General features: G+C 50.0%; 7 protein-coding genes and 1 long non-coding RNA gene across 32 annotated transcripts; 1 reads left to right on the top strand and 7 right to left on the bottom strand.

The window, feature by feature from the left end:
• Positions 1-4,209: 4,209 nt before the first annotated feature.
• DDN (dendrin) lies at positions 4,210-11,106 on the bottom strand. 3 transcript variants are annotated; one of them, XM_082352408.1, is made up of 3 exons: positions 9,985-11,106; positions 8,066-8,137; positions 4,210-7,658 (listed from the first exon to the last, which is right to left on the bottom strand). In XM_082352408.1, the coding sequence occupies exons 1-3, from the start codon at positions 10,143-10,145 to the stop codon at positions 5,783-5,785; spliced, it is 2,109 nt and encodes a 702-aa protein (XP_082208534.1). In that variant the 5' UTR covers positions 10,146-11,106; the 3' UTR covers positions 4,210-5,782. The 3 variants fall into 3 exon arrangements, with proteins under 3 accessions (XP_082208534.1, XP_082208536.1, XP_082208535.1); XM_082352410.1 differs by having other exon boundaries at positions 8,066-8,187; XM_082352409.1 differs by lacking the exon at positions 9,985-11,106 and having other exon boundaries at positions 8,066-8,280.
• A 101-nt stretch (positions 11,107-11,207) lies between these two features.
• On the bottom strand, positions 11,208-24,992 carry PRKAG1 (protein kinase AMP-activated non-catalytic subunit gamma 1). 5 transcript variants are annotated; one of them, XM_082352510.1, is made up of 13 exons: positions 24,865-24,968; positions 20,837-20,885; positions 15,808-15,990; positions 14,154-14,263; positions 13,874-13,955; positions 13,717-13,775; positions 13,531-13,576; positions 13,374-13,428; positions 12,929-13,055; positions 12,655-12,820; positions 12,459-12,496; positions 12,044-12,190; positions 11,208-11,913 (listed from the first exon to the last, which is right to left on the bottom strand). In XM_082352510.1, exons 4-13 carry the CDS (start codon positions 14,223-14,225, stop codon positions 11,809-11,811), a joined length of 897 nt encoding a protein of 298 aa, XP_082208636.1. In that variant the 5' UTR covers positions 14,226-14,263; positions 15,808-15,990; positions 20,837-20,885; positions 24,865-24,968; the 3' UTR covers positions 11,208-11,808. The 5 variants fall into 5 exon arrangements, 4 of the variants coding, with proteins under 4 accessions (XP_082208636.1, XP_082208637.1, XP_082208634.1 ...); XM_082352511.1 differs by lacking the exon at positions 15,808-15,990 and adding an exon at positions 18,857-18,948 and having other exon boundaries at positions 24,865-24,949; XM_082352508.1 differs by lacking the exon at positions 15,808-15,990 and adding an exon at positions 22,525-22,601 and having other exon boundaries at positions 24,865-24,915.
• A 126-nt stretch (positions 24,993-25,118) lies between these two features.
• On the bottom strand, positions 25,119-67,244 carry KMT2D (lysine methyltransferase 2D). 10 transcript variants are annotated; one of them, XM_082352327.1, is made up of 55 exons: positions 64,066-67,242; positions 59,758-59,843; positions 59,362-59,488; positions 58,958-59,181; positions 58,734-58,843; positions 58,396-58,558; positions 57,891-58,056; positions 57,677-57,791; positions 57,373-57,530; positions 57,020-57,165; positions 55,478-56,881; positions 54,275-55,383; positions 53,689-53,802; positions 53,228-53,338; positions 52,589-52,693; positions 51,661-51,842; positions 51,347-51,511; positions 51,142-51,251; positions 50,995-51,042; positions 50,097-50,318; positions 49,748-49,867; positions 49,545-49,658; positions 49,196-49,326; positions 48,964-49,111; positions 48,699-48,764; positions 48,413-48,523; positions 48,074-48,247; positions 47,885-47,969; positions 47,413-47,633; positions 47,242-47,315; positions 46,982-47,032; positions 45,044-46,855; positions 44,758-44,937; positions 44,544-44,680; positions 42,447-44,311; positions 40,784-40,907; positions 40,553-40,637; positions 40,377-40,458; positions 40,044-40,276; positions 36,998-39,943; positions 36,724-36,864; positions 36,433-36,600; positions 36,114-36,273; positions 35,413-35,488; positions 35,066-35,241; positions 34,827-34,957; positions 34,007-34,139; positions 33,801-33,928; positions 32,514-33,654; positions 30,935-31,071; positions 30,706-30,836; positions 28,743-29,028; positions 28,430-28,503; positions 28,194-28,302; positions 25,119-28,054 (listed from the first exon to the last, which is right to left on the bottom strand). In XM_082352327.1, the coding sequence occupies exons 2-55, from the start codon at positions 59,804-59,806 to the stop codon at positions 27,962-27,964; spliced, it is 16,671 nt and encodes a 5,556-aa protein (XP_082208453.1). In that variant the 5' UTR covers positions 59,807-59,843; positions 64,066-67,242; the 3' UTR covers positions 25,119-27,961. The 10 variants fall into 10 exon arrangements, with proteins under 10 accessions (XP_082208453.1, XP_082208456.1, XP_082208450.1 ...); XM_082352330.1 differs by having other exon boundaries at positions 45,044-46,762; positions 47,413-47,654; XM_082352324.1 differs by having other exon boundaries at positions 47,413-47,654; positions 53,692-53,802; positions 64,066-67,241.
• On the top strand, positions 65,552-70,450 carry LOC309610121. Its single transcript, XR_014233726.1, has 3 exons — positions 65,552-65,639; positions 67,278-67,514; positions 69,986-70,450. It is a non-coding gene; the product is annotated as an uncharacterized lncRNA (long non-coding RNA).
• RHEBL1 (RHEB like 1) lies at positions 67,514-73,752 on the bottom strand. 4 transcript variants are annotated; one of them, XM_082352551.1, is made up of 8 exons: positions 71,147-73,752; positions 70,462-70,533; positions 70,063-70,130; positions 69,704-69,786; positions 69,558-69,614; positions 69,308-69,355; positions 68,964-69,045; positions 67,655-68,804 (listed from the first exon to the last, which is right to left on the bottom strand). In XM_082352551.1, the coding sequence occupies exons 1-8, from the start codon at positions 71,196-71,198 to the stop codon at positions 68,715-68,717; spliced, it is 552 nt and encodes a 183-aa protein (XP_082208677.1). In that variant the 5' UTR covers positions 71,199-73,752; the 3' UTR covers positions 67,655-68,714. The 4 variants fall into 4 exon arrangements, with proteins under 4 accessions (XP_082208678.1, XP_082208677.1, XP_082208675.1 ...); XM_082352552.1 differs by lacking the exon at positions 69,558-69,614 and having other exon boundaries at positions 67,514-68,804; XM_082352549.1 differs by lacking the exon at positions 67,655-68,804 and having other exon boundaries at positions 68,967-69,355.
• Positions 73,753-81,332: 7,580 nt separating this feature from the next.
• Positions 81,333-92,232, bottom strand: DHH (desert hedgehog signaling molecule). Its single transcript, XM_082352495.1, has 3 exons — positions 90,061-92,232; positions 87,066-87,327; positions 81,333-86,802 (listed from the first exon to the last, which is right to left on the bottom strand). The coding sequence occupies exons 1-3, from the start codon at positions 90,361-90,363 to the stop codon at positions 86,177-86,179; spliced, it is 1,191 nt and encodes a 396-aa protein (XP_082208621.1). The 5' UTR covers positions 90,364-92,232; the 3' UTR covers positions 81,333-86,176.
• Positions 92,233-92,352: 120 nt separating this feature from the next.
• On the bottom strand, positions 92,353-108,184 carry LMBR1L (limb development membrane protein 1 like). Of its 6 annotated transcripts, none has more exons than XM_082352453.1 (17): positions 104,846-105,253; positions 101,224-101,308; positions 100,112-100,145; positions 98,920-99,059; positions 98,628-98,731; positions 97,861-97,987; positions 97,270-97,338; positions 97,068-97,132; positions 96,643-96,715; positions 96,466-96,549; positions 96,294-96,370; positions 95,653-95,730; positions 95,429-95,502; positions 95,104-95,194; positions 94,954-95,020; positions 93,157-93,318; positions 92,353-92,944 (listed from the first exon to the last, which is right to left on the bottom strand). In XM_082352453.1, exons 1-17 carry the CDS (start codon positions 104,915-104,917, stop codon positions 92,733-92,735), a joined length of 1,614 nt encoding a protein of 537 aa, XP_082208579.1. In that variant the 5' UTR covers positions 104,918-105,253; the 3' UTR covers positions 92,353-92,732. The 6 variants fall into 6 exon arrangements, with proteins under 6 accessions (XP_082208579.1, XP_082208584.1, XP_082208581.1 ...); XM_082352458.1 differs by having other exon boundaries at positions 92,353-92,954; positions 101,224-101,339; positions 104,846-105,248; XM_082352455.1 differs by having other exon boundaries at positions 92,353-92,954; positions 104,846-105,245.
• Positions 108,185-119,123: 10,939 nt separating this feature from the next.
• On the bottom strand, positions 119,124-122,728 carry LOC309610059 (tubulin alpha-1B chain). 2 transcript variants are annotated; one of them, XM_082352491.1, is made up of 4 exons: positions 122,569-122,728; positions 120,936-121,158; positions 120,645-120,793; positions 119,124-120,288 (listed from the first exon to the last, which is right to left on the bottom strand). In XM_082352491.1, exons 1-4 carry the CDS (start codon positions 122,569-122,571, stop codon positions 119,308-119,310), a joined length of 1,356 nt encoding a protein of 451 aa, XP_082208617.1. In that variant the 5' UTR covers positions 122,572-122,728; the 3' UTR covers positions 119,124-119,307. The 2 variants fall into 2 exon arrangements, with proteins under 2 accessions (XP_082208617.1, XP_082208618.1); XM_082352492.1 differs by having other exon boundaries at positions 121,979-122,678.
• Positions 122,729-137,837: the final 15,109 nt, after the last annotated feature.

A 137,837-nucleotide genomic window follows, 5' to 3' on the forward strand; every position in this document is an offset into this window, starting at 1 on the left:
TTTTCCAAGAGCCTAACATTGTACCTGGCACATAGTAGATCCTGTCAGATGAATGGATGGGTGAGGCCTGTACTTTCATTGGGGTTAAGATCTGTCGACTCTTCTCTTGCAGAGCTGCACGCAGACTCTTCATTCTGCCTCAGGACTTGCTGAAAAGAAGTTCTGACCATCCCCGGACAGTTCTTGAACAGGCAGTTCACCAGCTGCCGGTGTCAAGGACCTTGGCAGAACTCAGTGCTACAGTTGGAACAGCGCCACCTTGTGGTGCCTCTTGGGAGAGCTCCTGCGAGACCCCAGCAAAGGAAACAGGGTCATCCCTCCCAGCAGGGGGTGGTCACATCAGGCAGCAGCCACCCCTCCCCCTATATGTTGACCCTGAATTGCTGTGCCAGTGTTCCTGTGGCACAGTTTTATCATTTGTTCCTTCCTTCTGCCAGCATTTGCTGAGAGCCTGCTCCAGGCCAAGCTCGTAGGTGATATGAAGCTAAATCAAAGGCACTACTCTTGAGTAGCTCATGGTCCAGTAGGGAATTCTACAAAAACTCTCTGCCCCTCACCTCTCCGTCAATTCCTCTTACTAAAGCTCAAATGTTTTATCCTTGCTTCCCAGGGACACTTCATGATTTGGCTCCCACACATCATTCCAGGATCCCATCCCTCTGCAGCTCTGCCTTCCCCAGTGCCTTTGCTCCCAGTGAAATCTGTGCGCTTTCCCACCTCTCTACCTTCACTCACACCTTGGAATGAACCTCTTCCCCATCTCCCCCTGCTGAAATCCACCTCAAAGCTTCCTTCCTCTTGAAGCTCTTCTAATTTCCCTTGGCAAAGTGGCCCTGCCTCCTGAAGCACCTTCTTGGCAGGACTTTCATTAACAGCACATACTGGCTGTTCCATGGGTGGTGATCTGTGTATGTTATTCAGTTTCCTATTGGCTTCTAGCTTTCTGAGGACATGGACTCTGTGTTTTGTTCATCTTGGCATCTCTTGCAACACTGAGCTAGGCACATCATATGCCCTCGTTAAGATAGATGGATGGATGGATCAATGAATGGATAGATGGATAAATGGATGGAAGGATGACAGATGAGTTGGTGGCTGAATGGATAAATGGATGGGTGGGATGTATAGATGGATGCATGCATGCATAGATAGATGGATGGATGAAGCAAGTCTTCTCTAAAAAAGATTCACAAAGGCTATGTAGTACCAGGGGCTTCAAGGGAGGGAGCCTACCCCATGCCAGGACACACAGAAGAGAGAAGAGTGTCCAGGCTGAGCCTTCCTTCACTAACCGGTGCACCCTCAGTGACTGGTCTCCCAGAGGCCTTGGGTATATTTTGACTCCCCAGAAGTCATAGTTTGGGAGCTGTTCCTTCCTTCATGCTCACGTAGACCCTCTGGAATGTCTTCATCAACATATACTATATTGTACCGCCTGCACGGTGATGACTCTGTAGTTTCCTCTTCCACATCCCTTACTTACCCTGTCTCACACACACCCTAGATTTGTGAGCTCCCTGAAGATAGGTAACATGTCTGAGTCTCTTGTGTGTCCCTAGGGCCTGGCATGCAGGTTTAATGGGTGTGTGAACAAATGAATAACTGAGTGAATGCCGACTCTCTTCCCCACAGACACATTTTGCACACTACCACTACTATTCATGTTCAGCCATCTTGGCTTGTCCTCTCCTCCTCACACACTTCCACACACGCCAGAGTTATGGCCTGGTTCTTTGTTTCATTACCCATTTGTGGCCGATCTAGGGAAGTCCCAGGGCTCTCCTGAAAGTCTGAAGGGGGAGGGGGCTCTTAGCTCCTCTAAGGCCACATTAACCGGGACCCATTCAGAAAAGGGCTTCCCTGAGAAGAACCTGGCTATTGGGAGGGTAGGAGCATCCTGCGCTGACCTGAGGGCTGCTGCCCCCACCTGACCACACCCTCCAGCTTTGCCGTCCTACTCCTGACCTGTGAGGCTGTCCCAAGGTGGGGGTGGGAGGAGAGAGGTAGTTGTGGCCTCTGTCTTGAGGCTGGCTGGCTGGCAGACACAGCCAGATTTAGAAGTCATTTTCACAGCAGGGAGTCTCCAGCCTCCCACCCACAGGGCCCTGCAGGGCCAGTCTGAGATATGGCTCACCAAGGGCTGGCCCGGAGACCTGCACTAGCTCCTCCTCTTCTCCTCTCTCTCCCTTTCTCCCCAGATCTTTAGCAGCTGGTGCTGATTCCACCCTTAGGCAAAGATAAAGGGAGTCCTGGGTGGGGGGGGCGCGGCTAGTGCACTGGCATCTTAACCACCCAAGTGCTCCCAGTACACCATTCACCCGTTCAAGGGGCTGTTTGTCTCCACCCCAGGGATCCCCTCTACTCTCCGCCTCTGCTGCCTGTTCCTCCTCTTCGCTTACCTCTACTTCTCTCTTCCCATCTCCTAGCCTGATACCCCAACACTAATGACATAGCCCTAGAGAGAAATAAATAATCAGAGCTTAACACATATATCACTTACTATGTACCAGGCGTTGTTCCAAGTGCTTTACATATTGAATCATTTCATCCTCCCAACAAGCCTATGAAAAAGCACTATTAATAACCTCATTTTATAACTGAGGATACCAAGGCACAGAGAGGTTGAGTAATTGCCCAAGGTCATACAGCTAGTATGAGGTAGGTACAAGATTTAAACCCAGGCTGCCAGGTCCCAGAGTCCGTGTTCTGAACACAACACTACCATAGTTCTCTAACAGTGATAGCAGTGTGGGTAAGCTCTTAGAAACTGGCCTCCTGTGTGCTCAGCCTCAAAGAGGCCCAGGCAGCATAGTGGAGCCCACCTCCACAAGGCCAGCCCCTCCACTTTCCCATGCAGCTCACCTCTCCTGCCAGCCCCAGAGCCCTGGAGCCCCTGGGCTACAGCAAATTCCAGGCAGATGCTCTCGCCACTGCCCTGGTCTTCCTCAGTCTTCCTCCTAGCCTGAAGTCCATCCTCTTCTCAGGCCCAGAGGTCAAAGGCACACACCCCTCAGCTGGACCAGGCTCACCCCAGCCTGGCCTCAGGTTTCACTCCTGCCTTTATCTTCCACAACTCCTCTGAATGTATCCTCAACTCCAGTCAAACCAGACCATTTGATAATTTCCTAAACATACCCTGTTCCCCTATGTCCATGCCTCTATTTTTGCTCTTCCCTCCACTTGGAACCTCTTTCCCCGAATTCTATCTCGGATGCCACCTCCTCCACGGAGCCTTTCCTGATCTCATAAAATCCATACAATCTGCCTTGTTTGATTCCTTAGAGTACTTAACACCCACTGCTCAATCTATCATTATTTGTGTGTTTTCCTCTTCACCCCATTGTCAGGCAGGTGTTACTCATCTCTTTCCTGGAACCCAGCTTAGTGCCTGGTTCCCCTCAGGTGCTCAGTAAATGCTCAGTAGTTATAATCGGTAGAAGTTAGAATTGTAGGTGGAAGGGAGACAGAACTCAGGAACCTTTGATCTCTGCCCAAGGTGAACCCCAATTACTTTACTTCCTCCAGCAAGAGCTAACTTGAAACCTGGCAGTGTGGGTTCCAGGCAGCTTCTGGGATGGAAGGACCTTCCTGGGTGACTCTGACCGAGGTTCTCCATTTAGGTTCAAAGCCCAAAGAGGACACCCTCCCCCCGCCCCATTCCACTGAACCAAGGCCCGGCTTAGGGTCCGGTCCAGCGGCCTCCCTACTCTGCCCCCTCCCCGTCCTGCCCAGCCTCTCCTGGTGCGGGTGGGGAGTGACACTGAGATAATTGGAGACCAAAACTATACGCGGTTTGAGAGCGGGGCTTGGGATCTGAACGCTGAGCCTGAGTTGGAGTTGGCAGGACTCCGTGGGGGTGGGGGGCAGAGGCGGGGCCGAGGGCCGGGCCAGGACTCGGAGACTGAGTCTGAGCGAAGCCCCCGCGCCTGCCGAGTCTGCCGAGTCGGCGGCTAAATTTACCCAGGCTGACTCAGCCCTTGCCCGGAATGGGGGGTGGGGGGAGGGCATCGGGGCAATGGGAAGAGCCAGCGGGGGTGGGGTGGGGGGCAAGGAACAGAGAGTCCGGCCTGGGGGAGACAGGGGTGGGCAGGGAGTTTCCATCCAATAAAGGAGTCTCCTCCACCGCCCACCAGGCGGGAAGAAGCGCAGGAGCCCTGGGGGAGGGACACTATGGGGAATAGGTCGGTGAAAGGAAGAAGATGTCAAGGCTGGACAAAGGGAAGCTTAGATTTATTGAGCGCCTACTGTGTACCAGGCACTGTGCAAGGCGCTTTACATACATTATCGCATTAAGTCCTCACAACAACCCTGCGAGGTAGGTGTTTATAAACCCCCATTTGACGGATGAGGAAACTGAGGCTCAGGGAGGTGAAGTGATTTGACCAAGTTCACATGGCTAGTAAATAGAGACAGAAGAGGTGCCCGAGATCGAAGAAAAAAAAAATACTTCAATGTCTGGGTCCCAAGCCGTTTGGTGTGGATAGTACAAAGAGGGGCTCCGCGCGCTCCAGAGGTCTGCAAGGCCAGAGGCCTGCTCCCGATCTCGCAAGACTGGAGACAGCAAGGCGGGGGACACGCGCGCAGTAACTCGGGAGCAATTGATTAACTGGCAGTGCCGGGGTTGGAGGGACTCGCGGACTAGCTACCAGGGAAATCCGCGACCTGCGCGCGCCCCGTAGTGGCTACAGCGAGTATCACACCCCACACCTACAGGCTTTTGGGGACCAGCCTCCCTCTTCCTTCCCTGGCTGGTTTCTGGAAGAGGCAGACGTGCAAGACATTCTCAGGGTTCTTTCAGATGGGTGATACCACCTGAGTGGGAAATCGTGGTAACTATTCAGAGCATCGCTAAGGAACGCCGGGGAGGAGGAAAAGGGGAAGGCCTAAAAAAGTCCCAAGCCGCTCAGCTCAGACCACCACAAGCCAGGGACAGTGACAAGGCCACCACCCTGCACTGCCTTGGGGGTCCTACGCCTAAACCCGAGACTGGAATAGAAGCCCTTGCCCACTTACTCGGCTCTTCTGCAAACACTGCACAGTCTCTTGAATTGAGAGTGAATGCAGGTGTCAAAGAAGCCACCCAGGGACCCTCAGACTCTGTTCACTTATTCCTAACTGTCTTGGCTTGTGGAGGCGAGGAGTAGATAAACGCCTCCCCAAGGACTCCAAAACATCAGGGATGGACGTTAGAACTCCCCTGTTTTACATACTATAGGGCCTGGAGAGGGGAGGCGACTTGCCTAAGGTCACCCAGCAAACCAGTGTCAGAGTTGGGATTGGGAGCCAAAACCTGTGACACCAAAGTGAGTCCTCTTTCTGCTTTGCTGGTGGCTTCTGCCAAGAGCCCCTCCTCTTCTGCCAAGGGCCTCTCCATCACCTGGTCACCTCAGTCCGAATCCTCTCCATCACTTTCCCCCTCCTGCCCAGAGGCCCTGCCCTGAAGTTGCCCTATGACTATCTCATCCCTGTTCTCCTGCCTTATCCTGGCTAGGCCTCTCTGCTCAACTCCATGCCTAGTGCGTCGGCCCCTGCTGAAGACCTTACCCGAGTGCCCTGAATGGAGCAAAAGTTAAAGTCTACTGCGCACCCTCATCTCTCCTGAAAAAAAAAAAAAAAATCATGAATTGACATATGCTCCCTTTCCTTTCATCTGTGCGCCTTCTATTTTGAGTACGGGAACGGGTATAGGTAAGAGGTACAAGGAAGTCTGTGAGGAAGAAAGGGGACACAAATACAATAAAGGGCCTCTCACTGTCGCTCCCTATTTCCCTGTGGGGTCCGCTTAGTGTCCCTCGCCCCCGAAGAGGACCTCCTCGGTTCGGCTGATGACATCCAGAATCTCTCGGATATTGTCGCTCAGCTCGGCTGCCTTCCCGCCTTCCGGGGGCCCGGTCCTCTCGTTCCGCCAGGAGGCGCCCGAGGCTTCTGTGTCGCTTCCATCAGAAGAGCTGCTATGGACGCTGAGCTCCGCAGCTTCGTCGGAGTCGGAGTCCGGGGCGGTGTGGCGGCGGATGCGGGACACGGCTTCCCGCAGGGCCCCGGCATAGGGCCCCGGGGTCCGCGCCCAGCCCCGGCCTGCGCGCCGCGGGACCGCCGCCACTTCCTCCGAGCCCTCGGCACCGCGCGCGCCTCCCGAAGCCGCTGGGCCTAAGGCTGAATGCTCTGGGCTACCTGGCTGCGTGGGGGCATCCTGCAGGTTTACTTCGCCGACCGGGAGCCCCAAGATGCGGGAGGCGCGCTCCTCCAGTGAGGAGTCTGCGGACTTCCCGCCCTCAGCTTCGAGCCCACGTCCCCCACCGGGCTGGTGTGAAGGGCGACTGCTCAACAGCAGCTTTCGGCAAGGGGAGGGAAGGACCGCGGCCCCCTCTCCCTCCTCCTTGTTGGGCTTCAGTTGGGTGGGGGCATTCCCCACAAGGCGCGGCACCCCAGCGGGCAAAAGCTGCACATGCTGGGTTCGAGGGGTCGGAACATACTGGGACCGTATCACCACGCAAGTGGCGTCAATGACAAAGACGCCTTCCCCACGAGCCGGGCCACGGGAACTTCGGGGCAGGGTGTGGGGGCGGCGGGTCGCCTTCCAACCCTCCAAGGTCTCGGGTCCTGCCTCCTCTCTATGACCCAGGGACTCCCTCCATCCCGTGCCTCCCGGAGCCCAGGGTCTGGGGAGGGTCTGGCTATGTCGGGGCGGCTGCTTTTTAACGGAGGGCATCCAGCACTTGGGGAGCCAGCTCTGTTCTCTCCCTTCTCTCCCTTCCCCGGAGCCCTTGGGATGGGGCCTGGACCTGGGAGCAGGGCGCGGGGGGCTGGGAGTGGCAGGTGCAGACCCCGCAGGAACTGTCTCCGTGCCTGGGTTCCCAGTAGCTTTGGCTTGGGGATGGCCGTCGCTACCACTCTTCAGGCCAGCAGCAGCAGCCAGCCTCAGGCTTCTCTCCGCGGCCCCCTTACCGGACTCCAGCCTTGGCCTGGCTGTTCCACAGCCTGGGGATCCCCCCAGGAGACCCCGGCCCTGACGGAGACCCCAGGCCCCTAGGACGTCCCGGTAGATCCGAGGATCTAGCCTCTTCTTTGCGCACCCTCCCTCTGTCCTGGTCGGAGGAGGGGTTGAAGAGGCGGGCGCCTGCGAGGGCTCGGGTCCTCGCTTAGTCCCCAGGGTCCTGTGGGGGCCTTCGTAAGAGGGTGGAGCCACGTAGGGTGGCGGCCGGTCCCAGCGGCGTCGCGGGGCCATTCCGGCAGCACCTCTCAGCAGCAGGTGAGCTTCGTAGCTGGGGGGCCCTGGCCGCCGACCTCCCCAGGGCCCCGCCCACGCCGCCCCTGGATTGCTCTGCGGCTGCGCGGATGGACGGGGCGGTCGCCCCACGGACCCCAGGCGCTCCGGCCGTGAGAGAGCTGGGAGCCCTGCAGGCTGGGCCACCCGAGGGGCGTTCCGAGGCTCCGGGCGGGGCCGAGCAGGGGGACTCCTTCGGGCCCCACCAGCCTTGCGCCTTTTTCGCTCAGTCTCCTTGGCCTCCCGCTCCTGCGATGCCGCTTTCCTTTTCTCTTGCTCCCGGGCTCGGGCCTCGGCCGGGGGCCCCGCCCGCCAGTTGGTCGCCTCCTGCAGCACCCTGGAGGCCCAGGGCCGGCGGGGCGGCGGCTCAGGGGATCCCGGGCGCGGCCCACACCTGGGACAATGAGCAGGAACCCAGGTGAGCAGTTTGTGGGGGAAGGGAGCCGAGGTCCGGGGAGCTGGGAGCGCTGCAGACCACTTGGGGCCGCCTTGTGGAGGGGAGTGTGTGAGTGGGTGCGCGTGTGCACGTGCGTATATGTTAGGGTTGAAGTCGAAGCGGGACTCCTCACCATCTCTCCATACACACTTTAACAGCGTCTGCCCCATCTCACCTGCCCTTTCTCACGCCCACTCCTGTCTCCCCAAACAAACGGGATGAGTCAAGCCCCAGCCCTCGGGATGGGGTGGCGGGAGGCGTGGGAAAGAGAAGGGGGAACAGCAGCCCTGGCTGGTGCCCACGGGAAGGTCCAGACCCCAATCCCTGCCCCACCACTCTCTTCCCCTTACCCCTCCTTCACTCACGTGCGGCTCTGGGGCCCGCGGGCCCAGTGGCTGGCCTGGAAGTCCATGAGCTGTCGAGGAGGGGCGCGGCGACTATAATGACAGGAAATAGTCTTCACTTCGATCACCAGCAGCTTTGATTTCTGCACCCAGAGGCAGCTGCCAGACTCCTCATCCTGGAGCTCCCGGGGGCTATCGGGCCCCTCGGAGAATAGCTGGCCATCCAGCATCCTGCCCCACCCCACCCCGGCCCCCCACCCTCCCACCCGCCCCGAAAGCCCCCTCCCAGCCCGGGGAGCCGGCGCCCACTGCAGAGCGGCGGGCCCAGCGACTGGGGACTATATATACCCAGGCACACGTGTGTGCCTGTCTGTGTGTGTGCGCGCGCATGTGACACGGCGAGGACGGCTCCTCGCTGCTACCTCCCCCACGTGCACGACCGCCTCCTAGGGCCCGGGATTGGGCGCCCCTTCCCACTGCTCTTGTCCCCCAAGCCTGATGGGACCTGCACGAGTGGGCAGGGGATTTCTTGTTCTCGCCAAGCTGACAGCGCCCGCCCCCATTTCTTCAACCTTCCCGCCGTTTTAACCCTTCATTCTCCTGCTTGTCAGGGTGCCTGACCAGCAGCGTTCTGCCCCTGACTTCCTGCCTCGGACTTTGTTTTCTCCGACAGGGAGGTGATGGGAATGGAACTCAAGGTCTCCGCCTGCCACTCTGCTGGTTTCCATGGGGTTGGGGTGCAGGAGGGGCTGGCCCACGGCTGGGGGGGTTATTTTTAGCGGCAGTGGCGTTCGGGCGCAGAGAGGAGATGAGTAACCAGCTTCCACGCGGTGGAGGGAGGAGGCGGTGGCTTTCACGCAGCCTTTGTGCGACTCTGGGGGAGAGCTGCCTCCAAGCTCAAAAAGGGTCACCCCCCCAACACACACACCATTAACTCCTTACCCTCTCAGTGCTGTGCTCAGGGCTGCTGGTGCAGCATGACAGGAGTCTGTCTTAGCCATCGAAGCTGCCCACACTCTCATTCTAAGATGTTTGTCCTTGGGCACCCATGGAGCCCTCTCGCTGAGGCAGGCTCTCTCCCCCAGTCCAGAAGCCTGGATTTAGCGGTCATAATGTTCTCAGCCTGAGCTCTGCTCAGCTTTATGGAGGACAGACTAGGGTGCATACCCACTTGCACCCTCTCAGAGGGTATAGAGGAGGAATGGCGTGCTCCCTTGGCAAAACTAATCCCCTAGCAACTGAAATGATAAAAGTGGCCCCTATTTCCCAGTCTAGATCTCTCCATCACCACTACCACAATGCCTGGCTGACTCAACCCCCACCTGAAGTTGTGCTCAAGACCATCACCTTTTAGGCTCATTCTGTCCCAGGGGGGTTGTTGCTTACATCTACATGATCCCTCCCCCCAAGCCTATACCAGGTGTCCCCTGATTCACCATGGTAATGTTAGTGGCAGCACAGCCCACGCCAACCCTTCCATGCAGAGACTTAGCAACCGTGCCTGGCAACCACGCAGCAGTTCCAGTGGGGAGGAGGGGTGCGGGGGGGTGGGAGAGAAGGGCGTGTACGGCGATGGCTCCTGAGGAAGGGATAATTCGCCTCTCCTGAGAGGAACAGGTAAGAATAGGAGGCTATGAAGCTCCCAAATTTGGTCCCTTGTCTTTCTTTCTGCTCCATCCTCAGACTCTGAGACTGACTGGTTGGGTTTTAGGGGGCAACGGCAGAAGCAGATCCCAATTTGTTTTCCACCAAAGTATATGCAGCCCTTGGGCACAGACCCTTCATTTTAAGGTGATGAGCTAGGAGGGTTGTTTTAGGACAGAGACTGACTTACTGAGAACCAGAGAAACAAAACCCAGGCCTCCTGCTCCCTAACATGGACCTTTAGAGAGAACCCAAACATCCCCTATCCCATCCAGTCGACCCCACTTTACACCTACCAGGTGCACCGATGTCTCTCTGCTTGAAGGTGCTTCCTTCCACCCAGGTCCCAACAGAGCCCTAAGGCTTTAAAGGTCCTTGCCTCCTCCCTAGACATGATGGAATGTGACATAAGGAGACATCTGTCCTTTCCATCATTCACCCTCGCCCACACAAACATACCCTGATTCTAATAACTTGGAAGCCTCCCTCCCTCAAGTCTGGGAATGTGCTATGAGAGCTGTGAAGGGATGAATGCAGAAGCAGGGGCTTCTCCAAAGCCATGATGCAGCACTGAAAGCTGACCTCTGACCAGTGCCCTGATGCTTCTCTGTGTTCCATCAAGAAGCCTGGTTTGGAGGAACCAGTATGGTATGGCTGGGTTCATCCCAGTTCTTAGGCACAGTGTGGGTAGGGATACACACAGGAGTTACTCTGAAATTCTTTCAAATCTTGGATAGGAAATGGTTATCATACCTGTAAGGCAGTGGTGAGATGGTACCCAGAATGTGGTTCATAGCGAACAATCTAGCAGTCCTTACGGTGCTCGGTGCTGACTACTGTTTTGGTCCACATGGTTTCAGCACAGGGAAAGGGTCTGATGGGGTGACCATAATCCTGCTGCTCCCCACCCCCCACTCTCCAGCTCGTATCTACCTTGGAAGAAAGGGATTTGTGAGTTCAAAGACAGTGCCAGCTCAGCAAAATCCAAAGAGTCCCACCTTCTCTAAGAAAAGTTTATAGTGGCAGGTCTCTCTGCCTACCTAAAGGAGATCCTCGGTCTGTTATGGGATTTTCCTTGGGTGCCAGCTATGGTCCAGGCAGAGGAGAAAGTGAGGTGATAAGGAGACTGCAGGGAATAGGGTGGGGAATAGTTATTAACAGAGAATTAGAAAGGCAGTAAATCTAGTGTAGTGGTGAAGTGCATGAGCTCTAAGGCAAGACTATTTCGGCTCAAATCCTAGCTCTACTTTTTATTAACGGTGTGGCCCTAGGCTAGTTACTTGGCCTCTCTGTGCCTCAGTTAAAAGAAAAAAAGATCTGTAAAACTGAAATAGTATCTACTATTGTTCTGAGGATTAGTTGAATATATGTAAAGCACTGAGAATGGTGCCTGGCACACAGCTTTATATATATGTGTGTGTGCTATTATTGTTGTTATTAACGATGAGCTGAAGAAGCCATATGAAGTAGGAGGGTTGGAGTAGTAGTGTCTATCATCTACAAAAATCAAACACTGAAATACCATGAAGAGGCTCCTGTCATTTTAATTAGGTTTGCCACAAAAAGCAATAACCTCAGCTAACCACTCTGCCCTCCCCCTCCACCTACGTCTCATCTCCCTTCACATGCATACAGCACAGGAACCCAAAGGCCCTCCTCCCCATGATCCTCCCCACTCCCATTATGGGAAGAAATGCCGTTAAATGGACTCAGCCTCCTCCATACAGCAGGAAACAGGATGAATAAAAATATCTTTATGAAGAGTCTTGTTGTGTCCATTATCTTAGGGTGGAGTCAGGGGCAGAGATAGAGGCAAAGGCTGGGTGAGGTCTGGGGATCTCTCAGAGATCAGAATTTGCCTGAGGAGCACAGAAGGGGGGCTATGTCTAAGTGGACAGGGACTAGGCGGAAAGTTTTCCTCAAGGGTGAGGATAAGGACAGCTAAAAATCCATTCTCCTTCCCCCCAACACCTTCCCTCACTCCCATGTAGAAGGGTAGGGGGCTCCCGGGCAGGGAACAGAGTCACAATTCTCTAAAGTTCTCGTCTCTGGTTCCCAGAGCTTTGGGCAGGCAGTGAGTGGGGCATAACCCCTGGTGCTGCATGACCCCTTCCCCCGGCTCAGGGCTTCTCTCCGCCTGTGAGCACCAGGGCCTGCAAGATGTCAGACAGTGATACAATTCCCTTGACCACATCATTCTCATCCACCACTACAAGTCGGTGAACCTGCACAGAGCAATAAGGGAGAAAGGGATGTTTAGTGCCAGCCTCAGTTAAGGTGAGCCCTCAGCCCCTACCCTCCATGCCAAACCAAAGCTGCTACCCCCAGCACCTTTTGGGTTGCTGGCTCCCCTACCTCTGCTTCTACCAGCCTGTTGATGATGGTTTCCAGAGTCTCATGCAGGTAGCACTTGAGGACACCCTCAAAGTAATGTGATCGATGTTGCAGGGCTTTGGTCACTGACACATCTAGGTTGTTGTAGGTCTTTTCTGCTGCCAGATTCTGGGGGGAGAGAGAAACATTCATGCAGGGAAGCAAGGGAGCCAGCCCGCAAACTCCGAGCCCACCCAACCTCACCAGAGTGATTTAGGGTAGCTGTCAGCCATGCCCACAAGCCACACCCAGCTCATTCAATTCCTTTTCAAGTAGGATTTGAAAGCTTGGAAGCTTCTAAAACCCTCAGGTCCCAGAAGAGACTCTCTTCTTCTCCCTCTCCACATCCAACACCCCACCCCTCTCCCTGCCTCCCAGCACCTCCACAATCACTCACGATAACATCAAACTTGGAGTAGATGTCCACCACACGCCCTAGGGGGACAGAGGCAGCTCAGCAAGGAGGATCTGGTATCCAAGGCTCCCCCTGCCTATAGAATCACCCTCCGGGCTGAGCTGAGGGGACAGCAGATTTTCCCACAGCCTCCCTGGCTTCCCTGGAGCCCTCCCTCTCCTTTTGCCCAATCTCTCACCTTTCTCATCCACCACTGGCAGGGCTGAGACTCGGTGCTGTACAAAGATGCCCAGAGCCACGTAGACAGGGGTAGTAGTGCGGACCATAGCAATGTTAGCATAGGTGCCAATCTGTAGTACTTCCAGAGACTTAGACATGAACGCTGGCTTGGGGAACTCAGTGATCTGAGGAAATTACCATCATCTTGATTTTTTTCAAGGCCCCTCAAACCACCTTTGGATACCCCTCCGACAAGTATGTAAGAAGTAAAAACTGGGCTGAGGAGCACTTACAAACAACTTGAGGAATTTGAGGATGCGCTTGTGGGTGAGGATGTACAAGGTGTTGCCTGATTCCGGGTCAATAACTGGCAGCCTGTGGATCTTGTTTCGAATTAATGAAGAGACAGCATCAAACAAGCTGTGGGAAGGTAGGGGATAATGGTAAGTTCCACAGTGCTGGGCCTGAGGGTGGTTAAATAGCTCCTTAGAGTTTGTTTATAAAAAGGTGGTTGGGGGAGAGGAGCAGTGTTCAGACTAGACCTAAATGTGTGTGTCTCTGTGTGTGTGTGTGTGTGTGTGTGCGCGCGCACACACGCGTGTGTGTGTGTGTGTGTGTGACAGAGAGAGAGGAGTGTCTTGCCTCTCTTCTGCCCTCGGATCTTTGTGTATCTAGGGCCTTAGCTATGATAATGGCAAGGCTCTTTCCCCTCTGGACAAATGGTTAGCTGGAACTCACCTGGCATTAGGAGAAATGCAGACAAGTGGTTTAAAGGAATCCTGTAGGTACACCTCTGAAGGGAAAAGGGAGGTTCACAAAATACCACCATGAAAAACTGTTTCCCAGGAAACTTTCCATCCCTTTATCCTTTTACAACCCCCAGTTCTCTACATACCTCTCCAGGTTTCTATCTTGTGTTCTTCCAGCTCATAGATCTGTACCTGAAAGCAGAAGCAACAGAACTTGAGACTTGATCTCCCTGCTTCATTAACCCCCTGTAGTTTGTTTGGAAGAAAGGAAATGAGAATGAGGGACTCTGGGCAGGGAAAGTGGTTTTGGTCATTGAGCTAAGGCTCCTTACCAGGGCTGATTTATAGTAGCGGTGCAGAATATTGATGAAATCAGTGATGGTCAGCATGCCTAGAGGCCAAGATAAGAGCCCTCAGCACTGCTCAAAGCTTCTCTCCCTGCCCAGCACAAGATGCCAGTAAAACTGTGTTCCAACAACTTCTGCTTACCCACAAAACTTTGCTTCTTACTATCCCACAAAGGGGCAGCTCGGACACCATTAGTCACCAAAGCAAAGAAAGCTTTCTTCACCTGTAGTGAAAGAGTAACAGTCACAAAGGAAAATTTGCAGGGGGCAGGACTTTAAAAGAATAGGAATTGGGTATGCTGGGAAAACACGAGCCTAACCCCATAGAAGGACAAGGGTATTACCCTTGGGATGAGGTAGGATGAGAGGTATTGAACCAGAGGCTCCAAGGAAGGGGGAAGGGAAAAGAGGATTTCACCTACCTGAAGGGAAGTATCAAATACAACCAATTTTGAGCTTGTGGGAATCAGGTCATAGCAGCGATGAGACTTCATGAAGGAAGTATACACGCTATTGTTGGATTCTGGAGTCTCTGCATAGGGTGGGATAGTTAGTAGCTTCCTTCCAATGCAACAACTCACAATCAAAAGAGGCAGAAAATAAAAGTGTTGTAGTTGCTCAAATATTTACAGCATGATTTTATAAGGCCCCCTATTCTGTTTTGTTCCTATTGTTCCCACAAAACCTGGATAAACCCCTTAGAAACCATTTCATCCAACCCCACCCCCAGGTAGAACTATATCTATTGGCTCCTTAGCCAAAAGATGGCTGACTAAAACAGAAAGTCTGTAATACTTTCACTAACCTATTCTAGTCTAAAAGCTTTTTTTCTCATCTTTAACTCATTGTCCTTTTCATATATTTAGCACATTTTCACTTGTTCTCTTTTCTCAATTAAGATGTAATTAAGCTTCTTAAAATCCAAGTAAACTTCTTAAAATTCTTCTAAGACCCACAGATGAGAAAGTCATGGTCCAAGTTGGGCCATTTCAGAACAACACTAAGTTCAAGCCCAGTGCTCAATCAACCTGGCCCAAAACAACCTGAGAGTCCATCTTGGGATGACCCTGTGATTCAGAAATCATCCCACCTACTCTAGACAAATGAGAGACCCTGGCTGGGTTTACCTTTCCATTCCCCTGATTTTAACTGCTTGCTCTCAACTGGAGAAGCAAGCCCCAAAATAATAGCCCAAATGTGCTACATAGTATGCTATGTGTACTTAAAAATATTACACCATTTAATCTGCAAGGCAAATAAATATTGCCCTCATTTTTTCAGCTGAGAAAACAGGTGGAAAGCAGCGAAAAATACCCAAAAAAACAAAAAAACAACCTGCTCAAGGTCATACCATTAGTAACAAGAAAGACTCAAACATGGATCTACCTGATTCCAAAGTTCACGCTCTTAAATCCTACGCCAGTTGTTTGTTTTTAATTTTTTACCAAAGTTATACAGGTACACAGTTTAAAGAGTCAAACAGTTCTACAAATTTTGTTAAGAAAAACTGCAGTCCCTAGCACCCACCTCCCTGTACTACCCCTCCCCAGAGATGAGACCTCTTTTAGCTGAGTATTTTGGTACTTATTTCTATGTCTATAAATAACATGCTTATATTGCTACATTTTTTGTTCACTTTTAGGCATTAACTATTATCATGCAAGGAAGATGAGAGGCATTATCTATTATCATGCAAGGAAGATGAGCATTTTCAATTCTCTTTCCTACCAGGACCCCATTATAAACATGCACCTCCCATCACTCCGTTCTCCCAGAAGTTAAACTGTAAGGTTGGTTACATCAGTATTTAAATAATTTTGACTAAATATTCATTATTCAGAGCTAAGTCAAGTAGTAAAGTCTGATTTTTTTTTTTCTTTCACAACTTTTTGTTTTCCTTGGAGTTAATAATTGTCTTGTCTTTTTGTTTGCTTAGTTCTCTATGCATAGTACTTATAACTAATTCAATCCCCAAACTCTTTACCAATTGTTTAAATCTCCTTTCAAGAAGTTCAGAAGCATGAGACAGTCTAACAATTTAAACTACCCAAAGAAGTCTCTCTGGAGCCTTCTGACCTGCTCAGATCTGGGCTGGTATGCCTGGTGTGCACTGCTGTCATCCTTAGATCTTCCTTCATCACCATCCAGGGGAGCCCTTTCACGTCTCTCCTGTATTGGCACTCCTGTGTCCTGTATCCCATGTTTTCATCTTTTTTGATTACTCCCTTGTTTTGGTGGAGCACATCTTCCAGTAGCTTCCTGAGAAAGGGTGCATGGGAAGTAAATTTTTTGAGACCTTGTAGCCTGCAGATATCTTTATTTTACCCTCATCTTTGAATTATAATTTGGCTGGATATAGAATTCTAGGTTGGAATTTATTTTCCTGCAGAATATTGAAGGCACTGCTTCATTGCCTTCCAGCTTCTGGTGTTGTTGAGAGTCCGGAGTCCCAGGCAATTCTGATTCTTTATGTGACTTGTTTTTTTCTCTTTGGAAACTCAGGATCTTCTCTTTGTTCCCAGTGTTCTGAAATCTCATGATGATTGTGCTTTGGGTGGGACAATTTCACCCATTGTGCTGAATATTCAATGAGTCCTTTCAACATGAAAACTAATGTTCTTCAGTTCCAGGAAATGTTCTTGAATTACTTCCTTGATTGTTTCCTTCCCTCTGTGTTGTCATTTTTCTCTTTCTGTAACTCCTATTATTTAGATATTATTTAGATATTTAGATATTATTCCAAAACTGACCCTTTAAGGTTTGTTTTTGTTATTGTTGTTGTTTTTAAAATACAGTAGTCCCCCCCTTATCCAAGGTTTCACTTTCCACGGTCTCAGTTACTCGTGGTCAACCCTAGTCTGAATATTAAATGGAAAATTCCAGAAATAAACAATTCATAAGTTTTAAATTGCACGGCATTCTGAGCAACATGATGAAATCTCTTGCCATTAAGCTCAGTTCCAGCCCTGGGCGTCAATCGTCCCTTTGTCCAGCATATCCCGCCCGTTAGTCACTTAGTAGCCCTCTCAGTTATCAGATTGACTGTCACTGTATCACAGTGTTTGTGTTCAAGTAACCCTTATTTTACTTAATAATGGCCACAGAGCACAAGAATAGTGAGGCTGGCAATTTGGATATGTAAAACTGAAGCCCCAAAGTGCTTCCTATAAGTGAAAAGGTGAAAGCTCTTGACTTAATAAGGGAAAGAAAAAAAATCATATGCTGAGATCTATGATAAGAATGAACCTCTGGACGCCCCTGGTGGCGCAGTGGTTAAGAATCCGCCTGCCAAGGCCGGGACATGGGTTCAATCCCTGGTCTGGGAAGACCCCGCATGCCACGGAGCAACTAAGCCTGTGTGCCACAACTACTGAGCCTGCGCTCTAGAGCCCGTGAGCCACAACTACTGAGCTCATGCACCGCAATGGGCTGAAGCCTGCAATGAAGTCCGCACACCTAGAGCCTGTGCTCAGCACCAAGACAAGCCACCGCAATGAGAAGCCCACATACTGCAACGAAGAGTAGCCCCCGCTCACCGCAACTAGAGAAAGCCTGCATGCAGCAACGAAGACCCAACGCAGCCAAAAATAAATAAATAAAGATAAAATGTTAAATTAGAAAAAAAAAGAATCAGCATAAACACAATTCACTGATTAAAAAAAAAAAAGAATGAATCTTCTGTGAAACTGTGAAGAATGAAAAAGGAATTCATGCTAGTTTTGCTGTTGCACCTCCAACTGCAAAAGTTATGGGGTCAGTGTGTGATAAGGGCTTAGTCAAGATGGAAAAGGCATTAAATTTGTACAATAAGATATTTAGAGGCAGACAGACCGACCAACCCCATTCACATAACTCTTAATATATGTTATAACTGTTCTATTTTATTATTAGTTACTGTTGTTAACCTCTTACTGTGCCTAATTTGTAAATTAAACTTTCATAGGTATGTATGTATGTATAGGAAAAAACCATAATATATACAGGGTTTCATAGTATCTGCGGTTTCAGGCATCCACTGGGAGTCTTAGAATGTATCCCCCGAGGATAAGGAGGTACTAACTACTGTATCTTTTCTCTCCTACTTTCCTCTTATGATTTTTTTTTCTTTTCTGTTATAGTTTGTTACAAGATATTGAATACAGTTCCTTGTGCTATACAGTAGGACTCTGTTGTTTATCTATTTTATATATAGTAGTTTATATCTGTTAATCCCATACTCCTAATTTATCCCCCTCCTTTCTCCTTTGGTAACCATAAGTTTGTTTTCTATGTCTGTGAGTCCACTTCTTTGATTTTTAATTCTACTTTATGAGAGATTTCTTCAACTTGATTTTCCACACCTCCTACTTAGTTTAAAATTTTTGCTATTATATTTTTAATTTCCAAGAGCTCCTTTTTTGTTTTCTGAAAACTGCTTTTCTTAAAAAAATTACTTCCTATACTTGTTTCATGGTGGAAATATTCTTTATCTGAGTATGCATTAATATTTTTAAATTTTATTTTTAATAAATTTATTTATTTATTTTTGGCTGCATTGGGTCTTTGTTGCTGCGCGCGGGCTTTCTCTAGTCGTGGTGAGCAAGGGCTACTCTTCATTGCGCTGCGCGGGCTTCTCACTGTAGTGGCTTCTCTTGTTGCGAAGCATGGGCTCTAGGCACGCAGGCTTCAGTAGTTGCGGTGCGCTGGCTCAGTAGTTGTGACTCACAGGCTCTAGAGCACAGGCTCAGTAGTTGTGGCGCACGGGCTTATCTGCTCTGCGGCATGTGGGATCTTCCCGGACCAGGGATCGAACCCGTGTCCCCTGCACTGGCAGGCGGATTCTTAATCACTGTGCCACCAGGGAAGTCCATTAACGTTAATTTTTAAAGTTCTCTTCTCTATGCATTGACTTTTCCCCTCTGTTGCTTTTTTTCCTGTTTGTTTGTTTTTTTCCATTTGTGGGGGGCAGTTTGGATCACTTTTTTCATGTTACAGGCTTTCTTTAGATGTCTGGTAATCCTTGGTTTAAAAGAGGATTCAAACCATATTTTAAGAGTGGAGTCTTTAAAGCTGATTAGAAGCTTTACGTCTGTAAATGAACCTTGTTGATGGTGAACCATTTAGATGGGGAACACTCAATACTTACATTTTTAGGGCTTTCCCCTCAATGGGATTCTGAAGAGAAGGATTATTCATGCAATTTTGTGCTTGGAGGATGAAGTCTTTTCTATTAGCACTCTGAAAACCGAATGGGGGAAAAGGGCTGGGGTCTCAGCATCCAGTATAGTTCACTTCATGCTCCTGTTTTTAGCACAGTACCTCTGCCTTCAACTGGGCCGGCGCCCCTTTCCATACCTCCAGTCTCTGCCAAAGTTGGGATAGGAGTTTCCCAGCTGCACTCAGTGGGGTAGGGAGTCTTGGGATCTGACTGCTTCTTAGACCTTCAATGCTTTTGGACTTTCCTCACTGCTAGTTTATAATTCAGTTTTCTCAGGTCTGCTAAGTCACTTACCACACTTCTGTCTGCGTTCCAGCTTCCAAAAATTCATTGCTATTATCTCCTCTCTTGTTCTCCCTATTCTGGTGGTTTTGTACCTTTTTAAAAAAATTCCTTCATGGTTTTAGTGGCTTTTTGTGAAGGAGCGAAAGTAGATGCATGTATTCAATCCACCATCTTTAACTGGAAGGCCACCATTGTTCTTCAAATTTGAAAACTCACAGATTCCCAAGAACATGTCTTTTGACACCAGTTTAAGACATGCTACACTGATAGTTAAATACTATCATTCCAGGCTACAGGACTACAAACATATTTGACTTGGTTTTCCCAGGATTTTTAAAATAATTTTAAAATCAGTTGCCCAATTAAAAAAATCTGGAGATTTACATAAAAATCCAAACTCTCGGTTTCTTTTCATAATCAGAAGATCTGACAAAAGTAGGTTGTGAATTCCCGAATAGTAGCAATTGACCAGACCTGGATAGTTGCTGCCTCCTTTTAGATGCAACGAGATCTACAGGTTATTGTAGTCATATGCAGCTCATGTCACTGCTTGATCCATGGAGACAATTTGAGTTTCTTACCCCTGCCTCAGTTGGTGCTAATGCGAAAGCACTCAGAAACACAAAATAAGCACTGATATCATGGGGCAGTACTCAATTATGAAGAATCATCTAGGTAATTCAAAATATGACTATATTAACTTTTTTGGATACCAACAACATGAAAACAGAACATTTAAAAAATTCTTGTGGAGAACTCACGGACATTTAATAATATGTTCTAGGATCTCATCCCATATTTCAATCCTCTGAGAAAGTGTGTACTCCTAATGCCATAAACATGTCCTAGGAAGACTAGGAGTGTTCCTGGGCAAAATTCTTTACCAGAGATGCCTATAAATTTTGCTTCTTTCTAGATGACCTAGGGTTGGACCATTCCATTCTAACCAAGTATTTGGGCAGGTGCTGGAATTGCCTTCTCCTGTGCCCTGAATTTTAGGGTTTAGTGCCTCTATTTCTAGATTAGTTCTAAGGGTTTCAAGTCCTTTCTATAATTTCTTGTGTATACTCAGTGGTTTTAGTGAGATCGCTGTATGATAAAATCCTAGTGGCTTTGTTTCTGGGCTACTCAGAACATACCAGGGACTTTTTTTTTTTTTGCAGTATCAACTCATTTATTCATTCACTATTCTTTCTTTTTTGGCCACACAGCATGTGGGACCTTAGTTCCCCAACCAGGGATGGAACCTGCACCCCCTGCATTGGAAGCACAGAGTCTTAATCACTGGACCACCAGGGAAGTCCCTGCCGGGGACTTCTAAACCATGGTTAGCCAGCCCAGAGTTGCCTATGGAAGTTTTCCCTGTACCTCAAAAGTTTCTCTCAAGTGGTTTGACAACTGAAGATATTAATCATCCTCACCCTGCCCAAGATTTATTCCTAGGTGATCTTGCCAAATCTTTGTTCCTGATTTATGTGGTTTGGCACATTATCTGGCCCAGCTTTGATCTTCCCAGGGAAGACTCCGGGAGAAATTCAAAAGCACTGCTGAAGACAAATCAGGATCGGGCTACTGGTATGAAACTGGTTTTTCATACCAGTTTCCTTTCTTCAGTAAACTTACCTTGAGGATGCTCATTTTCCAGAGCTGAGTAGTTATCTGAAGAAGTGACCTGGAGAGACAGAGGAACAAAGATTCAGCCTATCTTAGGCTCCATCCATTTGAGCTTAGCAACATTAGGGAAAGGGCTGGTTAACGAATGACTTCCTTGTCCTTCAGAAATACTATCTCATTTAATCTTTATAATAACCCTGAGGTGAATACTATTATTAGCCTTATTTTCACAGATTAGGAAACTTAGGTTCAAGAAATATTAAGCAACCTGCCCAAGGTCGCATGGCTGGCAAAGGGTGGAATGGGGATTTGAATACAGACCTGTGCTGTTCCAAAGCTCATGCCCTTATATACTACCTTGCCTAATGAAACATTAGGTCTTAAAAGCTGAGACTAGAAAATATGAGCTTAAGGTTGGCCCCACAAGACTCTCACAGACCTATTTTATAAAAATATGGAAGCCAGAGAGACAATACTGCTTTCACCCGAACAGTCACTAAGCGTAGTTGTGGGCACCTGAGTCACTGACGTACCCCTTACCATGAGAGGGGGCCACATCTGGGGCGGATCCCAGAAGCTGACTACCAGAGAGAGTCAAAGTTTGAATGACTGAGGGGTAGATGAGAAGGATAAATGTTCTGAAACTAGGGAACCGAGTCCTCTCAGCACCCTTGTGAGTCAAAGGCTGCTACAGCCCAGAGGGTGCTGGTTTTCCAAGCTTCCTTGTTCATGACAGTCTGAGATTAGAAAGTGCTTTGAATATAGAGAAACCTTCAGAACCATCTCTGTGCTCCCTCAAGTGGGAACATTTGGAAATTTCATTGTTATCCAGGAACCCAGGAGAGATAGTGATAATTTCTGTCGGCTGGAATCAACAGTTTTGGCTCTATTTTGCTCTGTCTGGGTAATATCCCCAAACTAACTTAAAGTCATACTTCACCTCCACAGCTGCTGTAGTAACATGAAGTTAAAGGCCTTGGCTTGAACCTGGGAGGTTGGCTGGTAAACAGGGTCAAGTTGGCAGGACAGCGCTAAACTTCCCTCCTCTAACGGGCCAGGGTGTAGGCAGGGGATAATCTCCCTCTCTTCTGTCTGGGCAGCATGAGGCTATCAGCACGGCCTGGCATTCTGGCAAAACTATCGGAAAAACAGCCTCATCACTTCTAAGTGGGAAAGAGGTCTGTTTAGCAGTAAAGCAGCCTTACACAGATCTATACAAAGACACAGCAACAGCTACTTCTGTAGAAATTATCGTACCCAGCGTATGATACTTATTTACTGCACTGTGCTACAGTTATGTTGTTCATTATCTATCCAAACAGACTGTAAATTCCTGGAAGCCTGGAACTATCATATACTTCTTTGTATCACTCCCTCATACCACCTAGCATGGGGGTTTGCATAGAACTCTCAACTGTTTTGTTTTTTAACTCTCAAATTGATAATGATACACACTGATGTGAACAGAGAGACCTAAGATGAAGTTAGAGAGAGAGAAAAGAGACACACAGCTAAACAGAGACACAGATACCTACATAAGAGAGTCAGACACAATTGAATATGACTTTATCTTTCTGCCTGTTTCTCCACACAGGAGTGGGGTAATTATGTCCACTCTCTCTACATTTAATAACATAGGGGACTTGTGCAAAATACTATTTTCAGAGACACACCCTAGATCTGACACATAGACTCACAATTTCTTCCAAACTCCTGATCCACATTTTCAGTTGTTTGCTGGACCACCACAGATGTCACAGAGACTCCTCAAATGCTTCAATACAAAACAGAACAGCATCTGTCCCTCCAATCCTATTATTCTTACTGGGGGTCCCACCTTTGTTTTTGCATTGCTGTCTTCCCTGATGCCTAGAACTGTGGTCTTGATTCCTCCAAGAACGAGCTATGCCAACATGTCTGCTTAGAATGACAGAGCAGGGCATGACCTAAACTTGTCCTTAACATCTCTCAGCTAAGCTGCTATGTTAGAAATGCCTCAAAGCCATCTCTCTCCTTTCCACTTTCACAGCTTTAACTTAGCCTTTTACATCCCACTTCTACAGCATTCTCTAAGCTGGTCTCCCTGCCAGTTTAGAGAAGAGGAAGTCTATTTCCTCTTCAATTTGTCTTTCATGCTGTCACCAAGTTCTCTCACCAAGCATCTCAGGTTTGGAAGGGACTTTCAACTCCAGCAACCAAGAACTCACTACTTTCTGAAGCAGCTTCATCCATTTACAGAAAGCCGTTAGGAATATTCCTAAAGTACACTCACTACCTTGCTCATGAATCTTCCATGGGTCCTCTTATTACAGAACAAAATTCAAACTTAATGTGGTATGCAATATCTTCAACCTGACCCCAGCCTACTCTTCCATTTTCCAGTCATTTCTCCAACTGTGACCAAAATCCAAAGCTCCAGCAACATCAAGCCACTGGCTCACCCCAATTAATCTCTACATGCCCCAGTTTCTATGCCCTTGCTCTCACTGTTCTCTCAACCTGCAATGCCCTCTCGTGGGCTGACAGCAATTTCTCCCTCCTCTATGCTGTCACGGTCCTTTTTCTGCATCTTGATGCTAGCATTTATTACAGTCTACCTTAAATAACAGCTGTCTCTGACTTGCCCTCACCCTCACCCCCACTCCAGTTAGGCTAAGCATTTTCAAAGCAGGAGTTTTCTTTTTTCTTTATTTTATTCAATTAACTAGTTTATTTATTGGCCAAGATGCGTGGCCTGTGGTATCTTAGTCCCCCCACCAGGGATCAAACCCAGGCCTGGCAGTGAAAAGGCTGAGTCCTAACCACTGGACCGCCAGGGAACTCCCTTTTTTTTCTTTTCAAAACTATTTCTATTCCAAAAACCTAATCCAGTACATAAAGTATGAGGGCTAAATTAGAAAACCTATATTAAAATGCTTTGTAAACCATAATACATTTATAAGTAAGTAAAAAATAATGTTACTTTGAATTTAATGAAATCAGATCTTTTATTCTTGCTCAAAATTCTCTTAATCTGTAAGAACTTACTCCCTTGCCTGGGTGACCAGCTGCAAATCATTTTACCACTTTGGTCTGGTTTCTTCTTTATAACCTTAGGGACATGACCTCTCTGCAGGCAAACAAAGGGTACAGTAAGGGAATGACCCTGGGCATGTAACTGATCCAAAGAAAGGTGAACCTGCAGCCCTCACACAACTACAGTAGCAGATGATAAAAACCAAGGTAGTTAGAGTTACTCTGCCTGACAAAGGATACATGGAGGGAAGTGAATGGGAAGGGTTCCAGAGTACTAGACAAAGGCTCCTGAGAGTGAGGATGGGTCCAAACAGGTAGTAGGCAACCTGCAGCAACTCTGGGAGGATGACAGGGACCTGCCACAATCCGTCAATGCCTGCCTGCCAAGAAGGAGCTATGCCAACACACCTGCTTAGAATCGCAGAGCAGGGCATGTCCTAAACTAGATCAGGCACACAGTGGCCTCTAACACTGAAAGATTCCCTCCTTCAGGGAAACCCCACTTTTCAGTCTCATTAAGGGTATGTTACCTCGCTGGACACCTCAATGCAGTATAAAAGTCTTTCAGACGTCCCTCCTGCCAAGGAGTGCATGAATCACACTCACACAACTGGGGACCAGGTGCTACCTGCAAGCGGGGGTCCCTCGGAACCCCCTGCTTCACCCAGGAAAGCTGGCTCACAACCCTTCTCTCTCAGGCAAACCTCTGAAGGGCTCGAGGCGCTAAAAGGAAAGGAGGCCCGACATCGCCAAGGCGTGCGTAGGTTCCAAGGAGGGAGCTAGGAGTCATTGCCCGCTCGGGCTAAAAGTACCACGGACCGAAGGCAGGCACGGGCGCGGCCCAGTCCTAGGAGATGCACTCAGCGAAGGAGCGGAGGGGCAGGGTCACGGGATAGGACAGACACCCTGCTTCTCGTTTACTGGGCACCAGCGCCGGCCCCCGCCTCCCCATCCCCTGACGGGGGTCTCAAGCTCCACAGCGCCCTCCCGCAGCCCTCCCGCAGCCCTCCCGCGCTCCTCACCGCCTCCATCGCGAGAGACGCCGGCTGGGTTCGTTCGCTTTAGGAAGCTTGCCCGGGGCGGGAGGCAGGGAAGGTCCCGCCCCACGTCCGGTACCGCGACGCCACTTCCGGCTACGTCAGGACTGACGCAAGCCAAGGGCGGAAGGCGGGGAGCTGACCCTTCCGGCGTGGCCTGGCCTCCGAAACCGCCCTCCCCCCGGTCCTCCCGCACCTCACGGATCCCACCGACGGCGAGGGTGACGGGACGGAGCCGCTTGTATTTAAAATGTTCTTTTTTTATTTGTCGTTTAAAAACAAACTTGGAAGAAGCAAAATCCAAAACTTGCCCTTTGCCTCTTGCAACATAAATTATGTACAGTTCAGAATGATCGCTGATACAAAACATGCCAAGGACGGGGGCGCTGGGGGTGGAGGGAGAGAGGGCGCTTTAAAACAGGGAATCATTTCATCCGTTGTTACGAAGGACCAACCTTGCTGTACAGGATACACACAACACAAAATAAAGTCTTCACGGGATTCACACTTGTCAGAGATTTATTTTTTAAAAAGGGGGAGGGAGGGTCCTGGAGGTGAGGGGAGAAGACTGTAAAGGGGAAAAACTGAAAATTGAATATGTGCAAGTGTAAACCAACCCAAAATACAAACATGGGGCACGGGGAAGGGCGGGGCGGGGGAGAGGGAATTCTGATGCAATTATACAGGCGGGGTACTTTAAAAAAAAAAAAAAAAAAAAAAAAAACCAACAACCAAAATTCCAACCTTGTAGCTTGGGTCTGAGTTAGTTTATATAAAAATTAAAAACTGTATAAGGTTTCTTCACTAAATTCTACAGGACTATCAGATACCTAGCATATGCTTACAAAGTCTGCCCCATCCCCTTTTCCCAATCCCAGGGCCCAAGCCCCAACCAGAGCCTGACTCGCAGGAGCCAATCTCCCCCTCCCTGTAGCCTAGACCTTTTTTGCTCTTGGAAAAGGAACATCCAATGGCTTTGGGGGCAGCAGCCCAGTCTCCGCACTGTCTGATTTAATTACAGTGGTTTCTGTGGGGGTGAGGGGATGTTATTTCTCTTAAACATTTGCAGCTTGAAACAGTTGAGGAAGCAGCTTAAAAAAAAAAAAAAAATCTCCCTACCCCCATCAATCCGCAACCCCCCAAATTCGAAAACAAACAAAAACAAACCTAAAATCACAACAGCAACCGTGCTCCCCCTCCAGCAGGCCCGCCCATACACCACCACCAAGCCCACCCCTACACTCCAGACATTTGATTCTTGAAAATATTAATTACAAAATGCCCTTTGCCCACAGCCCCTAGGAGAGAACTGCATATAAGCTTCATCTTCATCCCCATGGCTCCCTACCAGAGAGGGGTCTGGGGCCTCACCCACCCCCTGACCTAACCCTACCCCCAGGAAGAGGTTCAACTGCAGCACAAGCTTGGGCAGAAAGGGGAAGGACAAGGGAGGAGGCAGGGGAACCCATTACCCTCTGGCTCCCCCTGGGGCCAGCTCACTTTTGTGCGTTATAACATAGTCCAACTATACAAAAGGGGGTGGGAATCGCCCAGCCTCTATACCCCCCCCTTACAGCAGTCACAGCCAGGGGGTGGGGAGGAGGGGGTGAGGAAAAGGGCGGTAGGTTGGGTAATGGAGGGGGCTCCCCCACAAGGGGAGCTCCATGTGTCCGCCCCACGCCCCCCTACCATTTATAAACTGGTTTTGTAAAAAGAAAATAGATATATTTATATAGAATATATAAAGCACAAAAATTAGTAGTTTTACATTTGCTCTCCCCGGGGGTGGGGGGAGAGGGGAGGGTTCTCACCTCCAGCCGGCTCCCCCATGCCCCACAAGACTATGTACAATCCCATGTATAAATAGATAAATACCCCCCACCCTCCCCGCGCTGACACTAAGCTCCCCCAGCCCCACATCACCACCCCTTCCCACCAGACCAGCAGCAGTTTGGTGACGGAGGGAAAGTGGGAGCTCCGGGCCACACCCTGCCTCACTGGGTATGGGCATGCCACTCAGGGATAGCCCTCACCCTACCACCCACCCACCCTATCCAGGGGCTGGAGGGCAAATGGGCTCATGATGGGGTTGGGAAAACCGGAGGGAGATATCCTGGTCCTAAGTTTAGCACACCCCTCCCGCCCCCATGTCCAGATGGAGAAGGAAGTCCTAGAGCAACTAGGGGCCAGTCATCCCCAATCTTCATCATCATTAGCCTCAACCACCATCCCATGCCCGTAATTAAAAACAAAGATGGATTTTTTGTTGTTGTTTTTTCTTCTTCCTCCTACCCCCCTTCCACCCACTCAGAAGAGGGCAGTGAGGTGGGGGAGAGGGTTGGGGCAGTAGGGGGCTTGGAGAGGGTCTCACATTTCAAAACAGCAAAAAATCCAACACTTAAATGAGGTAGGTGTGGGTGCGGGGTCTCCTTGCCCGGCTTGCCTGGCTTGCCCTCCTGGGCAGCGGGGCGCCTCTTTCCCGTTCATGTTGCATTTGTCAGAGTGGAAAACAAGGAAACACAACCCATAGAGAGACAGAAACACAGAGGAGAAGAGGGAGACAGAGACAGATTGAGAGGGAAGGGGATGGGGGTGAGGGTGGGGGCAGGACCCGGCAGGCAGGGCCAGGTGTGGGACCCGGCCTTTGGGATTGTCAAGCTTAGTCAAGTCTCTTTGCAGCCTCGAGTTGGGCCAGAGAGGTCGGTGGGAGCAGCAGGGCTGTGAGGCCCGGCCACACATCCTCCTCCCCCCTCCCTGCTGCCTCCCAGATGCTTCTGGGTAGTTCCCAGCCCATATCCCCCTCAAACCTGAGATGCCCAATGGCTGCTTCTGTCTGACCCCTCCTGGAGCTGGGGGCAGAGATGCCAGCCTGGGGGCCAGTGGCGGGGAAGAGGGTCATCCCTGGTGCCCAGGGTGGGCTTGGCCTAGGGCCCTCTGCCCCAGCCTCCTGCTCCAGGGGCTCCGGTCAGCCGGCAGCCCCAGCCCTGGGTCCTGGCTCTGGCTGCTACCTCTCTTCCCCCTCATCCCTTTCAGGGAAGAGGTTGGGGTGGGGGACTCCCCTGCCTGGTAGCCTCAAAGCTTCTTAGTTCATCCATTTCCGACAATTCCAGGCTCCACAGTGGCAGGGGATCTTGTGCTGATCGTCCTCAAAATCAAACTGATAGTCATATGTCAGCTGGAAAGAGAAGAGGGCAGAATCAATGCCAGCCCCCCAGAGGAAGTGGGGGAGGGCAGTGGCCTTGGATTTTGACTTCCGGCAAATGGCAGAGAAGAGGGAGCTGCTTTGTCACTCACTGAGGGATGCTTCCTCTTACCTCCTCTCCTTTGGGGATTCGCCGGCTGGAGATGATGATGATTTTGTCCTCCTTGTCAAATGTCACAACTTCTGCCACACAGTTAGGGGCACAGGAATGGTTAATGTACCTAGGCAGTGGGACAAAGTCAGAAACGCCGAGCAACTGGGTTGGATGATTCTGGTTCCTTGTTGGCCCACCCCCAGAATGCCACCCTCAGGGACTCTTAAATCCCTTCTTACTCGTCCCTCTCTCACCTGGCAGGGCCTCCGGTCAACGTAGCATCAATGACATGTTCGTTGTTTATTCGAAACATGTAGATGCCTCGATTCTAGAAAGGCAGAGGTTGCAGAGGAAGGGGCAAGAATATCAGAGAATGGCAGCGGTGGTGGCGAGATCAAGGAGTGGACTTGGGCAGTGGGCTTATCTTCGTTTCTTATTCTTCCGTTCTCCTGCCTCTCCCCTCCTCTTCCCACAGCTTTCCACCTGCTCCTCTGGCCCCAATCCTGCCCCTTGCCCCTTGGCTAAGTGTGGACCACACACCATGATGGCCCCTCTGCCAGCCCATACCTGCTCCTCATAGATTTTCTCCCGCCGGTTGGCCACCTCATTGCGAATGATGGTGCCAATGTACTCAATGACCATTGTGTGCTTTTCTAGGTCCTTGGCTGCATAGAGCCCCAGGCCCTGGATACGGGAGCGAGCCAGATATACATTGTTCTTCCACTCAGTGCGGAGCCGCCGGTACTGAGATGACTTCGAGTGCACAAACTGCTTGCTGTACGGGGTGTTGGTCTCGCCTGTGAAGGTGCTCTGATATGCCTTGGACATGCTGGTGCTGTTCAGAGTGTGGGGCCTGGGAGGTGATATAGTCCATGACAAGACAGCTCTCCCCCAGACCAGGCACACGCCACCCGCTTCCTCCCTGGGATGTGCAACGCTCCAGTTAGGGGCATGTGCTGCCTTGGCAATGGAGTAGAGGCATCTGAGTCTTGGCTTTGGTGAGGCAGCAACTAGCTATGGGGACCCTTCCAACAGCCTGGGTGGCAAAGAAAGCCCAGGATGGGGGGGTGGGGCATGGAGGAAGGGAAGGGGCACTGATTCCCCTACACTGAGCCTGCTCTCCCATCTCCCCACCTTCTACCACCCTCCTGCCAAACCAGACTCAAGGCCATGCTCAAGACCTCTGGGAGGTCTTCCCCAAGCAGCCCAGGCCTGGAATTTAAGCTCATGGTTTGTTCAAATATCTGAGCCCTACTTCCTGCTCATACTGGAAGCTCTGAAAATGGGGGCCATGTCTACCACATTGGGCTGGATTTTAATTAAAATTGGCTCTGAATTCATAGCCAAAAGGTAGTATCCTTTCCTTTCTTTAGACTGTCCTCTTCTCTGATGTAACATTGGGCTCTGTGCAGGTGGCTCAGTGCAGGGGAATGACTGCTGCCTAGGAGGATGCCTTTTCACCACCCTAGGGCACCAGCCAAATTCTTGCCCATCCCAGAGCAGTGGTTTTCAAACTGATTCTTTTTTATACAGCAGAAATCTTTTTGTTTTTTTCTTTAACAAAACATTACCGGAACTCCCATACATAAACTAGATGGAAACGGAACTCTTCTGGTTGAATCCAATTTGGGGAAGGGGGAGTTATGCATGGAGAGGGCCAAGTTCTGCCTACTCAGTTTATGCATTCCAGGGCTTTCTGGAACACACACAGTTTGAAAACCACTGTTGTAGAGCATCAGGGACCAGGGCTGGCTGGGGTAGAGTTTGACGCTCTACGACAGCCTGAGGAGCAACCGAAGGCCTTCAAGAAAGCCCTCCTAGCGTGGATTTTGCCTCCCTCTACCCAGGGACCAAGGTCAGCCTACTGTGGTACACAGCAAGAACAGTGGACCACAAGTCAAGAGATAAGGCTCTGGTCCCAGCTGTGACCTTTGTCTAGTGACTTAATCTTTCTGGGTCTCAGTTTTCTCAGCTGTAAAATGGGGATCATACCACCTGCCCTACCTACCTCATAAGGTTGTTGTGAGGATCAAATGAGATAATGGATGTGAAAACGCTTTGAAAAAAAAAGTATAAAGTGCTATACAAATGTAAGGTTTTATTATTTTTCCTATTATATTCCTAATTATATATTTTTGACACCAACTCAGCCTGGGGAAGGGAAGGTGAACCTAGCACTCAGGGGGCGTCTGTCTGAGGTTTGGGAGAATCACAGGCCCCCTAGAAGCAAAACAGGAAAGGAAGGTGGTGACTGGGTCCTTTATACATTTCATATGACTTCACCACTGTCTACCCAGAACCTCCCCAATGGCCATCCCCCGGGTGCCCAAGATAAGTCTATCTCTAGACGGCAGGTCAACCCAGAATACCTGAGCAGGCTGGGGGAGGAAAGGGACACCCTAGTGATACCTGCACACCCTCTAATCAGGAGGCCTAGAGTGAACCCCCAGTCTCTCCAAGGGAACTCTGATCTGTAACCCCAAACACTTGTAATTGGCCAGAGGGTCCCTACCAACCCCCACAAGCTCACCGTTTGTAGTGTGTGAGGATTTTAGGCTCTGATCGAGCACAACCAGTGGGGTTGATCATGAGTGGCAGCTCCATCAGGGGGTGGCGTCCATAGCGGAATAAATAATTTTGACAGCTTTCCACTCCAGGCAGCTGTGGGCACAGGTCATGCTCACTTTAGCCTGAGCACTTCCGGGGCAGAACCAACCTTCCCCGTGCCCACCTGGCCCCACCCCTGGCCCCTTCCTTACTGATTCAGCTATGCGCAGCACGGCGTGCACCGTCAGCCCAAAGAGCTCCTCGCCTTTCAGGTACTCAGGGAAGAGCCGCAGCATGTCAGCCTCTTTTCTCATGGCAGCCACAGGCTCAATGATGCGATTCCACACAGCTAAGAGGCAAGGAAAGAGAGCAGCCCTCAGAGGCAACTTCTGCTCACTGACCTCAGCCCTAACCTCCATCTGAAGCTACATTTGTATTCTGTAGCCTGCCCACCTTGCTGTCAAGAGGGTGTGTGGTTCTTCAGGAGCCCCTCTTGGCCTCCCAATCTCAGTCTCCCCCAACAAGCCAGGAGGCTTCCCACCCTGGAGGGGCATCAGAGAGCCTTGTGACACAGAAACATGAACCCAGGGCCCAGGATACCCAGCACAGGCATGTTTTGGAGTTGAGAAGACTTGGGTTCAAGTTCTAATACTGGCCATGGGACCTTAAGGCAAATACCTAAATCTCTCCACTACTCAGTTTCTCTATGTGTAAAACTTGGCATAGTAATAGTACTCAGCTTGCAGGGTTTTGTGTGAACAAAATAACTTATATAAATCACTCAGCTTAGTTTGTGGCACATAGCATATGCTCACTACAATGTAACTCTTACTGTTACTTTTATCAGTAACACTGAAACTAAGATCAAGATTTTATCCAGGGAAAAGCAACCATAAGGAACTCAAGGCTAGAATCAGATTGGGTGAGCTGGAAGATGAAGTCTCAGAACTGTATCCTTGTGCTGGATGAAAGGAGAGAAGGTTAGCACTCCCCTTGACAAGGATGGAAGAGGCCTTTGGGCCTAACAACACGCATACGGTTAAGGCATTGCCACTTACTTCGTGGCATCTAACCACTGTTTTTAGATGCAAGAGGGAAGAGATATGGGAACATATGTATATGTATAACTGATTCACTTTGTTGTGGAGCAGAAACTAACACACCATTGTAAAGCAATTATACTCCAATAAAGATGTTTAAAAAAGGGCTTCCCTGGTGGTGCAGTGGTTGAGAGTCTGCCTGCCAATGCAGGACACACGGGTTCGAGCCCTGGTCTGGGAAGATCCCACATGTTGCGGAGCAGCTGGGCCCATGAGCCACAACTGCTGAGCCTGCGCGTCTGGAGCCTGTGCTCCGCAACGGGAGAGGCCGCGATGGTGAGAGGCCCGCGCACGGCGATGAGGAGTGGCCCCCGCTTGCCACAGCTAGGGAAAGCCCTCACACAGAAACGAAGACCCAACACAGCCATAAATAAATAAATTTAAAAAAAAAAAAAAAAAAGATGTTTAAAAAAAAAAAAAAGAACTGTATCCTTTAGATCCACTGAGTTAGGAAAAGGAGCTGACATATGTGTCGTCAGACAAGCAAAATATCCTCAATTACAAGGGAATTCAAGGTGACTGAGCGGTCAAAACACTTTCTCTGGAGATCTTCAAGAGACCTCTGCCTGCCCTAAGTGGGGAAGAAAGATCACCCATGAGGAGCCTGCAGGTCTCTTCTCAACATCGTAAAGGGGACGCTGGGAGACGCTTGCCCAATTCCGTATTACCACTTCAAGGGCCCCGTGCTCACCCTGGGGAGAGGCGTCAGTGAAGACCAGGTCCTCCAGGCCCTGCTCCATGACTTTGATCACAAACTCCGGCCGCCCGTTGTTCTCGCCGATGGAGCAGCGGTAGCAGCAGCGGCGGTTGTTAGTACGGAGGCTCCAGTAGATGCGCGTGGCCTCGTAGCCCACGGGATAGAGAGCGGTGGCACTGTGGAAGTCGGCCATCTGGTGGGGGAGCAGCTGTCCGATGGCGTGGAACACAAGGCCCCCCACACGGAACATGTGCAGCCGCTCTCCCCGCTGGATGATGCTGGCGATCTGCTTCACCTCATCTCGCTCAATGTAGACCCGCCGGAAGACAGCAAAAGAGCTCAGCTCCTGCTCGCAGGGCCCCTTGATCTTATGCATCGGACACAGCATGGTCTTGTCTTTGAAGAACATGCACTTGGCGCGGATGGCGCAGGCAAAATGGTAGACGTTGGGGCAACGCATGCGATTGCAGCTGCTGGTGGCACCAGTGCGCTGGCACAGGGAGCACTTGGTGAGCAGTCCTCGGTGCAGGGCAACCTCCACGTTCATCAGTGCCCCACCCTGGGTCTCATATACCTCCGTGGACCACAGGGCACAGTTGAGGTGCACCCACAAGTCCAGGTCCAGGTTCAGCAGGCGAGCGGGCCCATCCGTGGCCCCATCCCCCTCCTCATGACAGAAGCAGCAGCGCCGCATGTCTCGAGGCACCTTGTCAGGTCGCAGGGCTGTGCCAAGCTGCTCCATAAACTCTGCCACTTCCCGCTCATCCTCCTGCCGCACACCACCCTTCTGGATGGTCAGCAGCAGCCGGAGACGCTTCCAGCGCACCCCCTTCCACTTCTTGAGGCGAGGGGGCCGGGAATCTTCACCTTCTTCAGAAGGCCGGGCTCGGGGCTTGGGCCGGGCTGATTCAGGGGACGAGGCAAGTGGCAGAGGCGAGGGGACTGGTGGCTCAGCTGAGGGTTCAGCTGGAAGTTCAGCCAAGGGTTCAGCAGGGGGGCTGGCAGGAGAGGGTGCCAAAGGGGAAGGGGGTGGGGAGGGTGCTTCAGGAGGCGGCGCCGAGAGCTGCCGCACGTCCAGGTTGGAGACGTTGTAGGTGTAGCCATGCTGGATGGGTGGCTCTGGGGCGGGGCTCTCCTATGGGAAGACGCCCTGTACCATTAGTGCCAGCTCCTCGCTGAACTAGTCACCTCTCTCCTCCCACCCAGATTCCACTTGCCCAAAAGCCCTGTGCCTTCTCGGTCCTAGCCAGATACCCACCCCTTTCCCGCCAACAGACCCACCTGTTTGAGGAGACTCAAGATGTCTAACTGGCTCTTGAGGGTATAGCCGGGCAACACAGCATCAAACTGCTTCAGCCAATCAGGGCCAGCTTCTGGGCTCTTGCCTCCCAAACCCTTTTCTTTCCCACCTGCAGGAAGGAAGGGGTCAGAGCCTCCCACCAGAATCATTCCCTGCAGGTCCCAAGGAGTTTTCCTGCCAAACTCACCAGGGCCCTCAGCTTCCCCCTTCTTAGGCTCAATGCCTGCCCGGGCAGGGCTCTCTGGGAACAGCACCTCATAGGAGTTGGGGATCTTCATGCTTAGTAGCTCTGCCACTGCCACCATCACACCATTCAGGTTCTGCCAGGGCAGGAAAGGGGATGGAACAGCCGTGTCAGCAGAGTGCGTGGAGTGAGAACTACCACCAGCTTGGTAGGGACAAGGACACTCAGAAGGCAACTCCCCAAGTGGCCATGTGCCATCAGTCTTGCCCCTGTGCCGTCCAGCTTTCTCACGCATTTCCTTTATGGGCAGCCTTTCCCAAGCCGCTGTGGGCATTAACAGGAGCTCCACAGAAAGAGACCTGTGTCTACTGGGTTTGGGAAATGACACACACTACATCCACTACTTGGAAATTCACAATACACATTAGCAAAGTAAAGGATCTGAAGAGTCTTGTAATAAACAAACCTGTTTTGCTATTTTAACTGGGATTTCCAGTTTCCTTTGACCACAAAACCCTGATAACATTTTCAAAAAATCAGAATTCCACCCAGCGTGACTGGGGACATGCTGTTTTGTAGCACTCGTCACATTATACACACTCTCCTATTTGTTGACTTGTGTCTTTACCACTGAACTGTGAGCCCCTTGAGGGCAGGGACCCCTTGTGCTACATTTTTCCTAATCCCACAGTCCAGCTCAGGCTTTCATACACAGTAGGTCCTCAATACCTAGTTTTAAATGATTGGATTTATCCAGAGAAGCTCCCGGGACTGCCCACTGACCAGCATCCCCTTGGCCTCCGAGGCACCCCCAGGAACATACCTTGGCAGCAGCGGCAGAAACTGTCAGCATGACTGACACCTCGCTTCCTTTGCCCTTTTCCCAAGTTGTGGCAGGCAGCTTCCCAGGGGCCTCCAGATCCAGGGCCCCATAAGGTTTGCTATCTGGGAAGACTGAATGAGAAAGAGGGACCTGTGTAAGCTCCAGCTGCCTCTCTCCCCAACCTCTGACAATGCAGCCCAGCCTGGCCAGGACTGGTCCATGCCCAGAGCAACCTCTACCTGGGATGCTGGCCCGAGGAATGATGGGGATGACGGGGGAGAGAGCCCGGTCGTCCTGCTCCCACCGGCCTGAGCCCAGCTGAGGGAAACGAGGGGCTTCCTCCCCCAGGATGCTCTCGGGGGACGAAGCTGGCACAATGCTGTCAGGAGAATCGCTGTCCTCGTCACTCTCCATCCTGTGGGCCAAAAGTAGACATCCATTGCTAAGGCCCTACAGATGCCACCTCCCAAATCTAGAGATTAGTAGATGTCACAGCCCTGCTTGAAATCTGCCGCCGTCCAAGGGAAAAATAAGGCGACCTGCCCGCACCCCAATTCCTCATCCCCATTTCTGGCCCCACCCGCACCTGACATCCTCAGTCTGATTGTGAGGGGGCGTAGGCAAGGCGGCCAGCAGGTCTAGACTCTTCACCTCTGAAGCATCTGAGGGGTAGGTGGGAGAAGAAAAGTCAGGCTGAGGGTGGCCAGAGCCAATGGTGCTTTCTCCCATATGTTTCAGGCCTAACTAGTACAAGACCTAGCTTAGCTATCATGACCACTGTCTACCCATCCACCCACCTACCAGTTTAGGGCAGACAACCTATATTTATTGAGCCTTTCTAAAGAGGTACTCTGTAAGTACATTCTTTGTTTATAGTTTTTTAGCGACTCCATTAGGCGAGCACTATTTTTATTCCACAGTGAGAAAACTGAGGCTCACACAAGTCAATCAATTTGGCTGCAGTAACACAGCTAAATAAATGCAGGAGCCAGAATTCAAATCCAGATCTGACTGTAGTTCGTACCCACTGGGTAAGGAAGCTGGGCTATTCCCTGTAAGCGAAAGCTTCATAAATACTCTCCCTGTCCTGTTGCCTTTGCTCTAGACTCCAGAAGCCAACCCTTGCCTCCAACAAATCAGTCCTAAAGAGGCCCTTCTTATCTCAAGGACCCTGTCGTGTATGCACACAGAGCAACACGCAACCCACTCCTATCTTAAACTGTACCACATGACCCCAGCCACCAAGACCTAGCGGAGAAGGAGAAGTTCACTCCGTTCCTGACTTACCCCTCAGCGTCCCTTCAGCATCCCGGGCAGAGGTGGCATCCTTGGGGTGCTCCCCCAGCTCTTCAGATGGAGTGACGCCATTCACCATCTTCTGCTGCACCGATGGGGGTGGGGTGGGGGGCAGCGACGAGGGTGGTGTCGGCGGGTTACTCAGGTTATTCTGGGGGTGGGGTGGGGTGTTGTGTGCAAGATGGCATAGGGAGACTGACATGATCTCCTGGCCCTACACTATACCAGCAATTTCCACAAGTCTGCCACCCCCATCTCCACCCCCCCCAGGAACCTCATCGTCCCCAAAAGGTATTGCCATTTTTCTGACCTTGGTAAGCAGCTGGGAATAGTAGTCAGGGCCCGTGGGCAGCGCCCCACTTCCAAAGGCCCCCCTCAGCTGGCACTGCCCATTGATTGGGCAGCCGCTGCCAAAGGGAGCAAAGAGGCTAAAATTGGCGGTGATGGTAGGCTCCGTGAGGGGCAGCAGGGACAGCTCCTAGGAGGGGCAAGATGACAAGGTTGGAAACCTGCAGCGTGTACATCTCTGCTACTGCACAGTTGGGGGCCAGGCTGCCCCCTAACCTGGGATGGGACCAGGGGACTGGCTCCTGGGGGTCACCTGTTTCAGCTGTTTCAGCAAGGCCTCGCTGGCCCTGACCCCGTCCTCCTTCCGCAGCTTCTTTCGGGAGCTCACCAACCTGTCGCTTGCCTTCTGTACCCTCTTGGGCTTCGGTGTCAAAGGCTTCCTTGCTGCTGTATCCTAAGCCAGATAAACCCACAGTGAAGGCTGCTGTCCCCCTCGGAGCCCTCACCTCATTTCACCCAGACCTGTTCACTCTGCCCCCGGGCTCCAGGCCCCGCACTGTCTGCTCCACTCCAGCTAGAGTACTCACCTCCTTGTTGCTGGGGGTACCCTGTAGTTTCTGCTCCAGCCCAGCCAGCTTGCTGTCAATGTGCCCGTTGATCTCAGCTCGCAGCCCCTCGGGCCCCCGCCCAGTGCTGAGTTGCACATTCTTTGCTCGTAGAAGCTTCTGCAAGAGCAGATGCCCGGCCTCTGAGCGAGGGCCTGCCAGCAGGAGGTGGTTGCTGGTACCTGGTGCCCCTATTGGCTCCCCGTTGGCCTCCCTCTTCACTGCCTGGGCTCCCAGGGCACATGGCTCTTCCCGAGGCTCCTGCTTGATGCTGAGATGGGGTGGCTCGGGTACCACCTGCCCATTCACCTGCTCCAGATGCCCAGGTACCAGGCTGCTTTGGTCCGGCTTCTGGGCTTCCGCTAGGTTGTCTGGGGGGTCCCAAGGTCCCAGCCCCTTGCCAAAGAAGGTATCTGCAAGCTGGGCAGCAGCAGGTGAGACCCTCCCAGGAGGCAGCTCCAAGGGTGGCCCCTGGGGTTTTGGGGTTCCTGGTTGTGTGGTAGGGAGCTGGGCCTCAGAGGGAAGCTGGGAGCTGGGGGAAGGTAACTGTGAAGAAGGTCTCTTTGGCTCTTGGGGGCTGGATGGTGGAGGTGTGGGAAGGACAGGGCCAAGGACTGGTCCTGTGGATAAGGCTCCTTGTGGGGCGGGGAGCCGGGGTGGGCCCTGAGGTCGAAGCCCTGCCCCCAGCTCCTGAAGAGGGCCTGTCTGGGATCCAGGGAAGCCCCCAAGTTGGGGTTGGCGGCCCAGGAGGCCCTGGAAGGGAGAGGGCTGGGTCCCAGGCTCCTGGTAGGGTGGGGCCTGGCGTACTGCCTGACTCTGCTGTAGCTGCCGCTGCATGAGGAGTGCCTGTAGCTGCTGCTGCTGCTGAGGACTCAAGTGCCGCAGCTGTGGGTTTTTGGCCAGGACTCCTTGAAGCTGTGCTCGAAGCTGACCCACTGTAGGCATGACCCCAGCTCCAGGCAGGCTCTGCCCAGACTGGGGGACAGATCCTGGTTTGGCAGGCTGTGGCCCTGCATTATTTTGCATGGGCCGCTCTAGTCCAGGGGGCTGTTGGGAGCTCAGAAGATTCTGGGTCATGGGTCCAGGCTGCTCCCCTAAGGAAACAGAGGATTGGGCCAGCACGTGGGGCACAGATGAGGCCTCAGAAGATGATCCACTGCCTGGTTGCCCATGGCTTCCCACACCCGCTGTGTGGAGCAAGTTAACTTGCTGCTGCTGTTGTCCTGGGAGCCTCAGAGGTGGCTGCAGCTGCACAGAGCTGGGCTGAGCCTGGGCCTGGGGTTGGACAAGGAGGAGTTGTGAGTCCCCGGAGAGTGAGGGCTTTACCTCCCCTGGTTCAGTGGCCACTGACTCTGGTACAGTCCCTACAGCTAACGGCCCTCCCTGATGCGTGGAGGGCCCCTCAGTGGCCTCTGGAGGAAGAGCCGCCTCTACAATGTTTTGTTCCTTGCCCGTTAGGATGAGGGTTGGGCCCAGGGCTCCGGGGCTAGAAAAGTGTTGCAGAGGCTTGGCTGGCATGCCAGGGCCGAGTGTCACTTGCTGCTGTTGCTGTTGCTGTTGCTGCTGCTGCTGCTGCTGCTGCTGCTGCTGCTGCTGCTGCTGCTGCTGCTGCTGCTGCTGCTGCTGCTGCTGCTGCTGCTGCTGCTGAGGAGACAGTAAAGTTCGACTCTGGCTCAAGAGGCCCATCTGCTGCTGCTGTTGTTGAAGCTGCTGCTGCTGCTGCTGCTGTTGTAGCTGCTGCTGCTGCTGCTGTTGTAGCTGCTGCTGCTGCTGCTGTTGTAGCTGCTGCTGCTGCTGCTGTTGTAGCTGCTGCTGCTGCTGTTGTTGTAGCTGCTGCTGCTGCTGCTGCTGCTGCTGTTGTTGAAGCTGCTGCTGCTGCTGCTGCTGTTGTAGCTGCTGCTGCTGCTGCTGTTGTAGCTGCTGCTGCTGCTGCTGTTGTAGCTGCTGCTGCTGCTGCTGTTGTAGCTGCTGCTGCTGCAGCTGTTGCTGCTGCAAGGAGGCCATGGGCTGAGCACTCAGTTTGGGCTGCCCACTGTGTGGCATCAGACCCTGCTGAAGATGGGAAAGCCCTGCCATGGATCCCTGCTGTTGGTGCTGCTGCTGCTGCTGCTGCTGCTGGGATGTGACCAGCCGGTGTCCCATAAGGCCCTGACCCTGCTGTGCCAGCTGGGGGGAACTCAGCACCCGGGGCTGGGTCAGGATCACCTGTCTGTGAGGGCCCTGGGGGCCCAGAGCTCCAGGGTGCTGCTGCTGCTGCTGCTGCTGCTGCAACACTGCCACCTGGGCAGGGCCCAGCATGCCCTGGGGCCCCTGGGGTGGCTGGGGGGACAGCTGCTGGACCAAGAGGCCCTGATGGCTGCTGGGAGGCAGAAGCCCTTGGGGCTTGGGACCCAGACCCTGGTTTGCCGGTACCCCTGGGCCCTGTTGCTGTTGCTGCTGGATTGCCACCTGTCCTAGGAGGTGCTGCTGCTGCTGTTGCAGTTTCTGGGCAAGCTGCAGGCGTTGCTGCTGTAGCTGCAGCTGCCTCTCCTGTAAAAGCCTCGAGTCAGGTCCTAGGCCTCGAAGAGCAAGGTTGCCAGGGAAAAAGCTCCCTGAGGGGCCAGCCAGGGCCCCAGCCCCACCAGAATGTTGCTGTTGCTGCTGCTGGGCCAGGGTGGTGTTGAGGAAGGGGCCACCAGGCTGTCCAGGTAGTGCCATGCCCCCGGGGGGCAGGCGAAGACCTGCAGCTTGCCCACCGGGGGGCCCCTGTGGTGGCTGCAGCCCATGGCCGGGGAGCAGCTGACCAGGAAGCTTGGTGAGTAGCCGGGGGCTCTGGGAAGGGCTAAGGGCCAATACAGCTGAGTGCTGCTGCTGTTGCTGCTGCTGCTGCTGCTGCTTATTCCGATATTCTGCCATGAGATTAGTGTGCTCCTTCTGCTGCTTCCGGACCTAACATGGAAGGGTCAGGGAGGTCAGCCTGGAGCCTGCCCACCCATGCCATCCCTCTTCCCAGGCTCCTGGTTGCTAGGCTGAAGTCTGCCTTCCCCACCTGATCCAGCTGTTTCTGGATCTTGCTCTGTTGTTCTGTAACCAGCTTGAGCTTCTCAGCATCAGCCTCTGGGAACTCACGGCCAGCCTTTTTGGCAGTGCGCTGCTTGGCGCACAGAGCTTTCCGGGACTTGCGGTGCACCCCGATCTGCTCCTCTAGCACCTTCAGTTGCATCTGTAGGAGCTGCTGGGTATGGAACAGCCACTCCTCATACTGCCGCTGGTCAGCCTCATCTGGGAAAGGAAGCGGGCGGGTGTCAGGTGATCCAAATCCCTCTTTCCCCACATACCCCAAGCCACTTCCTTGCACACTCCTCCCCATCCCCATACTCACTGATCACTCCCTGGGCAAAAGTGGGTGGATTGGGACGAGGCTGGGAGGGGTCACCGGCACTCCGCTCCTGTGACGAGAGAGACTGCTAAAGGGTCACTGTTCTGTACCAGGCCCTAAGAAGGGTGGCCTGATGCCATAGGACCCAAGCTCCCACTCCCACCTGACCATTTATTTACCTGGCCACTCCCAGCTGCCACGTGGTTCTGCAGATCACTGCCGGGCCCCCCTGAGAGTCTCTGGGCTAGCAGGGACACTTGCTGCCTGGAGTCCGCCAAAGCAAAGAGGATGTGTCGGTGATGGGGAACGTTGAAGGGCAAAGAGGTGGGACAAGAAGGAAGTAGGATGAGGAAGAACAGGGGAAGGACTGGAAAAAGAAAGGGCCAACCCTCCCACCCTGCAAGTCTTACCTGTTCATACCAGGTGCCACTCCAATGCTGCCCTGAGCCATCACCTTCTTGATGCCTTTCAAAGCAACCATCTTGGCCTTTGCAATAGGATCAATGATATCTTCTGCAGCAAATTTGTCCAGGTCTGGAGAGGGAGGAGCCAAGTGAGCTGGGCATTGAGGTCAATGCCCCATTCCATGTCTACTGTTCCAACACCTTGACCTCCACTAAGCCAAGCAGAACAATGGCATGGCATGGTGGAAAGACCACTGGACTAGGAGCCAGGCAGCATAGGTGACTCAGTTCTATTATTCACAGGACATGTGGCTCCGTTTTTACTTGCACAGTGCTAGGAAAAGGTACTCAGTAAATATCTGTTGAGCCAATATATCAATGTCATTTCACCTCTATGGGCCTCAGTTTACTCTTCTATTTGACAGAGATCATGATTCCTTATTCTGCTCACCTCATGGAGCTATTGAGAGGATCAAATGTGACCAGAATACGAGTACACTTTATGACCTAGAAAGCATTCTTCAAAAGTAGTGTTCTTAGGGCAACTAAGTGCAGCCCAAGAACCCAAGATGTGGGCACTGTGCCAAAGCCCAACGCCAGAGCTGTTTTGGGCACAACACGCATCACCTACAGACCACTCTTCTGCCTGTCCAGGATGCTGGGTAGGAAAAGAGAAACTAGCAGCCACCAAAAACTTAAATCTTCCTAAAATCCTGTACATTGTATATTTCTCCACTGCTCAGAAAGCTTAACTGACTCCCTACTTTTTTTTCTTTTTTTGGCCCCGCCGAGCTGCATGTGGGATCTTAGTTCCCCAGTCAGGGATCGAACCCTCGCGCCCTGGATTGGAAGCAGTCTTCACCACTGCACTGCCAGGGAAGTCCCCTGACCCCCTACTTTTAAGAGGACTAACCAAACTCCCTCTCCTGGTTATTTTGAGGCCGTAAAACAGTTAAGAGGATATGAGGGCCAGGGTTCAAATTCCAGCTCTGTTAGTTGTGCTGGGCAAGTTAACTTAACCTTGGGCAACTTAACTTAACCTCTCTGCCTCAGTTTCCTTTTCTATAATCCAAGATAATAATAGTACCTATTTAATGTGTTTGTTGTGATGATTAAATTATACAATGAATGTAAAGCGCTCAGCACAGTGTCTGGCATAGCAAACAACCGTTATCCAATAGACGCTATTATAATTTGAGGTCTTCTTCAATCTGAGCCCTCTTCTTACCTCTCCAAAGCTACGGTGGCGCCCCCTCACTTCCCTCCGCAAAGCCTGCTCCAGCCTAACCACTCCACTCATTGTCTCCAAATATACCCCATGGGCTTTCCTGCTGCTAAGTCTCACTAAGTCTTTTCACCAACCCGGTTGCTTTTTCTTGCACCACTTCTCTCCAAGTCCTAATCTTTGGGTCTCACCGCAGCTACAAAGCCTTTGCTAATCAGACTTCATGCGTCTATTCCATTCATTCATTCAACATTTGAATGCCTGCTGTATGCCAGGCACTATTCTCCCTTAAAAGCTACAGTGCTTCTGCTTATACCACTCGTATGGAATCTGGCCAAAGCTCTTTGTGTCCCATCCCCTTTAACTAGGGAGGATCTTGGGTCTGCAGCCTCAGTGAGCATTTAGTGGTCACAGTGATAAGCCAGCGCCCCCAGCTGAGGTTACCTGTATCCGGGAAGAAGCTGTTAGCCAGCTGCTGCTGCATTGCCAGCTGCTGCGGTTTCATGCACATGGAAGGTGGCATGGTACCCATGGGCTTCTGTGCCAGCACTGGCTGCGGGCTCTGCTGGGGCACCAAGCCTGCCTGTCCCCCATGCTGCCCACTTAGCATATGCCCTTGGTTGGACACCATGGTCATGGATGGGGCCAGGCGCTGCTGGAGGGCATGAGCTGGTGGCTGGGTGGGCATCAGTGGCTGGGCCAAGCCTGGCTGTCGGGAACCTCCAAGTCCCAGGGCAAGCTGCTGCTGGGCGCCAGCCAAACTGGGAGAAGAGCCCTCATGTGGCAAAGGCACAGGCTGGGCAGGGCCTGGGGTGGACAGCAGGGAATGCTGCTGTTGCTGCTGCTGCTGGGCAGGCTGCAGCTGTGCTGAGAGCTGCTGTTTCTTCTGCAGCTCCTTCTTCTCATGTTCCAACAGGTCCTCGATGAGCAGGGGCAACTCACTGGCTACCAGTGAGCTCTCCATCTTGTCCAGCTCATCCCCAGATGCATGTCCACCGGGCAAGGTCAGGGCCCCACTCTCTAGCTCAAACTTTTCCAGCAGGGAGGACCCTCCTGGGCCACTCAGTGGGCTGGGGGTCAGCAGGTGAGCTGGTGGTCCTCCTGTGGTCCCAAAGGGGACCTTCTCAGCTGGGTGCCCACTACTGGAAAAAGGTCCTGGGCCCATTCGAGTGTCCCGGCTGCCCACCACACTCTGTCCTGGCTTCAGCCCCAGGCCTAGGGAAGTGGTGGCTGGAGCTGGCTCTACCTTGGGGGTGGTAATGGTAAACTGGCAAGGGGAAGGGTGGCGCCCACCCTCCTCCAACTTGGGCTTCACCTCGGGGAGCACAGATGCCAGACGGGGCTCAGAGGCATCAGCAGCGGGGGGAGGGCGCTCCTCAGGGCCCAAGGGTCCTGGCTCCACCCCCCGCAACAGAGCCTCCCGCTCAGCCTTTTCATTGGCCGACTCCACCAGCCTCAGATGCTCATTGAAGATGTCCTTCTTGTCCCCGGTGTCCAGCTCAGGGTCAGTATAGGCCAGCAGGTCAAACTCATCCCCGTTGAGCAGGTCGTCCAGGTGGGGATCATTGGTCTCCAGGTTTTCCAGGGTGCCCAGCTCATCATCTCCCTTGGCCACATCCACACCCAGGCCCAGGTGAGCAAGCTCCTCATCATCCTCCAGGGCCTTGTGGGCATCAAAGTCATCGTCCAACTCAGGATCCTCACAGGGTAACTTCCCAGCTTCCAGGGCCAGAGGAGGGCGGCCAAGCTCAGTGCCTGAGGGGGGCCGGCTGACTAGCTCCAAGCCAGCGGGCGCGTTGGGACCCTTGGTATGGGGCGTTGGATGCAGGCCGTTGTTCAGTTCAGGGGCCGGCGGGGCTGAGGGTTTCTGGGGAGGAAGGCCTGACACTGCTAGGCCACGAAGCCCTTCAGGGGCCAGTCGGTGAGAATCCTCAGTTACAGGGAAAAAACGGGGTCTCTGAGGGGGGCCCTGACCAGGAAACGGAGGCACCCCCGGTCCCAGTCCTTTCTGTACATTGTGCCGCAACTCAATGAACTGGGCAGGACCAGCTGGACCAGGCACTGGCTCACCAGGGCCAGGCAGGCGGGTGGGAATTCCCGCCAAGGGGGAACCTATGGCTTGGCGGCCAAGTTCAGGCCCAGGAGTTGACGGAAAGCGTGTCGACATGGCAAGTCGCATGGAAGTTGCTGCTGTTGCCTGTTGCTGCTGCTGCTGCTGCTGCCACAGTTGCTGCTGCTGCTGCTGCAAGGGCAGGGACCCAGGATACGGTGCTCGCTGATAGAAGGCTTGGGAGCCTCCCACCAATTGCCTGGAAGAATATGCAGTAGTCAGTAAGACGGAAGCAGGATGAAAAAGAGCTAGAACACGGGCTGCCCTAAGGAAGGAAGGCTGGAGTTAATGCAGTGAGGGGGAAGGAATGGGGAAGAGAAGTTAAGTGATACTGAAGAAGGATTAGAGAGACAGGAAAATCAGAGGCAGCACACAATGGTGGTACAATATGTTCCCTTGATTTTCCCCCAGGGCACCCCCTGGAGCCTCACCGGCTGTTCACATCCATAGCGGAAGGGGTGGCTGGTGGAGGTGGCCGGGAGAGTCGGTCATCACTGGGGAAAGCCCCCGGCCCCAGGATGGGGCCACCCAGCTTGCTTGGGGGCAGCCCCACAAGGCTGCTCTTGTCCTAGGAGAGATGAGGGTAGATGAAGGTGGGGCCACCTTCAGCATCTTGGATCCACTACCCCTTGCCACTCCACCTACCTGGGTGCCAGCAAAGGGGGTCTGGCCTCGACCCAGCTGCTCAAAGGCAGGGCTACTAGGCTCAGCACCCCAGCTGCCCGGGGGCCCCACTGCTCCGGCAGCTGCCGCAGTTTCCTTCTCCTGCCGAAGGGTGTTGCGCTGGATCTGCTGCCGAATCAGCAGCTCCCGTAGTCGTTGGCGCTGCGCAGAGAACAGAGAAGAGGGGTAAGTCCATTCTACTCGAACCAAAGGGCTGGCACAGAAACAGAGGAGACGTGGGGGGCTCAGGTCCAGGATGTCGACTCACCTGTCGTTGCTTCTCCAGCTCTGTCTGACTGAGGCTGGACATGCCTGGGTCCTGGGTACCTGGAAGTTCAGGTGCCGCCAAAGAGCTGCCCATCCCAGCCCCTGGGTCTTCTCGCTTCTCAGCTGGAGAGGTGATGCCTGCCCGCTGTGAGGCTCCATGGGACAGGTAGGGGAGGGATCCATCGGGTGCAGGTGGTGGAAGGACTGATGGGGGGCGCAGTGGGGACAGCCCATAGCCCTCTCCTGTGGACCCACTGCTGGGTCCCAGAGGGCTGCCCGATGGGTGGAAGTTCCCTGTGGCTACTGTGTAGTTTGTGCTTTGAGGCTTGCCCAAGGTAGGGCCGGGCCCAAAATGGCTGTTGATCCCATGGGGTGGAGGGAGACCAGGCTGAGGGACAGGGGGCTTTAGCGAAGGCTCCCCTACTGCCTGAGGGAAAGTGAAACGCATGGGAGAAGGGGTGCCTACAAATGCACCAGTCCCAGGGGACCGGGCAAAATTGGGGGGCTGCACACTTGGGACCTTGGCATGGAGCTCACCTGCCGGCCCTGAGGGCAGGGCTGCTGGGAAACCCCCAGCCCCCAACGGAGTGTGGGCTAGAGGCCCAGCCTTGAAGGCAACTTCAGGGGGCTGGGGGCGGGGTGGCTTATGCAGTGGGGCAAACGGGTCCCGGGACTGAGGGCGTGACGGTGGGCGGGAATAGGGGTCAGGGGACTGGAAGCGAGGGGTAACAGGGGACGGGCAGAAAGCCTCAGCAGACAGAGGACGGGGTGTCAGCGGGGACTGGGAGCTGGACTGGGACTGGGGACTGGCGGGCACTCGGGAGAAAGGGTCAGAGGGCAGCGAGCGAGGAGGCAGGGCACAGCAGCTCTCAGGGGGCGGGGGCGGGGGCCGAGGGGTCAACGGCGGTTGGGCATAGGGGTCAGGGTAGGAGCCAGGGCGAAAGATGTCCGAGTGGCTGGGAGGGGAAGGGGCCAAAGCCTGGGCAGGGGGCGGCTCCTGGGGCCTTAGGCCCAAGCCTGGGCTCTGGGGCTCTACCTGAGATGCCCGAGGGGTCAGGGGGGCTTTGAAGACGTCGGGTGCCTTTAACTCCAGGCCACCCAGATGGGGGCCTGAGGAGGGTGAGTCAACAAAGCCCAGGTTTGGGGGCCCATAGCTGGGAGAGGATGCCCCAAGCTCTTCCTTCTTCACCTCTAGGGCCTTCCGAGACTCCCCGAAAGGCAGGGGCGACAGCAGAGGCTCAGAAGCCTTGCCTCCCCCTACCCCTGGGCTCTCAGGCACAGCCAGGTTGTCCAGTGAGGGGCAGCGGGGTTTGAGGAAGGGGTCAGGTGTGGAGGGCTGGTGTCGGGGGGTGCCAGGTGGGGTGGTGTGGAACTCCCCTGGCTGGCCGGTCCCAGGACGAGATGAGGCGCCCAGCGTCGCGGGCTGCGCGGGGGCCCCGGTAGGACTAGGATAGGGAGGATAGGTGGGTGGTGCCGTGGGGAAGCGGGGCTCCAGAGCGTAGGCGGGGGCCAGTCCAAAGGGGTCCTGCGAAGGCACTTGGGCGGGCACCTGGGGTGGGAGCTTGAGGAAGAGCTCACCGGGCGAGTCGGGGCCGGGCACCGTGCCCGCCGGCGGCTTCAGGAACCCATCCGCAGAGGTAGACAAGCCGGCGGGGGGAGTGGGGCTGCCAATGAAAATGGTGGGGGCAGCAGCAGGAGGCGGGCTGCCCAGTGCCCCTGGCTGGGGGGGAATGCGGAGATGAAGGGCCGGTCGGTCAGTCTTACGGGCCATGTCGCCCACCTTGGTCTGCTTGTTGATCTGGCTCTCAGCCTGCTACAGGGGGAGACCAGGCACAGAGCAGTCAGGCTGCTGTGGGCAGGCCCTATGTCCCCCCTACCCTTAGAGAGCCCGCCCCACTACAGGCCTTGGATGGCACGACCCAGCCTGGCCCCCACTCACCTTTTGCACCTTGCTGATGCGGTGAGCTGCCCGGTTATCTTTGGCCTTTTGCTGAGGAATAAAGGACACAACCTTAGGCTAGGACGCAATCTCACGCTCAGCCCCCAGCCCTCGCAATGTCACTCACACTGCCTACCCAGAAGCCGATCCCTACTGGCCCAGCTGCTTTGGGAGTGGGGAATGGAAAGAACTGAGGCGACCTTCCCAAAGTCACCCCGCACCCTCAGTTCCCATGCTGACCCAGGCTCCCTCTGTCTCACCAGGTAGGGGGCTTTATCAGCAGCTGGAACTTTTCTCCAGAGCTTCATGATTTGTTTGCAGCGGCTAGACCAGTCTGGAGGGCAGAGAGAATGTGTTAGAGGAGACCTGGCAGGTGACCCCTGCACGTGCCATGTTACAGGTTGTCTCCCTTGCCCTCATCCCACGGGTACCTGGGTAATCTTGCTTGAGATTGGGAAAGTTAATGTTGGCATAGAGCACAGGTGAGATGGTAGAGAGCTGGCCCAACTCCTCGTCCTTCTCCCAGCGCTGAAGACTCCGCTGGTTGTAGGAGAGCCCGTCGCCCTCACCCTCTGTGGTGGGCGTGGTCGGAGTGGAGGGCGTGGTGCCCCCCGAGCCTGTCCAGGGGCTGTCTGGCTCACCGGGCTCCGGGCTAAAGAAGCCCCCGCGCTCCCTGGGGCGCAGGGGCGGAGAGTCACAGAGGGCAGGGACGCCAAGCCCCACCCCAGACAAACTGCCCAGAGTCCCCAGGCCACTGCCCTGCCCCAACAGAGGACAGTCACTAACAAAGGAGCAGAGGGAGGTGTTGCTACAGCAGCACCCAAGAGTCCAAGGTTCCCTCCCTTGGCATGGCCCCAGTTGGAGGGAAGGGACTGCCCACGGGGGTTAAGCATAAATACCAACCTAGAATCCAGGAATGGGGACTGGCAAAGGCCCGGGTAGGAGTCCATTGGGCTGCTGGAGGGGAGACTGCCCAAAGGGAGTCCACCTACAAGAGGCACAGGATCAGCGAAAGGAGTAAGTGGCCCATCCTGGAGGCAGGCTTGGCCATACCTGCCCACCCAGTTTTCAAACCACTCCTATCCGGATCACCTTGAAGAAAGGGCCTCTGTAGCGGTGTACGGCTGCCATCGAGGCCAGGGGTTCCACAACCCAGATGTTGCTCTCGTTCAGAACCCAGAACATCCTTGAAAAGCTGCTGCAGGTCCTTGGATTCCATCTTGGGCAGTTCTGTGAGGGATCGATGAAGGATGCTGCTGAGGAAGACTGGGGAGTTGAAGGGACACCACAGGGCTACAAACGGTCACGGCCAGGGAAGGGGCCCACGACTCCCCACTAGAGAAGCTGTACAGATGAGAGTCTCAAAGGTAGGATGCTCTCCTTCTCCCACAGAGGACCCTTATACGCAAGGAGTGAGGGTCACAGCCTCACCTTCTGTGGGAATCCTGTCTAAGTCAGAGCTAAGCATCCCTTCACCCGGGGTGCCTGGCTTCTCAGGGTCACTAGGCACTGGGGATGCCTTTACGCCGCCATCCTCAGGTCCTGCAATTGCCAGGAGAAACCCATCAGCCAAGGCCAGTATGGAGGTACCACACTGGCCACCCTGAACCACAGAAGGCATGGAACGCTTTCTAGCCTCCAACCCTGATAGTGCTCAGGGGCAGAACAGGTTGACAGAAGCAAAACCAAGATGGCACACAGTCCCAGCAGCCCTCACCTGACGTATCAGCCTTGCCCTCAGGACCACGGGATTCTTCATCTGCAACATCCGGACCATCATCTCCTACGAGCAACAGTCGCCATTCCAATCAGAGATGCCCTACATGTGATGCCCCGAATAGGACCCCAGCTCCAAGGCCAGGGCCCTTGGCCCACCCTCAACTCCTGGAGACCAGCCCATTTCCCACTAAAATCTCTTACCAGCTTCTAAGCACAGAGTGAAGTTGGACCCCTTCAGACCACCTTACCCCCACACGACTGACCTTTCTGTGAGGTTGGGAGCTCCTTCCTATCTGAGCCTCCATCCCCCTTGGCTTTTGGGGTTCCTAGTCCAAAGCTTGGCCGGCCCACCCCAACTGCAAAAAGGGCCTTCCGGCTCAGGTCCAGCAGCTCCTTCCCAAAGAAGGCTTCCTGTGGGAGGAGTCAGGGAGAAACAGGCTTCTTCATGCCCTGCAGGACCGACACTGCCCTTGCCCCTCGGAGCCTAAGACCCACCTGCAGATAAGCAGGGAACATGTCCTCTAGTTTGCTCTTCTTGCGCCCTCGCCGCTGCTGCTTCTTCTTCTCATCCCCATCAGCTAAGCTCTGGTCCACAGAGCCCTCTGCAGGCAGGTCGGCAGGCAACACTGGGGACCGAATGGGAGGTGTCTGCCTCTCTGGGGACAGCGGGCATGCTGCTCCCAACTTGGCCTGGGGACGCTTTCTGCCTACTCTCTCCCCAGCACCAGTTGGGCCCACTACTCTCTTGGCCCTCTGAGTGAACTCCCCTGCCCCAGGCCTCCCTGGCAGTGTCCCACAGGTCCTGTGATCCCCACCTTCTCCCAGGCCCCACTGGAGCCCTCACCCGTCTCACCCTCGTCGGGCTGCCCATCCCCACTCAACACCTCCGCCTGTGCAGCAGGCCCCTTTTTCACACGTGTGTGGGATTTCCGCTGTCGCACCATGAAACCACCGATGCCTACGAGGAGACAGAGCTGAGGCTGAGAAGCCGCTGGGGACCTGGTGAGCTGCCCTTCACCACCCCACCTCTGCATCCCAGGGCCTCACCAGGCCGATAGGGTTTGCGTTTGCGTTTTTTGCTTTCCTCGGTCTCCTCTTTGCCAGGCTCTCCATCAGGGCTGACGGGGCCCTCTAGTTTAATTTCGCATTCCATGTGCTCCACACCACCTGTGTACGGGGACAGACGAGATGGAAGCAGGTCAGAGGCAAGGACCCTTTTAACCCTGTCATCCTGCCACCTAAGAACAGAGCTGAGTGCCCTGCCACAGAGCCATCTGGACAAGACCAACAGTGGCTTGAGGGTGACTGGGAGTGATAATGCAGCTCCTACCCAACATTCAACTCTCACAGGCACGCTCCCATTACTCTGGCACTCCCTGAGATTCCTCAGCCTGACCTTCACCCTTGAGCAGCTCATCAGTGTCCAGGTCTCCATCTTTCTTGTCATCAGGGCCAAGGGCATCTGAAGGCTCAGAACCCTCCAGCCCTGCCTCGCCTGGGAGGCCAAGCCGTCCTCGCCGCTGGCGCCGCTTGTGCAGGGGCGACATGGTCAGGTTACGCAGCACAGCCATGCCAGTTTCTGTCAGCCACACACCCTCGAAGCGGAAGTACTGGGGCTCTGCACAAGGGGGAAGAGCGTGTGACCCCTGATGGAGGCCCCAAGGAGGGCAGAACTCCAAGTTTCGGCCTAAGTCCCTAGCTGGGACTAAAGCTCTGTGAAGAGCGAGAGAGAGACAGACTGAAGTCCAGACTGGGGTCTGAGGGCTGGAGAGGAGAGACCACCAATGGGCGCCAGCTAAGGCCCGAGTGCTCCCTCAGTTAACCAGGGGGATCAGAGAGACCGCTCCTGCTGAAGCCAGACTTTGCTCACGATTAACCCGCAGTTCGCCAAATATATTCTCTAGCTGTCTGGGGCCAGGAAGGCCCCTCCTTGCCGAATGCCAGCTCACAGTGCCCCAGATGCCAGGAGCAGTGCCCACATTACAATGGAGGTGGGAGAGCCCCAGCTCCTTCATTAAGGAGAAAGAGCTGTGTTCTGTGCTCTCTGGAGATGAGATTCTAGCCGTACAAAGGCCGTGTTGCCTGGCGGAAGGAACTCTGCCTGGGAAACTGGATGCCTTGGTTCTCGTCATAACTTCATCACTGACCTATGGGGTGACCTTGGGCAGGCCACTCAACCCCCCTGGGTGTTAGTTTCCTTCTCTGAAAATAACGAGATAAAGTTGGGGGGCTGGAGCTGGACTAAGTGTCTAAGGTCTCCTCTGGCTTTGGCATTCAGAATTTCTGTGACTCACCCGGCTCTTTCACCTTCATAGGCACCAACTCTGGAGGCGCAACAGGCACTGTGGAGAGGACAAACCAAGGCAGCTAGAGGCCCTGTCCCAAAGCAAGGCACCCCTGCCCCGACTCCTCCTCCCCTCTCCCCAGCTCCTGGTACTCACCAGCAGGCTTTACCACGTAAGGCTGGCAGGAGACACAGTCAAAGCCCTCGTCAGCCGCCTGCTCCACGTCATCCTCTGTGAAGAGGCTCTCGCAACCAGCATGCATCCACCTGGGAGAAGGGAGACAGGAGGGGATAAACTGAGACAACGCAAGGCTGAGAACAGGGAAGAGGGGGCTTACATGAGGGGCAAGGGGCACCCTCACCGTTCACAGTGACGGCACTGGATCAGGAGGTCCTCTTCCACATACGGGGCATGACAGATCGGGCAGGTCACCAGGCTGGCGCAGGGCCCGCAGTGCGTGTAACTATTCTGCCATTCACAGTGGAAGCCAGGGGAGGCGGCCCCACACTGCATACAGGACACACACCTGGTGGGGGCAGAAAGACAGGCCCTCAGCACCTAACCTACCCAAAGCACCCAAAGCCTCCCGGCCTTCTAAACCCCGCCTCTGCCATGTATTCAACATGACACCCACTCAAACATTTCAGACCCCTCTGAAGATCCCAGTCTCCTTACCACTTGCACTTCCAGCCACCCTTGGGCACGGTGAGCAGTGGGGGGTCCAGGCAGTACGTGTGGTAGCTAATGTCACAGTCATCGCAGAGCAGCAGGCGGGAGGGGTCTGAGGCCTGGCCGCATACCTCACACACGATGCACTCCACGCAACGCCAGCCCTTCAGCAGCATCACCTTGGTGATCTGGTGCAGAAGATGGCAATTCCTCAGGAGGTGATGCGGGGGGCAGGGCAGACCTCTCAGGGGAGGGTGGGACTTACACAGGTGAGGCTGGAGGACCCCAGGACCCAGGCCAGACCTCCATTTGAGCACAGGGAAGCGACACAGAGCACCCTCATCCCAAAAATAGTGGATCTTAAACTTAGGCTTCCAGGGATCTCTGCTGATCAGAGAACAGCCTCACCCGGCCACTGCCTCATTACGACCTTACACTAGCGAAGTCTCCAAAAAGACCGTGGATAGAATTAGGTCGTATTTCCCCCAGTTTTTCCTGAACATGCAGAACCTGCTACTGCTGCAAGTTAGTGAGTGTTAGCAGTGGACAAGTTCTAAATTAACATTAATGAAAACCCCAAAATGACTGATCATACTTGAGTCAAAAACACTGCTTTCTCTTTGTGGACATGTGTTTGATTCTGATTTTACATTTTATATCCAGACCATATCATGCTTTCTACTAGTAAAGTTCTCATAGTTTATATGATGGACTGAATTATACCAGCAAGTCATGGTCTACCACAAAGAAACTCGTAAAGACCACTATGGTTTCCAAAGTATTTTTTCCCCGAGATGAATTTGACAACCACTGGAAACTAATGAACAACACCCATGACCAATGGCCACTTTAAGTAGAGTGGCCAGGACAGGGAACTAGGATAAGCAGTAATGACCCCATCCCCCAGGCCAGACCTCTTGGGCCCTGAACTCACCTTGCTGTTGACACAGTAAGGGTGATAGCACTGAGAGCACTGGGAACAGGCAAGGAGGTGGCCCTCTGCCCCCCGGCCAAAGCTGCCACATACCACACACATGTCCTGGGGAAACACACAGAAACCCAAATGTCCAACCTCACATCCTCAGTACCACTCAGTCCCAGTAACTGACTACACCACTAATCTGAGAGGAGGGAGTCAAAGAACCAGAAGCCTATCCCCAGCATTAGGACACGGTGAGCCATCACGGGACCCCGTTCCTTCCTAGCATGCCTTGCTCATCTGATCAGGTAATTTGAAATGATACAGCCTGACATGGGTAATGGTAATGAGAAGTAAAAGATAAGATGGGTAAAGACTGGTCAGGATGAGACAGTAATATATGCGACAAAATTCTACAGCTTCGAGATTACTCGTGTTCCCTAGACTCTAAGCCTCAATAGGGCAGAAACCATTTCTGCCTTTTTCACTGCTACACCCCTAGCTGCTAGCTCAGTGTCAAGCTCATTCTCTGGAATGCCAGAAGTAGGTCCCTGGTTCTCCCCATTTACCCTCCCACCGAAACACACATATCCAACTGTTCAGTCTGCCAGATCTCACTGCTGAAGATGGGACTACAAAAGTCAAGTATGGTACCTGCATTAGGACAAACTTGTCTGTGTTGGAGAAGAGAACCACAGTATTTTGCATGGTGTCATCATCATCATCTTCTTCCTCCTTGCTGGGAGAGCTATCGATATCAGCAACCTTATAGGCAGAGAGTTGTGGAAAGTGAGGCAGCTAAATCTGCCCCAACTAAGCTGCTTTCCTCTTTGGTGTTGGGGGAAGGCGGCATAAACCTCTGGCTAAGATGAAAGCCAGGAGCCAGGACTAAGAAGCAGAAGAACACCCCAGCTCCCAAACTGGCCCTCAGCCCGACATCAGATTTCAGAGAAGCCTGAGGGCCAAGAGGACAGAAGGAGCACAGACATAGCTGGACAGGCCCTAGGCTAGCAGGCAGGCAGGTGGGCGTGCAGGGGACTGGCAAGATTTAAAGGGTGTTTAATCTTGAAGGGGCCAGCTGAAGCATGTTTGGGGCATGGGAGGCCTCTCCTTACTACCAGAGTCTCAATGGAAGAAGTAGTTGATTTTAGCCGGGCCCGTCCTCTGCCACGTCCTCCGTGTGCTCCTCCGCGTGGCCGGCGTCTTCCTGGGAAACTACTGCTGCGACCCTGAGTGAGGAAAGCGGACGATTACAGGAAAAGTCGAGGGCTAATACGCTGGATCCACAGGCTTGGAGGGAAGAGAAGACACGAAGGGACAGAGTATGGCAGGTACCAAAGCCCAAAAGCCCCAGTCAGGGCCAGGGAAAAAGCCAAGCTCTCATATAGCAACAGGTAGGTAACTGGTCCAAACCACTCACCATCTTCCAAGAAGAGTGGTCAACGTGGTACAACAAGAAAAAATACTGGCTTGAGAGACCTGAGTTTCTAGTCCCGATTCTATGGCTGAGTTACCATGAACCTGGGCAAGTCACGTCCCCCTGTGAATCAGTATTCTCCTTGATAAAATAAGAAGATGCACTCAAGGATCTCTGACAGTCCAGGATTCAATAAGCCAGGTAGGAAGGTATCAGTGACACAGGACTATACCTCTGACAGTGGCATGACACCAAGCACATCCAGTGGCTGGATAGCCCCTTACCTGTTTGATGCGGGAACGAGCCGGGGAGCTGCGCCGCCTCCCCTTGTCCCCCTCCGCTTTGCCTCCTCCGATAGCCGTCCCGGCATCACACAACAGCGAGTCATCTGTCTCTGGCAGCGAATCCGTACAAAGCCGCAGGGAGCCCTCATCTCGGGCTGGACTAACGTCTGTAGATACCCCCAGCTCCATGGACAAGGAGCCACCCCCCTCGGGGTCGGGAGAGCCCAGCAGGGGCTCTGAACCAGGAAAACTGGCACTGGCATCGCCCTGGCTCAGATTGGAGATCTCATTAACGATGTCAGATTTGATGAGAGTAGGTGGGGTAGGAGCCACTGGTGCACGTGGCTCCTCTTGCTCTTCACAGGGTGAGCCCTGCTCTGCCTGCTTGCATTCTGGGCCATAGACCTCCATAGGGGTCACAGGGGCCAGCTCCTCGGGGTCCAGGAGCACAGGGGAACCCTTAAGTTCACTAGCCAAACTGCCAGGGGTCTGTCCGGCCTCTGGCTGTGATCCAGGAGTGTCAGTCCCATCCAGAGGGGCTGTATCTTCCCCCAGGCCAGAGAAGTCATCCAGGGCTGGGGCAGGGCTGGGTGCAGGGCAGGAAAGGTTCCCCATGGGAGAGGGGAGAGGACTAGTAGGGCTGGGTTCCAAGGCTGGGCACTCAGGTTCTGGGGCTTTCTCAGTCTCCATCTCATGTGGCTCAGCCTCATCTGAGACCTGCACTGCCTTCTGCATGGGACTCAGTGGGGAAGGAATAGACAGTGGCAGAGCAGGGGGAGAGCAATGGGAAGGAGGGGAGTTTGGGGGAGGCAGGGAATGCTGGAGGAGTGGGGAACAACGAGGGGGAAGGGGCTCCATCAGCATGGGAGAGGCCGGTCCTACCGGGGAGCCTGGAGATGGGGGAAGGATCATAGGGGGTACAGGCTCAGGGTCAGTGCAGTTAGCTTCTGGTGGAGGGCTGATAGGTGTCTCTAGGATGGGGGCAGCCAATGGCGACTCAGGGTCACTGTCCCCTTTGGCACCAAAGGGGTACTCTAACTCTCCCAAAGGAGACAGGGCCGGCGGGGCCACAGCTGTGATAATGGGTGAGAGCGGAGGAGGAAGAGGATCTGGAGAGAAAGAAAAAAAGAGAGGCTCTTAGATTAGATGTGCCATAAAGAGTTAAGACTGTCCCAGAGTAAGAGGGTACTAACGTCCCCGTACCTGGTGGCATCAGCTGAGGTGACAAAGATGGCTCCCCAGATGGGGACAACGGCAGCTCCTCCGGCAGAGGGGACAGAGGTGGCTCCCCAGGCTCAGACAGGGCCGGCTCTCCAAGCAAAGGGGATAAGGGTGGCTCCCCAGGTGGGAGGAACGAGGGCAATTCCTCAGGTGCCGGGCACAGGCCTGGCTCCTCAGGGTGCTCTTCAGGGCGAGGGGACAGGTGCGGCTCCTCAGGTCGAGGGGACAGGCGCGGCTCCTCGGGCACTGGGGACAACTGCGGCTCCTCGGCCGTGGGGGACAGGCGTGGCTCCTCAGGCTGGGAGGACAGATGCAGCTCCTCAGGTGCAGGGGACGGGCGCGGCTCCTGGGGCGCAGGGGACAGGCGCGGCTCCTCGGACACAGGGGACAGGCGCGGCTCCTCGGGCGCAGGAGACAAGCGAGGCTCCTCGGGCACAGGGGACAAACGAGGCTCCTGGGGCGCAGGGGACAGATGTGGCTCCTCGGGCCGGGGGCAGGGTCGCAGTTCCTCAGGCAGTGGCGACAGGGGTGACTCCTCCAGGGGTAGGGACATAAGCAAGTCCTCCGGTGGCGGGGAAGCAGGTGAGTCTTCAGGTGGCGGGGACGCGGGTGAGTCCTCAGGCGGTGGGGACAGGCGTGAAGCCTCAGGTGGCGGGGATGTGGGAGACTCCTCAGGTGGTGGGGACAGGGGAGATTCCTCAGGTGGTGGGGACAGGCGTGACACCTCAGGCAGGGGAGACAGGCGTGATACCTCAGGCGGGGGGGACATGGGCGAGTCTTCAGGTGGCGGGGACATGGGTGAGTCCTCAGGCGGTGGGGACAGGCGTGACGCCTCAGGTGGTGGGGAGAGAGGAGACTCCTCTGGTGGAGGGGACAGGGGCGATTCTTCAAATGGTGGGAACAGACAAGATGCCTCAGGTGGTGGAGACATGGGTGACTCTTCAGGTGGAGGGGACATGGGTGACTCCTCAGGCGGTGGGAACAGGCGCGATGCTTCGGGTGGTGGGGAGGTAGGCAATTCCTCCGGTGGGGGGGACAGGGGAGACTCCTCAAATGGCGGTGACAGAGGTGATGCTTCAGGCGGTGGGGATAAGGGTGTCTCAAGCGGGGGAGATGGGGGGGACTCCTCTGGGGGAGAGAAGGGTGACTCCTCCAGTGGAGAAAAAGGTGATGCCTCAGGTGGGGGAGACAGAGGAGACTCCTCAGGCGGTGGAGAGAGGGGCGAGTCCTCAGGCGGTGGGGACAGGCGCGATGCCTCAGGCGGCGGGGATGTGGGCGATTCCTCAGGCGGTGGGGACAGGGGCGACTCCTCAGGTGGGGGCAGCAGTGGCATCTCCTCATTTAGGGAGGCCTCCAACTGGGGCTCAAGTTGGGCCCCTTCTCTACCTGCAGACATAACACACCATGCTCCTACCTAGTTCAGCTGCACTCTACAGAAAGTACAGGGTCTGGGGCAAAGCAGAAACTGTCCCTTGCCACACGACAGAAGGGGATTACTTTCAGGGACCCTCACACCCTACTCACCTAGTGGTTTGGCTTCACATTGCAGGGGCCCCGGTTCCTTGGGTTGCATAGAGGTCACGTGCCCACCCTTTGGCTGCCCTTGGCATGCAACGTACAGAGCATCGGGCTCATCAGTGGGGGTATCGCCGGGCTCTGGGGATGAGAATCTGCAGAGGGTACAGGGGAGCAGGCACCACGGCTCTCATCAGCTATCAGCTCCTCACGAGAGCACACTGGGGCGAGGCACGAATGCTACGGATTGTACTGCCCGCCTGAGGGCCCTCCTCTCAAAGTCAGCTTGCTTTAACACGAGCCCTGCCAACCTCAGTACTTCCGATCCCCCAGCCCGATCTCTGCCAGTCCACACCACTTACCTGCCACAGACCGCGGGGTGCTGCTCAGCAACAGAACTGACAGGCTGTCCTCCCTGGGCTTTGTGACAGCCGTGACAGAGCGAGTAGTTCTCAAACCACTCAGAGTTGGGGTTCAGCTCTGCTGAGCCGGCCCCACAGGCCCGGCATACCCGGCATGCCTAGGGGAAGGGAACGGGCAAAACGGGCACTTGTCAGACAGCCAGAGACTGGAGGAGGGCACGGGACTCGTCACAACAGAGAAACTCGGGACGCTGTAGGAGGCAGACTCAGGGAGAGTAAGGCAGGAGGATGAGGGGACACTCACCTTGCACTTCCAAGAGTGAGCAGGCAGTTCCTCCATAGGTGGTTTCAGGCAGAAGGTATGGTATCCTTTGTCACACGTCTCACAGACCAACATCTTAGAGTCATTCCCAGGTTTCCTGCAGGGGCACAGGGCACATAACAGGGTCCTCCTTGCCCTCGTTTTCAACCTTAACCTGTGCTTCGCCTAAGGTTCTCTCCTGCCCTCCCACTCTTACCTGCAAGCTTGGCACACTTTGCACTCAGGGCACTGCCAGCCAGCACGCTTGCGGGCAGTCAGAGCAGTGTCCAGGCAGGCCCCGTGATAGTGATGCCCACAGCTGGTACAGAAGAACAGGTCACACAATTCCCCTGGCCCCTCACATACGGCACAGCGAGCCTCCTCTGCAGTGGGAAGGGACAGAGGACACAGGTCAGCTATGGATTCCTTACAGGACTCGGCACAGTGCTGTCTACATAACCGGCATTCCACAGACACAGAATGAACGAATAACAAATAGTTACTAGGTGTCTGCCTAATATATGCCAGGCACTGCTCTAGGCACTGCAGACACCATGCTAAACAAGACAGGCAAAGCCCCTGCACTCACAAAGTCCACACGTATTTTAGTGGGGCAGACTGACAGTATGTAATTGTAGACTTCTGAGTGCTCTGCAGAGTACAAAACCCACAGCACCCCTGGACCCTCATTTGCCCTACGTCCAAAGGGCAGGACTTCTCACCCAGATGTGTGGCCCCCTCACTGTGCTCCGGGCATAGCAGCTGCAGTGTTTTCATGGATAAGAAGGAACCGCTGGCAGTTGCACAAGGGAAGTGGTAAAGACGTGGACATCCAGGTGAGCGGCAAGGGATGGAGGCACCGAGTCTGGTGCAGTGGGAACAGCGCTGCCAGGGTGGAGACAAAGGCTCAGTGCTAGCCAGCTCTCTCCAGAGCAACACGTCAGGCACTGGCTCTGTCCCAGTATGCCCCCTGCCCTTCTCATTCCACCCTGACTCTAGGAAGCCCACCAGCCCTGCCCACCCTGCCCTGGGCCTACGCAATCCCCTGGCCCGGCCCCACCTGTGAGATCCCTGAGAAGATGGCCTTGTCCACACCACATAGTTCTGGGCCCTCCTGCCCCCACACGCCTGCCGACCACGCAGCACACCAGTGGTGAGCCCAGCAGGACCCTGCATAAGGGGAAAGGGGGAAAGAGTTAACAAGAACGTGATCACTGCTTCAGGACCACTCAGCCCCTTCCCCGTTTCCTGCTCAAGTCAGCTACCCCACTTCTCTTCACTTACCTCCAGGTTCTCCTAGGTGGGCAGGTGTCAGGCCCTCAGGGAAACCAATCTGTGATAGGTCCTCACTGGGCAGCGCTGCCTCACTGGGCCCTGGGTTCCCCCCAGGGGATACCACTGGACACCGGGGCCAGTCAAATGGCAACTCAAAGCGCCGTAGCTCCCGCTGCCCATGTAGACTGGGCTCCCCGCAGTTACAGAGAGCACAACGCCGCATTGGACCCCCACTGTGAACACACAAGCATCAGCACCACGCTGGCCCCTGCCCACAGGTACCCCTAAACAACCCCATGACTTGCACACCTATGCTTCCCACTCATTTTCCTAAATTTTCCACCTTGAAAGCCCCAGACTCTCAAATCAAATCCTCGTATGTCCTTACATCCTCATTTCCCCAAACTAGTTACCTGCAGTCCTGGGGAGGCTCCTGAAGCCTGGGACCCCCAGAACTGGGCACAGAGCCCTCCCCCACATGTGGTTTGGGAAGGTCTGGCTCAGTGGCACCTGACTCTTCGGAGGCTGCAGGTCCATCAGCTGAATGAACAGACAGAGAAGTGTGCATCAGCCATTATCCTCTATTTAATACTAGTCCACTCATCAGACCCAAGAGATTATCCAAAACCCTTGGTGGATAACAGTGATGGCATTTCAACTTTTGTCCCAAAGAACAAAGTCCTTCCATTACCTTTCTATTAGATGGACTTAGCTCCTGTCCTTGTGCTAGGACCAGAAATTGTCTGGTCCTAAGATTGTCTGGGTAGAACAGAAAGCTGCCAAGCAAACCCAGAATGTGCCCTACTCACCTGCTGGTTCTGAATCTTTATCCTCACCAGGCGGCTTCGGGCTGTCCATCCCTCTCTCCGACCGGGCAGGGCCCTCTCGGGGAGACCTGTCAGACCCAAGAGATATCTATTTGTCTAGTAAGTCTTCCCACTAAACACTTTCCCCCAAATCCTAGGAAGAAGGCAGCTAATGTTATCTCGACCCTACAGAAATCAGAGTAAAGCCATACCTACAAATTCCTGCACTAATGACAAGGAAAGTCCCTCTCCCCAACAGTTGTCCCACTGCCTACTTCCTCCCCAGATAAACACATACCATCTTCTCCTACTCTGAATTCTGAGAGGATCCACTCCCCTTTCCCACTTCCCACCTCCTGTCCAAGAGTTCCCAGGACAATAGCATCCAACTAGAAGCACATACAATCTACATCTAGTATCACTCTTTGCCTCATGACTGAGTTCTTGGCTTCTGGTGGGACCTATCCCTTGGACTTTTTCCTCAGGTCTTAAGTCAGCTACCATCCTAGAGGCCTTTCAGAGCCAACCCAGAAGAAGCCTGAGTCCAGCCGAAATCCCTCTCCCTGGGGTCTTGCAGGACATAGAACACATTACTGGAACTAAAGCCCATCTCCGAATGGATCTCCCCCATCTCCACTGGTTTCAACCAGAACATCCCAATCACAACAGAAGAAACTCCCCAATTTCCACCCACTGCCCATCTAAATCCAGCTCAGGCCCACCCCCTGGCCCCTGCCATGACTGAGCTCAGGATCTCACCCAGCCTGAAGGCCTCAGGTCGTTGCCCTTAGCAACGCCAACAGCCCTTCCTCCTCAGATGTCCCTAGTAGTTAACAGAAGTGGGCCTTAAGAGTTACTGAGCATGTGTAGCCAGGCCTGAGGCTAGGCATGCTGGGAGTTGTAGTCTCAGGAAGCACACCACCACTTGGAGCTGTTCTAAACAGGGCAGGACAGAGCAAAGTAGCTTCCTTCCTCTTCCGTCAAGCAGGGTTTCCACACACACTATGGGGGTGGCGGGTAACGGTCCCCTCTTCTAAGATATGCCTGCCTATCCCAGAGCCAAATGAAACATATTAAAGTTATACCTAAGAAGGTCAAGACCCACGCCTTTGGGTATATTTTCCTAAACCTCAGATAAAACTAAACACAGTACAAAAAAGAGAGAAGTAAAGAATAAGAATTACAGAGCTGAGGAAGAGGAAAGAGGTCCTATAGAAGAAGGGAGAAAAGGACAGGTGTAAACAGCTCTTAGTGGGAAGAGTAGGGGCTTAAGCAGAGAAACAGAGCATAGTTTTCCTACAGAAGGTAGAGGGGAATCCCTAAAACAAAACTCTAAATAAAAGTTTGAGAACTGTATCTCTCACCTTCTCCACTCCTCTTGTTTAACCAGAGGGACCACACCAACCTTAGTAAGGACAAGCCTCTCTTCCCAAACCAAATACCCCAGTCAGCCACTTGGGGTTGAGTGACTGGGGCAGATGAGACAGGGGGGGAACCCTCAAAGGTGCCCAGGATCCATAAATCAATTACCTAAGAACCACATTATCAGTCCTCTTTCCCTGAGCTAACACTCCATTTCCAGAGACTGGCAGTGGGCCTCATGTAACATGTCACAGGAAGGGAAATTTTATTTCACTTTTTTCCTCTCACACTATTAGATTCTACTAGATTGGGAAAGTGAAATATCACCTGATACCTGTTACCTCTATTCCCAGATCACCTCTTTCCCAAACCTGCCACCCACACAATCACACCTGAAAGGAAAGCAGGGTGGTCATCTAGCCAGCCCACAGAAAAGCTGCTCTGGAACTCCAAGGGGCCACCTAGAAGCCTCCTATGTGAATTAGGGGTTGGAGGCCAGGGCACCAGCCAGGCTCCTCTTACCATTCAGTCATTCAAGGCCTGACCACACCCAGAAGGCTTCAAAGTTTCCTAAATGTGTGCAACTTTTGCTGTACCTTACCACTAAATGCCGCCAAGATCTTCCAACTGTTGTGCTCTCAAAGTTAAGGCTAAAGGAGTCACAAACAGCAAGAAATGAAATGCAACAGTGATAGTACAGTGGGTGGGAGGAGGACTGCCTCACACAAGGCCAGAGGGACAAATTCCTCCGCCCTCCCCCAAGCGCAGCCCTCTCAAGCTGGTGCTGGCACTGCTTGGGGAGCTACAGAAACCACCTTCGTCTAGCCTTGGGAAACAGTACCAACATCCTCCAAAGCTGCAGCCTCATTCATGGCACCATGGAAGATGAGAGATAAGCAAAGGGTTGCGTGTCCTCCAAGCTGAGGAAAAAGAATCTAGAGGCACTTGCAAGAAGACCCATTTCACTACCCTGCAGTCTAGCGCCTGCACCCCAATGCTGAGTGCCAGTTGTCAGGCCCCTCCTTAAACAGATCTAAACAAATAAAGACCATAGGTTCCCCTGTCCCATCATTCACGGCCAGAAACCACACATCCACACCAAGGGTTTTTTCCCCTGGATCTAAACTGGGGTAATGCCTGGCCAGGCTTCCTCAGGGGAACTAGGGATCCCAGAGAAATACAGATCTAGGGAGTAAAACTGTGGTGGGTCCCCTTAATCCTAGGCCGAAGAGGCCCAGAACAGCAAGGAAAAAAGCAGGGATTCATCTCAACCCACTTTCCTCCCTGCCTCCATCCCAGACCAAAAGCTTCAACTCCATTTTCCCAGCCAAAGGGGAAATGGAGGCTTGGAGAGGTGAAAGGCTGAAGCAGGCCCTTGAGTGAACAGCTCTTCTGTAGGACTCAGGACTTCCTGGTTCCCAGCCTGAGACTCAAACCACACCTCTCCCCACCCCCATTTTGGGTTGGCCCTCCAGGGAAGAATCCAAATGGCAACAGTGGCCCTGTAGACCCTCCGGACTACCCCCTGGGTCATGCTAGGGTCAGCCACAGCTAACAAGGAGAGGTCTCTCCTAAGGAAGTTCTTCAGGGACAGACAACAGGAGAGGCCCTCCACAGGAGGCAAGGGCAGACAGCATGGGCGACAGCTAGCCTCATTCCGGCACCCCTGTGCCACCTCTCACCTCAGGATTACCACCCAGAAATCTTTCAAGGGCAAACCCCTATTTTCTCCTTTCCAAGACCAGGCTCAAAGAGGTCTAGCCTATGTATGGTGGAGGGAGTAGAGTGAGGGAGCAAAATACACCAGCCAAATCCCTGCTGGGCAGCATGACAGCTGTGAGAGGGGCTGTCCCAGCCCAGGGTCAGAGGCATGAGGCTCATGCTGCACCCTTCATGCAGTCACATACACACCACTTCTCCCCAACACCTCCTGCCAGGGCTGAAAACACTGGCTTCAGCAGACACAGCTCTGATCAAGTCACTTCTCCTCCAAAGAGATATAGGCCCCCCTATTCTGCAGAGTTGGGACAGGATCAGAGGACCAGTTAACATTCCCTGATTGAAAAAGGTTGGAGAGGTCTGGGAGGGGCCTGCAAGATTGGCCAGGGACTTATGGGCAACCAGCTCTCCACACCAGGCCCAGAGAAAGCGGGAGACAAAAGCCATTTTTTTGCAGCCCACATTCGCAGGGAGCAAATCTCAAAGGCCTCCTCTATAATCCCCTAGAGATTATGTCCATCCGGAGAGGAGGGGAGGCAAAGCAGGCTAAGACAGCACTAGGCCTCGCTGGGGTCACTCTGCCAGGCAGGGGTAGTTGAAAGTTGAACAGCAAGGCCACAGCTGCCCCCAGCCCCGCCTCCTTCTTGCCCCGGCCACCCCTTCATCACAATGGTCAGTTTCCACACACTCTCCCCTTTGCACAGTGAAATAAGGCCTAGTGAAGGATCTAGGGTTCCCTGAGTCTCCCAAAGACTGCTCTGGGTGCCCGGATGGGCAAGAGCAACCTTAAAGTCCAACCTGGCAGTAAATCGGACCTGGCAGTGCCACCCTACCCCCGCTCCCAAGTTGTTCTATTCCCAAGGCCCACAAGGAACCCTGAAGGAGAAGCAGCTGACTGGGATTGGTGCTGGCATCAGGGCTTGGGTCCTAGTTTGGTAGAGCTCCCCCCAACACAAAAATAAACAGGCAGAGAGGCTTTCTGGCCAGGTTCCCAAACTCCCGTGGTTCCCTGAACCCCCCAGTCTTTAAAGAGGCACACCCCAGGACACCAGGCCTCGGTTGTGCTCTGGCGACTGGCTCGGGTTCCCTTGACAGACCCTGCCAAAGGAACCCTCTTCAGCTCTGGCACCCCTTTCTCCAACCTACAGGCCAGCTCCGGCCAAGACAGTCCATCTGGCTATGCCCCCAGTCCAACCCTTTCTGGGCCCTGGCCGGGCGGACTTCACTCACCTCTTCACAGGGCGATCCAGAAATCCTCATCCGAGAACATGGCCAGAGCCCGGGCCGCTCCCCGACCTCCAACCGCCAGAGCGATCACAGCCGCCCCCCGCACGGGGGGGCTTAGGGGGGCCAAGAACGGTAAATCCAGGTCGGAGTGGCCACCCTCCCCCGCCCAAAAAAAGCAAGAAGCCAAAGAAAGGTTCTCTGCCTCGGGTTCCAGCAGTTTAGGTTTCCATGGACAGCCCCTGGGCGGCGAATCCCGAGCGGACACAAAGAGAGCACCGGTGGCTTTGATCTTGGGCGAGCAGGATCCGCATCCGCGTCGCCGGGCGGCCTCTCAGTCCTAGGGCCGGGCCAGCGCCCCGGCCGCCCGCACCGGGCTCGGGCGGAACGTCGAGGCTCTCCAGATGGAACGTCGAGGCGCCTCCCCAGCAGCCCGGAAGGAATGCCGCGCCGCCCTGCGCCGGGCCCGGATGGAACGTGAGACCCTCGCAGGAGCGCCGAGCCCCTCTCCCCGCTCGGGCCGGCGCCCCGGGGCCGCGCGAGCTACGGCGACACGGAGCCGGCGGGGCCGCGAAGCTGAACCTGACACACACCCCAGCGCCGGGCTCCTCGACCCCAAGCGCTCGCCCTCGGCGGCTTCGAGCCCCCCACCTTCTGCTCCCCCCGGGGAAGGGAGGAGGGTAGGTGGGCGAGGAAGAGGAAGGGGCGGGCGGTGCGAGCCCTCTGCCCGCTCCCCTCCGGCCGCTCCAGGCCCTGCGCTCGCCTCCCTTCCCCTCTGGCCTCAGGAGCTGCCCCGCCCCCGGCCTGGCCGGCTCTGATCGGCGGCACCCCCTCGACCCCCGGCTGGCTGCGATCGCGGGGGGCTTAGAGGTGCATGGCCCAACCCCGGCTCCCGGCGCCGGGGGGTCAGGAAACTGAGCGGAAAGTGGGGAACGAGGCAGCCATTTGCAACCGGAGAGGAAAGTAGTGCAGCGCGGCGCCGCTCCGCCTCCCCCCCCTCCGCCTCCTGTTCGGCCGGTAGGGTGGTTCCTGCGAAGGGGCTATTTCCTGGCCCGAGATCTCGGCAATGGTCGTGGAGATTCAGGAAGCCTCCGGCGCGAGATCCGGGTGGCCCTTTTGCCTGGTGAACCCCACTCCAGAAGGGGGAGAAAGGAGAAGACGCGGCCCTATTTTGTGTTGGAGCGGAGCGGCGGAGGGATCCGGCCCTCTCGGAGGAAAGGCTGTGACTTTGCAGTTCTACGCACACGCTGAGGGATCCCTCCGCCACGGGTTAACCCCGACTGCGCCGGGCCAGCCGCTGTGCAGACACGTGGGAAAGAAGCCCCCCTTCTCTTCGCCCCGGCCCTAGAACTGCCTCCTTTACCGCCCGGCTAGTAAAACTAGGACTCCGGGCACTTTCTAATTCCGTTTCCCTGGAGTTATCGGCCCCTGAAACTCCAGCTGCCCCTTGCCTTGACCAGCAGCAGTATTTCCCGGGAGGGGGATGGAAGAAGAGCCAGGAGGTTGGCCGCTGCTCTGCATCCTGGGAACTGGAGTCCGCAAATGGAGAAAGTGAGGCACGGCGCCTGGCGCTGCAAAGGGTGGGTTCCTGCCACGTTCGGGGGCCTGAAGAAAAACGGAACGAGTCCCTAGTCGTTCCTTCTGGCTCTCAAATCCCCTCGAGAGGAAAGAGGACTGTTAGTGCCCCCACAATCACCTCCCCCATCAAAACATAAATGTAGAGTTTCCCCTCCTTTGCCGGGTGCTCCCACCCCCAGCCCCAGTCCTTCTTTCCTAATCTTCAGGGCCTGTGTCCCCCTTTTTAGTAAACATGTAACCCCTTTTTAGAGAGCATGTAACTTGCAGCCTTGCTGCTACCTGGCCGGAGTACTGTTATTCTAGACAAGATCCCAGCATGCAGGCACCCCACCCCCCATTAGTCTGGATGAGAAGGGATTGGAAATGACTTCTCTGCATTAACTCTATCCACGGGATGGACAGGAGGAGAAAAATTAACAAATGTGCTAGATACTTTATATACTCTTAGTTATTCTTCACCCTCGTTATGAATTACGTGTAATTATGTCCATATTACAGGTGAAAAGATTGAGACTGAAATAGGTAAAATTGCTCAACAAACCACATGAAGTGAGAAGTTGAGCCATGCATGATGCAAAACAATGGCCATGTTTTTCCTGGGATATGTGTGTGTATTCATATATATGTATTTATTTTATTATTATTATTATTTTTAAGATGTGGAGAAAGAGGCAGGCAAATCAGGTGCAGGGCTGGTTTTGTGGGAAAGGGTTTACAGTGCTGTCCAATAGAACTTTCTGCAATGATAGAAATGCACTATACACTATCTAATATGGTTTAGCCACACGTAGCTATTGAGCACTTTGAAATGTAGGTGGTGCAACTGAGGAACTTTTAATTTTAGTTAATTTTAAAACTAAATTAAATAGTAATATGTGACTTGTGGCTTTCATATTGGATAGTGCAGGAGACCTAAATCCCTACTGGCCAGAGTCATAGGAGGGATCAGATATGTCCTGTGCTAGCCACACACTGACATATGCTCTTCACTGACCATTCAGGTCTATTTCAGCAAAAAAGTCCAGCAGTGACCCCACACCTGTCCCAGCTATAGTGGAATAAGTTCACCAAGAGTCAGAAGTTGGAAAATGGAAGGCCTCTCCCTACTCTGCACCCAGAGGCAGAGGCAGACCCTCACCAGAAAGACCTCAAATAACACAATAGCCACTATTTCTTAAGGGTTTATTATGTATGAGGACCTATGCTAAGCATTTCATAAATCACTTCAGTTTAATTCTCACATCAGTCCTATGAGGAAGGTTTAACTACACTTCATAAATGAGAAACTGAGAGAGGTTCAGAGGCTCAGAGAGGTTAAGTGTCTGCCCAAGGTCACACAGCTAAGTGGAAGAGTAACTCTTTTAACCCAGCCATTAACCGCTATTCTTTACTACTATCAGGCCTTGAGATTGTTTGATACACTTCTAGAAAACCTCAGACATTTGTTAATCTATCTCAGACCTCATGGAAATAACAGCAGGAGTGTAGGTACCCTTAATGAGAATTCCAAGTCAGATATACAAAAGGACCTAATTTTAGTGTAGGGAGAGAGGGTGTTTACAACCCTAAAGAGACTCCTAAGCCCCCGAGAGATTGCTCTTTGGAATATGCTCCTTACTGCAGCCTTTCTTTCTTTTTAGAGTCTAGATCAGAGATGCAAAAGCAGCTGGCAGGACTTTTGAAAACCAGCATGACAAACCGTCATCCCCAACTGTAAGCCCAGCTAGCCTGGAGCCAGGCAATAACAAGGTCACAGCTAAAAATCACACCTAAATTTTGTCCATTTTCCCCAACTAAGTGCATTGACAGAGTTGGCAGGAGTGCATCCCCAGCTGGCAGGAGAACTCTATGCCCTTCCTGTGAAGGATACCATTCAGGTAACCCTTATAAGTCCTTGGAGGAGGTATTAGGCCAGTTAGGCCCTAGGGCTGCTGGGGAGGGGTGGGGGGTAGAGGCAGGTAGGACCAAATTTTCCTAGCCAAACTCATCCTCCTACCGAGCTGGCGGGTCAATAAGAAAGAGCAGAAGCAATAGCCTTTGACACCTAAGAAAGGTAGCACAACTCCAAAGGTGTGAAAGGTATGAAAGGAGCAAAGAACATCCATTTTAATGGAAGGCACTTGGGGAGATGGAGAGCGGGGAGTGGGGATTGACCAGGGGCATTATTTCTTACTTTATTCAACTCTCATAAAGCTGAAATCATCATAACACTTTAGTCCCTGCCTTCACACTACTTCACAATTCTTACATCATTAGGAACAAGGGTCTTTCTTCCTCCACCCAAACCCTATCCTCTCTGAGTTCCAGCAAATGCCAAGGCCCCGCAAGGGAAGCTAGGTCAGCATGTGGCAGCTGGCCACTAGAGGGTGGTGTTTCTGTAGTTAAGGGGATTGTGAGAGCCTACAAATTTGGATGGGAGTGGCAGTCAATAGGTTACCTGTATAGGAGAAGAGTTGAAAAGAAAGATGGGAAAGACAAGTAGTAAGTCTTAGGGTAATGGTCCTGAATGAGTGAGGGGTAAGGAATAGGAACAAGGTAGGAGGAAAGAGTTAACCCTGATTCTCTACCAAAGGCCATAGTCATCACTCCTTAGAAAAGGAGATATTGGCCCTGAGCTCTCCCCAGATACAGAGAAGTCAACTACAAAAAGATTAATCAGTTTATTTGCATATATACATTGTCACTCCAGGGAGCCAGCTCCACTTCAGGAGTCCCCAGCTCCCCTCACCCAGCCAACACCCAAAACCTACATAGGAGACTGGGTCCTGAATAAACAATGCCCAGGACTCATATCCCAACTCCATAGGTTATAAAAATTCATTTATTTAGCAAAAACAGAGCTAGAGGACAGTGCCCATGAGACATCCTTGCCTCTTTGTAAACATCGAGAACCAGGCCACTGGAGCCCGGGTAAGTGTGCAAACATGAGGGTACCACACTGTGTGCCCAGAGGGCCAGGGACACAGCTGGCAACCAAACAAACCCGTGAAGTCCTGAGGGCCTGCCCCCCCAAGCCCCCACTGGAGCCTGGCAAGTGCCAGGGGCAGAATCAAGGCAGCTACCCCATGCTCAAGGGCTCACATGAGATGGCAGCGGCGCTCTTGCCCATATGAATTCTCTACCCGAGCAATCTCCTGGATGACTTTGGTGAAGATGCCTTGAGTCAGCTGCAAGGGTTAAGGATTCAGGGCAAAAAAAAATTGTTTAGTTCACTGCCAATACCACCCAACTCTGAGGTGAATACCCCATTCCCTCACCATCCCCACCACCAAGCAGTGCCATAACACTGCTACCCCCACCACCTTCCTAATCTTCAGGCCCAGCACCTGCTTATCTCGAGCAGATGACTCCATAAATGTCGCACCCCAGGACTCTGCCAGCTTCTTCCCCTCGACAGCCTGGACCTCCCTAGAAGCAAATTTGGGACATGAAAATGAAGGACAGCAATGGCCCCATGTTCTCTGCAAAATCTTTATAGGAGCCTAGGACTGAGGCTTGAAATATGAAATGATAGTTTTTGAAACAGAAGGGTTGTTTTGTCTTACCCTTCAAGTTAGAAATGAAGAGGTAAAATGACTGGTTCAAATCAGTGGCAGAGCCACGACAAGAGCCTGGCTCATTCCTAGTCCAGCTCACTTTCCTTCGCCTTAAGCTACAGAGATTTCCATACCTGTCTGGAGAGAGATCTGCCTTGTTCCCCACCAGCACCACTGGCAGCCTGGGAGGAAACAGCAGTTACTACAGGATCCCCTCTGTTCCCCATGGACCCCAACCTCCTTCACATCAGAGCTGGACAACTCCCCATCAAACCAGACAGGATCTATGTCCTGACTTTCTCCTTAATTTGGATCAATACTCCCCTCTGTCCTCCCTCTCCCCTCGGGTCCACACTATGTCTTTATTCCCCCAGAGCCACATACCGGGTTTTCCCGTGGCCTTCATGTAGCTTTTGGTACAGACTCTCAATGACTTGGAAACTTTAAACACAAGAAATGAATCTATAACTTTATCCTGGGACAGCCCTCAGATCCTCCCAAGTCCCCCACTCACAACCTTGGTCACTTACCTATGCAGAGAGGTGACAGAATACACAAGCACATAACCATGGACCCCAATGATGAATGAATAGGGCAGAATGCTGTACTCATCCTGACAAGAAATAGAAACATCAATACCTAGATCCACAGCACTCAGATGGCCAAGGTTGGTGGGCTGTATCCTGGGGACCCTCCCTGTGGCACTCCCTACTCCAGTCACTTCTATTCAACAAGTATTAATAGAGTAGCTCCAATCAGCACTGCGCACTGAAATGCTGCTAAAATGCTTTTCTTTTAATCCTGCTTTACAGATGAGCCTCAGAGGCTACCAGACTTCATCTCCCAGGACTGAACTGCCACATTTAGATACCCTACCCCAAACTGGTACCTGCCCTGCTGTGTCCACCAGGTGTAGGTGAAACTCATCTTTGCCAAGAGTCACTATCTTGCTGTAAGCTGAAAAGAAAAGAAAACTTGACTGTGAGGTGCCTTGTAGGACTAGCAATCTGTGCCCCTATATATTGTCATAGATGGGCCAGGTCTAGAGAGCTCTCCAGGAAACTGGAGAGACAATGTTAGGCTTCTTATTGTCTACATATACACCATCCTGGACTCAGTATCTTGGAAAATCCACACTCTAGCTCCACTCAGAACAGGATTGCTAGGGGAGATTAGATTTAATGTCTAATTAAATCATCCCTCTGGCACCAGGAAAATCCCAAACTATGGACTTGGATGGGGCACCCAAGCCTTCCCTACCCAATCCCTAGGGGAGAAGTCTACTCACTATTCTCCACAGTAGGATCATAGCCTTCCAGGAACTCGCCCTCCACAAATTGATGTGCTAAAGATGTCTTCCCTGTGGGAAGCAGAGGTAATTTTATCCAAATCACCCATCCATATTCACATCCTCTGTCCTTTCGGGCTGTGGCCCTGGACTAAAGGGGACCCCAAATTAGCATCATAGCCTGGGAATGCCCCATGCAATGCTTTCCCTTAGGCTACCTTCACCCTCTTTTCGCCCTGGGTCTCTGCACCTCGGCCACCGGATGCATACAGTAGCGCCGCAGGAAGCCTTTCCCGCCGCCTTTCCCCACCCCACCCCACCCCTGGGAAGATCCAGGATTCCTTAGGACCCAGTCAGTCCTGCACCGGACACCTGAGACTTGCCCCACCCAGACCGCGCCCCCGCCATCAAATCCTGACCCCGCCTCCACCCCCCAGAGTAACGCTGAGGACCACCGCGGTGATCCAGCAGTAAAGCCCACGTTAACTCTTACATGCTCCAGCTTCCTGCAGCCTTCCACACTACCACCACCCCACCCTTTCCAACTCCAACCTTTCAATCCTCGCTCTACAAGCTGGTTCTAAGGATGCCACCATTCCTCCCTGGGTCGCGTACCCGCGGCAGTGCGCCTCCTCTGGCCAAAAAGCCGCGGTGCATCCGTGCTCTCCCCAAGACCGAGACTCACCTACGGAGCGGTATCCGAGGATGACCACCTTCCTGTAGCGAACTAACGGCATGGCAGGAGCCGGCCCCAAGGGGCTTGCAGAACTTGGGGCTGAGAGAGCCCCAAGAAGAGAAAGTCGAGTGCAGGCAGGTGTAGCAACCGGCACAGGAAAGCCGCTCACCCTGAAGCTGCCAGGGGCAAGATAGAGGGAAACCAAAACAAGCGCCGCGCCCGGAGCTGGCCACGTGATCACAACACAGCGAGTCTAAGGCGAGGGAGCCGGCCGACCGGGGAACTACACTGCCGCGCTGCTCAGGGCTCCGCCCCCCAGGCCGCTCGCCATTGGTCCACTAGAAACGATAGGGGCGGGGCCGTTGGCAGAAGCAAAGGGCGGGCCTCACGTGGAGCGGGAGAACTAGGAGCTGCGCGTGCGCAGACTAGACCCGGTTCATTCATAAAGAAACAGAAAGGAACCCGGGGTCCTAGAGGTGTTTGCGCCTTTGCAACCTAGTAAAAGCGGCTGCAAAGAATCATGGATGGATAATATCCGTTGTGGCTGGGCTGGAATTTCTGGTCAAAAGATTCTAGGCCTCCTTTTTGCAAGGTCTCCGGCGTCCTTGGGTAGGGAAAAAAAGGCCAAAGTTGCAATATATTCCCTCCGATTCCCGCAGACTTCAGCCCCAGATATTTATTGTCGGGTTTCCACAGTCTTCCAGGATTTAACTTCGGAACTGCAAATCTTATTCCTGGGAAAATTGTTAGAATTTGTGGCCAAGTCCTCTGAGGTTTAGCTGTCATCATTATCACAGTGTTTTATTTATTCAACAAATATTATTAAGCGTATACTATATGTTTTAGGCATTTCTCTATTTTTGAAGATAGAGCGAAGAACATGACAGATAAGGTCTCTGAACTCACAAAGCTTAAAACCTAGTTGGGAAGAAACAAACTTAAACAAGTAAGTATTAGATAGTATTAAGTGCTATATAGAGCAGTGTGATAAGAAATAACCAGTTTAGATCAGTGACACTTCCTTTCAAAAGAAGCCCCATTTAAGCTCAAGTCTGAATGACAGTAAGGAGCCAGCTAGCAAAAGATTCAGACAGAAGAATCCATCAGTGCTATGGCGCTAGGGTGGAAATAAATTTGTTAAAATCCAGAAAAGAGAGAGAGAGAGAAAGCCAGTTAGCCTAAAGCAGATGAAATTTAAGAGGATGGCAGGGGCCAGGCCATGTAGAGTAGTTTGGACTAATTCTAAGTACCTAGAAAGCTGTTGATTATGTTACTAAGTAAGTTGGGTCATGACATGATCTGAATTGTGTTTCTAAAAGATCTTCCCGGCTGTAGAGAATGGATGGGGGTTTGAGAGAAACAGGAGCAAGTGGAGCAAGCAGGAAGATCAGCTAGGAGGCTGTTACTTGTAGTCCAGGTGAGAGGTGAGGGTGGCTTGACTAGAGTGGTAGAGATGAATGAAGCTGAGAATTCAGTGTAGGTTTTGAGGCTGAGGTTAAGCTGGCTTGCTTGCTGAAGGATTGGATACAGGAGGTGAGGGAGGATAAAGAGGAAAGAAACCTAGATTTAGAGTGCTACTTTGTGCCAGGTGCATTTCATTGTCATCTCATTTAATATTCTCCACGGCCTGAGGTTGTTAATTGGCATTATTCATTCATTCATCAACAAATATCGCACAACCACCATGGCCCAGGCACCCTTCCAGGTGCTTAAAATAGAGCCATGAACAACAGGGACAAGGTCTTTGCTTACAAGGAGCAAGTATTTTTGGGGAGAAGACCAACAATCTACAAGCAAACAATAAATGAGTTACAGTTAAAAAGTAATAACTGCAGGGACCTCCCTGGTGGTCCAGTGGTTAAGACTCCATGCTCCCAATGCAGGGGGCCCCAGTTTGATCCCTGGTCAGGGAACTAGATCCCGAATGCGCAACTAAAAAAGACCCCGCGTGCCGCAATGAAGATCCTGCGTGTTGCAACTAAGACCCGGCGCAGCGAAAGACAGAGAGAAAGAAAGAAAAAAAGTAATAACTACAATGAGAAAAAATAAACAAGACATTAGTGGGCTAGAGAGTAACCTGGGGTGTTACTCCTCTTTTTTTATATGATATCCTAGGAAGCTGAGGAGGTAACATTTGTGCCTGAGACTTGAGTAGTGGGTAGCTATTATCACGGTTCTCTTTCAGTTGTGGAAACTGAGAGTCATACAGGTAGCACACAGAAGTTGTTTCTTTTGGAAGGCCCTGATGTCCCTTGCATTGGCAGGTGGATTCTTAACCACTGCGCCACCAGTGAAGTCCCCAAAGAGCCACTTCTTAATCTGCCCTCAGAAAGGAACCCAAATACCTTTTCTACTGGATAAAGGAAGTTCCTTGCAGACCAGCAATTTTATGCTGGATTATTGGGCTTGAATGAGGTTGGCGGTAGTTCCAGGTTAGGTTTCAAGCACTGTAGGATAAAACAAAGAACTGGATTCAATTCAATAAAAATTTATTCATCTCCTACTTTGTACCAGGCAGTCTTACCATGTTTTGCACACTAGGGATATAAAGATAAATAATATTGATAGATGCCTTTTATGCTGTTTGTCTTTCCACATCAACTCTCTACTCTTTTCCACCCAGATCTGTGTCCAGGAGGTAGACCTTGCCCCTTGGATTCCAGTGGGGTTCAGCCAAAGAGGAATACTCACAGAAGATCAAATGGAAGGAAGAGAAGGTCTGTTCCCACACTGAAGGTCACAGCACCTCTCAAAGCACTCCCCCAACCCTAGCACAGACAGCTCTCAGTGTTCTGTTTCCAGTAATTCCCTCCCCTTACCCTTCAGGCCTACAGTAATAACAGCCTCTCTGATACTCACCCGGAGGTGTTGTTCTATCCCTTTTGCTTCCCTACACCTTGCCCACACCTTTGTAAATAATCTCTTTATTAAATCATCCTCAAACTCTCTTGTTTTCAATCAAGAAGAAGGCAAAAGGACTAAGGCGAAGGGCTTTTTCTTGTGGTTTTTTCTGGATGAGAAGATCTCACAGAAGATTTTCACCTATATCTTCTTGAACAGAACTGTATCATATGATCATCTCTACCTGCAAAAGAGCCTGGAAATTTTAACATTTTCTTTTCCACCCTCTATAGTATAGGAAGGTAAAAGAGAATAGGAACAAATGTTTAGTGAGCCATTCTACAAGACCTGCATATCTTGGGACCAAGATATTTGTTTGTTAAATATCAGTCGCCATAAAAAGTAGGGCATAAACGGTTACTTTGTAAAGATCAGAGGTAGGGACTTCCCCGGTGGCACAGTGGTTAAGAATCCCCCTGCCAATGCAGGGGACACGGGTTGGAGCCCTGGCCTGGGAAGATGCCACATGCCACAGAGAAACTAAGCCCGTGCACCACAACTACTGAGACTGAGTCCTAGAGCCTGCGAGCCACAACTACTGAGCCCGTGTGCCACAACCACTGAAGCCTGTGTGCCTAGAGCCCATGCTCCACAACAAGAAAAGCCACCGCAATGAGAAGCCCACGCACCACAACGAAGAGTAGCCCCTGTTAGCCACAACTACAGAAAGCCTGCGCGCAGCAACGAAGACCCAACGCAGCCAAAAATAAATAAATAAAAAATAAATTAATTTAAAAAAATCACAGATATGCAAAGATCACCAATATAGGATAAAATAAAGGAAGCAAACTATCCTAATGTTTGTTAGGTAAATAAGCTTAGAATAAAATTTCTGGTGACAGCATCATACATTGCTCTGTCTCAAACAACTGAGATAAAATAAAGATGAAATGCTCCCAGAAAACTGTTTTAAGTATCTCTATGAAAAGTGAAAACATTTTTACTATGTTTCCATTGAAATGATGGGTTCCATTTTACAGGTCTTCAGAGATTCTTGGTTTTCCACGGTTTTGGTGGAGAAAGGCTTCACCTCCCTGCTGATGTATGTTATCGATTGTTGCATAACAAACTATATCAAAACTTGGTGGTTTAAAACAATAACAATGTATTATTTCTCATGATTTTGTGGATTAACTTGGCAGTTCTTCTGTCGTCTCTCCTGGACTCACTCATGGGGCTACCAGAGGCCACAGACCCTGTTGGGTAGCCCTCTCTTTCAACTAGATACAGTTGCAGCTCTTTTGAGTTCTTGTAATCCTTCCTTCCCTTGCCCCTTCAGGCCTAGGGGTTAGCACCTCTGATGACTCCCCACTGATGCCAGACTGAATGCTTCACCACGCTTGTAGATACTTCATTACTCTGTCCACACCTTTATGAATATCCCTTTCATTATATTATCTTGAGTTTCCCATTTGAGTATGCAATCTGTTTCCTCCAAGGATTCTGAATGATACACCTCTGAATGTTATAGTAGGGAAAATTATCAGGCAAAAGATTAGAAGGCAAAATTATATCATCTCACATTACAGTATAAGTAGCTAGAAGCATGGAAGAAATTTTTCTTCAAAAAAGAAGAGAGAGAGAGAGAGGAAGGAAGAAAGGAAGGAAGAAAGAAAGAAAAGAAAAGTTGATTGATTCTGTCTGGAAGGATCAGAGATTCCACATGATAATTGAGCTGAGCCTTAAAGCTCAAGAAGGCCCTAAGCAAAAAAGCAAAATGCTGGGATGGTGAGGAATAAATTAGGAGTTTGGGATTAACATATACACACTACTATATATAAAATAGATAACCAACAAGGACCTACAGTATAGCACAGGGAACTATACTCAATAACTTGTGTGTTTCTTTTTATAAATTTATTTATTTATTTTTTGGCTGTGTTGGGTCTTCATTGCTGCCTGCGGGCTTTCTCTATTTGCGGCGAGCGGGGGCTACTCTTCGTTGTGGTGCGCGGGCTTTTCATTGCGGTGGCTTCTCTTGTTGCGGAGCACGGGCTCTAGGCGCGTGGGTTTCAGTAGTTGTGGTGCGTGGGCTCAGTAGTTGTGGCTCGTGGGCTCTAGAGCGCAAGCTCAGTCGTTGTGGCGCACGGGCTTAGTTGCTCTGCAGCATGTGGGATCTTCCCAGACCAGGGCCGAGCCCGTGTCCCCGCCATTGGCAGGCGGATTCTTAACCACTGCGCCACCAGGGAAATCCCTATACTCAGTGTCTTGTAGTAACCTATAATGGAAAAGAATCTGAAAAAGTGAATCAGTATATATATATGTATATATATATATGTATGTATATACACACACAACTGAATCACTTTGCTGTGATTTCCTGAAACTAACACAACATTGTAAATCAACTATACTTCAATAAAAAAAATTTTTTAAGGCAAAATGCTAAGAGAAGAGTGAAAGCACAGTGTGTCTGGAAATACAGAGTGGACCCTGTACCTGGAGCATTCTGTGTGGGGGGACTATGTGTGGAAATTAAGGCTGGAAATTTGACTGGGATCAGATCAGGGAGGGCTCTGAATGCTAGCTTTAAGAATTTGGTCTCGGGACTTCCCTGGTGGCAAAATGGTTAAGAATCCGCCTGCCAGTGCAGGGAACACAGGTTCGAGCCCTGGTCCAGGAAGATCCACATGCCGCGGAGCGGCTAAGCCCGTGTGCCACAACTACTGAGCCTGTGTGTCACAACTACTGAAGCCCGCGTGCCTAGAGCCCGTGCTCCGCAACAAGAGAGGGCGCGATAGTGAGAGGCCCGCGCACCGCGATGAAGAGTGGTCCCCCGCTCGCCGCAACTAGAGAAAGCCCGCGCGCAGCAATGAAGACCCGACAAAGCCAAAAATAAATAAATACATAAATAAATAAAAAGAATTTGGTCTTTATTCTGTACCGCAGGGTTTTCAAAATATACAACTAGTGCTATGTAAGATGACTTAGGTAATACACAAAAGAAATTTTTTTAAAAAATTTATTTATTTATTTTTATTTTTGGCTGTGTTGGGTCTTCGTTTCTGCGCGAGGGCTTTCTCTAGTTGCGGCAAGCGGGGGCCACTCTTCATCGCGGTGCGCGGGCCTCTCACTATCGCGGCCTCTCTTGTTGCAGAGCACAGGCTCCAGACGCGCAGGCTCAGTAGTTGTGGCTCACGGGCTTAGTTGCTCCGCGGCATGTGGGATCTTCCCAGACCAGGGCTCGAACCCGTGTCCCCTGCATTGGCAGGCAGATTCTCAACCACTGCGCCACCAGGGAAGCCCCAGAAATTTCTTTTTGCTATGTAATTTTTAATATTTGGTAGGAAAAACAAGAGCTATAATGCCAAAACTCTGAGTTCGCAAATATTGTTGCTTAGAAGAGGTTGAAATTGATAGAAAGAGAAGCCAGTGAAATTAGAGAAAAATATTAAACAATTATATGGGTGGACTGGGTCTATGGACATAGTCATGAAAATAGTACAAGGTTTGGGAAGCACTGCAATAAGCAATGGGACCTTTGATGTTTCCTTGGTGGGAGTGTTATGGGGAGGGCAGTACCATGAAGACAGCTGTGCTTTGTAAGGATCATGCTGGCGACCCTGTGGAGGAGGATGTACCGAGAGAGACTGGGGCTGGAGGCAGGAGCACTGTTAGGAAGCTGATACCCAGGAGGAGAAAGATGAGGGCCTGGACCACAGTAGCAACAGAGAGGATGGTGAAGACTCACACAAAGTGCACTCCAGATTCAAGTTAAAAAGTTGATGACCTGATTAATAGAGGCAAAATGCCATTTATAGATTTAGAGGACAGGGGAAGAACAGGAATTGCTTAGTGGGGGCATGGGGAGAGTATTGAATTAATGCACTTATTTTTGACATGTGGATTTTGGGGCACCTCCCAGATATTCACATGTCGATGGGCCACTTAAGGATATGTGTCTCTAGGCACTGCCCAGAAAAATAGCCAGGATACACGTGCAGGCATGTTCCCTACATGTTCCATATGTCTAGTTCTTTCCTCACTCTCACACCTATTCTTGAATTCTGCTATCGTGGAATTTGATAAACACCAACCCATTTCAGGAAAATGAGAAGTACTTAGCTCCTCTCAGGGGACCTTGCTCGATCCAGGGATCACAACCAGCAACTTCCAAAATAAGTGAATGATAACATATTAGAGCTGGAGGACCTTGGTGATCATCTGGTACAGTTATTCTGAAGGGTCAGGACACATAAGAGTCACCTGGAGGGTTTGTTAATGCACAGATTGCTGGGACCTACACCAGAGTTTTTGATTCAGTAGGTCTGGGTATGGTCCAAGAATTTGCATTTTGAACAAGTTTCCAGGTGATACTGAGGTTGCTGGTCTGGGGACTCCACTTTGAGAACCACTGATGTAACACAACTTCTCCAGACTACAGGCTGAGAAACTGCAGCCTGGAGAGGTAAAGTGCATCCTAGCAGCAAAACATATTGGAAAGAACATGGACTTTGCAGTCAATCAGACCTGGTTTCAAATCCTGGCTGACTCACTATGTGAGCTCAGGCAGGTACTTAACTGCTCTGAGCCTCAGTTTCTCTTCTATGAAATGGTTAGAACAACAAGATAGTAGATGTTTGTCGTTCTTTCTGGCTGCCACAGAAAGATTGAGTTCCAGGGTGGATAGTGGCCGTGGTGTCAGCAGTGCCTTCCAGCATCCAGTCAGGGCATTGGTCTGCAAATTGCACTGTCTAGTGTTTAGTGGCAGTTGCCACAGTGCCCCTGTTGGCTTGGTTCTATGATTTGAGGCATTGTTTCTGGCTGCACAACCTTGGAATCCAGACCCCCAGCCCTCCTGCGACCTGCTTAAATCTTTCTGGAACCAAATACTTATTTTGCACAACTGTTATGAGAAGTAAATGAGATAATGTATGTGATATCCCTATCACTCTGTTAAAAAATAGTTGGTACTCATTATATTGAAGCCATCATAGTAATTATCGTTATTAGTTTGAAAATGAATTCGCAGTTTGGCCAGAGAGGTATGCCCAGAGGCAGATGGTCTGGCTCCCTCCCTGGACATCACTGAGAAAGATGATGCTGGGAAGAGCACTCAGTCTAGCCAACTTGGGAACTGGACTTGCTCAGGACCTCCAAACGCTCATGTGCTAGGGAAGCCTCACAGTAATTCATGAACGCCTGATTTGGGTTCCCACCACGCCAATGTATGTATCCGTTGCTTTCCCTTTCCACTACCGAGGAAGTCGGCGCATCCTCTATCTAGGGCACTCCCTTTTCAGCGAGGTACCAATTTGTTGCCTGATGAGCAGAACATTAGGATAAGAGAAGAGGACTAACTCTGTGAAGGTATTTTGGCCAGGACACGTGGAGGCCCAAAGAACCATCCCTGCCCCACCAGTGACCACATTCGGCACCTCTCTCCCCAAGATAATTCTGGGCACATGGTAACAATTCTGATTGACTGAGTTGCCCATTTGCCACATTCCATTTTGGATCAATAGATTGATACTGGTTGATCAATGACTTTTTCTTTCATTTTAGATACATTAATAGCAAGCCGATAAAGTTGAGAGAAATCGTTTTCTTCTTCTACCTTACTCTTCACTTCCTCTTTGTCCAATCAACCACCAAGTCCTATCAATCCCACAAATACAAATATTTCCTGAAACTGTCCTTTCCATCTCCATTGCCACCTCTTTATCTCAACCAACATCATCTCTCATTATCTCATTATCCTTTTTGCTTGCTCTCCTCCCTGGGCCAACTCCCTTCTAACTCCATTCTCCACTTAGGAGCTAGAGTGATCTTTTTAAAACCCAAATTTGATCAGGCCACTCCTCTAAGCTAAAACTTAATTAATTTAATCCATTAAAATAACTGCCTGTTTAGAAAACTGTCAAAAATCCCCAGCATAGTACAATGCCTAATAGTATTTGCAGGGGCTTTAATAAATATTTGTTGAAGGGAGGGAGTCAAGTCTCTGTACCTGAGAGGAACTGTCTTGTCCCTTTGTGTGTTAATTTGACTTGTTTAAATCTCAGAGCACCTCCTTATTTCCAACCTCTTGGAAACACCTCATTGTAGTAGCCTCTGGCATCTCTCACAAAGTGATTTTCCTCAAGGTCACACAGCTGGTGCATAGGCACCAAATAGAATATACAGCCCTATTGTTCTTCACTGTGGAGCCACCGTTATGTGAGAAGCAATCACAGTTCAAAAGTGACAACCACCAGTAGGATGCTTGATCCTCCTGCAACACTCCCACCAAGTTTCCAGGCCTCGGTATAGAGTCTTTCAAAGATAAAGGAAATCCACCTTCTTACCCCACCAAAGAAGCCCCTTCATCTTTAGACAATTCTACAAGTTATTGAAAATGAGACTTTTCAAAGAAGAATCCATCCTAGCCAGTTTATCAAAGGATAGAGATAATGAGGGAAAGGAGGTTGTGTGTGAGAGAGAGACCCACATCCTCCCTCGTGTGGTGGTGCTAAGGTGCTTTGGGCCAGCTGCCTCCAAGAGAAGAGGAAGGTGGGTGACTTTGACTCCAGCTTAGTTCAGGGAGAGATTCATGAGATCTAGCCTCAAAGATTCTACGAGCTACTATAGACTAGCCAGGGACTAGAACAAGGAAAGGATGTGTGTGGAGGAAATGGGATTAATCCCAGCTCACATGTTGGGTGGAATCCCAGCTGCTGCAGCTGCTGAGGGCTTAACCAGCTGTTCCCTGGGCAGCTGCAATGTTCAGCCCAGACCTGGCTCTCGGGGTGGTAGCTCCGTCTCAGCTTAGGGCCATCAGCTCCAAGCAAAGTCAAGGCTCCGTGGAAAGAATCGCTGGAAAGCAAGAGAATAGCAGAAAAAGAGTCCCTAGTTCCAATAAATCCTGTTTGGACACCATGTGGTTTGAAAGCAGACCACTGTGTTCTTAGGTTATGTGGCCTCAAGGAGGGAAGTTGAGAGACAGTTTGGGTTCAGGTTTCAGAGAGAAGCAAAGCCAGGGCTGGAGGTACCACCTTCAGTTCTGTTCCTATCTTATCCTGTCCTGCTCCAGTTTCCCTACGCTGCCCCCACCACCATCTGTTCCCATAACACGCTCTGTGTGGGGACGGGGGCATTTCCTACTTGTGATCAGAATTAGCGATACTCATATGCTCAGATGAGAACCAACCTACTTAGGGATAAAGATGACCCAAAAAGCCCATCCAATTGGCAATTTCCTTTTTTATTTATTTATGGCATGTGGGAATCTTACTTCCCCGACCAGGGATGGAACCCTTGCCCTCTGCAGTGGAAGTGCGGAGTCCTAACCACTGGGCCATCAGGGAAGTCCCGGCAATTTCCTTTTTTTAAAATGCAAGTTTGACTTTTCCCCTCACCTGCTTCAAGTCCTGCAATTGCTTTCCAACTTCCAGACAGGACTGAAAATCCTTAAAGTCGATCCCATCTCCCTCTCACTATACTGAACTTGTCGATGGTCCTCAGATTCATCTTACTGTTGCTCCCCAACTCCAGGACTTTGCACATGCTGTTCCCTCTGCTTGAACAACTCTTACCTGTCTTACAGGTCTCAGCTTAAATGCCAATTCTCATCTCTTTACCACACTCAACAACCTTCTAACCATTTATGCCTGTCTCACCAGATGACCTGTAAGAGCGATGCCTGACTTTATTGTCCTATGCCCAAGGCACAACACAATATTTGACACATAGTAGGCACTCAGTAAACCCTTATTAAAGATACCACTTTCTCATGGGAGATGTTCATCATTAACCAAGTCACATATAGAGACAGTAACAGGGAGAGGAACGTTTGAATGTGCTAATTGGCCACAAAATCCCCCACAGGAAAATACCCTAACCAGACATAGGCTGCTTCCCATAGACAGCTGCCTCAGTCACCCAGACAGGGAGGAAAGCTTCCTCCAATACAGCAGGGACCACAAAAGCACAGTCAGGGATAAACATCTCAAGGCTCTAGGTCAGAAATGCTAATTTTTCAAGCAGAGTTGATTATTTTCACTAAGGACCCCATCTTAGCACTGGCCTCTTCTTATTTCAAACATTTCTGGAAGCTTATATTATTCTGCTAGAGCTGCCATAACAAAATATCACAGACTGGGTGGCTTAGACATCAAACATTTATTTTCTCATAGTTTTGGAAGCTAGAAAAATCCAAGATCAAGGTTCCAGCCAATTTGGTTTCTGGTGAGAGCTCTCTTCCTGGCCTGCAGACGGCTGCCTTCTCACTATGGCCTCACATGGCCTTTCGTTGCATATGTGAAGGGAGAGAAAGCAAGCTCTCTCCTATGTCTTCTTGTAAGGACACTAATCCTGTCAGATCAAGGCCCACTCTTATGACCTCATTTAACCTTAATTACTTCCTTAGAGGCCCCATCTCCAAATACAGCCACATGGGCATGAGGGCTTCAACATATGAATTTGGGGGGAGACACATGCATTCAGTCCATAACAAAGCACAACATTCCCCTCCTCTAATTCAAAAAGAGCTGAGAGTCTTCTCATGCTTTCTGGCTTGGTGTACCAACCTACCATGGATGACTGCCAGAAACTTGCACCCACATCTGTATTTCCTTAACTGGTACCTAGGTAGCTTTAGTTAAGGAAGCCAGTCATCCAGGCAGGAGGAAGAAGAGCCAACGAAAATGAAAGAGAAATAACTGTCAGAAAGCTAGACTTACTAGTGACCCAATGAAGGGAATGAGGAAGAGTCAAAACCAGCCTAAGGTCCCATAGGATGTGGCCCCATCCACCAAGGCATTCTTATTTCATTATTCCTGCCCCAATTTTCCTCATTTGTAATACAATCTCATAGGGTTATTTTGAGGACCAAATGAGAAAGTATGTAAAGTGCTAAAACAGGGCCTGGCCTGCAGTAAGTTCTCAGGAAATTTTAGCTACATATAGTTACACTTCCCAATTTCCTACTCTAACCAGCCTGCACATCTTCATCCCAGATTCCAAGTCCTTGTTCATGTTGGTACTTCTGTCTGGAATGGCCTTTCTAGTCTCCTCCACTTACACAGGCTACAGCATCCTATTCAGGCCCTACTTTCTCCAAAAGGCCTTCTGTGTACAAATATGACGTTTACCACCCATTCAACTCATCTTGATTAAGTAACAATGTTGCTTTGGCAGCTAACCATCTTATACCTTTAAGAAGCTATTTCTTAATTTTGGTGTGTTTTTCAGTGCCTAATACGATGCTACACTGTAGATGTTCAGTAACTCCTGCTTGAAGAAAGGAAGGGGAAAAAAAATCTGGATTCTGGGCAATAAAAAGGTCACCTGAACCTTGAAGCAGTGCTTCTCAACTCCGGTTTCCCAGTATGCGGAGAGGTCTTGCCAGGATGATCACAGAATGCTCTGCAATTCTCAAAACAAGATTACGTTTAATTATACTTTAGTTCTAAAGCAAACCTAAATCTGTCACACAGCACCTTCTGAAGAACGGAGTGTTATGAAATCAAACAATTATAGGGACAACACAACCCCCAAAGGTCTGGGAACCATTGATAATGCTGCTGCTGGTAGAGTGGTAAGGACAGAAGCAGACAGACAGCAGACAGCAGCAAAGGCAGTGAGAAATGGGTGCAGAGCATAGAAAACTCAATAGTGTCTATTCCACATTGGGCACATACATTGATATTGTCAACAATCCTGTCAGGGAGGGATCATTATCTCCAGATCTGCCTGACTTCCAAGCCATGCCCTTTCCCTAATCCTCCTTGCCAATTCTGTTAATGAGAAGGGGTGCTGCATTTGGAGATGTTGTGTGGCCAAGTAAATATGCCGTCCTGGCCATCTTCATAGAGATGGTACTCTTTGCTGCTTGAGGGAAGGTAATGGATTTTATTTTAGGAAGCTGGGAGGGCCTCAAGGGGACAAGAATAAGGAGGGATGGAAGTTGGGGGTGAGAGGTGAGCCTCAGGCCTGGGGAGTAATCTACAGGACGTAGTTTAAGGGAAACCAATTAGCTCTCCTTGTCCCCAGATATCTCCTGCCCAACATATTAAGGTGCTAGGAATCAGCACCATTATGGTCTTATGGTTTAAGGCCTTATTTTCAGCAGGCCTTTAAGATATATGCATTACATGAAAAGAATAGTGAAAACAGGCCTATCAACATAGAAATACTAATTAGTTTATCAGATTAGTCATCACCTGGAGTGACATGACAGTAGGGCATCAGGATCTGATAGAATGAGACAAGGGCAGATTTAGAAAGTAGGAAGGAAAGGTCCACAGCTTGGAGTGTGTTTCTGAAATCACTCTGAAAGGGGGAGGGTGGTGGTAATGGGCACCTGGTGTGGATTGAGGGAAAGGGGAAGTGGAAAGATACGAAAGGTAAACTTAGCCTGCTTCCAAATGTTGGCTTTATCAAGCACCCTAAGTATGCTTTCACCTCCAGACACTGAACTCAAAGTGTCACAGGGTGAGGGAGGTGAGTGGGCAACTTGGATGCACATGGAAATCTGGAATACTACAGGCTACAACTATACTTCCAGCTTCCAGGAGCCACAGAGCTAAACCAGGCGCAAGGGATACAAAAGTGCCACTTTCCAGATGAGAGGCAGGTGGGCTCCTCGTCAGCCCCTGACACATGTGGCTCAGCCCTGGCAGCTTAACAAGTACCATCCACCATCTCTTGCATCCTGGAAGAAGGCTCCTCTGCACAAATCCAGTCCACCCTCTGCGCAGCATTTTTCCTTTGGCCGGGAAGGGAACCGATCCTGAAAGCCACTAGAGGGCAGTATATAGCAGGGACCCTGTGCAGGCAGAGCATAGCCGCTACAGGGAAGGGTGGGCTCCTGGTGGTACCGCCAACCCCTACCATCCCCCAGGCCCTGACACTCTCCTTCCAGTGCAGTCCAACTTCCTCGGAGCTTCCATTCCTAACTCAGGGGCAGTTGCCTGCCTGGATTCCAGGTGTCTGCTGCGTTGGACCCAGAGGTTCCAGAAACACCCAGTCCAGGAAAGCAGAGCTAGAAATAATGGGAGAGGGGAGAGGGGAAAGGTGGAGGAAGCCAGTAGAAACAACAACCAGGACAGCTGATCAGGAAGGGGGCTCAGGTTTTAATTCCTATGTGCCCTTGCTTGGAGAGCCTATGCCCCCTCTACCCCCATACATCTGGGCTCAGCCCATCAGGAAGGATAGGTTCTAGCTCTCTGTCCAGGTTCTTTCTCTTGATCAAGAGTGTGTGGGGACTATCAGTTATGAATTAGCTAGGGATTCCCAAGAGTCATCAGTTGGTCCAGTTACATCCCCCCAAAAAACATCAGCCCCATGTAGACCCCTTACACCAGAGTAGGATGGGGATTACGGTGATTCTTGAGGGAGGGACCAGGACTGCAGGCTAACAATTGGGGGTCAGAATTCTTTAAGTATCAGTACCCACAGTGGCCTGAGCCACCTTTGGAGCCCCTATGAACAGAAAAAGGACATTTTTGGGTTTTCTTGTTCCTTGGGTAACCCTGGTCCCTCCAACAGTCGGTATGCAAACATGTGGGCAGAATGCTAGTCCTCTCTGGGTGGGAAAAAGAACTAGCAGCCTAGAAAAGGGCAGACTCTTCTGGTCTCTGTTGCTGGTCGACTGGGATGCCTCCTCTGAGAGGAGGAAGCAGGGTGGGACGACCTGCTGGGGAAGGAGAGGGGAATGGGAAGTAAAGTATGGTTCCCTTTCTCCATACCCCCTTCCCCCAATCTGGAGGTAAATCACCATCTGAATAGAGATCTTTCCCAATAAGCTCCTGGAAGCCTTCCTTTTATTAGCCCACTTGTAGGAAAATGTCAGATGTCAGATTGGCTCCCCTGTCAGATAACTGTTAACGTCGTGCCCCAGCCCCTCATCTTGCCAGGCGGGGCAAGCAGATCATTATATTACAATTTATAAATAGAAAATAAAATAAAATAATCGGGTGGGGCTGAGGCACTGGGGAAGAAGAGGAGAAACAGTCCTCGTCGACGAGTACCCATCATCAACCCCACCTACCTAGGACCCAACCTCTCAGTTAGAGGTTGCCCCTAAACCATCGCATCCATTTTTCTCCCTATCCCTCCCTCCCTCCCAATCAGCATCGTCTGCTGCCCACACCCCCAGATCTCAGCCCGCACACTCCCGTTTAGGCGGATGCCACGAGGTTTCTATGCCTGGAGCGCTCAGTCCAGCAGCTCCTCCGCCAAGCGATAGAGGAACCGAGAGTACCAATGCATGCCAGTTGGCTGGACGGCCCCACCCGGAAGCAGCGCCCCCAGCGCGTGCAGCAGGCGCAGAGGAGCAAAGGCGCGGTGCGCCCACTGGTGACTCTCCAGAACCGCGTAGCACGAGGCCAGGACATCATTGACCAGCAGCGTCCCGTGCGCTGTGAGCGGTGCGAACACACCCACGGCTTCCTCCCGCGCCACTCGGGCCACGCGCGCAGGCCGAAGGGCGTCCCCGCCTGGCGCCAGCACCGAGTCCCCAGCGCGCAGCCGGCGCGCGAACACCGGTGCAAAGTCGCTTGGCTCGGGCGCGGGCCCTCGAGCGGCGAACACCAGGTGCCAGGGAGTGAGCAACAGCTTGCGCGGGGGCCGCTCGGTCTCCACAGCCACGAAAGAGGCCCGGCGCTGCAAGTCCCGGTCCAGGAAGAGCAGCACAGGCGTGGGCACCACCCGGCCTGCCGCGTCTGCCGCCAGCACCCAGTCACCGCGGTGCAGTTCCCGCAGTCCCTTCCGCTCGCCGCTCCGCAGGCGCACGGTGGCATTTCCCGGAAAGCAGCCGCCTGCCCTGACCGCCAGTGAGTTATCTGGATGGGACAAGCAGAGAGAGGATTGAATGGAGACCAGTTCTAGAATGTTAGTACAGATTGTCAAAGACGTGGGTCAAGCCCAGCGCAGACCTCACCAGTCCCGGAACAACATGCAAGTTCCAACGGATCTGGTCCTAACCTGGGCAGAAATGGAAGGGGGGTTTACAACACTAACGCCCGCGTGGTGTCCCCTAGAGTCGCAACAGGGCTGTGCACCCTCAGTTTCCCGGAGGGACCTCACCACCCACCCCATACTGTACCGGCTTTGACAGACACGTGGACGTGGTTGCGGGACTCGTAATAGACCCAGTCGAAGCCGGCTTCCACTGCCAGGCGCGCCAGCAACCCATACTTATTGCGGTCGCGGTCGGACGTGGTGATATCCAGGGCACGTCCTTCGTAGTGAAGTGAGTCCTGAGCGTGGTGGCCGTCCTCGTCCCAGCCCTCGGTCACCCGTAGGCGCACTCCGGGCCACATGTTCATCACCGCAATGGCCAGCGCGTTCACGCGCTCTTTACAACGCTGGCGAGGAATAAAGGAGTCAGTCTCCTCGGTACCACTACCACCAGCATGGGGGCTAAAGCGACCTGGACGGGCGGGTTAATTCTTCGTTTTCCCGACACCCCTCCAGTCCCTCCCAGATTTTGAGTGTCCTGAGGAAGTGAGAATCTGAATGGGTGTAGTCGCTAATCTATGCTCTCCAGAGCGTCGTTGGCGAACTGTGGGGTCACCCCTGAGATCAAGAGGGAGCGCCCAAACCTAGTTCTTTCCCCCACTTTTAATTTCCGCCCCTCATCCCTAGTTGTTCTGGGACCTCAGTTCAACCTGGGAGAGGGCAAGAGTGGAAAGAGCGGGTGTAAGCTTGGTCAGGGAGGGGTTGAGCAGCCCGGCTCCGCGAGAGGAGCCCCTGTTTTGGCCTGGACCCCGCCCCAAGCCCCGGCTGCCCTCCCTCAGCCTGATTCATCTTTTGTTTCGTTGCCTTCCCTGGCACCGGGCATCGCTTCCTTCCTTCCTTCCTCCTCCTCCTTTCAGCCCCTAGCATTAACCCTTTCGTGGTGCGAGTGCCCCCCACAGAGGTGCCCAAGCGAAGCCGTGCGGGATCTAGGCTGCTGGAAAAAGGGTTGGGGTGGCGGGGGCTGCGCGAAGTACAATGGCCATTCTCCCGGATGACTTAACCGAGCGAGAATCCCGGGCCGAGGCCGGGGACGCGCCGGGAGAAGCGGACTCAGCAGCTCCATCCACAAAGGCGCTTTTCAGCCGCCCCGGCTCAGGGAGAGGAAAGGGCAGAAAGCCGCGCCCCCCATCCCTGCTCCGGCCCGCCGGGTCCCCTCCCCCAGCGCGGCCAGCCCTCCCAGTTCCAGCTCAGGCTCCGCCAGCCCTAAGAGCCCCCCATCTCTCCGTCTCTGCTCCGGAGGCAGCGCAGAAAGGCGTGGGAGTAACACCTGAGAATAACGCGAGCCGCCCTTTCGCGGATCTGGGGGGCCCCCTGCAGGGTGGGAGTGGAGAGGAGGAAAAGCAGCAGCGGCTGGAAGCCTGCGCCGGGGGAGTGAGACCATGGTTATCTCGGCCGCTCCAGTCTGGGAGCCGGAGACCTTGGCGCGCACCACAGCACGGACCTCGCGGGAGGAGGCACAGAGAGGACAGCTTCCTTTTCTTCTCCCCGCTCTGACCTCTCCTCGGACTTGGTTTTCTCCTAACTGCCAGAGGGACGTTTCCCCCCTGCCCTTCTCCCCGAGTCTTCTACACCTCCGCAGGGTTGGAGAGGAGGGGAGGGGGAAGACAGGAAAAGTGGTAACTCCTTCCAACTTTTTGTCGTTTTGTCCCCTAAGGAGGCCCTGAGGCCTTGACCTGCGGGGGCAGCAGCCCAGTGCAGAGCCAACTCAATGGAGGCCTTTTGCAGCCAGGGTGTGGGAGATAAGCAGGACCGAGGGGGGTTCCCAGGCCTGTCAGAGCCTCTCCTGGGCCTATCCCTTGTTCTGCCCCCTCTGCTGCAGGTGGAAACCAGAGGAAAGGGCCAGGATATTCCATCCCTGGCCAGGAGGGAAGGAGTATCCCCTTCCCAATCTCTGGGTAGGAGGAATGCTTCAGGGCAAGAGCAAGAAGGAATTCTTTCTCCCCTGGACAGGTTTTCCTAACAAAGTAACCTGGAAAACTATGGCAGTTAATCAGAGGAAATCCGTACCCCTCCCTCTCCCCCCCACCTCCCCACTCCATACACAATTAGGTGGTGTAATGGAAAGTGTATAGGACTTAGAATCAGGAGTCCTGAATTCTAGTCCCAGGCATGCCACTAATTCGTTTCAAGATTTTGATTAAATCACTTTTCCTCCTGGGGCCCAGCTCTCAGATGTAAAAATCGGAGGGGGGGTGGTGGAAGAATGTGACCTCCAAGTTTCCTTCCAGCTCTGACATTTGAGATCACAGAGCAGAGGTGGTCCTTCACACCTCACCCTAGGTTGGTTAGGTTCTGGTTTGCAGCAGATGCTTAATACATGGTAGTTGAATTCATTTTAACCCTTTAATTCCAAGGAAAGTCCCTGAGCTACGCTGAGTTTGAGGGACACAGGAACCCTATGATTCTCAGGTGGGCCCATCTGTTCTTCCCATCAAAGATCACTTTTCACTCCAGGACAGTCGTTTAGACTCTAGAATAGCTTTACTTGGTTCTGGGATGCCTCCCCCGCACCAAAGACAATTCTTGCCCAGCCCCTCCTCAGGTAGATGGCCTGATGACCTGACCCTTGGTCACCCCTTTCCCAGCCCCTTCAGTCTTTTGGGCCCACAGAGCTTTAACACAATCAGGTCAGGAGCCAGGCTAAGGGTAGAGCTTTCTGTCTGCTGCCTAGCCAGCTCCTGGCCCCCAGCTCACCCCAGCCCTTCCTGCCTGGCTCGGTAGCTGACCCCCGGTCCACGCCTCAGCCATTTCCCGTCTCGCCTGCCGCCATCCTCCTTTCCCCGCCCTCCCTGTCTCTCCCAGCTTCACTCTCACTAGTCCCTTCTCCCCCTCCCCATGCAGCCTCTCCCTGGATCCCTCCTGATCACTCAGTACAGCCAGCAGAGGTGTGTGTGTGTGTGTGAGTGTGTGTGTTTTGGTGGGGGGGGGGTGAGGGGTGAGGAGTGTAGGTAGGTCCTTGAGATCAAGGTCTCTATAGATGAAGTCCAGCTCACACCATCCCCCGTCCCCTCCGCCAGCTGCCGGAGGAGAGCAGAGAAATTGGCGGTGCCCTCGAGCAGGTGGGGAGAGGCCTTCCTTACCTCGGTCATCAAGCGGTCTGCACCACTGTTCTCCTCATCCTTGAAGATGATGTCGGGGTTGTAGTTAGGCACCAGGTCCCGGAAGCGCTCAGAGCCTCTTGTCACCCTCCCCTCGGCCGGCCCACTGGCGCCCAGGGTCCGCTCGGGCACGCTGGGCACAAATTGCTTGTAGAGCAGCGGCACGAGCTGCTTGCGCACGTAGCGGCGCCGGCCAACCGGCCCCCGGCCCGGCCCACAGCTCTGGGCCGGCAGCGCCAGAAGTGCCAAGCAGCACAGGGGCACCAGACTGGCCGGCAGCGCCATGGATGCAGCGGACTCGGGCCAAAAGGGAACGTTCTTGTCCTCACCAGCTCGCTCGTCAGTTGGGCATCTCCCCCTGCACCAGAGAGCGCAGCAGGCAGAGCTGCCCCCAGGGCGCCCTAGAGCTCTTGTGGCTCAGCACACCTGGCTGCCGCTAGCTCTGCCTACATACCTCCGGGGGGTCTGGAACCTGCTACTGACCGGCCATCATAGCAGGGAAGGGGGGTCGTGGGTAAGTGCCAACCCTGCCGGGCTCTGCCGTCAGGCTCCGGCTCTGCCAGAACGCCGGGGCTCCGCCTTAAGTGGCCCCTGGCCCCGCCCCCCGCCCTTCTCCCAGGACCGTCCCGCCCCCTACCACCGGGGCGGGGGCTCTAGTCGGCCACCGCTGGTCCACTTCGTTTCCACCACCCTGGAAACCAGGCAGGCACCTGCCTAGGAAATTCTAACAGCCGTACAGTCCTTGGCTGCCTGGATAAGCATCCCTCTACCTCTAAGCCTATGTGTGGCACCAAACCACCCTCCTCTGTACTCGAATTGGATCTTTGCTCCCCCCAAGCCTACCCTAGCAGGCCATGTCCCCCGCTATCACCTAGGAGCTATGGGATCCAATTTCTGCCCAAGGCCAGCCAAGCCCTTTGGGCACACAACCAGAGTCTCCCTTCTGTGGTCCTCCCCCAACCTCCCCCACTTCCATCTCTCCTCCTTAGCAGTAACCAAGACTGGAAGGGCTGGATACCAGGGGACCATTTTCCCTGGTAGCTTTGCAGTCTTCTGCTGGGAGCTTCCCCAGAATCAGGAACAGAGCTTCATAGCTATAGTCTGGTTTAGGACTTCAAACTTTTGTCCCCTCTCTTATCCTTGCCAAACACCCAACTTGTGGATTGGAAACTGCTGGAGGGCAGTGGGTACTTAAAGTCATAGTCTCTAACAGGCTAATGATCTCTTCCCTTTACCCTCCATCTAGTCACCTCTTTATCTTTCTCCTTCTCTGCACCCCCTGGAGCCATTCGGGTCTCATCTCAGAGGCTTTGAGCCTGCAACAACACTTCACCCATTAATCTACTATCGTTTAGAAATCTTTCTCTAAGAAACCTTCCCTGATGTCCTGACACTGGACCTCTATGTTTCCTTGAGAACCAGTAATTAACTGCCATCCATTGTGGTATGGTATTAAAATTATGTCACCCTTACTACACAAAGCAGTTCTTAAGCACAAACTTAAACACAATCTTAGCTGAGCACCTGGCCTATAGCAGGGTGCTCAGCCAGTATTTGTGGCAACTACACTTTTTTTTTCTTTGTATTCCATACTCGCTCCTCACTCAGCTCCATGGCTAGCATGCACAGGAACTTTGTGTACATTAGAAAAAAGCAGCCCTTCCTCAAGCCACCTGATTGCCATTTGCAAGAAAAGTCATAGTAACTATACATACAGTGACTGTGAGGTGAATGGTGCCCCTAGAAGTTGTGCAATGTACAATCTACATAACCATGAGCAGAAACTTTGCCTCTACCCCCAACATAGCAGTGGGGCTTGCAGAGTATTCAAGGCACTGATAGCCTCGGGAAAGATGGAGTTAGGTTCTTCTCTGAGAATCATAAACCCTTGTCAGGCAGTCACTTCTTTTACTCTACATCCAATAGGCAGGTCAAGGAGGAAAGGGCTGGTGTAGGGGGGAAGGGGATATTATATAGGGGGATGTTATCCCATTCCTACACTGATGCCCACCTACCCCCAATAACCAAGGCACAGAAATAAGGCCTGGGCATAGGGAAAAGTCAGGTGACCAGCCAGCTTTAAGGAAGGCTAAGGGAGGAGGAGCTTCCCACTGCCTAATTGTATGGTCTAACACCAGACCCAAGTCCCCAAAGGTCACTGAGGATGCGGATGGAGGGGAAGGGAAAGGATGGTTGGAAGGACCCCTCTGTTTCTCTCTGTAGACTCAGGACTGGTGGGAGCAAAGCTGTTCAAACAGACACAGAGACAGACCCTTTAAAAAACCAAAGCAAACCCTGGGATCAACTTTATTGCTGATGGTTGTGGTCTCTTCCTCTCTATGCCCCCGTCTCTCCAGTGGTCCATAGCTCTTCCAGGATAGCACAGGGCTTAGGCTCTGCTGGGCCAGAGGCAAGGGAGACAATCTGCCTCCCAAGTCTGCCCCCAGCTCAGTCCCTCCCCTGCCCCCACCCCACCCTATTGCACATCAAATCATGTAAACATGGCTATGGGCATGGCCCGGAACAGCAGTGAGGCAGATTGACGTGTAAATGAATTTGGGACCAGGAGCCAGGCCCAGTCACCCAGCCCCACCTCACGCTGGGGCCCACAGTTAAATCTGGAAAAGCAGGGGGGCCTGGTCCCAAACTCTGGCTCAGATGATGCAACAGTGCAGACAGCTCAGCTCCCCTATTCCACCCACCCTCTCAGATTCCAGGTCCTGAGGTCCACCCACCCCTGGGCACCCCTCCAGGCCTGGGCAGCAGATGGCAGTGTCCAGTTTTCTCCCTCCCACCCCCAGCTGGATGTCACTGGTGCTGGGTCTTCCTAGATGCCCGGGGGAAACCGGAGACTGGCAACGGCAGTCTGTCCAGCCCTGCGGAAGAGGCAGGGTGGGCTGTCAAAAGCGGGGTATAGGTTCAGTCCTCAGGGATAAGACAACCAAGCCACAGAATGGGTGGATGAGGTATGCTGCAAACAAAGCAGACAGCATGCCATCTCCCCTGTTGGGATGACCACTGTTCCAGAGGGCTCCACCCCACAACCACCCTACCAGCCTCACCCCCACTCCCTCTCACCAAAGGCCCGGATCAGCTCTGCCCGCACAGCTGCGGTGAAGGTTTTCACCAAACAGAGAGTGGTGAGGGCCGCGAAGGCTGCGTTGTAGAGGAACACGATGTAGAAATTGCCCAGCCAGTTGAAGCGTCCAAAGTCACCCAGAAGGTCCAAACGAGTGAGCCCTGAAGTACAAAGGCCAGGATGGGACGTAGGCTCCCCAACCCTTCCCTGGCTCAGAGCCCAGCTTTCTGCTGCCTCCTGGTGGCCACATCTCAACACTGCAACTGATAGGTTGGCTTCTATTCATTAGTTATTCCTGTCTCCCAAGCTCTGTCTCAGGGACAGTTCAGGGCTGTTGAAGAAAGTGTCAGCAGCTAGGCTTGCTTTAACTTCGCTTCCAGAGTTTGGCATCTTCTCCTCCCATGGGGGGTCCCCTCTGGCTCCAGGAGTCCTGAGAAGCATCCTGGGCCTGCTACTTGTTCCTGGGCCAGGAGCCAACAAGCAGGTCACCAAATGTTTTTTTCAGTAGACAGAGCAGTGCGGAGGCTAAGAGCTCTGACTCTGATCATGGCTGCTTTGGTTCATATCCGAACTCCACCCTATCTAACTGTGTGATCTGGGGCAAACTCCTTAAACATCTGTGCCTCAGTTTCTTCAACTATAAAGTAGAGAAAATAATGGGACTGTGAGAATTAAATGAGACAACACACATAAAGCACTATATGCGCCAGGCACTATTCCAACACTTACCGAGCCCCTAACAATAATAATATAATCATCATAAATTTAAATTCTGGAGCCCTGCCACCCCCACTTAAAAAATATTCCTACCAGCATCCAACCTAAAGGAACTAACTGGTGGACCCAGAGGCCAAGTTTCCTAAATCACCATGGCATAAGTACAAATGGTAGAGTAGAGAGACTATGAACTTAAGAATCAAATAGAACTGATTTAAATACTAAATCATGTACAGTATATGGATGATGATGGCAGGGAGGTGGGGAACCTATGCAACTCCCCTACTACCTTGGGTGAACCAGTTACACTCTTGAACATTTTCACCAGGTAATGCTAGATCATAGCTAAAGATGGGAGAAGAATTGAGCATGTTATTTGATGCCCAGCGTGTAGAAAAAGCACTGGACTGGGGTTCAGGAGACAGAGGTTCTAGCCTGACTTGGCTTTGCTTCAAAGTAGCTGTATAACTCTGGGTAAATCAATTAGCTTTTCTGTTTCTCATTTTTTTTCTTTTTTTTTTTTTAATCTTAGTTTGGCCACGCAGCACGGCAAGCCAGGATCTTATTTCCCTGACCAGGGATGGAACCCGCACCCCCTGAAGTGGAAGTGTGGAGTCTTAACCGCTGGACCGCCGGTAAAGTCCCTGTTTTTCGCGTTTTAAATGAGAATGTTGGGACTTCCCTGGCGGTCCAGTGGTTAAGACTCCGTGCTTCCACTGCAGGGGGCGAGGGTTGATCCCTCATGCCACAGAAAAAGAAAGAACTGTTTATCAGATGATCCACCGCAAAAGAAGATTTGGGGGAAAGTGGTGCTTCTCCACCAAAAAAAAAATGGAAGTAAGTAGGGGAGGCTGTGGGATGGATGTAGCAAATGGAAAAAGTATGAGCTTTGAAGCAACACTACTCTGAAGCTCAGCATAGCATTTTACAGAACCTCTGTTTCTCTATCTGTATAATGGAGATAACCCCTCCTCATAGGTTTGTTGTGGGAATTAGAGAGAGCATGAATATAAAGTGTCTGCTTAGTACCAGTAGGTACTCAAAAAAAGCCAATTCTCTTACCTCCTTTTGCTACTTACCCAGGGTTCGAGAGAAGACAGGAAGTGCTGAGCTTAGGACCAGGAGACAGACACAGTTCCCAATTATCTGGGTGGGAGTAAGGAAAGGGCAGGTCAGGGTAGCAGAGCTGCCAGCACCTAGTGCCCAGGCACGCCCCCCAGGCCAGCTACCTGCGTCATGGCTGTGTCATGCCATCTGGGCCGCAGTCCCCAGAAGAGTGGAGAGCTGTAGAATCCCACGACCGAGGAAACCATCAGGTAACTGTCACTGGGTTAGGGAAGAACTGGTCTGCTCCCAAGGATTAATGCCTCATCTCAAAGGGAACAGACCTCTCTCCCCCAGCGCTCCTTTCAAATCAAGTCTTTTCCTTCTTTCTGAACCCCGGGGTAGCCAAGTCTTGCCCCCTTCCCTATCACTCCCACTGTAGCTCTGCCCAGCAACCCAGAGGAGACAGGTTTGGTGAGGAGAGGCAAAGGTGGGTTTCCAGAAAGATACAAGATGAGTACGACCTGAACGACGGCACCAAAGGAGCCCAGCTTGGAGAAGGAGACCTGGCCCAGGGAGGCACCCTGAGAGACGGAGCAGTGTCACTGTGCAGCACGCCCCACCATCATCAGTGCCACCTGCACCCAGCCTACCCTCTGGCCTCAGCTTCTGCCCCCTCACCCGGCCTTTCTTAGGCCCTCCCCAAAAGATACGGTGAGAGGGCAGCCCAGTACCTGCATGCCCCGGGGCATGGCAGCCTCATCGATGAGCAGCTCCAGGATGTGGATGGCCACAGTGAGCACAGACAGACCCTGTGTGAGGCAAGGTCATGGACTCCCATCCCTGTCCCAGCCCACGGTTGTATCCAGAGTTGAATGTTCAGAGCAGACACTCTGGTCCAACATTTTCAGTTTCCAGTTAGCTGTGTGGGACCTCCTGAAGCCTGATGCTAGCAACAGAGCACCTTTGAGGGTATTATAAGATGCACCCTCTCCAGATGGAAGGATTGCAAAAAGGCCAAATAGAAAAATATACCTCTTCCTCCAGACAAATAAGACTTACTCCCAAGTCCAGGATGTAGCAAATGGGGGGATGGACTGGATTTCGACCCTTATTTTCACCCCAGAGCAAACCTGCATAACTGCTTAGGCCCTGCGTGGCCTTGGGCAAACTCCTTAACTTCTCAGTTTCGTCATCTACAAAATGGGAACTGATGTGCTCAGCACAAGGCGGGACACAAAGTAGATACTCGTTGAGAGACAACTACTACTACTGATGATAACCAGGTCCTTGCATCTCCTCCCTGCTCCCTGAGAAGGCCTAAGGTACTCAAGGGCCTACTACCTCCCACCCCCACCAAGGCTGGTATCCGTACCGTCAGTACCAGCAAGCACAGCATGGCCAGCGGGTAGCCCAGGTTCCGCTGCCAGGCTGAAGCCTTCCGCCGCTTCTCTGTGCAGGGATGGGAAGCAGTTAGCAAGGGCCTAGGATGAGGCGCTATTCTCCTTGGGGAAAGCAGGCATCCCAGTGCCTACCAACCCACATACCCAGCAGGACCCTCTGTGTCTGCAGAGCTAGGACCTGTCTGTGCAGCAGTTCCATGTCCAAGGGCAGCCAGCAGGAAGTGGGATCTGAGGGCAGAGAAGATGGTGCTGTCCCCAAGTCCTGCACAGGCCCTGCCCTAGCCACGCTCACCATCCCAACTGGGAAGAGCTGTGTCTCACTGTAAATCCTGCGGGTCAAAGCTGCCTCCTCAAAGGCTGAGCAGTGCAGCTGCTCCTCCAGGTCCTCCAGCAGCTGTGGGGGGGGGGGGGGGGAAGGGAGGGATGGACTGTCACAGGCTCTCTGATCCCAAAGGCGCCAGGAGAACCCTGCTCATCTCAGGGCTCCTTTGTCCTATTCCTTCCCCTACCCTCATTCACCACCCTGTGGCCAGCAACTTTATCCAGTCCCTCCCAACTGCCTTGTGTTCTGCTTTGTATGTCTGGTGACCAGCTCCAGGTGATGAGGGTCAAGGATACAGGGGCCAGCAAAGGCTGTGGCCCTCTGCAAGGTGTGTGCTGCACAACTGTAGGGTTGCTTCATTGTTTGGCTCCAGCTTTGCAGGAAGCCCGCCCTGCAGGATCAAAGGACAAGGAGCACTACATACCCGGGGCTTGACCAGCAGCTTCCCAGTGACCGAGAACATGCGGGCGAGACCTAGCGGAGTGCACACTGTGGGGACAGGAGCCAGTCACCTGCCAGACCCTTCTCTCTACCGCTTCCCCTACCCACCCTTCCATTCCGTCTTCCACCCTGGTTGCTCTGGCCTGAGGACCTTACCCATTCCCTCCCAGGTCCTGAACACTCACCCAGGAGCAGCAGGACCCCGAGGAAGGAGATGCAGGAGTAGAGGTAGGGGAGGTAGTACTCCCAGAAGTCTAAGGGTAAAAAAAAGTACATCAGCCCGTCTCTCTCCTCCTGCTTACTGGGGGATGACAGGCCTCAGAGTCTAGGCAAAGGCACAACACAAAAGCCTATAGGGGTTAGGAAAGTAATGTAAATGAGGAAAGCTGGCCAGCAGAAGAGGGAGTGGCAAGAGACCATAGCAAACTGGAGATCCTAAGCCCTCTCTAAAGGGCACAACCACTATTTGGCCCAAGGCACTGGGGCCTAGTGTGGCCAGATCCTCAACCTTGTCAAGCAAAGCCAGAAACCTGGATATTAATGTCACATCTCCCCGTTTCAATGGACTCACATTTTTATAAATCATTGCCTGGGCCCAACGGAACACTTGTACAGGTTGGATTTGGCCTGAAATCCATCAGTTTGAAACTTCAGTCTCAGGGAGAAGGTCCCAAACCTCTCCACTTTAGAGGGATACAGTTGGTCCAGGCAAGGGAACACCAGCCAGCTGAAGAGTCACCCAGCCTGGAGGGTGGGGAGGAAGCTAGCCTTCTCACCATAGAGGGACTCCCTGCTGGCCTTATTGTTGTCCACGATGGCTGACGCCACCCACACCATTCCCAGCACCAGCAGAGTGAGAAGCATCAGCATCACCACCGTCTCGTAGACCCGGGCCAGGACACCCTACAGGAGGAGGCAGTAGGTGGGGGGGGGGCAGTGTGGGGAAGGAAGGAGACGGCAGAGATGGCAGCTTGGCTGGGGAACCAGAGAGGACCGGATTCAGGAGGCAGCGGAGGGCGTTTCCCTCTTATTCTCCTAAGTCACTCTGTCCTCCTACCCCACAGTCCGGGATCATTCCCTCTACTGGATATTCTTCATTTGCAATCCCCCTCCCCAGATCCCTTCTCCATCCTTGTCTTGCCCTGGGAGGCTGACCCCGAGGTCTGTGTCACATAAGCTCTTTGCCCTCTGGTTTCCTGTTCACCTTGCCCAATGGGAAGGGCTGGCAGGAGAGTGGAAGGTAGGAAGAGAAAGAGTCCAGGGTATTTTTTTGTGTTTCCTCCCACCTTGGGCCCCTTTGACACTAGCTCCTCTCCTGGGTGGCCACACTTCCCCAGCTTCCACTATCAGTGGGTTCCAGAAATTATTTCTTCCTTTGGCTTAGGGGTGGTAATGACTTCCTGTTGTCAATAGTGCCTCAAGCTCCTTAATGCTGATTAAACCTCTGCAAATAGTCTCTTCATTAAAATCTCTTCAGTTGAACCACCTCAGTGGACTTCTGTCTCCTGTCTGCACAGATTGATTGATACATTCCCCCACTCACCTTTTTGGAGCCAGCGAAGCCCTCAGACTCAGTGAAGAAATATGCAAAGGGCATGAGGAAGATGAGGGACAAGTTGGAGAAGAGGAAAACGAGGTTCCAGAGGCCTAGAGCAAAAAATGAGAAGCAGAGATGGTCATTAAGGGGGGACCCCAACCCACTGGGGGCTGACCATGTGGCAGGGAAGGCGGGAGGGATGGGGTGCTCTATGACTGATTAGCCCCAGGCTGTCTGTGTCTCCCCTACCCTATCTGCTCCCCATCCCCACCCTCAGCTGCAACCAGGATCGATGTACCATGGATGAGGGAGCCGTTGAGCCACTGGATGTAGTAGTTCCGAGGCAGTGAGAGCAGCACCTCGTTGCTGATGATGGAGAAGGGCAGGAGCAGGACAGCACCCAGGGCGACTGCCAGGGTGAAGGTGCACAGCTCGAGCCTGGGCAGAGAAGGGGTAGTGCCTCTGATTAGCTCAGACACTCACTTCCCTGGGCCCAAGAAGCCCCATTCATCCCCACAAGCACTTGTGACTTCTCCTAGAACCAGCTGTAGCAGTGACAGACCTAGGGAAAGAGCTGTCTAGCTGGGGCTCTACCCACTGCCTCCCCACCCTAGCCCTTACCTCCAGGAAAGCCTTGGCATGTGGGATGGGAACACCTCAGGCATTTATGGGAAACTGGTCACCTGCCATGTCACTTGCCCAGACTGCCCCCAGGAATGTGGTCCTCCCGCACTTGCCTATAGGGTGTGCCAGGCATGATGCCAAGTTAAGGGGCCTGACTTCTCTGCTCAACTCAGGGAAGTGGATTTCTGAGCTTGCCTTCTTCAGCCTGGACAGGGCAGGGTCACCCCATATGGCTATGCCCTATGTGAAGGTACTAAGGTAAAGGGGGGACAAGGGGAGTTGAAACCCAGCTCCATAGCCAAGGCCTGTGCCCTGGGCTGCATCAGCTGAAAAGAAGGGACAATTATCTAGTTGGTCCATGGGAGGTGAGGGCGGGGGTTGCCTTTTAATCTGTTGTCTGTTGAATCAGAGGGGTCATCTCTATATTTTTCTCTTTAGGTGCTAGTGAATAATAACAGCCTAGAGTAAGGGCCATCCTCTCAGAACTCAGCATGCCCCGCCTTTGGGGGTTCCACCTTCCCCATCCCCTGCCATTTCCATCAGTCTGTATCCCCACCTCACTCCCTCTCCAGTGGCTGCTGGGAAGTGAAGCCAAGCTGGAGCCACTTCTGGTGACTCAGGCCCGCAGGAGAGGCTTCAGAGTTCCTGGCCAAGAGGCTGCTTGAAGTTCCCGGCCTAACCAGGGAGACAGGAACAGCAGCTTTTCCAAGCATCCCCAGGATAACGTAAAGCCAGAAGAAGCCAGAAATGGGGCAGAAGCAGAAACTCTCTCTTCTGACCCCTTACTCTCCCCCAGCTCCAGGGGCCTCACTAGATCCCAGCTTCTAAAGGCTACTAGTGCCAGGTGCTGAGGCAACGACACTTACGCAATCTTGTTGACTGTAGCATCTTCATCATCCGCTACAAAAGACAGAGGCATGGGGAAGAGGCAGGCCATCAGTGTGCAGCTCTGGGAGCCATCTGTGTTGCAGTGTGCTCTCCTGCTCCCACCTGCCTCCTGAAAGAAGGGCCTGGGCCCACTGAGGCAGAGCTGGACAGGAGGCCCTGGGAGAGCTCACACTATGAACCCCACAACCTATTCTCTGGCCAGGGTGGCAGCTTAAAAATCAATGGTCCCAGGTGGAGAGAGTATGGACCAGAAATTCCCCCACTTCCCTCCTTCCCCAGCTCTCCTCCATCATAGGTTCCTCTCTGTAAGCCGCAAATACAATGAATGACTGGTCTGTGAGGTTAGTTACATCAGTGGCTAGGTATAGCAAAGGGAAATGGCAGTGGTGGGGGCAGGGGGGGAGGGGAGAATCATGGAGAAAGTCCCCAGGGAAATCACACTGAGGACTAGCTGCCTTCTTGGCTGAGGGCGCATAAAACCGTCTGGAGGGGAGGAAAGGTTCAGGCCAGGACAGGAAGATCTGGACGGGCTGGAGCTAGGAACTGCGGTAAGTGTGTCCCTCTCCTTAACCACACAATGCCTACAGAAAGCTTTAATCTGAACGCTCTACCAAGAGAAAGGTCACCATCACCAGGTCCTGGGGCCCCAGTGGTCAGGGAGGTCTCTGGTCCTGGGTATAGGAGCACTAGGAGAGGAGATGACAGAGCTTGTGCCCATGATAACATTCACCCTGCAGTTGCCTGCTTTAGGTTCACAGAGAGCTTTCACATTAGCCGTCATATTTGGTCTACACAATGACAGTGGACTGGGTAGAGACTGTTAGGCTCATTTTGTAGAGGATGAAACTGAGGGTCATAAGAGTTACATTACTTGCCCTGTGGCTCTGTTAGTTGAGGGACTTCCATCTAGACTTTCCACTCTACCACCTTGTCTCTGCCTGTGGAGCGGGGGAGGCAGAAGAGGCAGAGGCTCCAGAACAACCACCTCTCCTTTCCCAGCAGGCACCATAGGCCTCTTCCCTTGAGGCTGGTGCCATGGCAACGGGAACACTGGCAGAGGGCAGGCAGAAGGGAGGGAAGTCACAGGTACCTGTGGTGAACTCAGCAGGCTTCTTGAAGTGGGTCAGGGCGATGTGGCAGAGGATGTAGAGTGTCGCAAACAGAAGTGTTGAAATCTGTGGCAGAGTGCGAGAGAGATGAGAAGCTCTAAGCCCCACACGTTTCACAGCCCCAATGGCCTCTCTCTTCCACAGGGACACTTTCCCAAAACTAGGCTCCATACTTCCAGGGGTTCCATCTTTCTCCCCAGTACTTCCTTCTATTCAAGGCCTCAGGGGCCTATAAGAAGCATCAGACAGGGGCTGTCCCATGCACTTGGGAAAACAGCACCATGCCCAGCTCTACAAGGGTTTTTTCCTAGGAAAAAAATAGTTCCAACTGAACCCTGGTTGGTAAATTGTCAGAGAAGACTCCTAGAGATGCACATATCCACACACCTGAAACAGGCCACAGAACCAGAGGGAATTTACTCCTAGCAAATTATTGGAAAAGGAAGCAGGTTTGAGGGGAAGAAGGGGATGTCTGCATTGTCCTGGTGCTCCACCCCCCTCTTCCTCCACTCCCACCTTGATCCAAGCTCTAGGAGAAAATAAGTAGGAATCATGTTCCTAGTCCAACTCAGGGCTTCTACTCTGTTTATTCAGGGGCCCTGAAGGATCAGGTCTGCTCTGGGCCAAACTAGAGCCTCTTTGATGCCCTGTCCTTAATAGTAGGTTTTTTTTAAAAAATTATTTGATTTATTTATTTTTGGCTGTGTTGGGTCTTCGTTTCTGTGCAAGGGCTTTCTCTAGTTGCGACAAGCGGGGGCCACTCTTCATCGCGGTGCGCGGGCCTCTCACTATCGCGGCCTCTCTTGTTGTGGAGCACAGGTTCCAGACGCGCAGGCTCAGTAGTTGTGGCTCACGGGCCTAGTTTCTCCGTGGCATGTGGGATCTTCCCAGACCAGGGCTCGAACCCGTGTCCCCTGCATCGGCAGGCAGATTCTCAACCACTGCACCACCAGGGAAGCCCAATAGTAGGTTTTAATTGGGGCCCCACATCTATGAAGTTTCTAGAGCTGGCATCAGCCCCTTTAAAAGCTTTCAATCCCTGGTCCCTACCTAAGGTGATTTCCAACTGCAGGGTAGGCCTCAAAGGGTCTGTCCCATGCCCCTGGGTGACTAGTCCTCCAATGGACAGTTATGGCAGGACTTGGCCAGGTTATTCTACACATGCATGCATCCCTACTCTACCGCAAGTAAGCTGCTGTTGCCCAGGGGAGGAGCCACTGGACAGGTTGGCTCCACAACCAGGGCCAGAGAATCTTGAGATTTTATTGTGTTTGAAGTAGGCAGGATCAGGGACTTCCCTGGTGGCGCAGTGGTTAAGAATCCGCCTGCCAATGCAGGAGACACGAGTTTGAGCCCTGCTCCGGGAAGATCCCACATGCCACAGAGCAACTAAGCCTGTGCACCACAACTACTGAGCCTGCACTCTAGAGTCTGGGAGCCACAACTACTGAGCCCACGTGCCACAACTACTGAAGCCCGCGCATCTAGAGCCCGTGCTCCGCAACCAAAGCAGCCACCACAATGAGAAGCCTGCGCACCGCAACAAAGAGTAGCCCCCGCTCGCCGCAACTAGAGAAAGCCCGCACACAGCAACGAAGACCCAACGGAGCCAAAAATAAATATAAAAAAAAAAAAAAAAAAGAAGGCAGAATCAGTCTCATAGGTGCTCCAGTCCCCAAGAGGAGCTGACCCTACAGGGAATCTGCACACAGCTATCTATGCAAAGAGAGAAGCCATAGACCCCAGAAGAACCAAGGGTCCAGGACAAAACTGTAGCTTTTATAAATTAATTAATTAATTTATTAATTTATTTTTGGCTGTGTTGGGTCTTCGTTTCTGTGCGAGGGCTTTCTCTAATTGCGGCAAGCGGGGGCCACTCTTCATCGCGGTGCGCGGGCCTCTCACTATCACGGCCTCTCTTGTTGCAGAGCACAGGCTCCAGACACACAGGCTCAGTAGTTGTGGCTCACGGGCCCAGCTGCTCCGCGGCATGTGGGATCCTCCCAGACCAGGGCTCGAACCCGTGTCCCCTGAATCAGCAGGCAGATTCTCAACCACTGCACCACCAGGGAAGCCCCAAAACTGTAGCTTTTAATATCAGGGAAGTAGGGTAGAATGAGCCACTCAGATTGTAACTGCAAGATTTTTACTGCCTAGTGCTCTGCCCTGGGCTTGCTTAATAAGCAGGAAGGTGGGAGGGCTCAAAAGGTCAGACTGGAGTTCCACGCAGTTCCATGCAGTTCCAGCAGAGTCTAGGTCATTTTCTAGAGCAGGGGATTGGAGCCAGGTGGGGGAGGTACTAGAAGCCTTCAGGCTGCCCTTGGCCAGCACTGATGTCCTCAACTAATGGGACTAAAGGATGAGGGAGACAGCCAGGAGGCTGCTTCTCTGTCCAAGGTCTCATCCCTCCCTGTTCTCTAGGAATGTGGGTCTCTGACTCTACACTGTCTCAAGGCCTGGGTGTGCCTCCATGATATGCCCAACCCTGCCATGTGGAATTCTCCACTAAGAAACACATAAGGAAAGCTTCCTGAAGGCAGATCTGGAGTTCTACACATGGACAGATACACTCCCTACTTTTCAGTCCTCACAGATAAGGGCAGACCTAGTTATGCCGTGGCTCACTTTAGCCCTCCTCCAATCTGAGGCTGCCCAGGGCAGACTAGAGCCAAGTCTGAGAAAAATGAAGGATGACCCCATCAGTGGGTTCTCCACTCACTAACTTCTATTCTTCTAAACCTTTCCCTTTCCCTTTAGTATTTGGGGGTGAGGGCTACCCTGGGGAGCTCCAAGGGAGGAGACAGAGGAGAAAGGAGAGAGATGAGAGTTCAGAGCAGGCCTGAGAAAGATGCAATCCCCTAAACTCCACTGGGTGCCCCTGGCCCAGAAGCAAGGAGTCCCTTGCTGTGTGGCAGTTTCAGCTGTTACTCTAGGTGGCAGTGAGGCTGTAAGGAAAGCAGCCAGGTGCCCTCTGTAGCACCAGGGAAAACCACTCACAGGAAATCCCTGAATGGCTGGGAAGCTAGGAAACTCGGCTTGCAGGATTTCTAACAAATACCAATAAGGGGGAGGAAAAGAAGGGGAAACTTTAGTTGTTCTCCATCTCTACACAGTAGAATCCACCTCAGCAAGAATACTTTCTTCTAAAGTGGGAAACCCACCAAAGTCCACTGTTCGTCTCCCCTTCATCAAACATTATTTGGGTTTGAGGGGTAAGTGCAAATAAGCCTTCCCCCAGCCAAACTCATCCCTCTCCGACCATCTGACTAAAACCGGCAGGTTCACCAGACTCCCAGACACACGAAGACCTGCACTCCGAACACGGGTGGGGGTGGGGGACAGGAGGGGGGGAGGGGCGTGTAGAGTGGGAAGAACGGAAACCGATCGGCTTTGTTTATCGCGCAGCTACCCAGCTGACCCGATCTAGGGATTCGCCAGCCCGAGCACTGGTCGGACCGGGGCCCTTCGTCGTTCGCCCCTGGACCAAGCAGGGTCTGCCGGCGCTCTGAGCGCAGGTGGTCTCACTCCGACCCGGACTCTCCCTCTACCGCGACTCCCGTTCCCCACTTGGTCCTACCCTTCCTGCCCGGGTCCCGCACTCACAATGCACTCGCGGACCCTCTCGTGGAATAACTGCTCTCGCACGGATAGCACTTCGTAGTCAGCTGCTTCCATACTCTGCTCAGCATGACTGGGGCGGGGGTGTCTCCGGGCCCGGGGAGGACCAGCGGGGATGAAACCGCCGCCGCCAAGCACCCGGACCCAGCGAAGGAGCCTTTTCTTGCAGCCTGTGACGGAGACTTAGAGTAATCTGGGGCTCAGATTCTGTCGTCTGGACGCCCTTCCCTTAAAGGGGCAGGCACCCGCGGGCCTCGTTTTAAAGGGCCCCGGCCCCCCGCTGCTCCCTTCCCTTTAAGGTCAGGCTTCCGTAGAGTTTCAACGCAGACACCCGCCGATAGGCACGCTAAGAGGAAGCGCAAGTCCCGGTTCTATTTTACTAGAGGCAGAGTGACAACACAACGGATGGGCGGGATCATTCCAGAGAGCGGAACTCATTGGCTCCTACGGAGCTGCCGCTCTTCACTAGAGGAACGCTGATAGGCTCGCCCCGTGGAAAGAGGCGGGATCTTTGGGGCTTACCGGTGCTCGTTCTAAAACTAAGCAACTGACTTTTTCACCTCCCGTAGTTGATGAGCAACGAGTGTGACCTTGGTTAAATAAGCCATTTGGATCAGGCCATCCAGGTGGGATGTGACAGCACCATAGGGTTCCGAAAGGTACCACTGCTCAGTAACACAAGGCCCGTAGTAGCATTTTCTTTTTTTTTAATTTAATTTATTTTTTTATACAGCAGGTTCTTATTAGTTATCTATTTTATACATATTAGTGTATATATGTCAATCCCAATCTCCCAATTCATACCACCACCACCACCACCATCCCCTCCCGCTTTCCCCCCTTGGTGTCCATACGTTTGTTCTCTACATCTGTGTCTTTATTTCTGCCCTGAAAACTGGTTCATCTGTACCATTTTTCTACATTCCACATATATGCGTTAATACAGGATATTTGTTTTTCTCTTTCTGACTTACTTCACTCTGTATGACAGTCTCTAGATCCATCCACGTCTCTACAAATGACCCAATTTCGTTCCTTTTTATGGCTGAGTAATATTCCATTGAGTAGTAGCATTTTCTGAAAGTGTTTATTGTGGGGTGAGGAACCCACTGCCGCCACGGAGTTTTCACCCAGTCACTTTTGTGGGAGCCCTAGTGTATGCTAGAACAAATACCAAAGAAAAGTGGATAAGAAACTATAGAAATATCCATCTGAAACTTTGTGAGGAAATGCCCACAGGGGATCATGGGCTGAGTCAAACATTAGCTGACCACCTACTATGTGCCACTCACTTTATAGATTTTATCTCATTTTACCCAGGGAAAGGTATTATGATTAGCATTTTAGAGATTAGAAAATGGTGAGAGGTTGTCACAAGGGATGCAAGTTACCTTCCTGTGACCTTGATACATGTACTGTTTGGGAAGTCCCACCTTCATGAAGTTAAACCCTTCCTCTAAGGTGGAGGGAGCAGTACAGGGAAACTTAAAAGAAGGGCTGAGTTTTGCAAAGCTCCCCACTGAAGAATAAGAGCGCAATTCTAAAGGACTAGACTGTGTCCCGTTACTATCTGAGCAAGAGTCAGGGGCCAGAATGAACAAATGAATTCTGTACTCTTGAAACAGGGCATGTACTTTTATCTCTATTCTGTTTCCCCAGTGATTTGAAGTAGAACCTTGGGAAATAAAAAGCATATACTTGTATATACATACATATTTGTATTTGTGTGTATGTTATATATAATATACTACACATGTGTATGTATATATGTATACATATATATATATGTCTTTGGTAGTAGCAAGATAATGAGAGGACGTGAATAGCTGATTTCCCTTTTAGCAGTGAAGCTTGGAGTGAAGAGAATCCAGTGGGGAGAGTGGGCAGAGATAGAAAGAGAAGATAGCTGGCTGGGTCCTTGGCTCTGTTGCAGGGAAGGAAAGGAGAGCAGCACAGGGAGGTGGCTTGGGCCTATCCCATGACCCTGGTGCTTAACTCTTATCTTTATCTCAAGCCAAAGTACTTTAACGATCTTGTTAAAACACAAATCAGATCTGTCCCTGCTCAAAATCCCTCAAAAGCAATCCATTTGCACTTAGAAATTCACCTGCCTTAAAGTAAGAATACCAAGCCCTGGGAATTCCCTGGCCATCCAGTGGTTAGAACTCGGCACTTTCACTGCCGAGGGCCCAGATTCAATCCCTGGTCTGGGAACTAAGATTCCACAAGCCTCTTTGCAAATGAACCAACTGACAAAGGATTAATCTCCAAAATTTACAAGCAGCTCATGCAGCTCAATAACAAAAAAACGAACAACCCAATCCAAAAATGGGCAGAAGACCTAAATAGACATTTCTCCAAAGAAGATATACAGATTGCCAACAAACAGATGAAAGAATGCTCAACATCATTAATCATTAGAGAAATGCAAATCAAAACTACAATGAGATATCATCTCACACCGGTCAGAATGGCCATCATCAAAAAATCTAGAAACAATAAATGCTGGAGAGGGTGTGGAGAAAAGGGAACACTCTTGCACTGTTGGTGGGAATGTAAATTGATACAGCCACTATGGAGAACAGTATGGAGGTTCCTTAAAAAACTAAAAATAGAACTACCATACGACCCAGCAATCCCACTACTGGGCATATACCCTGAGAAAACCATAATTCAAAAAGAGTCATGTGGGCTTCCCTGGTGGCGCAGTGGTTGAGAATCTGCCTGCCAATGCAGGGGACACGGGTTCGAGCCCTAGTCTGGGAAGATCCCACATGCCGCGGAGCAACTGGGCCCGTGAGCCACAATTACTGAGCCTGCGCATCTGGAGCCTGTGCTCTGCAACAAGAGAGGCCGCGATAGTGAGAGGCCCGCGCACCGTGATGAAGAGTGGCCCCCGCTTGCCACAACTAGAGAAAGCCCTCGCACAGAAACGAAGACCCAACACAGCCATAAAATAAAAAATTAATTAATTAATTAATTTTAAAAAAATTTTTTAAAAATCAGAAGAAACATTAAAAAAAAAAAAAAAAGAGTCATGTACCCCAATGTTCATTGCAGCTCTATTTACAATAGCCAGGACATGGAAGCAACCTAAATGTCTATCATCGGATGCATGGATAAAGAAGACGTGGCACATATATACAATGGAATATTACTCAGCCATAAAAAGAAACGAAATGGAGTTATTTGTAGTGAGGTGGATGGAGTTAGAGTCTGTCATACAGGGTGAAGTAAGTCAGAAAGAGAAAAACAAATACAGTATGCTAACACATATATATGGAATCTACGGGAAAAAAAAAAAAGGTCATGAAGAACCTAGTGGCAAGACGGGAATAAAGACACAGACCTACTAGAGAATGGACTTGAGGATATGGGCAGGGGGAAGGGTAAGATGTGACAAAGTGAGAGAGTGGCATGGACACATATACAGTACCAAACGTAAAATAGATAGCTAGTGGGAAGCAACAGCATAGCACAGGGAGATCAGCTCTGTGCTTTGTGACCACCTAGAGGGGTGGGATAGGGAGGGTGGGAGGGAGGGAGATGCAAGAGGGAAGAGATATGGGAACATATGTATATGTATAACTGATTCACTTTGTTATAAAGCAGAAACTAACACACCATTGTAAAGCAATTATACTCCAATAAAGATCTTAAAAAAAAAAAAAAGGCCCTCAGGGATTACAAAATCGTGGCCTCTGGGCTGCATTAGACATGCTGTGTTTTGTTTGGCTCACAGAATCTTTAATAAATTTGAACAAACATGCCCTTGTCAGCCCAGCTGTGCATTTGAGTTTGTGACCTGTGAGCTAGCACCTCTCTACTGCTTCAACTTGGCATCATCTTCACCCTGACCTTTGGTCAGTTCCTGGTGGACCCTGCGAAGCTCTTTCCTTCCCCAGGGCTCTGCACTTGCTGTTTCCTCTGCCTGGAAGAGCTCTCCCCTTCCCCTGCTTCTTCCCAGTTCACTTTTGGTTGGCTCTGGTCTCCTTCAGGTTTGAGCTTAAATGTTACCCCACTGCCTTATCTAAAGCAACCTATTTTTGTAATTTCATTTATCACAAGTTGCCATAATTTAATTTGTTTGCATTTGTTTGTTTCCCCCGTATAGGCTCCTAAAGGGAAATAATCATATTTGTTTTGAATGTGGTTATTTCCTTAGCTCTTAGCCCCATGCCTAATTCATGTAGGCGCTCAAATATTGGTAAATGTAGTGAGAAAGATGGCAGGCATTGCTAATTATCAGAAGAGCTGAGTTCTGGTTCTAGCACTGTCATCCTGGGCTATGCTTGATCTCATTTGCAAAACTAGAAGACCCTTAAGATTACTTCCAAATCTATGAATCTAATGCTCACAGTCCTTTACAGTTTACAAAGTGCTGTGACCTCACCCAAGTCACAGACTATTACATCTGATTCTTTCAACAGTTGGCTAACATAAACTCTGCTTAAAGACTTATCATCATCCAGAATGTACAACTGAAGTGAACTTTAAGAGGCAAAATATCAATAAACAAATAAACCGGAAACCTCATAGTATAAGACAAAATTGAGCTCAGAACTGAGAGAAAGAATCTAGAAGACTTCCCTTGAGAAAGTAGTTTTGAGCCCAGCAGCAATCTGATTTATTTGCCCACAGGTCCTTGAGTCCTTGTTTACAAATCCATTGGAAGCACAATAACTTTTTTCCATTGCCTATGTTTAGAATTGGTGAAAGCTTTTGTTTACTAAATTACCACTCAGAACACTATGCAAAAAGACACTACACATTCTCTTTTTAAACTTACCAAATCTCGTAAAGTTGCAGGATACAAAATTAATGCACAGAAATCTCTTGCATTCCTATACACTAATAACGAAAGATCAGAAAGAGAAATTAAGGAAACAATCCCATTCACCATTGCAACAAAAAGAATAAAATACCTAGGAATAAACCTGCCTAAGGAGGTAAAAGACCTGTACTCAGAAAACTATAAGACCCTGTTGAAAGAAATCAAAGATGACAGAAACAGATGGAGAGATATACCATGTTCTTGGATTGGAAGAATAAATATTGTGAAAATGACTATACTTCCCAAAGCAATCTACAAATTCAATGCAATCCCTATCAAATGGCATTTTTTACAGAACTAGAACAAAAAAATCTTAAAATTTGTATGGAGACACAAAAGACCCCGAATAGCAAAAGCAATCTTGAGGGAAAAAAATGGAGCTGGAGGAATCAGATTCCCTGACTTCAGACTATACTACAAAGCTACAGTAATCAAGACAATATGGTACTGGCACAAAAACAGAAATATAGATCAATGGAACAGGATAGAAAGCCCAGAGATAAACCCACACGCCTATGGTCAACTAATCTATGACAAAGGAGGCAAGGATATATGATGGAGAAAAGACAGTCTCTTCAATAAGTGGTGCTGGGAAAACTGGACAACTACATGTAAAAGAATGAAATTAGAACACTCCCTAACACCATACACAAAAATAAACTCAAAATGGATTAAAGACCTAAATGTAAGACTGGACACTATAAAACTCTTAGAGGAAAACATAGGAAGAACACTCTTTGACATAAATCACAGCACAATCTTTTTTGACCCACCTCCTAGAGTAATGGAAATAAAAACAAAAATAAACAAATGGGACCTAATGAAACTTAAAAGCTTTTGCACAGCAAAGGAAACTATAAACAAGACAAAAAGACAACCCGCAGAATGGGAGAAAATACTTGCAAACGAATCAACGGACAAAGGATTAATTTCCAAAATATATAAACAGCTCATGCAGCTCAATACTAAAAAAACAAACAACCCAATCAAAAAATGGGCATAAGACCTAAATAGACATTTCTCCAAAGAAGACATACAGATGGCCAAGAGGCACATTAAAAGATGTTCAACATCACTAATTATTAGAGAAATGCAAATCAAAACTACAATGAGTTATCACCTCACACCAGTTAGAATAGGCATCATCAGAAAATCTACAAACAACAAATGCTGGAGAGGGTGTGGAGAAAAGGGAACCCTCTTGCACTGTTGGTGGGAATGTAAATTGATACAGCCACTATGGAGAACAGTATGGAGGTTCCTTAAAAAACTATAAATAGAATTACCATATGATCCAGCAATCCCACTACTGGGCATATACCCAGAGAAAACCATAATTCAAAAAGATACATGCACCCCAATGTTCACTGCAGCACTATTTACAATAGCCAGGTCATGGAAGCAACCTAAATGCCCATCAACAGACGAACGGATAAAGATGTAGTACATATATATACAATGAAATATTACTCAGCCATAAAAAGGAACAAAATTGGGTCATTTGTAGAGATGTGGATGGACCTAGAGACTGTCATACAGAGTGCAGTAAGTCGGAAATAGAAAAACAAATATTGCATATTAACGCATATATGTGGAATCTAGAAAAACGGTACAGATGAACCGGTTTGCAAGGCAGAAATAGAGACACAGATGTAGAGAACAAACCTATGGACACCAAGGGGGGATGGTGGTGGTGTGGTGGTGGTGGGATGAATTGGGAGATTGGGATTGACATGTATACACTAATATGTATAAAATAGATAACTAATAAGAACCTGCTGTATAAAAAAATAAATAAAATTAAATTTTTAAAAAGACAATCTGGTTAACAAAATAGATTGAAATCAATCTGAATAAGTAAATAATAATAATAATAATAAACTTACCAAATCTCCCTTTGTCCAAATCCTATGTACTTCCAAGCCTCAACCCAAACATCTTTTCTTCCATCTTTTCTTGAAGGGATTTCCCCCTTTTCTAAACTCCCGAAGCAACATCCAGTTGTATAGTTCAGTGACCAGTTAGACATATATGCACCGTCTCGGACCATTCATTACCTTGAGGTGTTATTTAAATCTTTTGTGTTGTTTAACTTTACCACCATTTATGTGTTTTCTCCTTTCCTCTCCCCTTAGAGAGTTGGAAACCTGTATTTGGCTTCTAATTCACCCCTTTCATTCCAACACCAGTTCTTAACCCAGTGCAGTTCTCCCAGTGAACACTTGAAACAATGTTTGTGGATTTGATCTGTCCAGGAGATAAGTTACCTATTCTTAGTAGGGAAGGGGCCATCTTGACCGTGGAGAGTAAATTTCAATGTCCTCAAGCAACACAGGGAAGGGAACTAATCCAGACTGAGCCTCCTGTAAGTGCTAAGCATTAACAGATACTTTACAAAGATTAGTTTATTTGGTGTCACAAGGATCCTACAAAATAGACTTTATTTATTTTTTTTAATAGATGAGGAAACAGTTCAAACAGATTAAGTATCTTGTACAAGGACCTACAATAGTAAGTGGTGTAACTGGGATTTGAACTTGGTCTCTCTGACTCCAAAGCCTCCTTTTTCCCCAGTATTCTGCAGTTGCCTCTTAGTAGATATACCCCCCTAGTTCTGTATTCCCTTCATTACTGCTTAGATACTTAGTGTAATAGAAGGCTAAAACTTGAACTTCAGTATCCTCAAGAACCCTGGTACCTTCCATTTGTATCTAAAGGGCTCACTGTTCTGCTCCTTCCTGTGGGGCTACCTTTGAGCTTCCAAATGATGAAGACTTATTGCTGAACAGCACTTTGAGAGGAGCAGACAGAAGGCCCAGGGCCACCCATCCCAGAGGTGACTGGGATGGGAGAGGGACAGAAAGGGGCATTAGGAAAAGTTGCTCTTTTTTTTAAATGAAAACTTCAAAAACTTTTCATTCAGATTATAGGTTATTTTCATTTTCTCTTTGCTTACCTACATGTCCTAACTTTCCCACAGAAAACACAATAAATATGGAAAAATTCCTGCTCACTCTAAGAATACCATGGACTGAATATGTCCCCCCAAAACTTATATGTTAAAACTCTAACCCTCAATGTGATGTATTAGGAGGTGAGGCCTTTGGGAGGTAATCAGGTTTAGATGAGGTCAAGAGGTACAGCCCTCATGATGGGATTATCTTTTTTCTTTTTTTGGGGGGGACCACTGCTGCAGGATCTCCCACCAGGGCTTGAACCCATGCCCCCTGCATTGGGAGTGTGGAGTCTTAACCACTGGACCATGAGGGAAGTCCTGGGATTATCATCTTTATAAGAAGAGGAAGGGAGTAAAGTTTTTTTCTCTTCTCCACATGAGGACGCAGCAAGAAGACCGCCAGCCATCTGCAAGCCAGGAAGAGGGCTCTCACTTGACACTGAATCTGCTAGCACCTTGATCTTGGATTTACCAGTCTCCAAATCTTTGAGAAATAAATGTTTGTTGTTTACACTATCTGATCTATGGTATTTTGTTATAGCAGTCCAAACTAAGACAGGCTATAAACTTTCTTCCTTATCTCTGATGGAAATTGGACTAATTCCTAGAAATAGACCAGCAACTTTGGAATTGCCCTCTTGTCTAGGCTGCCAGGGAAGCCAGAAAACCAAAGGTTCCCATTAGGCAAGGCCTCTCTGGGTCTGAGAACTTTCGTTGTTTTTGTTGTTGGCAGGGGTGAGGGAAAGGGTTTAAGAAACATGTTTTGAGAGATTCTGTTCCTTTGTTCCTACCTATCTCTGACTTCTCCAAAAATACTTGAGAGAATAGTCATAATTAAAGATTGGCTTGAGACACCAGGAAAATTTGTGAAATCTTAGACTCTGGGAATCTTAGAAGGATATTAGAAGCCTTCAGTTCTGCCTGTTTGTCCTTCATGACATGGATGGCACTGTGGTCCATTGTTGGGCCTAGCTAATTGTTACAAAGTGAGCTGCAATGTTCTTCCTCATCCTTTACTGTGCTCTCTGGGTTTTAAGGAATGAGCCTGCTGCCATTTCTGGACAGCAACTCTTCATGGGTTTCTCTTGTAATCTAAACATCCTCATTTCTCTGAGTTGCTTTACCCAGTACCCCTTGCCATTCTACTTACCCCTTGGAGGAAACTCACTTGTCTGTCCATTTCCTTCCTGAGGTGCCCAGAACTGGGTAACAATTTGCATAGTAGGGTGACCAGTGAAGAGGATGGTGGGATCGCTCACTTGCCTAGCTTTACACAGTGTTGTATAGAAGGAATGTCTAAGGTGACATCAGCCTGTTCTGGCAGCTGGGTCACACCTTCACTCATGGCACACATGCATTTGATCAATGTGAGCCAGTAGAAGTTCCTGCATGCTAGTATCATGAGACATTAGAGCTGAGACGTTAAAGCTGGGCCAGAGAGAGGCTGAAGGACTTTTTTTTTTTTTTTTTAATATTTATTTGGCTGCACTGGGTCTAGGTTGTGTCATGCGGGATCTTTGTTGAAGCATGTGGGATCTTTTAGTTGCAGCATGCAAACTCTTAGTTGTGGCATGTGGGATCTACTTCCCTGACCAGGGATCAAATCCGGGCCCCCTGCATTGGGAGCATGGTGTCTTAGCCACTGGACCACCCTGAAGGATATTATTTATGAAGAATCTTTAGAACAGAACAGCAGCTTTCCCTTCTACCTCCATTTGATGCCACTGTCTACCCTATAGTGTCTTCCTGAGGCATCTTAGATCTTTGGGCCTGGGGAAAAAAGGAAGGTAGTATAGGGACAGTCACCTCTAGCTTTCAGAGTTAAAAGTATAAATCTGCTTTTGCTCAAAATTAATTCTTAGACTATGAAAATATATAATGGAGAATCTGACCTAGTCTTACCTAGCCTTCAAGGCCTTGAATAGGAGACACTTGGGTTTTCATCATCAAAGGAAGAGAGTATGAGTTAACTGGGCAAAAGTGGTGGGATCAGTTATGGTTGTGAAAGGTATTATAGGCAGAGAGAAGAGTGTTCGAAGGCCCCAGGAATGAGGTGATGGGCTTGATTCCATCACTGCTGGACACAGTAACATACAGCAGGCTGTCAGTTGGGAGATGGGTTGGTCAGTTGAGGGATGGATGGGTGGGGTAAGGTATTTATTTTGGCAGAGAGGAAGAAGCTGGCCCCTGAAACACAGTGATATCAGTATCTACATGATGATGTCCACATCATCGGGTGGTTATTAATTTTGTATCAGTATTGAGTTCAGTTTGATCTGGCAACATGCTCCTCCATTATTACATGTTGACCCCAAGGCCATATTTTTAAACTCATTCCACCCTGGGAAGCACCCTAGAGGCAGGAGCTGAAGTCGAGAGCTCCAACAATGTGGGGATTCCTGTGGCTGACTGATTCACAGTGGCCTAGCAGGAGGCTCAGCTGCCTCCAGGAATGGACAGAACAAAAAGTGACAAGCCCGTGAATGCCAGGTCAGTCACTTCCTGTTTGTGGTGTATCTTTTAGGCTCAGCTCCAAAGTGACAGGGAGAGCAGAGTTCACAAATCTGAGCTTGACTTTTCTGGGCAGAGAACTCCTTGTCAGTGGTGCCATCTGCAGGGCATTAAAGAATTTGCCAGGAATTTGATGGGAATGGGAGGGGAAAATGGCATCTCTCTCCTCCCTCCCTCAAACTCTTAATCTGAGCATGTCCCTAAATCATAGCCCTGGTCCTCCATAGGGCTAAAAGACCCCTATTTCTTGTGACATTTTGGCAGGCAATATTTAAGGAACCTGGTCCTACAAGGCAGGACCAGGGCTGTGGTATCACTTCCTTTCTTCCCTGCCAATTGAATCTGTCCTCTGTAAAAAACGAAGTAGTGGGCTCCTCCCATTTTAAGGTCACCTCAGTGAGGCTGAGAATGCTGGGTTGTGAAGGCACTTAAGCATTATATTATGGTGTTAAAATTTTGTAAAATGTGGACTTCCCTGGTGGCGCAGTGGTTAAGAATCTGCCTGCCAATGCAGGGGACATGGGTTCGAGCCCTGGTCTGGGAAGATCCCACATGCCACAGAGCAACTAAGCCTGTGCACCACACCTACTGAGCCTGTGCTCTAGAGCCTGCGAGCCACAACTACTGAGCCCACATGCCACAACTACTGAAGCCCATACGCCTAGAGCCTGTGCTCCGCCACAAGAGAAGCCACCACAATGAGAAGCCCGCACACCACAACGAAGAGCAGCCCCTGCTCGACACAACTAGAGAAAGCCCACATGTAGCAGTGAAGACCCAATGCAACCAAACATAAATAATTATAAATAAATTTTTAAAAAATTTTTAAATGTGGGTGGGTATAAATTGAAGGTGTTGATGTTGTTAAGGTTAATAATCATTATTATCAGTATCATCACCCTCGCCATCTCTAAGTAAACCCTCCTTGAGCTTTATTTCTTTCTATTTCTTTTCTAAATAAATGGTTCATTCTTCCTTGGCAGTGGCTCTGGTGTCCTGCTGAGCAGAGCTGTCAAGTCCTGGGGTACCCTGCCCCTCACTTCCCAAGCTTGGACACACAACTCTAAGCTTACAAGTCCTTCCAGACTTGATTGCCCTATTTGCCACCCCTCAACTCCCCACACACCTGGAGAAAGACAGGATGGAACTCTATAGTGCAAAAGGGGAAATAGGCCCAGAAGGTTCAGAGAGCCCGACTAGTGACAGAACAAGGAATCAAGTGTCTCAGTCAATCTGTTTCCAAGGCCTCTCTACCCTGAGGCTCAATTTCTCAGAGGGTGCTAAAAGAGACTTGGGCCTGGTAAGAATGTGAATGTGTTTTACAAAACCCTAGAGTTTGCTGTTTATATTAAAGAGAGCAATAAAGAATCTGGCTTAAGAGTGAAATAAATAATCATTATTTATTTTTACTTCCATTAAAGTACTCTGTGAGCCCTAAACCTTACCAGGCACTGTGATTGCTGCTGGGGCAGAGATGTAGATAATAATACTCTCAAACTCCCCACCAAAGGAACGCTTGATGGCATTTCCTGGTTGCCTCGGCATTTCAATATAGCCTTTTCCCACCCCCACCCCCATGTCCCACACTGAATATCTCATATTACCAAAGGCTTTGACTACTAGTACCTGCTAGTTATCATCTTGACCTATAAGATGAATGGGAACAGAGGGGACAGAGGGAAATACTGAATTTGAGCAGCAAGTCAGATCAACAACCAAATAACTAGGGTATAAAGGGGACTGGATAGTTTAGGAGTGTAGATAGGAGGTGTCTGTTCTAAAAAACAACCAGACACTGAAATTGGAGTTTGAATTGTAGAAAATGGAAAATCCCTTCCCTCTATAGGTTTCCTCTTTTAAAAAATGAAATATTTCAAGCATACAGGAGAAAAGGATAATTGGTATTCTATTTGATAGAAACATTAACCCTTAGGGTTTTGTATATAACTCCCACTGATACTTGCCTCCTATCATTGTGTAGTTTCCTCCCACATTGAATAGGACTGACATGTGTAACGGACAGGATATTGTAGAAATGAGTGTGACTTTCGAGGTTAGGTCATAAGACTTTGTGGTATTCAACTTACCTTCTCTTAGCTCACTCTGGGGGAAGACTGCTCCAATGTCATGAGGACACTCAAGCAGCCCTATGGAGAGGTCCATGTGGTGAAGAACTAAGGCCACCTGCCAACAACCAGCACTAACTTGCCAGGCATATGAGTGAACCACCTTGGAAATGAAACCTCCAGCTCCAATCAAGCATTCAGATAACTGCACCCTCAGTCAACACCTTTACTGAAACCTTATGAGAAATCCTGAGTCACAACCATCCAGCTAAAGTGCTCCTGAATTCCTGATCCTCAGAAACTGCATGCGATTTTACATATAAAAATATATACATAGTTTTTTCTTTTTTATACACATACATTAAGCCACAAAGTTTTTGGACAATAGATAACGGCATTGCAGACATCTATGTACCTACCACCCAAGCAGTCATAACGCTTTATTTATTACAGATCTTTTCTTAAAAATACAAACACCCCTCCCCCCAAAAACAAAAAAATAAAAATAAAACATTATAGTTGAAACCCTGGCTTCCTCTCTATCCTGCCCCTGCCTTGCGCCTCAGAACTCCTAAAAAAAGCACCATGGCACACTGGATACCTAGTGTGTGCTTTTCCTGAAAAGCCCTTCTGTTTTTTCGTTTCCCAGGCTCCAGCCGAGTTCTTTCCCTCTTTAGTCATCTCTCAAGATGGTCTTTCTCTGAGAGTTCAACAGTAACTCAAAATCCTATCTGCATTTGGTCACTAATTCCGTTAGGGTTCCCCTCCGTGCTTTAAAGCCCTGGGATCTGCCTTCCCCTGGGACCTGTGGTATCTGGCTATATGGGTGTCGCTGTGCCACCCAACTGAGCTTTCTCTCTGAAAAGTCTATAGATTTTTTCAGTTGAGGACAGCTATTTTTAAGTTTATAGGATTTATGGACTAGGGAAAAAACTGATAAAACTTTGGTCTTCTCTACTCTTAAACCAAAACATCAATGTCTTCAGACCTTAATAATCCCTGTGCTTCCTGAATTTGAAATGTACATCTTCTCGGAAGCAAATGAGATGCAAAGGGATTTAACCTATCTCTATAGTCAACTTTAGATGTAGCCAAACTATATACTGGAAATAATGTAAACTATGCCAAGTGCTTTAAACTGTAAACTTTTATCCTAACCTTTGCAAATGTTGCCATTTCGTCCCTCGTAAAGCAGCCACTCAGCCGCTTTCCCACACATGCACATAGCTTACTCCCCATTTTTTTTTTTTTTTCTATACTAGGATTTTTGATCACCAGAATTCTGATCCTGCAACTTTTCTTCTCCCATCCTCCCTACAGGTGGGAAACAGCTTTTACATCTTCCTGCTCAAATATTCTCCAGCCTGACGTTTACCTGTTCAAGGGTCACTAAGATTTTTTTGTTCCACTGATAGATTAGCAGGCCTCTTTAAACAGCAGTGGTATTTGTAGCATATTAAAAACTACTTCCCATACCTAACTTGTAATTACCCAATAACTTCAAGATCTAGATTAGCAAAACCACTCTCATCTGAATTTACATTTTCCCAAGCCCCCTGACCTGGATTTCAACACTGGTTGATCTAAGAGTGGATGTATGTGTAACTGATTCACTTTGCTATACACCTGAAACACAACATTGTAAATCAACTATACTCCAATAATTAAAAAAAAATTAGATTGTACATCTGAAAACAAAAAATATTGGTTGAGGTGAAGTTAACAGACCAGTTTCAGAATCAGGCTCTTCTGTTTTTCCAGACCAATGTGCTCCTTCCCCCCATAGAGATTTCTAGAGTGAAATCCTTGATATTACCACCCTGTTGCAGAGACTTTCAGGTGTAGGAGTGGTAGCACATCTTGAATTGGAGAAACCAATTTAGAAGCACAGAACTCTTTCTTTCTTAAAGCCTTTACTTTTCAGACATGACAGAAAAATCTTACAGGTACACATGGAAAAGCAATACATGATCACAGTTGAAAGTGAAGACAATCTAGTCAGAAAGCTTTTACTCATGTCAGCTAATGTTGAAGCTGAAGTTCTGCATATGACATGCTGCAGGGCTGAACGGAATGGTAATTAGTACTCTTCTCCTTCTTCCTCTCCCTCTCCTTCAACAGAATCCACACCAACCTCCTCATAATCCTTCTCAAGGGCAGCCATGTCCTCACGGGCCTCAGAAAACTCTCCTTCCTCCATGCCCTCACCCACATACCAGTGAACAAAGGCACGCTTGGCATACATCAGGTCAAACTTGTGGTCCAGGCGAGCCCAGGCCTCAGCGATGGCTGTGGTGTTGCTCAGCATGCACACAGCTCGCTGTACTTTGGCCAGGTCTCCACCAGGTACCACAGTGGGAGGCTGGTAATTAATGCCAACTTTGAAGCCAGTGGGGCACCAGTCCACAAACTGGATACTGCGCTTGGTCTTGATGGTGGCAATGGCAGCATTGACATCTTTGGGAACCACGTCACCACGGTACAACAGGCAGCAAGCCATGTATTTACCATGGCGAGGGTCGCATTTCACCATCTGGTTGGCTGGCTCAAAGCAAGCATTGGTGATCTCTGCTACAGAAAGCTGTTCATGGTAGGCTTTCTCAGCAGAGATGACAGGGGCATATGTGGCCAGAGGGAAGTGGATGCGGGGATAGGGCACCAGATTGGTCTGGAATTCTGTCAGATCAACATTCAGGGCTCCATCAAATCGCAGGGAAGCGGTGATGGAGGACACAATCTGGCTAATAAGGCGGTTAAGATTAGTGTATGTTGGGCGCTCAATATCGAGGTTTCTACGACAGATGTCATAGATGGCCTCATTGTCTACCATGAAGGCACAATCAGAGTGCTCCAGGGTGGTGTGGGTGGTGAGGATGGAGTTGTAAGGCTCAACTACAGCTGTGGAAACCTGAGGGGCTGGGTAAATGGAGAACTCCAGCTTGGACTTCTTGCCATAATCGACAGAGAGACGTTCCATCAGCAGGGAGGTGAACCCGGAACCAGTTCCCCCGCCAAAGCTGTGGAAAACCAAGAAGCCCTGAAGACCTGTGCACTGGTCAGCCTGTTAGAAAAGAGGAATAGAAAAAACATAGTTATTGCTCTTTGTGATACCATCATAGTAATCATAGTAAATATTTTCACTTTTCATATTAATTCCAAAGATTTAGATCATATTTTGACAAGAAAGTTTTTTTAAAACTGTAGACCTTCCTTACTCAGCATATCTTTATCAAAAATATCTTTATTAATATTTATAAAATGACATCAAATAGTTCATATTTTAATTGAACTTTAAAAAAAACTTTAAAAGAATAATTAACCTCACTATTACATTTCAATTCTGTGTGAAAAAAAGAGCATATTCCAAATATCTCCCTTAGGTTCATTAATTTACTTTATTCTTGAGAATAAACATACCAGTTTCCGAATTCGGTCCAAGACGAGGTCAATGATCTCCTTGCCAATGGTGTAGTGACCTCGGGCATAGTTATTGGCAGCATCTTCCTTGCCTGTGATGAGCTGCTCAGGGTGGAAGAGCTGGCGGTAGGTGCCAGTGCGAACTTCATCTGGAAAAGGAAAACGAAGCAGCCACCCATCACTAACAACCTGCACAAGGCTGCTTGACCCCAGGGCATCAATGGAGCCCCCAGGACACACCTCCTGTCCCAGACCCCCGGGATCTCATTGGGGTTACTGAGGTCAACTCACCAATGACCGTGGGTTCCAGGTCTACAAACACTGCCCTGGGCACATGCTTGCCAGCGCCTGTCTCACTGAAGAAGGTGTTGAAGGAGTCATCTCCTCCCCCAATAGTCTTGTCACTTGGCATCTGGCCATCAGGCTGGATGCCGTGTTCCAGGCAGTAGAGCTCCCAGCAGGCATTGCCGATCTGGACACCAGCCTGGCCAACGTGGATGGAGATGCACTCACGCTGTGAGAGGGAAGAAAAAAAAAACCATTAAAAACCAATTAGTGGTGACTGTGAAGCAGAACAAAATGTTTATGGAAACTTAATCTTACAATTTCCTTTCAAAACGAATTACAGTGTAATGCTTTTTTTCTTAATCTAGGAGAAGGGCTATACTTTTGATTTCCATTAGTTTTAATTAATTTCTTTTTCCCCTCTAAATTGGGAAGGCCTCTTTCCAGATCAAGAACAGACCTTAGTCATTGCTTCCTCCTTTGGAGGATCAAGATAAGGAGGAGGTCATCCATCTAGCGCTCAGGCCCCAGAATCCCATTTTAGAGTAGGTGGCCAGATTTCTGGGCAGTCCCAACACAGGAAGCACGTAGCCAGAACAGGGCAGAGGAAATGTCTGGCTGCAGGGACGAGGGGTGGGGCTCTGCGGCAAAGGATGAATGAGCAATTCCGGGTGCGCGCGCCCGCGCCCGCGCCCCACCCCCGCCGCGGTTCGCGGAGCCGCGCAGCTGCAGAGGCTCTCAACAGCCACGTCTGCAGAGGCGCAGCCATGGCCAACCATCCTCCGCTTCCCGTAGGCATTGAGTTCAGTCCAGCACCTCCACATGTCACGACGCAGCAGGGGATTATCGACGGCCCAGATCTGGACCAAGATCCGATTTCCGTTCCCTCAAAACCCCTCACCGCTACCACCTGCTCCCACACGCATTCCTAACACAGCAGAGGGCAGGGAGGGACAGATGGCCTCTACAGGCTGTTGGGAGCTAGCTGCCCTAATACACTGGCATAGCGCAGTACACCGATAAGGAGTCCTTCTCCACATTCATCTTACCGTTTTTATTTTTTTAAAAGAAAGAACTCAGGGTAACAGGAGACACGCCCTTCAACCATAGACCTGCAGCGCCGCTGCGCGCCTGCGCATACTGCAGTGGCGGGCTCCCGTCCACTCCCTGGCGGGAAGGTAACGGTCGCGCGTGCGCTTTTGTGTCCAGCTCCTTCCCGCCTCCGCTTTTCGTGCTGAGGAGGAAGTGAGGGCGGGGAGAGCCCGCGCGCGCGCTCGCCAAAGGCTGGGGGGAAGAGGGGGATGGGAACGCGCGGGAAAAGAATGCAGTCTTGAGGGCACCGCGCCCAGGAGTTAAGGACTAAATGAGAGTCCCAACCACGGTGAAGGAGAGCTAGTGCCCCTCCATCCCCTTCCAGAGTCCCAGAAAAAAAGGCGGTGGGCTCCCTCCGTTCCCTCTTCCCGGGCCCCAGCCGTTCTCCACAAACCGGGATCTATCTACTCTCATCCTCGGCCCTCGCCTTGCTCTTCGCTCTCCAAATGGACAGCGGTGGCGCCAGCCCTCTCTAGCTAGAGGCCCTCCGCGCTCCCCCGGGCTCGCTTCTCCCCGTTTTCCCGAGAGAGACCGGCGGTCCACTCACCATGGTGGCTACGGGTCAGCAGGCGCAGGCAACAGTAGACACCGGGTCCCGGTTACCGTCCTCGACAAGCTAAGAGTCGAGGTAAGTAACGCACTGAGGTGGGGGCGCTGCGGGAGCCACTTAAGTAACGGTCCGGGGAGGGGCTGGCGGGCACAGGCGGTGCCATGGCCGCAGGCCCCACCCCCGGCCCGGCGTACCCACTCGGCGCCCGGCTCGGCCGCCGCAGAGGCGGGCTCCTGGCCCCGAGCCCTTCCCCGCGCCGGGCGTGCGGGGTGGGGTCCGCCGCGCCTGCGGGCCGCGAGCTCCGATGCTGCAGTCTTTGGCGCATGACCGCCAGGGCCAGGGCGGGGGCGGGGGCGGGGGTGGGGGTGGGGTGGGGATGGGGATGGGGGGAAGGGCGCATGTTCGGAAGAAACCAACGTGGGAATGGGTGCTCGATTGCTTTAATTTGGACGAATCCTAAGATTTAAGAAGTCCACACAGTTTTAAAGATGAAGCACCATGAAATCGAGAAACTTCTCGTCCAGATAGCTCAGCCGATTATTTTCACGTTGTCACCATTTGTCAATGAATTTTGTTTTTCTCTTCCCACTTCCTTTAAAGGCAGTTCAGAAAGCATTTACCTGATTATGTGGAGGAGCAAGGTTTAGAAAAAATAGTTCTATTTGGTTTACTTGTTATTTAAACTAAAGGTACCAAACAGTATTTCAGTCATTCAGAGTAAGCACCTAAGCATTGAACATCTAAGCTGTTAAAAGGGTAGGGTAGGCCCCATTTTTAGACCTAAACCAACCAACTTTATGAAACAACTCTAGGGTCTTTTAGAAAGAGAGATTTAAAGACATATTTCAAATTTGGTAGCTGAATTGAAGGAGTGAGGACAGAAACTTGGGGAGGGAGGAAATTTTTTGACCCTGAAAGATATTCAGGAAGTAGGGATTCCTTGTGCTATTTAGAGTTTTGTAAAACTTTTTAAAATTGAAGCATAATTGACAATGTTACATTACTTTCAAGTGTACAACAGTGATTTTACATTTATATACATTGTTACCCTCAAAAATAAAGCAACCAGTTATTTTACCAGCAAGGTGGGTTTATTCAGGAATAGCAGAGAATCACAATTTGAGACAAGCAAGCAATGGGGAATCATAGGCAAATCCAGAGAACAAAGGAGAGTGACTTGCTTTTATTAGATTTTGGGAGGAAACTGGGGGGGGGGGACTGTTTGAAGAGAAGTTCTCTGGAGAAGAAGGAGAGTTCAAGATTTTGAGTTTCTCTCTGGCTGCAAGTGGTGGTTAGTGTTGTTGCTGGAGCTGGGAGGGATCTTCCTTCTTTTAAAAGCAGGAGGTGAAATTCCTATGTAAAAATGTCCTCCCTTGTACCAGAAGAAAAGTAACATTCTTATCTTCCTTTTTCCTGCTGATTATGCAGACTGCAACTGGTGCTACCTGTATTGAGAGTCCCCCCTTTAGGGCTTCCTGACTCCATTTAAAATGAAGTTTCCTTTATTTATGTTCACATTTACCCCTTTCGATCAAGACCTTTCCTTAAAAGGGGCTTCCCTGGTGGCGTAGTGGTTAAGAATCCGCCTGCCAATGCAGGGGACATGGGTTCAAGCCCTGGTCCAGTAAGATCCCACATGCCGCAGAGCGACTAAGCCCGTGCGCCACAATTACTGAGCCTGCGCTCTGGAGACTGCGATCCACAACTACTGAAGCCTGCGCGCCTAGAGCCCGTGCTCCGCAACAAGAGAAGCCACCGCAATGAAAAACCCGCATACCACAATGAAGAGTAGCCCCCGCTCGCCGCAACTAGAGAAAGCCCGCGCACAGCAAGGAAGACCCAACGCAGCCAAAAATAAATAAAATAAAAATAAAAAACAAATAAATTTTAAAAAAACCAACTCTATATCTTACCAAGGTCTTAAGCATTGGAGATCATCTTGAAGTGTTGAGCTAACGTCACTCTCTTGGGTAAGTCATTTCTACAAAGATTTAACAGGCAACAGGCACAAAGCTTAAAAATGATTATGTGAAGCAGAATTTAAATTAATATAAGTTCAGTTTGTATGATGGGTCCAAGCCAGGAGCCCACACCTGAAGGTAATCAGCTAAATAGGTCAAAAGACCAGGCAAGGGCCATCAGGTGGAAGGTGTAACCAATGGGCTTGTTCCCTGATTTTGTGTAACTGAGTTTCTGTTTTTCCAGAGGCACTTATCTATACGCAACAGGTGGTATTTGCTGTCGTACAAATGCCTCCTTGCTCAGCAAGTTGATAATCAAAGGCCATGCAGTTATCCAAAATTACTTTAGTCAACAAGTCAAGTGGTCATTGTTGGGTTGCTGTTGCTTTGGCTGCGGAACCAGCTAGCACTCCTGATGTTCGGGAGAGATCTCTGCTCATGCATTTCATTGGCACTTATTCTGACCCAAAGGAGAAAGGTTCTCCCTATGGAGGCATACTTGGAGTCATGTATGCCTCCTTGAAGTTCTTGTTTAAGGTGACCAGGGAGGCTTAATGGGGTGGAACAATGGGAAGCTTCAAAAATCTTACTTTGTAGCTGTCATCAAGGAACACCAGGTGAAATTAGCAGTAGCACTTGGGAAAAGTGAAAAAAAATTCATTACAGTATGGACTAAAGGTTCACTATTGTTGTGAACAGATCAAGGTTTCTGGTGGCAAACCCAACAATTAGATAAGTTTTCCCCTTTTGTAATAGACTGAGAAATACAGATAAGAGCATTTCATCCCAAGAAAAAGAAGGAAAGGATAAGGTAGGAAGTAACAGTGGGATATGGTATACAGGCCTGGTCTGATTATCTTGGGAAAGCTGTCTCCTTCAGCTGTCATCTACTTCAGTTCCTGGTCAGTTTGATTCAGAGGTCTCCAGTGCTTGTACAGGACTGGATGTCAGTTGGAGCCTTCTTTAGCTGTGAAATGTGTACCCAAAGCTTGAGTCTCAAGTTTGGCCGTTCACCTGTGTAGTGAGGAGGACCTATTATAGTCCCTTCCAAGGAAATTTAAGGGCAATTGTTGTTTTTATTGATTTGAAATCAGAAGGGTGAGAGAAATTGGAAACGTTAGTTTGGAGATTGGTAGTCAGATATATGATGAAATTAGAAGAGTTCAGGATCCAGTCCAGCTCAGGTGTATAACCTTAAAGATAATTAGCAGGACAAGAATCTAGTATCTACAAAGGTGCAAACATAATTTCTCTCTTCATAATTATCCTCCTTTTTGTCAAAGATAATCATAGTAAAACTAATTTGGTTGTATTAAATTTGGCCTGATTATTTACATAAACACAGCGAGAATAGTGATTGATCATATAAGCTCTTTTTAAGCTTACCTTGTTGGAAGCTTGAAAGCAAGGTACTAGGCCAATTTTTACAAGTAGTTCCTTAAAACTGTCTGATTATTTCTGAGTCTATGTATATCTCTCTTGAGTATGATAAGCTAGTTAAAGCCTTGGTAAAATAGCCAATATTTCCAATTGTTTTCTGTTACAAGGAGAGTAGATTTTTATTGAACTTATGCAAATACATATGTTGTGATTAACAATAAGAATAATGAGTCTGAATTCTGGAGGGATCAGGAAGGGGAAAAAAAGATATATATTTGATCTTTGCTTACAAAGATATCTTTTACCAAATTGCTGTTAAGTCATAGATGCTTAAGAGAAAAAGTTTCCTTAAATCTGGAAAAATAAAACATTAGAGAAACAGCATAAGAAGTCAAAATTTATAATCATCCTTATAGGTTCATTTAGTCTCCTGTAATTAATTCTTGTTGATCTTGATCTTGGGTTAGCAACTTTACGAATCAATCAGTTTGCCATTAAAGTCTTAGAAATTTTTATCCACTTCAGTGTTATGATCTTAAAGTTATCAGAAACCTGCATTCCAGGGACTTCCCTGGCGGTCCAGTGGTTAAGACTCTGCACTTCCACTGCAGGGGGCACGGGTTTGATCCCTGGATGGGGGAACTATGCACAGCCAATACCAAAACAAAACAAAACAAAAAACCCTGCATTCTAGAGTACTTGTCAAGGTCTTTCCTATGAATCTCTTTGAAGATGAAATTCCTTCAGGTTGTGGGAACATTTTTGCAAAGCATCAGAGTAAAACAATAACTATCTATAAATGACAAAAGACTTAAAAATAGCAAAAGTTAAAGATCTAAGAGTTCATTATAATGCAGGTGACAAGAGAATTTGGTTATTTCTTTGACATACAACATTTAAAGATAATAGCTGAAATTACAAATGATAACGTTATACCAGGACATATCAGATTCTCAGGAATGTCATATAATTTCTGAAACACATATACCTATACAGATGTAATGTAAAGAAGGCTTAGTATTATTTCTTTTTTTTTTTTTCAATAAATTTATTTATTTATTTATTTTTGGCTGAGTTGGGTCTTCACTGCTGCGCGTGGTCTTTCTCTAGTTGCCGTGAGCGGGAGCTACTCTTCGTTGCGGTTTGCAGGCTTCTCATTGCGGTGGTTTCTCTTGTTGCGGAGCACGGGCTCTAGGCGTGTGGGCTTCAGTAGTTGTGGCACGTGGACTCAGTGGTTGTGGCTCGCGGGCTCTAGAGCGCAGGCTCAGTAGTTGTGGTGCACGGGCTTAGTTGCTCCGTGGCATGTGGGATCTTCCCGGACCAGGGCTCGAACCCGTATTCCCTGCATTGGCAGGCGGATTCTTAACCACTGCGCCACCAGGGAAGTCCAGTATTATTTCTTATTTGAAAGTGCTTCCCATGTAATTTAACATATCAAATAAGCCTAATTACTTTAATATCTTCGTTTTTATAAGGTAAGAGAACAGATCCTTTGAGATGCTCCAGGGGCCCTCTGGAAAAATCCCGGAGGTAGTGTAAGGTCAAAAAGTCTTCATTTAGAATTTGATTTGGGGGATGATTGTCAAAAAGATCAAAAGGTTTGGACACTTAACTAAATAGGATCATGGATCATTGTGAAATAATATTTAATTATTCATTTAACCCAAGTGACAAAAAGATTTCAAAAGCAATTATAGAAGCTTACCTAGCTGTAAGAAGCCTTAGCTCTTTTACAAATTGATTTTGGCAAGGGATCTTTTATAGCAATCTGTATTTTTTTCTCACAATTTCAATTTTATTAGTTCAAATATTGTTTTCTCAATTTCAAAAACTTACAAAGCTTATCTAGAGAAAAAATGATTCAAGGCAGTTGTTACAGAGTAATTTCAGATTTACTCTTAGAGGATAGCGTAATTGCCTATGCATTACATTAAATGAATATAAACTCCTTCTACATAATATAGTTAAACCATATGCTTTTTGGAAATTACAGTGTAGAGGCTCATTCTGACATGGCTCTGCTATACTGGGAATGATAGAACAGGGAAGGGCAACAGGATCCCTGCATTATTGCTGAAGAGAGTTGCTCTAAGATAAGTAGGCAGAATAAAGATTTGAAAGATGGGACAACAACTTCTAAACTGATGGCAGAGTTATAAATATCTGGTAAGCTACCAGCAGATTTCCCAGCCTTGCAATAGTTATAAGAAAGGAGCGGGGGTGTTCTTTTAAACAAAGATTGCTGCCTGGCTGTCAAGGCAACAAAGTATGAGCCTATCAGAGAGTGATTACCTCCTGGCCTTGAGGAGTTATCATCGATTATGTACAGGGCAGAAAGGGAAGTGGTTCTTGTTTTGGCCTTTTCAGCTGGCTGCATAGACCCTTTTTGTTGCTCAATTTACTGTGGCATAAGAACAGTGGCTTTTAAATGTGTTGGATCATTTCACAGTAAGAAATGTAGTGTATTTATGGCCCAGCACATACTTACATATATAAAACCATATAAGTAACTGAAATAAAAGTTTAAGGGACTTCCCTGGTGGCACAGTGGTTAAGAATCCGCCTGCCAATTCAGTGGACACAGGTTCAAGCCCTAGTCTGGGAAGATGCCACATGCCGCAGAGCAACTAAGCCCGTGCACCACAACTACTGAGCCTGCGCTCTGGAGCCCGCGAGCCACAGCTACTGAGCCCGCACGCCACAACTACTGAAGCCCACGCACCTAGAGCCCGTGCTCTGCAACAAGAGAAACCACCGCAATGAGAAGCCCACGCCTGGCAACGACACTCGCCACAACTAGAGAAAAGCACGTGCGCAGCAACAAAGACCCAATGCAGCCAAATAAATAAATAAATAAATTTATTAAAAAAAAAGTTTAATAAGCTGACATGTATTTCCTACTTTAAGTATATGCCATGCATGTATTCTAGTTTGCCTTTTATGAAATTATTCTTTTATTTATAAATAGATAATAAATATAAATCTATCTATAAATTATAGATAAATTAAAGGTACATATTATCCATTTATCTATACAGATTCATATAGAAATATATATTTTCTATTTAGGTACATGTTAATCATAATTCATCAATGTTCTGTGATCACAGTTTGAAAAACAAGAAATTACAGTAAATCGTCCCACAGTAGGAGAAAGCTTTCATGGGCGTTCCAGTGCTTCTTAGCTTCCAAAGGGGTGCTTGCTGCTTTGCCTGCATTTTCTCATTATCAATGCACATAGTTTGTGCAGAGTTAATTTACGCTTCTTACTCAAAATGTTTTGACATTTTCTCTTTGATTCATTTTGTATTCTCAGCTCTCTTTCTGACCTTTTTAACTATTTATAATCTTTGCTTCCCAGTGAAAACTAGAAAGCAGGCAATTGTGAACTGTCTATCATATATGAACATCCTGCAGTAGATTAGCAAACTTATAAATACATTTTAAAATGCTTCTTCATAATACATTTTTTCAGTGTGGCATAAAACGTTTGTTAATAGACCTAAATATTTTTCATCTCTGTAAAAGTTAAAAAGCCAAAAGTAGATACATTTATGTTTACCATTTAATGTTTCTTTTAGTTAGAAATGATTTAGATATTCAGTGAAAATCCATTATCTAATTTAACTCAATAAAAACTTTTATTTTCATTAAAAAAAACCACTTGTTTTTAACAGCGATGCTTGGATTAGACATTAAACAGCTAACCATCATCTTAGGGGTTTTTTTGTTTTGTTTTTTTGCTGTTGACAAATTGTGTAACAAATAGCATGAGCTCATTTGATCAGTAAACTCAGGTAGAAAAAGTTGTGTGTTTGCATTGCATTCAATATTGCTAACTCTGGAGACATGCCTATTTTCATTAAGCCAACAAATTTAAACGAGCTTTTATTTATCGAAGATTATCTCAGATCATGAGAACTTGAAAAACGTTTGGGTTAGTTTCTATATTTCTGAGAGTGTACCTGATTTATATAAATACTTAGTTCTTCTTTAAGTCAATTAAATAGAACTCTTAAGAAATTAATTTTGGCAATATCATCCAGAGGTAGAAAAATATCATATACTTATAATGTACACATATAGACATACATAATATACAGATACAGAGATCTGATAGCTTTTTAAAAAATTTTTTTTAAGTCAATTTATTTATTTATTATAAATTTATTTATTAATTTTTGGCCACATTGAGTCTTCATTACTGCACGGGGGCTTTTTCTAGTTGCAGCCAGCGGGGGCTACTCTTTGTTGCAGTGCGCAGGCTTCTCATTGTGGTGGCTTCTCTTGTTGCAGAGCACGGGCTCTAGGCACGCAGGCTTCAGTAGTTGTGGTGTGTGGGCTCAGTAGTTGTGGCTCGTGGGCTCTAGAACTCAGGCTCAGTAGTTGTGGTGCACGGCATATGAGATCTTCCCAGACCAGGGATCGAACCTGCATCCCCTGCATTGGCAGGCAGATTCTTAACCACTGCACCACCAGGAAAGTCCTGATAGCTTTTGTTTTTTAAAAAATTAGCCATAAGGAATTCCCTGGCGGTCCAGCGGTTAGGACTCCATGCTTTCACTGCTGAGGGCCTAGGTTCAATCCCTGGTCGGGGAACTAAGATCCCAAAAGCTGTGCGGCATGGCCCAAAAAAAAAAAAAAAAATTAACCATGTCTTAGGTATAAAACTCAAAGGAATAGTTGGATCCAAATTGTGTTTCTGGCAGATGGAGTAAGTTAAGGTTACTTGCTCAGATGACCAGTTTTATTTTTTAATTAAAGTAAAAAATTTTTTGGCCATGCAGCGCCGCATGTGGGATCTTAGTTCCCCCGACCAGGGATCGAACCTGTGCGCCTGCAGTGGAAGCCTGGAATCTTAACCCCTGGACCGCCAGGGAAGTCCCTCAGATGGCCAGTTTTTTACTAAAAAATTTTTTATTTGCATACTGTAAGTCATTTTGTTTTTTAAAAGCTTCTGCATAACAATCAAATAATGCATTCCAGTGTCTCTGAGAGATTTGGGATCCTCTCTTTTAAGGGTGCCCCTTCAGGTGGACTTATCTAAAACATAAGTTCCCCAGAATGGCCATTGCAATTCCAACTTATCCAAAAGTTCACCTATTTTTCCAGAAAGGCACAAGAGCCTGGTCAAGGACCAGGTGAAACCTTCCTTGCCTTTGATTCCCTAAAACATCTTAATTATGAGGGCCCTTTTTTCCAACAGCTGGTCTAAAACACTGGGAATCATGTGTTTTCCCCCATTTTGAACAAAATGGGTGACTTACCAGGAAACTTCGTAAAAACAGATCTTAAATAAAGACAGAGAACTCAAAATGCAAAGAATGTGGAGCTCAGATCCAGAAGAGACTTATCCTCAAACTCCAGGGTCGGTGATAAAGGAGTGAGCTCAATGGGCTCTATAGGTACTGGCACCCGTTTGCACACCAGCATTGGAGTTGTTGGGGGTCTTCTTTGGATCCCACTTCAGATCACCAAGTAATGTCAATCTCAAAAATAAAGCAGCCAGTTATTTTACCAGCAAAATAGGTTTATTTGGGAATAGCAGAGAATTGCAATTTGGAACAGACAGGCTGTAGGGAATCACAGGCAAGCCCAAAGAACAAAGGAGCGTGGCTGGCTTTTATTAGGTTTTAGGAGGAAATTGGGGAGGGTTGTTTTGAAGAAAAGTTCATTGGAGAGTTCAAGGTTGTGACTGTTTTTCATTGGCTGCAAGTAGTGGATAGATCGTTGTTGCTGGTATGGGGAGAGATCTTCCTTTTTTTTTTTTCTTAAAGCAGGAGATAAAATTCGTCACTTGCACCAGAAGAAAAGTAACATTTCAATCTTCCTTCTTCATGCTGGTTATGCAGGCTTCAAGGATGGTACTTACAAAAAAAAAAAAAGAACGGTACTACATGAGCGCTCCCCCGGACTTCAGGGTTTCCCGACTCCATTTAAAATGAGGTTTCCGGACTTCCCTGGTGGTGCAGTGGTTAAAAATCCGCCTGCCAATGCAGGGGACACAGGTTCAAGCCTTCTTCCGGGAAGAACTCACATGCTGCGAAGCAGCTAAGCCCGTGCACCACAACTACTGAGCCTGAGTTCTAGAGCCCACGAGCCACAACTACTGAGCCCGCGTGCCTAGAGCCTGTGCTCCACAAGAGAAGCCACCGCAATAAGAAGCCCGCGCACCGCAACGAGAAGCCCACACACCGCAACGAAGGGTAGCCCCCGCTCTCCGCAACTAGAGAAAGCCCATGTGCAGCAACAAAGACCCAACGCAGCCATAAATAAATAAATAAATAAATAAATAAATAAAATGAGGTTTATTTTATTTCACATTATGAGATAATCACATTGATAAGTCTAGTTACCATCTGTTACCAGTTAAAGTTATTACAGTATCATTGACTAAATTGCCAGTTCTGCATATTACATCCCCATGACTTATAACTGGAAGTTTGTGCCTCTTAATCCCCTTTACCTATTTTGTCCATGCCCTGAACCCCTCTCCTCTCTGGCAACCATCATTGTAAACTGTCTATATAATAACTTCTTTCTGTTCCTAAGTCAAGGTGGATTAACAAGTTATACCTTAGTGCTAGGAGGCCCAGAATAGAGTGAATAGACTAGTTTTTTTGTTTTGTTTTGTTTTGTTTTTTTCTTTAAGGAAAATCTATTCCCAAACCATAAAATTCATTGTTATCCCTTGGAAATACATAAGGTGGTTAGTTAGGGTTAAAGTGTGGCTTTAAAATGGACCTAGCAGAAACCTATTCCTGTTACTACACTACTGAAAATATCCCCCCAGTGATAGTGTATTAGTAACAAAAAAGGTAAACACAGACTGTAAAAATTCATAGTTCATAGTCAGCTATTTTCTTATTTGCATTTGGTAAAGCTTTCACCCTTCATATCAGACAAATAACAAGCTTACACTGTTAATATGTGTGTAGTATATATATAAACATATATGTATATTTTTTATGTGTATATATATATATATATATATATACCTGGAATGCAAACTAGGAGGCTCTTATTTATTTCTAATAAATATTTTTGTAGTTATATTAAAAGGTTTTCAAGTCAAGATCCAAATTTGTTTTATTCCTTTTTTTTTTTTTTCTTTTTTTTAAGTTTTTGGCTGTGTCCGGTCTCTTAGTTGTGGCACGTGGGATCTTTCGCTGTGGTGCGCGGGCTTCTCTAGTTTTGGTGTGTGGGCTCCAGGTTGCGTGGGCTCTCTAGTTGTGGCGTGTGGGGCTTAGTTGCCCCGCGGCATGTGGGATCTTGGTTTCCCCAACCAGGGATCGAACCTGCATCCCTTGCATTGGAAGGAGGATTCTTAACCACTGGACCACCAGTGAAGTCCCAAGATCCAAATTTGTACACGTTTCCCAAACTGGGTCATTGGAGACAGGAATATATTTGAATATTGTCTCCCTTATTCTTAAAAGAAGGTGGAAAATAATTAGCTTGCCTTGACTGGAAAAATGAATGTTAGGGAACCACACTGCTGAACTCTATTTTGCTGTCTGCTCTGGATGAAAGCCATTTGAAAGTAGGCACCTCCCTCCTCCTAGCTCTGCAGAACCTTAGAGCTTTCACTGCAGAGAATTTCTCCTGTCGGCCTATGTGTTTCCTCAGGTACCTTTCTAAAACCATTAGCTTTGCTAGCCTTGTTATCTGTGAATTCCCCTGTTGTGAATGAGGAAGTATTTGAGGTTTTTTTAGGTCCCTGATGATACCTTACATTTCAGAGAGTAATAGACCCATAAGGGACCTTTAAATATAATTTAGTCTGGTATCTTTATGCAAGAAAAATATTGAATAATGCTAAGGTAGTTTATTTTGCTACCTCTTATAGTACCTGAGAGGAAAGTCTGACTTTTTTTTTCCCATATTAAACTTACATGGGTCTATTTATGTATATTATATATAGATATATACACTTTGTCTATATTTAACAACTAAATAGTAGTTATCTATTGCTGGAATAGAAACACAGTATTATCCACTGTCTTAACATTTTATTTATTATTATTTTTAAATTTATTTTAATTTATTTATTTTTGGCTGTGTTGGGTCTTCGTTGCTGTGCACGGGCTTTCTCTAGTTGCCATGAGCGGGGGCTACTCTTCGTTGTGGCATGTGGACTTCTCATTGGGGGTGGCTTCTGTTGTTGTGGAGCACGGGCTCTAGGCGCCTGGGCTTCAGCAGTTGTGGCATGCGGGCTCAGTAGCTGTGGCTCGCAGGCTCCAGACCGCAGGCTCAGTAGTTGTGGCGCACGGGCTTAGTTGTTCCGCGGCATGTGGGATCTTCCCAGGCCATGGCTCAAACCCATGTCCCCTGCATTGGCAGGCGGATTCTTAACCACTGTGCCACCAGGGAAGCCCTTAACATTTTAACTGATTGTATAGGTCTTTCATTTGTCAGACTGTTTCAAGGCCTGTAACTATTTGCTTTGAGTCTTTGATGTAGTGGGAAAACCCTGTGTTGGTATTTGAGCCTCCCATCTTTCCTACTTAATATCCTGGGCATTTGCTACTGTTCTAACAGTCAGTAACATTTTTGATAGTTCCATTTTGTGGTTTAGACACAAAACTTCACAAAGTATTTTGTTCATTTAACCAGCTCTATAAGGAAAGACAAAAATAATAAATAGAAACAACTCACCAAGCATCAACTATTTTCAAACATTTGGCCTTTTATTCTTATTTATTACATTGTTATAAATTTATATATGCCATTTTGCATTCTGTTTTTTTCACAGATGGGGAAAGAAAATGTGCTTTGATTTCAGATAGTACTAATTTCAATTCTGACTTTATCAGTTAATAGTGGTATGACTTTAGACCCTTTATTATCCTTCTCAACGTTCATTTATGGACGGAAATCAGTATTAGCTTGGAATCATCTTTTTTGTTTGTTTGGAGTTTCGTTGTTGTTGTTGTTGTTTTGGCCCCGCGGTATGCGGGATCTTAGTTCCAAACCGGGGATCGAACCCGTGCCCCCTGCAGTGGAAGCGTGGAGCCCTAACCACTGGACCGCCAGGGAATTCCCTGTTTGGAGTTTTGTTTGTTTGTTTTGTTTTGTTTTGTTTTTTAATTATTTTTTTTTAATTAATTAATTAATTAATTAATTTTTGCTGTGTTGGGTCTTCGTTTCTATACGAGGGCTTTCTCTAGTTGTGGCAAGCGGGGGCCACTCTCCATCGCGGTGTGCGGGCCTCTCACTGTCGCGGCCTCTCTTGTTGCGGAGCACAGGCTCCAGACGCGCAGGCTCAGTAGTTGTGGCTCACGGGCCTAGTTGCTCCGTGGCATGTGGGATCTTCCCAGACCAGGGCTCGAACCCGTGTCCCCTGCATTAGCAGGCAGATTTCCAACCACTGCGCCACCAGGGAAGCCCCTGTTTGTTTGTTTTTTTATTTATTTATGTTTTCATTTGGAAATGTTTAAATCAGTGCAGTGAAACTAAGTTTTAGAGACACTGGACGTCATTAGTTTGGATATCATTAGTTTATTATAAGAGGAAGACATGGAAATTGAAAGATTTCAGAACTTCCATGGAATGGGTGGCTTCATGCTATGCCACTTCAATAGTGATTTATTTCAGTCTACATACTTTCCAAGAATGTCACCAGCTCTAAATAAGAAATAATCCTTGCTGTCTAGATCTACTTTAGCGCCTCCATATTCTGGGAGAAGGACTTTATCTCCAACTTTCATGCTAACTGGTTTCCTTTAGAGCCCCATCCAATAGCTACTACTGTTGCTTGCAATAATTTTCCTTGAGATTTTTCTGGAAGCATAATCCCTCCTTTGGTTACAGTTTTGGCTGTGCTCCTTTCAACTAATACTTGGTCAAAGAGGGGAAGAAACTTTCCAAATGCCTGTCCTGCCTTGACTGGCCCCTGCTGCAGTTCATACTCTGCGCCTCCACTGCGAGGAGAGACCCGAAGTTGGAATCATCTTTTTATCATGCTGTCACATTCAGTTCCATTAGTAAATTCTATCAGCTTTATCTTCAAAATATGCCTATTACTTTTTATCACATCACCTTATTTCATAGCACCTATAGAATGTGAAATTACTTTGTATATTTATTTACTTGTTTAAAATTTCTCCCTAATTAGAATGCAGGGTCCATGCCTGTTTTTGTGGAAATCAATTTTGATTGCCCTCCCCAAAAACACTTTTTTCCATTATTCTTTGCCAAGATAACCCTCTTCTTTTTTTTTTTTTTTAAGCGTATGCACGTGCTCAATCCCAGGGATTGAGGGAACCCTGTTTCCCTTTGCCAGATACTTGCTTTCTCAGTCTTCTTCATATTTGGACCCAGTTCTGGCCAAAGGGTGTTTCTGGGAATGTTTTTTCTCCCTAATCGAAAAAGATTGCATCCTGAGGAAAGCCCTCTTGTTTCACTCCTATCCCTTGCTTTCTGCTTTTGGAGATGTTCTGTGAAGGTATGATGCCTGGAACCAACTTAAGACCTTGAGGGTCTTAATGCAAAGAGAATCAGAGATGCCAACTCAGTGCTCTCACATTGTGAAGCTGCTTAGCCAACCTTAAAACCACCTTTCTCCAGATGTATTACTACATAGTAGGTGCTTAATATGTAATTTGTTGTTGAAATGTTGAACTTGGTGATTGATTGGATATAGGGTGTGAAGAAAACTGAGAAATGAAGGTTAATTTTCAGGTTTTTGGTTTAAATAACTGGTTGAATGGTGGTATTTTTCAATGAGATCAGAATCCTGAAGGAAGAAGTAGGTGGGAACTGAAGAAGGGACACAGGGGAAGCTAACAGTTTAGCTTTAGACACATTTTGAGGTTTAAGTGTTTGTGGTACATATACCTGGAGCTATCCATTAGTCAGTCATATATGCAGATATGAAGAGAGGAGAGAGAGATATAGATTTGAAAAGTTTTCAACATAAAGATGATAATTAAGTCATGAGAATGGTTAAGACCACTCAGGGGGGATATGTAGAGCTAGGAGAGTTGTGGTCTTAATAGAGAACCTGGCTTTAGTAGGGAATCTGAAGAATGACCATATTTGGAGTAGAGAAAAGGATTCTATAAAAGGAGTCTGAGAAGCAATGATCAGAGAGGGAGAACTGGGGGACTCTCACAATCCAAGGAAGGAGAGAGTTTCAAGATGGAGAAGTGGTACAATGTCAAATGCTGTAGAGAGGTTAAGTAGGATAAAGACTGGAAAGTGTCCACTGTGTGTATGTAGAAAACAATATGGCTTCTATTTTTATTTATTTATTAGACAATATTTATTGAGAGCCTACTATGGCAGGTACTCCTTTTAAGTGTTGGGTAGATATAACAATGAATAAAATATGTCCTTTCCTCATGGAGTTTATATTCTAGGAAGGAGAAAGAAAATGAACATATCCAAAGCAATATGAAATATAATATCAGGTACTAATAGATGCTATGAAGAAAAATAAGTCTGGAAAAGAGACTGAAGTTACAGAGGGGTGCTATTTTAGATAGAGTAATCTGAGAAGGCCTCTCTGAAGAAGTAGGAGTTTTTTTTGTTGTTTGTTGTTTAAATTTTATTTATTTGGTTGTGCCAGGTCTTAGTTGCAGCAGGTGAGCTTCTTAGTTACAGCTCACCAACTCCTTAGTTGCAGCATGTGGGCTTCTTAGTTGTGACATGCGAACTCTTAGTTGTGGCATGCATATGGGATCTATTTCCCTGACCAGGGGTCAAACCCAGGCCCCTTGCATTGGGAGCTCGGAGTCTTACCCACTGCGCCATCAGGGAAGTCCCTGACGAGGTAGTTATTTGAACAAAGACCTGAATAAGTGACAGAATGGGCATTTCAAGCAAAGGGAACATAAGTACAAAAGCTGTGAGGTTGAGGGTGTATGTCTTTTTTAAGCAACATCAGTAAGGTCAGTGAGACCAGAGCAGAGTAAGAGGGAG

Source organism: Balaenoptera borealis, assembly GCF_965194805.1.
Source record: "Balaenoptera borealis genome assembly, chromosome: 13".
Lineage (NCBI taxonomy): Eukaryota > Metazoa > Chordata > Mammalia > Artiodactyla > Balaenopteridae > Balaenoptera > Balaenoptera borealis.

Coding starts and splice junctions, on each gene's coding strand:
- DDN (XM_082352408.1), bottom strand. CDS start 10,145: ATGTTTGTGTGGGCGAGGGTGAATGATGGAAAGGACAGATGTCTCCTT. Junction 8,138..9,984: donor GAGAGACATCGGTGCACCTG/GTAGGTGTAAAG, acceptor CTGTCATTATAG/TCGCCGCGCCCCTCCTCGAC. Junction 7,659..8,065: donor CGCGGGCCCCAGAGCCGCAC/GTGAGTGAAGGA, acceptor TCATTGTCCCAG/GTGTGGGCCGCGCCCGGGAT.
- PRKAG1 (XM_082352508.1), bottom strand. CDS start 22,551: ATGTGGATCAGGAGTTTGGAAGAAATT. Junction 13,429..13,530: donor CAAGATAGAAACCTGGAGAG/GTATGTAGAGAA, acceptor TTTTCCCTTCAG/AGGTGTACCTACAGGATTCC. Junction 13,056..13,373: donor TGCATTTCTCCTAATGCCAG/GTGAGTTCCAGC, acceptor ACCTTCCCACAG/CTTGTTTGATGCTGTCTCTT.
- KMT2D (XM_082352322.1), bottom strand. CDS start 59,806: ATGGACAGCCCGAAGCCGCCTGGTGAGGATAAAGATTCAGAACCAGCA. Junction 40,459..40,552: donor TGGCAGCTGGGAGTGGCCAG/GTAAATAAATGG, acceptor ACCCTTTAGCAG/TCTCTCTCGTCACAGGAGCG. Junction 36,274..36,432: donor ATTCCCAGCTGCTTACCAAG/GTCAGAAAAATG, acceptor CCCCACCCCCAG/AATAACCTGAGTAACCCGCC.
- RHEBL1 (XM_082352549.1), bottom strand. CDS start 71,198: ATGCCGTTAGTTCGCTACAGGAAGGTGGTCATCCTCGGATACCGCTCC. Junction 70,131..70,461: donor TGATCCTACTGTGGAGAATA/GTGAGTAGACTT, acceptor TTTTCTTTTCAG/CTTACAGCAAGATAGTGACT. Junction 69,356..69,557: donor GAAGGCCACGGGAAAACCCG/GTATGTGGCTCT, acceptor GTTTCCTCCCAG/GCTGCCAGTGGTGCTGGTGG.
- DHH (XM_082352495.1), bottom strand. CDS start 90,363: ATGGCGCTGCCGGCCAGTCTGGTGCCCCTGTGCTGCTTGGCACTTCTG. Junction 87,328..90,060: donor CAGACCGCTTGATGACCGAG/GTAAGGAAGGCC, acceptor ATTCCTCGCCAG/CGTTGTAAAGAGCGCGTGAA. Junction 86,803..87,065: donor CCACGTGTCTGTCAAAGCCG/GTACAGTATGGG, acceptor TGTCCCATCCAG/ATAACTCACTGGCGGTCAGG.
- LMBR1L (XM_082352453.1), bottom strand. CDS start 104,917: ATGGAAGCAGCTGACTACGAAGTGCTATCCGTGCGAGAGCAGTTATTC. Junction 95,195..95,428: donor GTTCAGGTCGTACTCATCTT/GTATCTTTCTGG, acceptor ACCCAGTGACAG/TTACCTGATGGTTTCCTCGG. Junction 92,945..93,156: donor AGAGCTGATCCGGGCCTTTG/GTGAGAGGGAGT, acceptor AGGGCTGGACAG/ACTGCCGTTGCCAGTCTCCG.
- LOC309610059 (XM_082352491.1), bottom strand. Junction 120,794..120,935: donor CCTGGAACCCACGGTCATTG/GTGAGTTGACCT, acceptor TTCCTTTTCCAG/ATGAAGTTCGCACTGGCACC. Junction 120,289..120,644: donor TGGACCGAATTCGGAAACTG/GTATGTTTATTC, acceptor CTTTTCTAACAG/GCTGACCAGTGCACAGGTCT.